This window comes from Podarcis melisellensis, assembly GCF_964234715.1.
Source record: "Podarcis melisellensis genome assembly, chromosome: 11".
Classification (NCBI taxonomy): domain Eukaryota; kingdom Metazoa; phylum Chordata; class Lepidosauria; order Squamata; family Lacertidae; genus Podarcis; species Podarcis melisellensis.
Genome location: NC_138543.1, coordinates 8,749,574 through 8,892,328, shown reverse-complemented (window position 1 = coordinate 8,892,328; position 142,755 = coordinate 8,749,574). Strand labels below are relative to the sequence as shown.

The following is a 142,755-nucleotide window of genomic DNA, read 5'->3' as shown; positions in this document are numbered from 1 at the left end:
TACCCACACCAAACACAACTAGCTTTCTATCATCCAACCAACCCACACCCAACACTAACATTGGCCACTCTATATATACAGGTGCAATTTGGTGAAGGGTTGCATGAGTCATTGTAGGCCGCTGACTAATGCTGACTTAGTTCTTTTAGCATTAAAGGAACAGCGGCCAATTTTTAGCCGTGACAGACCCACTGTGGCGGGTGGAGAGGTCTGCTTCACCAACACATTTCCTGCAAAGAAGGCAGTGGGAAAGCAACAACCCAGCAGGATTGGCCCCACAATACCTGCGGACACCACCTAGTGTTGTCAGCTGATGGATAGGTGGGTGTGGCTTGTGAAGGGAAATGACCTGGCAGGCCAAGATGGACCAATGGGCTGGAGATTCCTCACCCCTGTCTTAGAGCAAGATGAGGAGACAGCTCTGGCAGATAAATCATGACTAATAATAATAAATAATTTTATTTATACCCCACCCTCCCTGGCTAGAGGTAAAATCACAGTAAAAACATAATAGGGAGAAAAGAGGGGGGGACCAATTTAAAATACAGGTTAAAATGCAATTTAAAATGCAGCCTCATTTTAAAGTAGCTGATAAATCAAGACCATAAGGGGAGGGAAGCATAAGGGTCAGACCGAGTCGAAACCAAAGGCCAGGTGGAACAGCTCTGTCTTGTAGGCCCTGTGGAAAGATGCCAAGTCCCGCAGGGCCCTAGTCTCTTGTGACAGAGCGTTCCACTATGTCGGGGCCAGTGCTGAAAAGGCCTGGCCCTAGTTGAGACCAATCTAAGCTCCTTGAGGCTCGGGACCTCCAAAGTGTTGTTATTTGTGGGCCTTAAGGTCCTCCGCGGGGCATACCAGGAGAGGCAGTCCCGTAGGCATGTGGGTCCTAGGCCGCATAGGGCTTTAAAGGTCAAAACCAGCAGCTTAAACCTGACCCTGTACTCCACCGGGAGTGACCTTAACAATTGATGTGTCCCCCATTAGAAAACTGCTTTCTTCCACTGATTCCCCCCACCCTCACCTTATTATACCATTGCTACATCCTTACGGAAGAGATGATCTTTCTTAGGACATGGTTTTAATAGGTTATCACTTATGAAGTATACCAGAACTTCCCAGCCTTACTGTCCACAGCTCTCGCCCAGCAGATGCAGGTGTACATGAATTTAGGAGGTTTTACAGCAGATGTTCCGTCCCACTTTAGCTTTTACGTAGAAGCAGCTCCCGAAGAACCCGCACATTTCTGCAATAGTATTTTACTTGTTTGTAGGACAGCATTGTGTTCAAAGCAATTTGAAGCTGCATTTCTTAAAAAGAAATTTAAGCAAGGTAGTTTTCCAAGTGCAGTGCTTCTAATTTCTAAGCCCTTGTAGTGGTGGGGTGGGGGGTCCTGTTATTCACTCCATCAGTGCATATATAGCCAGCGAAGCTCTCCTTCAAGATTAACAGTAATAGCTTGTGCTGTTGAACGTACAAGCCACTGAGAGTGTTGTGACACGATTCCAGCGCCCTACTAATCAATGTGCAGGAGGGTCCCCAAGTGCAACAATGCTCATTTCCCCCACATTTTGAAGTAACCGAATCCAGATTGCCATGTAAGCAGGGGTCCCCTCTTAAGACCAGTAACTCCAGAGACTAAAACTACCCAGCTGTGCTACTTTGTGTAGCATCTGTTCATCAAAACAGGACTTGCATGTTATTGAAACATGGCGTGTCTCTTCAGTCCATGCAATGGATAATTGTTTTGTGTACAGCCATATTGTATTGGGAATGCTAATTGGATAATCAAGAATTGCAGCTGCTGAATTATCTTTTGCCTATAATTTTATCCTTTGTTTTGTCTACTAGGAGAGCACAGTTGTTTAGGAAGGCTGATTGCAAAAATTGAATCACCTAGCATTTTTAATATTTTAAGGACTAAAAACTGGGGAGGGTGAAACTTGATAGAAGTGTGTACAGTTGCTAAACTTTGCCTATGCTGTATTTTATATTTTCATTTTTAATGAAGCATAGTTCTATAAATTTTCATTGCAAACTGTTTAGTATTTAAAATAATGTTTAAATAGGCGGTTTGAGAACAGTCACAGTTCGTGTCTTGTGCTGATGGAGGCTTAAAATAATTTGCATTTCCTGTATGACAAAGTTAGGCATATGATTCCAGAGGTTATTTGTTTACCACACTATAAAAATAAGTAGTACAGATAGGAGTCTCACCTTTGCAAGCAGGTGGAGACTGGTTGTGAGAGTCAGGCCTAGCTTATATATTGTGGATATGGTGTGGATTCCGCCAGAGTTGCCAAATCACGTGGGTGCTGTGCTCCTTGGGAAAAGCAGTTTGTGTGAATTGGCACCAACATGGTTGTACCAGTAGTAACCATAACACTGGGCTTGGGTTGCTTACATGCCAGTCTGCTGTGCAGGCAAAGTCTTCTGTAGCCAATCCTGTTAGTTTAAAAACTGACCCATTTGACGGTTCTGAAAATTTCTTGGGGCATGCTAATGGCTCATGAAGAAAACGTAGCAATGTTTTGAACTGGAACCTAATTCTGATCTGCAATTCTACTTCAATAACACTTTCTGGAGCTTGAACAGCCTTTATGTATGCAGAATGGTTATTGGTTCTATTTGCCTTTTTTCTGGCTTTGTATTGACCACCATGTTACTTTATAGCCAGTTCTCTGTATCACTGTATGCACACTATCCTTTGTCCTACTGTATGCCTTGCTTTGGGGGGTGGGAGAATTGCAGAAAATATTATCTTGTAGTTAACTTAAAAGTACCATATGAATGTTTCCTCCCCCTTTTTCTCCTCTCTCTTTCCAAAATAGATAATATATCTGAGGGAATCTCCAGAAAACATATACAGGCATTTAGTGTCTGAAAATGTGACATATCTTCCTTTCAGGTAAATGAAAGCATGTATTAAAACCACCCATCCTTTAAAAATATTCATTTTACCCTTTCTTGGCAGATGGGGCAGGGCAGGGGGAGAAACTGATCCACTGCCCATTTGGAATTCCTACCTCAGCCTTCACTAACTTAGTGCTTTCCAGATGCTGTTAGAATTCAGCTCCCATCCACCCCAAAGAATATGGTCAGTGATTAGGGAGGATGGGAGTTAAACTCCAAAACCTCTGGAGAGCACCTGATTGGTGAAGATTTTTCTAGATCTTTTTTACATGCGTGCTCAAGACTTACCGTATTTTTCACTCTATAGGACGCACTTTTTCCCTCCTAAAAAGCAAGGGAAAATGTGTGTGCGTCCTATGGAGCGAATGCAGGGGGGAGGCAGGCGGGAAAAGCCCCCAAGAGCTGCACACAAGCTCCATGCGCTATTGCGGGCTTTTCCCCAGGAGGGAGAAGGGACTGACTGGCCACATCAGTCCCTTCTCCCACCTCGTAGAAAAGCCCACAGGAGCCACACGCCCTTTAAAGAGCGTGCAGCTTCTGCGGGCTTTTGCGAGAAGTGAGGGAATTCCCCCACCTCCCAGAAAATCCAGCAGAAGATGCGCAGCCCCTTTAAAGAGCGCTGTTCACTGCTCCCAGAGCTGGGGGGGGGGGTGTCATAATTTTCCCCTTGATTTCCCCCTCTGAAAACTAGGTGCGCCCTATGGTCAGGTGCGCCCTATGGAGCGAAAAATACGCTACTACAGTGGTGCCTCGCAAGACGAAATTAATTCGTTCCGCAAGTTTTTTCGTCTTGCGAGTTTTTCGTCTTGCGAAGCACGGTTTCCCATAGGAATGCATTAAAAATCAATTAATGTGTTCCTATGGAGACCGCTTGCCAGGCTGGCGGTGCGGAGAAGGGCTTTTCTCCCCACCGCAAGCCTTCAGCACAGGTCCGAGAACAGAGGGGAAGGCGCGCAGCGCTTCTCCTCTGTTCCCGTGACTTGCGGTGGGAGGAGGGTTTTTCGTCCCCACCGCCAACATTCAGAACAGCATTCTGAATGTTGGCGGTGGGGAGGAAAGCCCTCCTCCCACCGCAAGCCTTCAAGACAGGTCCGAGAACAGAGGGGAAGGCGCGCAGCGCTTCTCCTCTGTTCCCGGGACTTGCGGTGGGAGGAGGGTTTTTCCTCCCCACCGCCAACATTCAGAACAGCATTCTGAATGTTGGCGGTGGGGAGGAAAGCCCTCCTCCCACCGCAAGCCTTCAGGACAGGTCCGGGAACAGAGGGGAAGGCGCGCAGCGCTTCTCCTCTGTTCCTGGGACTTGCGGTGGGAGGAGGGTTTTTCCTCCCCACCGCCAACATTCAGAACAGCATTCTGAATGTTGGCGGTAGGGAGGAAAACCCTCCTCCCACCGCAAGCCTTCGGAGGAGGCTGGCGATGGGGCGGAGAGCTCTCCGCCCCATCGCCAGGCTTCAGAGGAGGTCCGAGGACAGTGGGGAAGACGCGCTGCACTTCCCCGCTGTCCCTGGAGATTTCCCTATGGGCTTTCGTCTTGCGAAGGAAGCCCATAGGGAAATTCGTTTTGCGAAGCGCCTCCAAAACGGAAAACCCTTTCGTCTAGCGGGTTTTTCGTCTTGCGAGGCGTTCGTCTTGCGGGGCACCACTGTATCCTTAATCAAAAATAAACCAGGTAGGGAAGCCCAATGCAATTTGCTATGGCAAAATGTGTTAAGGAAACAATTTTTAACACTGTTGTTTAGTTACTGATCCCTAAAATATAGTTTTGTGTTTACACCAGCTGAACACTTCTCATATGATAGATTGGAGTGCTCTACATGTAGACACAAACACAGTGCAATCCTATTCATGTCAGGTAAGCTGCACTGAGTTCAGCAAAGCTCCCCTCCAATAAGTGTTTATTGGATTGCAACCACAGGCTTCAAGGTTGATGGGGGGCCAAGCTAGCTACTTACTTAAACGGCTAGTGGATTTTGCCCCCATGACAACACAGCTTCCAAGTGCAGCAATTTATTTTTCCACCTGCGGCTGACTAGTGCCTAGCATAGCAAATGAACCCAGAGCTGAGAATTCAACACACATGCAGGGCAGATCATTCCAGAAAACGAATCGAGCAGTTGGGACTTAGCTTGGCACAGGATGCTCCCCGCATGGACCTGAATACTCCTCTCATCTCATCATGGTGGTTAGCGTGAGCCTCAGTGAAGCTTGCAGCATCTGCTGGCTGGAGAGCTCTCAAGAAAGGGGCAGGTTGGCCGTGGGCAGCAAGGATGGGCAGACTCCAGCTAGTGGAGTGAGCCAGTCTGACCTCTCTGCCATTTCTCTTGCATTTGCTGTTGACCCAAGAGAGCAAGGCAACCAGCCACAACAAGATCCTTCCTTGCCATGGCACTGCACCACTGGTGTGGCTTAGGGAACCAGTGCCCATACATTGAGACCATTTGACTTTTGCTGGAAAAGCAGTAATTGTGTGCCACAAAACTAGGGAACGGTTCAAATGTCCTTTTGACAAGTATTTATCTGCTTGCTGTTAACTACAGTGGTACCTCTAGATACGAACGGGGTCCGTTCCGGAGCTCTGTTCACGTCTAGAGGTAAACATAACTAGCGGCGGCACGTCTGCGCATGTGCGTGATGTCCTTTTGAGCGTCTGCGCATGTGTAAGCTGTGAAACCCGGAAGTAACAAGCTCCGTTACTTCCGGGTTGCCGAGGAGCACAACTCAAACGCGCTCAACTCGAAGCATATTTAACCCGAGGTATGACTCTTAATAGAAATCACTAGCTAGAGTGTGTTGTAGCCAAGTCAGGAAGCCTTAAAAATTTTCCTTAGGAAAGTTGGCCAACATTGAGTTCACACTTGTGTGCCTTGCAGGGATGCTGCGTTTGGTACCTGCAGTTTTCATCTAACGCTGCTCGACTGCTTTCAGGCGGTAAATAAGGTTAGTGAAATAAATTCCATGTGATCCGGAACCCTGTATTTTGATCAGAACCTTATGGGATTCTGGACAGTTTGAAATCTGAAAGATTACTCTTCCAAAACATTGGATAATTAAGAAGAGGGGGAAATAAGCCAGATCAGAATTATGGTTTGGGTCCATAGTGAGATTAGACTGTACTTGTTTGTACGATGTCTCCCACTCCCCAAATTCTATCAGTCCCCCTCTTCTTGCAGCCTCTCATTCCAAACAATGCATCATTCAGGGTCCTCTGATCCTCAGGAGTGGGCTTTCACTGGTCAGTAAGCCAGCTGTTGTTTATTTTTATTAGCTTTGTGACGACCCAATGTGTTTTAAATAAATAAATTCCATTGTGTGAGCAGGAGTGACTGCATGGGTAGTAGTCATAAATTACACTTACACAGCAATTTCTGAGTGTTTCGCATGTATCATTTACATAAGTAAAGTTTTAGTTCAGACAATGTAGATAATATGGAATGGTAAAAGAGACACAGTAAAAGTGATCATTTACGGTCCATTCTACAAGGCTTATGTTGTTGTTTTTAAAGTTACTCTCTTGCAAATTTTAGGCTTTGCGGTATGGCTTCCTTGATTTCAATTCATTTGATGTAGATGAATATGAACACTATGAGGTAAGCATCATTCTGTTTACTGATGTCTACTTATAATTACTGCTGAGACTGTCTTTGCTTAAAATTGGCATGCATTACTTATAGCTCTTGATTTTTTCTGTTTTCAAGATAGTCTATATCTAAGTATGTGGAGTCAAGGAAAGTAAGGTAAATAACAAAAAGATGTTTCAATACACTTAAGGCTGTCGCATGACAGTGTGAGAGCATGTGGTCTATAATCCCAGATGAAATCGGAATTACACATTCTTATTCTGCAAAACCTTACATCAGCATTCCTCGTCATCCTCACTATGTTCACCGAAGCAAATGTGACTAATGTCAGGGATGCTTTAGGGATGAAGTAAACAATTCTTCTGTTTTCTTAACAGAGGGCTGAAAATGGAGACTTTAACTGGATAATACCCAAAAAATTCATTGCCTTCAGTGGCCCACACTCAAGAAGTAAAATTGAAAATGGTATGTTTAAAAGATAGAGGCACTTGCGGTGGAAACAATACATTACTCTGTTACTTATTGCGTTACCAACTATAGCAGCCATGTCCAACTTCCAAGAGACTGTGATCTACTCCCAATATAAAAAAACTGGCTGTGATCTACCCATAGTCATTGGAGGGAGGAGGGACTTATTTTAGGAGGGAAAGGCCAGAGTTGTTGAGATTTTTTGGGGGGGGGAGCTAACCATTAACTACAACACTAACAAGCACACAAAACAACAAAGCCAACTAATTTCAGCAGCAGACTAGAAATGATCGCCCTTTTGAAGCTACGTAGGAACGGGGCAGGGGGCGCAAACATTCATTATACATTGCTTTGAATCTTGTGATCTATAAGGATCCTGCGACCAGCTGCGATCTTCCTGGGATCTACCTGTCGATCGCGGCCGACCGGTTGGACATAGCTGAACTATAGAAATCAGTATTTGAAAACGGGCTGGGTTGATAGGTTTTGGTGGGGTCTTTTGGGTGGCTTGCTTGATATTTTGTTCTACACTGCCGTAAATGTTCCTTGGTTCCTTTCTTCCAGGTTACCCACATCACGCCCCCGAGGCCTATTTTCCCTACTTCAGAAGACATAATGTTACCACTATAATCCGTCTGAACAAGAGAGTGTATGATGCAAGGAGATTTAAAGATGCAGGGTTTGAGCATTATGAACTCTTCTTTGCTGATGGAAGTATACCTAATGATGCCATCATCAGAACATTCCTAAGTATTTGTGAAAACGCTGAAGGTGCTATAGCAGTTCATTGCAAAGGTACAGGAATCATGAGTTAAAGTAATTGACACTAACTTTTTGCGATAGCACTCACAGCATGCATTATTAACCATCACTTAGTTCAGCCATTAAGCAGCATTATTATTTTTTAGCAATTTGACCAAAATCACACCAGTTTCTCTTAAAAATCATTTGTACTGCAAGGATTCTGACATCTCTGTCATTAGGATGTTGGAAGTCTGCTTTTTCTTCCATCTTATCCCTATGCTGTGGCCTCTTGCTAGGTTACTACTTCCAACTTCCATGTGGAATCTTGCTAATCATACATAGTTTAGATAGAGTCTGAGAAATGGGAGCAGTGAGCCTCTAAAGATTCTGCTTTCGGCCTGTGTTCCAGTGGATTCCACTAAACTGTAACAAGCACAAATGTGAAATAAATAAGTTACCCGCATAAATGTGTAGTAAATAAAGAGCATTCTAGCAAGGCCACCTGCTACAGGTAAGCCTCATCATAAGTCACCCAGGAGGTATGAAAGTTTTTTATGGTGGAAAAGTGACAGTATGCAGCTCAAGCCTTTAGAAGTAACAATAAAGGTGAACATCCTTACAGAATAACATATGGATATATTTCAGTTTGCTTTTTTGTATATTACAAATCTGGGTATCGAAAGCTAAGCTCACTTTGAAAGATCCCTTCCAGAACAAACTTTTGGCTGCCACCTTATGTCCAGGTATGCCTTTGGTGCAGTTTAGAAAATTTTGATTACAGATACAGCGTGTTGAATCCAAACAGGTTGGAGAGCACTTCCTGAATGGGGTGAGCTGTGAGCAACTTGGGATTAGGAGGGAGCAGAGTTGTTGAAAATTGGGTACCCCCCCCCGCCATTTCCCCAGAGGGCCACAGGTGGCTCAGCTCAGGAGCATCTCCATACCACTGGAAGAGATTGATGAAAGCTGAGGAGCCTCATCCAGGCTTGGATCTGCTCAGGCCATTTACTGTTTAAATTTGTTTATAAAATACATCAACAGGGCACTCTTGAGTTGACCACAGAGGATACTGTCAGTTACAGAAAAGAGTATTATCTCAAGCCAGAATAGGAACATAGGTAACTGCCTCATAACAAGTCTATTGGTGGATCTAGCCCAGGGCTGTCTGCTCTGACTGGCAGTGGCTTTCCAGAAGCAGAAAAAGGGCAACCTCATCATCTACATCCCGATGGATCCTATTAACTGGAAATGCTGGAGATTTAACCAGAGACCTTTTGCATGCAGAGCATGTGATGTATGACTGAGCTTATATAGTGTCGTTCCCCCCCCCCACACACACACATACCAGATACATGGCCTGATGTGCTTGGGGTTGCTTTTTGTGAAGGCCTGGCCTAAGAAATGTAGGGCCCAAGCAATTGTGGTTTGCAGAGGGAGAATAAAGCATGATAAAGCCTGACTGAGGATATGTTTGCAAAAGCCAGAAAAAAGAACGAGCTTATTTGTGTTCCACGCAGCTGGACTTGGCAGAACTGGCACACTTATAGCCTGTTACATTATGAAGCATTACAGGATGACTGCTGCTGAAGCGATTGCCTGGATTAGAATCTGCAGACCTGGCTCTGTGATTGGAGCACAGCAGCACTTCCTGTTAGAGTAAGTATGCCTTTAAATCCATTTCCCCCCCAGAAGATTGAATCAGTGCTGAAACTATTTAATTATTTGCATGCTGTGACCGGGACCTGGCCTCACACAAATTGGTAATGACCATTCTGCCTTCTGATATATTAAATATAGGTTAAAGGAGGTTAGGAGCATAAAACAGCAGTTACCCACATAGAGAGCAGCGATTGGCTGTGTGTCTTCTGAAGACACTGGTAATTCTGACTACTGGCTTGGTCTGCTGTTTGCTGCTTTACACGTAAATCGGAAACTGCAGTATAAGCAGCCTACAATCACCGGCATCTGGTTAGAGCTGTGTGTCTTTGACTTGCCTTCCCACCAATAGCATACCTTCTAACACTATGAAGCCCTAATCAGGGAATCCGACTTTCCAGACACCATCTTCTCATTTTTTATTGTGAGAGCACACCAGCCAGTTTGGTTGCTGTGATCTCATGTGATTTTGTGCTGCAGCCCCTCCCCAAAAAAACCTGCTTTCTTCATGCACAAAATCCATGTTTTGGGGCACCATGCGAGATTGCGGCCCCCCAAAAGTGCTTTTTTCAGGGAAAAATTGCACCATGAAATTGCACAGCATCGCAGCAACCCAAATGGCCACTGCTCTATCGTGAGAAAAAATGGGATGACCCCTTTTTCCCCTGAGACACTTGCGGGGTATGCAGTAGAATTCAGCGGCTGAATGTTCATTACTGACAGAAGCTGAAATCACAGAGCCTGTACAGTTGCGCACACATTCTGCCTGGACAGTCTCATTCACTAAGCCTTAAATAAAAGGGAAGGAAAACAGAAAACCCAACCTCAGAATTATAGACTATGGCACAGAATTGGGTAGAAACGTCAATATATATGAATTACTACTGAAGTGTATACAAAAATGAAATGAAACATTATTGTTTTTTTAAGGTGAAGGACACGCACAAGACCTAGCAATGAAATGTTTAAAATGCAGTGATTAAAATATCAATACTGATCAATGCCTTAGCATCGGAATAGTATGACAAACAAGTACGCTGAAAGACTTCAGTCGGCACTCATTAAGCCTGCCAGCAGACTGAAAGCAATTTCTTTATTTACTAATACGTCTAATTGTTTTAAACAAACAACAGCAATAGCTCTCTGAAACGTTTGTCTCCTGCCTTTCAGTAAAACTTTCAAGGTGGAAATAGAATTATAGTTGTTGTTGTTTTTTAAAAAAACAACAACTCTGGTTTGCATCCATCTGTTCACAAAAGGGCTTTTGATTCAGCTGAGATCCACTCCTCTAATGCAAGGGAGACAATTTTTAATGATTCCCCCGGCAATCCCTCCACACTACTTCCCATGCTGTTCCAAAGATTCTACCAATCCTCCAGAGCAGATTGCTCTTTTTGTTGTTGGGGAGGGTGTTGCAGAGAAGAAGAGGAGGAACTGGCAAAAAAACCCTCATTTTCCAATTACTGGAAACCACTGCTAGGTCAAAGCAATTCTGCAAATGGAAGAGCATAGTTGGAGGCAAGGCGATAAATATTTTACATGACTATATTGAGACCATTTTGTACCACATTAGAGGATGGCACACCTGCTACTGGACTCTGCTTAACCTGTGAATTTGGATTTATAAATGTAGTCAAAAACTGATATTGGCAATTTCTCCTGTATTTTCTCTCCGTAACAGGAAACAGTCAGAACTTTGGTTGGAAGGTGATATTCTCCGTGCAAAGCTAAGGAAGACCGCGAAATACACTGTTACAAAAATTCTTTCAGGAGTAGATGACATTTCAATACATGATTCCAAAAGTCAGATTGGCAGCAGTAAAGATTCTGAACCGGTAATCACCCGAACGTCGTGCTGTTGTAAATCTTAGGGCACTGCTAAATGTGGGTATAATAAAGCAAAAGTGGTTGGATTCTTTTTGTATGCTCTTCTGTATTCCTATTCCTGAAAAGCATCCTAAGAGTAGGGAAAAATGTGTGACGAATGAGCAAGATTGAAAGGACATTCTACAGGTGAGGTATGGGCATAATATAGTTGAATTTAGATATTCTTTTTTGAGTAGCAGAAGCGAGATACACACACAGGTTTCTGTTGCTGGGGAGAGGGCGTTCCTCCTGTGGGTTTTTATGCCTGTGTTAACAAGAAAACAGATACACACCAAAATGCTAAAGAAATGTTTTCATGAAATCTGTTGCAACTTTAGGTGAAAAGTTCATTAGTTCACTGGGGGTCTGGTATGCATCAAGTTTTATGCTTCAGCATCAAGACTTTGAAGTGTACTATTATTCCAATGACTTACCATTTCTTTACAGTACAGTGATGATGAAGAAGAAATGCACTCCGTTACGCAAGGAGATAAGCTTCGTGCCCTGAAAAGTAAACGGCAGTCAAAAGGAAACTCAGTTCCACTAACGTAAGTTAATTTCATTTTGCATCTGTAAATGCAAAGGCCTCTTTCTTAGAGACTGACTTCTTCAGTATGTTTTTAGGTACTCTAAAAGTTGCACACAATTAATTCATTGCCACTAGCTGTCACCTTGATATCCAAGTCTTCTCAGTTCCTTATCATCAGTAAATTCTCCTCTCTGCCACATCTCCTAACATATCGGGCTCATTGGCTAAATCACAAAACACTTACTAAACCGAACATTACACCAATGCCTAAAAGCTTCTTTGTTTCAGTGTATTTTTTAAAACAAAACTGCTACAAAACAAGGCCCTTCCAGGATTGGTTTTCCTACCCATAACTTAGAAGTTTCTTGCTTTCTGCTTTTTAGGGAAACTGCTACTGGAACAGTTCCCTGTGTTTGTGTGTGAGAGTGTGAAGGTTTTTGGCCAAAAGAAATTCCTTTGCATGTGCATTATGGTTAGAAAAAAAGCATATCGGGTAAAAAATATGTAATACTTTTAAAATATAATTTTAATGTAGAAAAGCAGCACATCTCTCTCTGTGTTTTGTTTGAAAAGTGTGTGTATGTATGTTTTGATGCTGATGTTGCTGTTAGATCAGGCAGACCAAATATTAGTGAAGCAGATGTAGCCTAATTGATGCATAGCTGTCAATTCCCTTTTCTTGCGAGGAATCCTATTCGGAATAAGGGAATTTCCCTTTAAAAAAGGGAAACGTTGACAGCTATGAATTGACGGACCCTCCCACAGAGAGCATTTAATATTGGTACGCTATATTATGCACGAGGTTTTGTCCTGTGTGTTTTTAAGGGCAGAGATTGAACACAGGTCCTGCTTTTTAGCTTCCCATAAGTACCTGGTTACCACTGTGAGGATGCTAGACTAAATGGACCCTGATGCAGCAGGCTCTTAAATTGTATTCTTAAATGGCATTTGGACAAATCTGCCATTTAATTTCCAGCTAAGACAGAGTTTGGGGTATTTTAGGTGAAAAGTGATTTGCAGAATCCTTCCTAGATTCACCCTGTAAATCAAACGAAGGTTAAAATAATCTCCCTAAAAATACAGCATGGCCTTTGAACAGGGAAGGGATTTCCCCCCACAGCACCAAAGAACACGGATAGAGCTTTTTCCTTTTTTTCAACTGCAACTGGCTGAAATGTACCACTCATTTCTTTAAAAAAAGAGTTCCTGATTTTTCCCTTTGATTTCATATCCATCTCTTCCTCCCCGCCCTCACCCCTTTTTAGATGTCTCCTAGCTATGCTGGTGTCTGTCCTGAGTAGCATTGTCATCTGGTGGATTGTGTGTGGCTCCCTTCTTCCCAACCTCCTATTCTGTCTAGATGGGTTAAGAACCTAGGTCCAGCAGGACCTCCCTTGACAGAGTCATAGTGTAAGTGTGTCCCTATTACATACTTTACAGAAGTTCACCTTCTCGCCTCCTTCATAAATGCATGCGCCAAGCTTTTACACCCTCCTTCTTTTTCCCTTCCCCCCTTTTTTTTACAAGGCATCATGGAACTTGGGCTACTTGCTTTTACAAGAAAAACTGATTGCGATTTGTGTGCTTTAGAATTGCCCTTCGAAAACTGCCAGACTTTTGCAGGACGGTGTTCTTTTCTTGCCTGGTGTTCTCTTGTTATCGGCATATGAAAGGTCGTTTGGGGTTTTCTTCATCTCCAAGTTCTGGACTAGTTTTGAATACCTACCTTGCCTCAGTAATCTGTGCTGGATTTTGATTCTCAGATTATGGGTTTGAAAAGATGCAGACAGTGCTTTGTCAGGGCAGTATAGGTCAGACACTGAAACTTGCAATCCCTGTGAATAAGGATTGTGCTGTAAGTGAAGGAATGTAAAAGGGGAAAACTATTTTCTGGATTGCATGTATTCTGGATTTTTTCACATATAAAAGTCTTAAATCCCACCTTTCTGTCTGATTTAGGATGGAAATGCAAAATAGTTTATGAAAAAGGAAAGTTTGTTGCGTCTTGGATTGTACTGGGCCGATTTAAGAAACGAGGCCTTATGCCCCCTAGTGATACTTTGGAATATTTCACATTTCCCTGTATCTTTAACAAGAAGGTCTTGTGTTGAGCAGCTTCTGCTTCATTGCAACTTTCAGTCCTTAACTCTGCTCACGCTTACTAGCTTAATAAGTTATATGCTCCAATTTAAACCTACAGAAATGAGGCATAGATGATTTCCTTAGCTTGATAAATATAGAATCTTAGAATTGTCCAGCCAGAAGTGATTCCCGGGGAAATCTAGTCCAACCCCCACAATGCAGGGAATAAAGAGAAAGAGCAGGATGTCATTCACATATTGCTGGAACCTTGATAGCAGCTCCTAGCCATTTCATACAGATTCCAGCTCCCATTCTATATAGCTGAAGACCATTGTCTTGCTCTGTATTGTTTCTGGAAATCAGCATATCCTTCATTTTTAGTTTTCAAAATGCAGTAAATCACTGTATACACATCAGCCTTAGTGTGCTTCGAATAGCTTGCATTTTATTAACTCCTGGAGACTTGAGGCACATTTCTTGTCTCACAACAGAAGCGATGAGCTATGCATTGCAACCAGTGAAATGAATTGGTGTCACAAAGCGAAAGAGGCAATTACAGTGAGGAATTAAACTGTCTCTCCCCTTTTTCAGTTGCCACTACAGTGGCAGTCTTGCAGAACCTGTCGCTTATCTGAAATGCACCCACTTACAAAATGTGGGGGGAGAGGGAGGGGTCACTGCTGTAGAAGAGAGATTTAGCATCTTAATGGAGCAATCCTTTGTCCCTGGGAGTGCTGCTATGATGGAGATGGAGGTGTACCAGTGAGAAGACACTTAGATCTCCACTGGCATAGACCTTCCACCAGTAATATTGGGTGGAGGAGGTAAGAAAGGGGCTTATCAGGGCTGGTTATGGGTACACCAGAACCATAGACCCTTTGTATCCCTCACATGCCCACAGAATCACTGAAACTGAATGCCTGTCATGGGGTGGACGTAGTTAATTCCCTCCTATTGCAGCCCCTGGCAGGGGGGTGAAATCTGTTGTCCCCCACCTCCTGCTCTGGCTACTATGAAATAGCCAAGCAGTGGATTTGGCTCCCATTGTACCAGCTGATCATTCTTCCCCTCTTCCCCAATTCTGGCGTAAAGGTAAGTTAGGATTACTCTGTTAATTGTCCTCTCAATGACTGGTTCATATCCTTTGTGGAGGAAAATGTTTTTTTAATAGCTGACCGGAATTTTTACTGTCCTTTTAAAGTTTTCAGGAATACCCTTTTATATATCTAAAGTGACTAAGAATAGAATAAATAGAAATAAACTGAAAGCATATCAAAAATATAAGCACTATTATTATTATTTTTTAAAAAGTAAGAATAAAGAAATCCATAGTCACCTAGCCATTGTCCCTCCTGGAAAGTTTCACTGAACAGAACTATTATTGCAGCCCACTTAATTGCTTACAGGAACAGACGGGGGCAAATTCTTCTACAGTATCAGAGCTGAATCTTGCTTCAAGAAGATATGGGATTTATTTGTTTAAATTTGTATACCGCCCTTCATCCGAAGATCTCAGGGTGGCTCACACCATAAAAATACCAAATGAAAACACAAAATACGTAATAAAAACAAGAACAAAAAAAAGAGCAAGCCAATAATACCCCCCTCCCAAAAACACATTTAAAAGGACATAGAATTGTTAATCAGCCAAAGGCCTGGTAGAAGAGAACACCTGATGCCCTAAGAGGTATAATGAAGGTGCCAGACGAGCCTCCCTGGGGAGAGCATTCCACAAACTGGGAGCCACTGCAGAAAAGGCCTGTTCTCATGTTGCTACCCCCTGGACCTCTCGTGGAGGAGGCACACAAAGAATGGCCTCAGATGATGATTGCAGGGTCCAGGGTGGTTCAAATAGGTGGTCCTTGAGGCCTTGTGGTCCTGAGTCACTTAAGGCTTTGCAGGTTAAAACCAGTACTTTGAATCGGATCTGGAAACTATTCGGCAGCCAGTGCCGTCAGGCCAGGATTGGCGTAATGTGCTCAAACCGTCCTGCCCTGGTGAGCAGCCTGGATGCCAAATTCAGCACCGGCTGAAGTCTCCAAACCATCCTCAGAGGCAGTCCTATATATAACACATTGCAGTGATCCAGCCTAGAGATTACCAGAACATAGACAATGGAAGTTAGGTCATCCCTGTTCAGATAGAGATGCAGCTGGGTCAACAGTCAAAACTGATGGAAGATGCTCCACACCATTGAGGCCACCTGAGCCTCCAGCGAAAGCAAAGGATCCAGGAGTACCCCCAAGCTATGCACCCGCTCCTTCCGAGGGAGTGTAATTCCATCAAGAGCAGGCATCCGGTCTAGGGAGCTGCCCACTGACCATGCCTTGGTCTTACCTGGATTGGGCCTCAGTCCATGACCGAGGCAAGACAATGGTCCTGGTCATCCACTGTCTCACCTGCAGATGTAAAGGAGAAATTGTTGTGTGTCATCAGCTCATTGCTGACAACGCACTCTAAAACGCTGAATAATAATATGGCCCAAAAATGGAAACAAGAGGAACTACCGACCTTGACTGAGTGGAGAATGAAACTTATGGATTATGCAGAATTGGATAAAATGACTGGAAAAATTAGATATCAGAAAGATCACAAATTCATTGAGGACTGGGGAAAGTTTACGGAATATCTGAAAACTGTATGTGATGAACAGACAACGCTAGTGGGTTTTAAGGAGGTTTTGTGATAAACCAAGGTATATTGTAGGAAAGAAACTGAGATGGAAGGTTATTATCAAATCGGCAATACTACATAGAAAATGTGTAAAGATATGAAAAATGGATGATTGAAGGAGGTACTGGTGGAAGTTCAAAAACTGTAAATTGGTAAATATGGTACTTCAAAATTATTTGTTAAAGAAAAACTTAATAAAAATTTATATATCAAAAAAACCTCTGAATAATAACCTCACTCAGCGGTTTCATGTAGATGTTAAATAGCATAGAGGATAAAATTGAACCTTGAGGAACCCTGCGTTGAAGGCTCCACAGGACCAAAGTGCACTCCTCAAGCATCACCCTCTAGAAATGGTTATCCAAGATGCTATGTGAGCATGCACCATCTCACCAGCTAGGAGAGGAGGGGATGCAGTTGGGTAATGTATGCTGATGAAATCTCTCCCCTCTCCAGTAATAACTGGGTAGCGAAGTGGAGGAATTTAAGGAGAAGTTTGTTCCTGCTTCACCGCCCATGGAAAGCATGAAAACAAAACAAGGACATTAGGAGAACAGGATAGCAGCAAAGCAGAAATCATCTTGGTTGTTTTTTTTAAAAAAAGTGTTAGTTCACATAACTTTTTGAAAACTAAAGAGTTCATTTGTAAATTCTGAGCCCCAGTGTAGGGATTCACAGATGGTTTTTCCGTTTGTATAAAAACCAATTTCTTTGGTTATAAACTCTAGTGGTCAAGCTTAGGCAATCACTTCTCCTTTTTTATATTTAGATATTTCTTAGTATCAGTTCATATGTTGGATTGTGTGGTCACCCATGCCTTGTCTAGGACATCCAGGAGTAATGCAGAGAAGAAAGAAAGAAAGAAACCCTTTGCTTCTCTGTTTTGGAAGTAAAAACTTGAGCCCAAAATGGTTGGCTGTATTAATACTCTGAATGAAAAGTTTTAGTGGATTTAAAACAGAGCAGAAATCTGAATACTACCCCACACACAATGAGGAAAGATCAAAATCAGTTGTCCACAAAATCCTGTCTTCTAGGCATCTTAGGTAGGCGTTTTTAGGTAGAAAACTATATGCCATATTTATTTTCGTACATTATGTACATTTCAGTTTACTTTTAAGTAATTTCTTTCTCCTACTCCTTTCAGGGTAATTCTGCAGTCCAGTGTTCAGAAAAGTAAACAGCCTGAAACTAGCAATTCTGACAGCAATTCAGGCCATTCTAAAAGAACAACCAGGTCTACTGCAAGAAAAGGCAGTTTTAAAAGGTGAGAACTACTGTGCTGCCCTGCAGACACTGTCAATTAATGAAGACTGAACTTTAAATAAAATTCAGGCTTCTGCTGCTTGAATTAAATGCTGCTTTCAGACAAACACTGAACCGTAGTTTTAGTGCAAGTAGCAGTGAGCTTTGAGTTCACAGATTCCCCCTTCCCTCCTTCAGCACAGGCATGAGGTCAGAAGCATCCTCTTTAAGTTTTGAACTAACCTGTTTCTTTTTGTATCTGAATTTGAGGGGTGGGAGGAACTATGTTTAGCTTTTGAGAGGCGGGGGTCCCCTTTTCAAATAAGCCCACGTCAAATTGTGGTTTGTGATCCTGGCATACTTAAAACTATAGTCAGAGCTCTTGCCAGTTAGTTTAAAAGTAGAAGTTGATGCTGATGATGTTCTCCTTACGGCATGACTTGTAAGAGGAGAGAGGAAGGGGGAGCTTGTGAGACCAGAACTCCACAGCTACTCACACACACAAAGCTAAAATATGGTTTGGTGTTGCATCCAGCCTGGGCCCAAGTATCCTTTGCTAATGTATTGGAAAACTGCATTTAAGACAGAACTACTTGAATTAAGTGTGGATGTTTTGAATAACATGTATCATGAAGGCATATGAGGTCTCCATCTTTGTGAAGCTAAGCAGGTCCAACTCTGGCCACTGCCTGGATGGGTGACAACCTCAGAAGCTACGTATGAAGGTTGAATGTAAGCTGAAGTAAATCAGTAAAAGATGTTTTTATACCACCAGCCTCCCCTTGTAAAACAAGTTTAAAAGACTTCTGTGTGGGTGAGAGAGTCTCTTAGATATAAGAATATGAAAATTACATAAATGCCTCCTCTACTTAGATGCAAAGGGCTTAAAGAACTGAGCAAGAGGCATGGTGTTTATAGAAAACAATTGGGTGCAGGGGGGCTTGGACATACAGGATTGCAAGATTTTGTTGCTTAATTAGTGTATTTAAGATATATTTTGAATGACTAAAAGATGCCCATTATTAATCAGTCACCAATTTGAAAAACATACAGGTGCTACTTTTTTAAAAAAAGGAAAAAAGAACTGTAGATGGCAAGCGCCATTTTGGTATTGTGTCCTATGTGAGAAAGGAAGGGAAATACGTTTCTTGTAAGATATTGGCTGCTGGTACATAAGTGCACATCATCAAAAACAAAACAAACACTCAAGTAGCTATGCCGTTGTTCATTTTAGAACTATTGGGTTTTTTTATATATAACAAAGCACTTTATATTAGTTTAACAGAAGGAAATAGAAATTGTATTACATCAAAGTGTGAAAAAATGCTTGTATATTTTTTTGGGGTGTAAATTGGGTTGTTGATGGTTCATTTTGAAATGTATTCTTGCAGTAGAGATGCTAGTCTGGGTTTCCATGCTCCCCCTCCCCCTCCAACCACACGATCTAGTTCCAAGGCAGCAGGGTTGTCCTGGCTTGGCAAAGATTTACGTTCCTCCTTGGATGTATTTGGGGAGAGTCCTTTTGTTGAGAAGCTTTATCCCCTCTATCCAGCATTTCATTCCCCTTCTCCAGCTGTTCTGCTCTTCTGTTTCCTACCTGAATCCACTTGCTGCAGCACTATTGTTTTGTGCTATCAAGGCGCATGGTCTTACTCTTGTGTAGTGAATGAAACACCTTATGGCAGTAGCAGCCACCCAGCCTTACAATGTCAATGAAATTTTATCTGGACAATACTTATTTTTCTAAATGGCTTCAGCAGAAACAATTCCTGCTTTTATTTTTAATATTTGCTTGTTTCAAAATTATTCGTATTTCCACTACTTTCACATTCCACTAACTATTTACTCAGCTTGATAAAGCAGAATGAACAATGAACCAGTTTCTCAAAACCTGCTGTTTTCTGCTGGCTATCTTTCCTCCTTCTTTCTGCACAGTCTTACTATTTTCTTTGGTATGCCTTTATTTGAACTTCTTCGTCTTCAAATATCCCTAACGTTCTATTGCACGCTAATAGATCTCTGCCTTCAATCTCCACACTTTTTGCTTGACCAGATTCAGATATTACATCTTGCCTTATTAAGACAAGATATGCACAAACCATATACACAAACATGCCACCCCTTCCCTTCTCCTTTCTCTCTGAGGACCCTTTGAGGAAAATAGGGAGGCTGCAGGGGGAAAAGAGAAGGTGAAGTCTCTTCCATGAGCAGATTTCTGCTGTGCAGCAAGGATTCTGCCTTATAGGTTTGGTTAACCAAGAAAGTCTTCAGTCGTGATGTGCCAAGGAGAGAAAAAATTGTGCAAGAACAAAACACGCAGGCACAAGGCTCAAGCTGTATTGCATTTGAACGGGCCCTTTCCTTAGAAGATATCTTGGGTCAGTAGATTAAGGGCCCACAGGCTAAATTGTTGCATGGACTGGATATTTTAGGCATTGGATAATTGTGATTTAAATAGAACACAGTAGGGCCAGGCAATATCTGGTTTTCACCATCATTATATATCACCGGCTAAACATTGCAATATACTGATAAATCACAACATCTGAAATAAAGATGGAGCTATGTAGAGGCATTGGCTGGCTTCATGTTTTCTCCCGCATTGTAATTTTTGCTGGCACCTGCTCTTGTGATTCGCTGCCTCCTGCAGGAAGCTGAGCAGGCAGAGTTAACGGGCTGCAGGAATCGAGAACGTTGGCTGGCTTCATGGTTTTCCCCACATTATGATTTTTGCTTAGCGCACACCCAAACACACACACACACACATCGTGATTTGCGATCTATTCCCAGGTCAAAAATTATGAAACCGCTAGCAAGATACGGACTTCAAACCAGTTTTGGATCATTTATCGATATACAGTATCGCCTAGTAGTTTCCTGTAGTTTTGTGGTTGCCATATTTCTTTTGACTTTAGTGGAACCGAGGTTAGAGAGGAATTGTACGCTGGTGTTTGAGTAGCAGAAATTAGTCGTTTACATCAGGAGTGAGGAGCCTCAGGCCTAGGCATAAATGTGGCTCTCTGGACCTCTTTATTTGGCCCTCAGGATGCGCCCCCCCCTCCAGCTGCCCTCCTCCAATAGGTCACCCTCTTCCTAAGTGCTTTGCCAAGAATGTGTGCTCAAACTGTGATAATGCCTCTTGTTAGGCTCAAATTTGAATGGACAGGTGTATGTGTAGAAACCTGATTTTTTTGCACGGCTGAACTGTAATCTGTTGCATAGTGGTAAGACTTGCATGAGTATTACCCCTGGCTGCCTGTGAGGGTATGTGGCCCTCAAGCCTAAAATGATTTGCCCCCTCAGTTTTCTACATCACCTTGAATAGTGATGGACGCTCCCCTTGTTCAGCCTGTTGGACAATTGTTTCAGTCAAATAATATCAAACATTTAATAGAGAATGGAAATCCAGGAACCAGCCAAGGCACCAAGGTGCACTTGTGATGTGGCTCATCCCATCTTGTGGAATTTTAGAAATGATATGTTAAGTGAGAAGATAACAAAAACGAATCTGTTATGCTTCACTGTGTTAAAAAGAATAAAATCAGTTTGGAAGATTATGGGTTGCAAAATCATGCCCTCTGTCTTCCATTTCCAGGTTTCCCCCAACAATAGTTTGCCAAGGTGTCCAAATTCCTGAACAGAAGGACTATTTTCTCTTTGCAGAGGGGATATCTGTGGGTGTTTTCTGAGTAGAACTGGCATTGGCTACAGCCCATACTCTGGAATCCTAAACTAGGGTATACAACTTAGTGGTGATCACACCTCCCTTCAGTAAAGGGTGAAGACGAGTAATTCTATATCTTGTTTTTTTAAGTCCTATATACAGAGGGGGATTTGGCACACTGTATTCCCCACACAGAAGTGAATTCTGGAGTTGTGGGAACTGACTCCTATAATTCTGGAAAAGTCAGAACAAACCCTAGAAACATACAGGTGACCCAAATGGGGCGTGGAGGGAGTTGTTTTCAAAAGCAACTTGCAATGTTGGCCACACAGCAGTTTTATGTATCCCTTGGTCCAGTGCTGTGGCGCATAAACAGAAAAGCAAATGCTCCTGGGGAAAATAATTAGTACGTTTCCTTTGCAAGCCTTGCCTCCTTCCATACCTCAGTCTCATAATCTGCATTGTGCCACAGTCCTTGGTCTGGTCAGTAGATTGAACTTCTAAGGACACTGATCTGTTGTACATACGCAAGACACACCTGTGTGACAGATCTTGCAAGGTAGGCCACATTTATCAGTCTTAGCAGGCGCTCTGTGTAAGGTCCCTCAATGCCCTACCCTATGCTACCACCAGGCATTTTGTGGGTCGTGACAGCATAGAAATTCTATTCCAGGGGAAACAACCATTGTTAGAAAAGTACTTTACATATATGTAGAACTGCTTCTATATCAGGGTTGTTCACAAGCGCTTATACGGAGCGGGTGCATCTGATTGCTTCAGCCAGTTCAAAAAACAACCCGGATCTTAAGCTCCTACTTAGTTTTCAAGAGTGCTTAAGTAACTCCCTCCCCTCTTTCTCTTGAAAATGTCTGGAAACCTTTGCTACAAATGAAAGAGTCGTCCCATGTTGCTACAGATAGCAGTTTAGGGAGCAAGATATTGTGTTGACACGATGAGTGGAGAGAGAATGGATTTTAAAAGGCGCTTGAAGAATAGGATCAAATACGCCGTAAGTCCTACACTATTAATTAAATAGTAAGAAATACTTTTAGTTTCTTTCAGGGATAGTTTAACTATTTAACCATGAAAAACTGCCCGGGGGGGGGGGGCAGGGGGTGGGACACACACACTTTGTTTTAAAAGATCTCCATCTCCTTTTAATATCATTAGTTGCATTTGGTCTTTCTTGTTTAGACTGAAAGCTGAATAAAACGACCGTACTTCATGCATTAAACTCTGGCTGGTCTTGAAAGAACTGTTTTCCCTTTACCTTTTCTTTCTCTACTTTTCCTACAGTCTGGTGCCTCAGAGGGAAAGGAGGAAAAGGGATGCTTTACAACAAATGCGCTTATGGTACTTTGTTCCACTGCTATCCCTTTATAAGACCTGAACTCTCCCTGCCCCCCTTCCCTGCTTCACTGTTTGTAATCTGAGTTCCTTGGCCTGTGCTTCCGTTTACTACAGATGTTGCATCGCTTTCAAAAATGCCGTCTGTGAGTGGTTCTTTCCCTCCCCGAGCCCCTATATTGTTTGCTTTCTTAGTTTTATATTGGCTAGCGATGCTCAAGTTACTGGTTTTGTGTTTTGCCATGTGTATCTGACATCTTGCACGCCTCATTTTTATCATTTCAGCAGCGCTCCCAACCCAAGAACCAGAACTGTGTTGCGTTAAAAGCAATCAGAGTGGAAGAGGATTCAAGGGAAACAAAAGGACATGGCTGGCAATTAAAACAATTGGAAGAAACTTTTTTGTATATATATAAAAAAGCGGTGGTCTATTTTTTATATTTAGTTGGAAGACGTTTTAGTTTTGTGAAGAGAACTTTTGTGTGAGGACCCTAAATTACTGTAAACTGTACCATTTTTACTTTTAATGCTAGGAAATTATTCCCAAATATAAAAAGCAGCGTGTAAATTTTAGCCTTCGGTCTGAATAACTCTTGTTATCAAAAGAGCTTTCTTTTCTTTACAGCACTCATATATAAAATGTGATGGCAATCATCTAGCTTCTGTCAACCACCACCACGACTGTGGCATTTTAGCTATTTGGAATGACAAATGTAAGTTATCAATGTAATTTCTCTTCCCTAGGTGGAGAGAAGTGATACTTCATTCCCCCCCCCCCCCGCCCCATAAACAGCTCCATACAAGTTTGACTATCCTAATTTTAATAGGATTTTTATAAAGCGGTAACAGACTACTAAACTAGCGTCCATCAAATTGTGATTTATTTTCATGTTTTTGTTTTCTGGGCTTTCTATTGTTTTCTCTTCCAAGTTACACCACTGTCTGTTGGGTTACTTACTGCTTCTGATTTAAATGTAAAGATGGTATGTGCCATATTTTAGGGCCACTTTGGAAAGTTGTTCTCCTGTGCAAGTAGAGAAAAACTATCCTAACACTACTGGTTTTGGCCAAAATGCAGGAGGCAAGGTGAGCTTCCTAGTAACTTGTTTTTTTGCAGATATTTACACACACCATCTCATGTCTATAAAAGCAATGCTAGGGAAGTCTCTCTTCAAGCCTTTAGAGCTGCTGTGGCCACCAATATGTCCTACAGCCTACAGCAGGCCTGGCCAAACCTGCCCCCCCCAGCTGTTTTGGGACTACAATTCCCATCGTCCCTGACCACTGGTCCCGCTAGCTAGGGATGATGGGAGTTGTAGTCCCAAAACAGCTGGAGGGCCAAGTTTGGCCATGCCTGACCTACAGCATTACCTAGGGGTTCAGACAGGAATCTATACGCCAGCCCTACCCGGGGAAGCCAGAGATTGAACCTGGACCTTCTGAATAAAATTGCATGGGCTCTAGCACTGAGCTCTGACTGGAGTTGCAATAGCCTCTTTGTCTGACACACTGCAGCTTTAAATTACCTTTTTAATGGAGAAGCAGTAGTAGCAGCCCTGGAGGCAAGTGTACCTGGAGCATCCTAAGCTATCATAATTTTCATTTGTGGCTTTAAAAAGTTGGAAGAATGGGGCCAAAGCACCATGATGCTTCTTTCTGCCCTTTGTTATTGGACATAGCACTTTGATAGCTGCATTGGTCACCTTGTTAGATCTTAAAGGGACAGGAGGCGCGGTACAATCCTGCTCCAGGAATGCTGTCTTTCTTCCACTCTGCTCTTTCCTGCCTAGGGGAAAATTGCTGTGGGAGCCAGAAAGTGGCACAAGAACACCTATCTACTCGAGGGCAGTTGCTACTACTTTTTAAGTAGGGCGTTGGCTTTGTGCCTTAGGATTTGGCTGGGGAGGGCGGTATCTTCCCCTGTGGGGCTAGCAAAAGAAACCTAAAACTAAGAGACTGCTAGCCACTTGACATTGAGCAAGCTGCTAACCATCATAGTTTCAATGAAGAAGTTGCTGCTAACAGTTGCCAAGAAATGCAACTATAGTTTCATGAGTATGTTATGATTGAATTCTCACTGCCACAACGGACACATTCGGTAAAATTGGTTCCCTTATTCATGGCCTGTAACTTCCAGCATTTTACTTTAAATCACTGTGTCGCTTCACGTTACCCCAAAATTTCTCCATGGTGTAACGGCTTTCATTTAAGAATCTGCAGACTTTATGCATGGAATATATTTGAAAGAATGTGATGTTTCTACATCATGCTGGACTGATAGAGCCAATATTTGGTTTCACAGCCTGTGCACATGGTACCAAATATTAGAATTACCAAAAGGTGAGCCACACAGTGGTGTAGCGTGGGTTGTCAGCACCCGGGGCAAGGCAAGTAATTTGCGCCCCCTAACCCTAACCCCCAGATGTTGCGCCCGGCCCCCCCTGCACCCCCCACGCTACGCCACTGGAGCCACAGTCCCCACCCCTCTTACTCTGTAAAAGTGATTTATGAGTAAGGACTTTGTAATGTCTCTGTCGCCCTCCAGTGTTTGGGTTACAACTCTCATCATCCCAAACTATTTGGTCATGAAACCAAACCACCTTCTGCCCAGCAGATCTAGTCTCCTGCTGCTACTCATTTCATATTGGGTATTTATCTTGTCCAGTAGAGCTAGGCAAATAAGAGGATCCAAATAGATACAGCCTGTTAAAAATAATGAGAAAATGTGCCGCGTTAATCTTGAGCATGGGTAGGCAAACTGGGGGCCGGATGTAGCCCCATCGCCTTCTCAATCTGGCCTGTGGATGGTCTTGGAATCTGTGTGTTTTTACATGAGTAGAATGCGTGATTTTATTTAAAATGCATCCCTGGGTTATTTGTGTGGCATAGGAATTCGTTCATTTCCCCCAAAAAATATAGTCCGTCCCCCCACAAGGTCTGAAGGACAGTGGACCGGCCCTTCTAAAAGTTTGCCAACCCCTGATCGTGTCAAATGGACTGATACTCAAGATCAGTATATACATACATAGGGGCCTGAATTTTAGGATGTGAGAAGGCAGTTTATATGGAACCATAACTTACGCAAGACGAAATTAATTCATTCTGCGAGTTGTTTCGTATTGTGATGCGCGGATTCCCTGGGTATTAACGGCTTTAAGAAAAAGGAAGCAACCCCATAGGGAAAATCGTCTTGCGAAGCAACTCAAAAAACGAAAAACCCTTTCGTCTTGCGCGTTTTTCGTCTTGCGAGGTACCACTGTATAAAAAAAAAAACTAAGCCCAGTTGTTTCATGGGAATATAATTTGCTTTTAGAACAGCAACTCTGGCCTTTCCTTACAATGGGCGTTGCTACCAGAGAGTTGTGGTCAGTACATGGACTAGATGAGCCTTGGGGTCCCTTCCAACTTTATGATTCTATGTTAATTACCTTTGAGTTCCAAAATGTAAGCCTATTGAATCCCATTAGGCAGGGGATGAAGATTAGCAGAGATCTCATCCTACTAGATATAATAGCCTTGGCTTGTCAATTCTCTGAGTTGCTGGGGGAAAAGAAACTTGTCTACTAATCTGTTTTGGGCAAATTCAGATCTTACGGGACTGTGAAAGGTATAGGGATGATATTCATCTTAATCAATGCCCCCCCCCATTTCACTTAGTGGGGTTTTTCCTTCAGCGACTCAAATATTCACTTGAAGTTTGGGACTGTAATTCATCTGTTATTCAACAGAGTTCCTCCTGTTGGTTTTGAAAATATTGCACTAATTTACGGGATAGCCAATGCAGAAAATACAAATACTACTAAAAACAAACAAGCAACAATATTTCAGTTATCCGAGGCCTGAACATAAGTGCTATTTGGTTGCTTCTTGCAGTGTAGGGTAGACCCGAGTCCGTGTCAGCCCTTTAGTTTAACTTGAGAGGAAATGCTTAAGATGTCCCATGGGAGATGACAGACCGATCCTGGGAGGTTGACACCCAAGACAGAATTGCTTGAGCCTTCACTTAACTAAATTAGGCTTGATAGAAGGAAAGATTACTTAACAGTCCACAACTGTTGTTAGTCCACACAACTTACTGTTTTACTAGCTGGCTTCTCTCCAAATTTTGTTCAGCCACACTCCCCACACTCAAAACCTTAAATGTTGGCCTATAAAGATTAGAAGACCTTTAAGCTGCATGGAGAAGCTCAATCATTAACAGCCCAATCCTTAGAAGCCTCACTGTTTTCAGCGGTATTTACTGCCATGTGTGTACAGAATCGCATTTGCTATTAGCCACCCAACTTTGGAGAGATGACTTCTCTTAAACCCTGAACATTTTACTATACACACTTCTCACACACACAATTCTCCTGTTCCTTAATAACGCAAATATAAATGATGGGAGTGCCATTGCAACAACAGCCACTTGAAAACCACTGCTCCAGTTTAAGGCACCTCTTACTTCATGTTAAGTTTGGTAGTTTTTGCAGAACTCTAGTTCCAGGTCTTACGCATCTCAAACCATCTTTGAGGGACAGTCTGGTAAGTCAGCTGGAAAATATATTCTTGTGTTTCTCAGCCCTTTCTCATGCCTAAAGTGGGGCTTGTTGCATTTTCCAGGCTTGTAAACCAAAGAGGGTTCACAATTCTTCTGCATCATTTGCTTTAGTTTGGGCTTTTATAGAGCTACTAAATGAATGCCATTTAGAGCTACTAAATGAATGCCATTTCAGCTACTGGTTTTGCCTTCTACATACACACCAACCCCACCCCCTGAAATTATTCCAAGTCAGTCCTGGTTTATCGCAACTGCGGCACAATTTTCAAACTTGCCAACTTAGGGCAAGGCCATTCTCAAACATCCACCTTGTCATAACAGCTGTGCTGTTTCAAAACTGGACAAAAACATAGCCTTCCCCAACCCACCCAAGTTGCCACTTGTATTTCCCACATATGTTGCCCTACAGTTTTTATATGTATTGCCTTGGAAACTCTTGTACAGATCATTTGTTCCAAATATGTGGTGTAATCAATACTGCTCATCTTTTTTAAAAGCAAAAAATGGTAATATTTTTTAAAGAAATCAAGAAAGGAAGTTTATTTTGCTAAAGGTATTTTAAGGGTAAATTAATACTATCTTGGAAATTTGATCTGATAGTGTGTGTTTCTTATTAAACCAGTGTAATTTGATTATATAAATACTGACATATAAGAGAACTGTATACAAATAAAATATATTGCTTATATCAGGCTCTGCAATGTGTAATGTTGGTATAAAAACGCACTGGTCCTTTCCATTCAAGGGAAAACAATTTCTTGGTAGACTGTCTCGCTCTGGAGGAATTTGTATCCATGCCTTAGCTGCAAGGGAGCCATAATTAAATTCACATGCATTACAGAATAACCCTTTTACCTGGGGCTACTTGAGGGATTCTGTATTTCAAAGCGACTGCCCAAGTACAACACTCACACCTAAATTATCTACAGTGATTAGTGCAACTCCTGCAAAATAAGACGGGCTTTTAAAAACCATTTTTTTCATTAATTAGGCAAGGAAGCTGCAATGCCTTCAAGCCTAGTCCCAAACTGGATGAACACAACCCGGTGCAATTTCAGAAGGGTCAACAAAGCACATGGAGGCTGTTACAATTGTAGATGAAATGCCAACTAGTAGTGATGGATTGATTAATCCTGTATAAAACTTTCATATGTCAGTAGCCTCACTGAAGTGGTATAAAGTTGTCTAAGGCCAGATAGCTTCAAGTATGGTTTCACAGGAAGGAACACACTGCCATACCCTCCACAGAGAACAAGAGTTCTAACCTGGACTCACTTAGTTAAGTTTATGTATGAATGTTTATTGATGGAGGGGACATTCCCGCATTGCAGGACCTCGCCAGCAGTCTGCAGGGATCCAGCCCACCCACAGGGCTTCCCAGTTATTTCTCTGGTCATATTCACTCCCAAGAAACCCCCTCTCCAAACTGGGAATGAAACCGTAAACACTACAGCTTGCAGTTTCTGAGCATTATGGAGTAAGAAGAGTTATCGCTGTGAAAATACCACCTCACGCCCCAACCAATGAGCAGGCTTTTGTTTATTTGCTAACCTCTCAAAATTGTGCAATTGCTTTGCATAGGCGAAGGTACATTTCACTCAGGTCAGAAAAACAGCTGCCAAGTGCCTATGGGGTTTTGCCATCAAGTTTCAAAACAATCCTCTCTTTTCAAACAAAAACAACCCAAAACCACCCAATCTGGTTTAGCTTACATCTGTGACACCGTGGACAAAGAGACACCCCTCTGTACTTGTTTTGACACCATCACCTTGAACCTTTATTTGAAAGCCCTCACGTACGATACCATAAGCCTTCACAAAGCTAATTCCCAAACAGTGGTGCTCAACCTTGCCTCCTAGCCCACAGGATAGGTCTAGGCGCTTAACACAATAGAAGTGCAAAATTCACACACATAAGTCATCTCTCTCTGTAGGCTTGGATGATATTCTTCCACAGCAACATAGAGCTGTTATCGTCACAGCTACTTTTGAGGCGCCATTATTCAGTTCTTTCAAGCTAAAGCAGGGAAATCCTCAGGGTCATCGGGGTTTGGAGCGGTGACGTGCATCTAAAAGGAAGAAGAGCACATCTCAAAACCTTTCTGCTAGTTAGATAAGAACTGGCGGTGTTATCTAGACCCTGAGATGCCCATAAAATTTGACTCTTGTTCATCTCAGTTTCTATTTTGGCACCGCAGCCTTCAAACCCAAGTATTATTTACTGTAAGCCTCTATTAAACAATGGATGGACAGTGTCTGTGTACATTAGGCATATAAGATTTTTCCTGCATGCTCAGCTTTAATGAAAATATTTGTAAAGCCCAAGTTCTTAAATTCTGAAGAGTCTGAAAATTCACAACTACAGCATTTCAATTTGAATTAGAATTAAAAGTGACCACAATTCAACCACAAGAAGTTCAACTGGGCGTCCTTAGGTCAATCACTCTTGGCCTACCTCAACAGCTATGAGAATAAAAGTGTGGGGGGGGGGGAGATCTATGGCCAAACTTTTGCAATGGCAGGATAGAAATAGAATTATTCATTCATTTTATTCTAAATTCTGCCTCCTTTATTGCTCTTTTCCCCACTAACAGTGCATGTCATGGCATCCTCTCAACCAGAACTCCTAATTTCCACCCACACAGGTGAGCCCATCAGGTGGTCGTGGTCCTGAAGCAGCAGTGGGCTCATAAATTTACCGTATTTTTTGCTCTGTAAGACTCACTTTTCCCTCCTAAAAAGTAAGGGGAAATGTGTGTGCGTCTTATGGAGAGAATGCAGGCTGCGCAGCTATCCCAGAAGCCAGAACAGCAAGAGGGATTGCTGCTTTCACTGCGCAGCGATCCCTCTTGCTGCTCTGGCTTCTGAGATTCAGAATATATTTTTTTCTTGTTTTCCTCCTCCAAAAACTAGGTGTGTCTTGTGGTCTGGTGCGTCTTATAGAGCGAAAAATACGGTAGATTTCCTTGCCTCTTGAGTCTAGAGACAGGTCTCAAGTGCTCTATTTTCTCCAAACTACTAGAGAACTCAGATTAATTCCTAACCCATTTTATTCCCGATGCATTGGGTTTTTTTTAAAAAAAAGTTCCTGAGAATTTGACAAATCTATATAATCTAGTTCAAGTGATCTGTCTAAACCAGGGGTCAGCAACCTAAGGCCAATGGGGCACAAGCAGCCCACAGGGGTCGTTTCACCGGCCCACGAGTCGCCCCCAAACCGAGTCATCCACTCGGCAAGTCCCCGCGCGCTGTTCTAAACCAGCACAGCGCAGTGCAGGGACTCGCTTCCGCGGTGCCAGAAATCACACCTGCGCAGATGCCAGAAATCACATCTGCGCAGAGACAGATGTCAGAAATCGTGGACACACACGTAATCTGGCCCACGGAGAGATCTCTGCTGGAGTGAACCGGCCCAGGTGAGGGTAAACCTTGTCAACCCCTAGTCTAAACTGTAGTGAAGTGATCAGTCTGCACTTCCTAGATCTGGGAAGGAGGGCTTAATGTCGCGAATTCCTTGCAGCGCTTTTAGCAGAAACGCTCAAGAGTCCCAGGTTTTTCCCAGTGCAGTCTTTTTAATGTGAGCTATATACAGGTATTTACAAAAACAGTCCATACAGAGTACCTGCTCCTTAAGGCAAACGAATACTCTCCACCACAGCATCACCACACCACAGCACAACCACCACACAACCACAATTACTGTTGAGCAGGCTTTCCTTTTTAAAACAGGTGATAGCCAATCACACTCCTTCTGAGTCACTCTGACCCAGCACTTCACAGAGTATTGCAGCAGCCTGTTGAAGCCTGCAGACTTACTCAGTATCCTGCGAATCCCAACACTTAACACAACACACTAAGAATTACCATCACTTCTGGCCGGTGTCCTCCTCCTGAGTCCTCAACTCTCCGGACACGCCCGCGACCTCCCCGGACTCCTCTAGCTCCACGCCCCGGACGAGGCAGGTTCCCAAAATTAATGTCCAGCTGAGAAGTGATGTCGTTTGCTGCTTTCCGGAAAAAGTGAGCATCGTCCTCAAAATCCTCCTTCAGCACCTGGAACAGAATTTATCTAGATTATAAACACACAACCTGAATTCTTTCCCTCTGAAAAGGAGCACCCACCAGACGCTTCCTAGGAGCTGTGAAAGGGGGACGTGAAAAGGAAACGGTTGCAGCTTTGAAGAAAAGAAAGAAAACCAACCCAAAAATTGATACAATGTTCTCACCACACCTTTTGACCCAGTGGAGACCTATAAGGGGGTTTAGAGCAGGCATAGGGAAACCCGGCCCTCCAGATGTTTTGGGACTACAACTCCCATCATCCCTAGCTAATAGGACCAGTGGTCAGGGATGATGGGAGTTGTAGTCCCAAAACATCTGGAGGGCCAATTCTGCCTATGCCTGCTGTAAGGTATGTGAGAGAAGACAGCTCTTTTATTTAAATTGCCACTAATGAGAAGCTGCTCTCAAAAGTGTACTAATACCGTTAAACATTTTACAGTCGTATCTTGGAAGCCAAATAAAATGGCTCCCAAACTATCAAAACCCGGAAGTGGGTGTTCCGGTTTTCGAACGATTTTCAGAAGCCAAACATCCAGCACAGCTTCCAATTGGCAGCAGGACGCTCCTGCAGCCAATCAGAAGCCGCGCTTGGGTTTTCAAATAGTTCCAGGAATCGAACAGACTCCCAGAACGCATTCTGTTCAAAAACCACGGTATACCACTGTATAACAATATCACACCTTACTAGCACAGCGGTCACAATAATTTATCTCTATGTTACAGAGATGACAACACGCCTATTATCTTGGCATTTTAATAGCCAACTTTTTTGTCCTTTGCAAAAAGGGTAGTCAATGTGCTCCTCCAAAGATGCTACACTGTAAATACTTTTAACCATGGGTTGTACAACACAGAAATGAATGTTGCTAAGTTGTTGATTGTTTATAAAATTAATTAATTATAAAATTAATTATAAAATTAATATTCATTGACAATTCACAGGGGAAGTTGCCTGGGTCTTATAAGCTTAAATCTTGGTGCTTTTGAAAAGAATCTGCCTATCATCTAATCCGCAATGCAGCTATGAAGAATTACAACCATTTTATTTTCAATGACACTGTTATAGTGACTATTGCAAGAAAAGCCCTCATGAAGCTGGGCTAAAGCAACATCTAATATGTAGGAGCTGTGCCTATCATAATTTTTGGCAGTCACACAATACAAATCATAAAGACACCTGGCACTCAAAAAAGCTTCAGAAAACCCCAATATTTCAATTTTGATTTCAAACTGTGGATCACAAAGTCTTCAAAGTAGCAAATGAAACAAATGAAAAAAGCTTGTTTGGTCAATAAGACTGAGCCATCAAGAATGGAAAAATATCTACTGCTAGAAGTTAAAAAAACTTGAGCAATTCGGAAGACATGCAAGATATTCTAATAATGTTTCATCTGTTCAGACTACCTCTAAGTATGTTTCAGCCTAATAAAGCCATTTTTAAAGAACATAGGGTTGAAAGGAATAACCCCCTAAAATCTAAGTTTTTGCTTACATCATCTCTATATTTTGACTTGTGAATCACCACTGCTTTAGAAGGAACAGTGGTTTCAGGCTTCCGGATGTTGAATTCAGGCTTTGGTCGACTTTGCTCCTGAAGATTTTTCCACTCATCCAACGTCATCTCTTGAACTACTTCTTCCACAGGCTCTCCTTCAGCAACTCTAAGGGTTTAAGTAAAAACCATTAGACTCTAGGATGGCAAGAAGGGAAAGGAAGAGTAAAATTGAAGGCACAGAGCGCTGAAAGTGGAGATTCCCTTTCTAAGCAACGATAAGCAGAGCTTGCACCATTGAGAGGAAGCTGCTACAAACTATTGCAGTATGGAATGCTCCTGTTCCAGCCAGCCATTCCCCCTTCCAGGCTACTCCATTCCACCACAAGAGACTGCACTCCATTGAGTATCCAGAGAACTCATAGGGTAACTTAAACAGAGTCCTGAAGATTTTTCTTTTCAACTCCTGCAGACCTTGATGTTCCCCTGAGCATGTCAATACTTCCCTCATGCGTTCAAACTTCTGGAACTCAAAATAGGATTTCCAATACCTTGGTTCTCAAACGCCTTGGTACTCAAACAACTTGGAACCCAAACGCTGCAAACCCGGAAGTAAGTGTTCCATTTTGAGTGTCATGCTTCCGTTTTGAATGTTATGCTAAGGTCTGTTTTTGCTATTTATTTTGCGTTTTCGTTTTTGCAGTTCTTTTGTTTTTGTGACTGTGTGGAAGCCAGTTCAGCTACTGATTGATTGCTTGTGTGACTGCAGTACATTGATTATTGCTTTCATTTTATGGATCAATGGTTTCGCGTTTGATCATAAAATTCATGTTAAACTGCTGTTTTAGGGGTTGTTTTTTAAAAGTCTGGAACAGATTAATCCATCTCTGCGTTACTTTCTATGGGAAAGTGTGCCTTGGTTTTGGAACAGAATTTATTTTATTATTTGTTTGTTTTTATTTATTTATAAAAATCATTTTTTATCCACCTTGGTTTCTACCCACATTTGCCTGTATGTTTGTGTGAGTGTTCACATCCACAAACTTTGACCACACCCACTATTGCTTCTGCCCACTGCTGCCATGAGACCCTCAGAAAGTTGGCCAAAAGAAAAAAATGGCCCTCAGGCCCCAAAAAGGTTAGCCACTCCTGATCTATAGGATTCCACCACTATTGTTAACCTACTATACAAGTCAAAGATACACCTGAACCTTACTTTTTCCATATTGCAACAGCAGCAGGCGCCTATCGTTTCACCAGTTTCTAAAACACTGACATTTGCTGTTCAATATTGCTATAGCGAGTCGAAGATCAAAACCGTTATAAGTACATTAGGTTTACTAGCTGTACGCAAGCACACCCAAGAAACATCTGAGATATCTATCTAACCCACAAACCGCTTTAAGAGCTTGCATGCTCATATATACTTATGTCAAGCATTTGCCACAGGAAAGAGAAACAGATAATAGTTCTTATTCCCTGCAGGGAATTAGCCCGACATATCCTATTGGATGGGTATATTCTGCAGAACAATATACCGTATTTTTTGCCCTATAGGACACACTTTTCCCCCTCCAAAAATGAAGGGGAAATGTGTGTGCGTCCTATGGGGTGAATACAGGCTTTCGCTGAAGCCTGGAGAGCGAGAGGGGTCGGTGCGTACCGACCCCTCTCGCTCTCCAGGCTTCAGGAAGCTCTGCGTAACCCTCGGTTAAGCCGCGCCGGGCTCCGGAGGGTTGCGCAGAGCTGACTGCCCTCCTGGGCTCCGCGCAGCTCTGCGCAACCCTCGGGAGCCCAGCGGGAAGCCGCGCCAGGCTCCCAAAGATTGCGCAGAGCTGCCTGCATTCCAAAGCTTCGGGCGCACTCTTCAGCGCGCCCGGGCTTTGCGCAGCTCTCCGCAAGCCTGGGGAGACTGGCGCGGCTCCCTAGGCTTGCGGATTATTCCCCCCCCAAAAAAAAACTAGGTGCGTCCTATAGGGCGAAAAATACGATATACAGGTATTTGATAGAGTACTTGGATGGAATAGAACATGGATATGTTATGGCTGTGGCAATAATTCAGCTGCTAGTTACACAATGGAAATAGGTAACTGGCAGAGGAGTCTTGTCAAATGTGACACTAAATGCAATCTTCACCAACCAGAGAAGAGTGCCTGGGGCGTATTGATTGATTGATTGATTGATTGATTGATTGATTGATGATGCATCATCTGCCTTAACTGTTTCATGAGAACTCAGTTATCAGAAAAGCTTTAAAACACGAAATTAGGTTTAGCTGCCAAGGAAAGAAATGCAAGTGTTATAAAGTCAGAATTTGCACAAGGAATTATATGCACCAAGGTTTGTCTCTAACTTAAGTCATACTCAAGCAGGTCCATTAGAATTAATAAACCTACATTACTCATATCCATTAATTTCAAGGGGTCCAAAAAGGACTAAGGTCAGCTACAAATGTAACATTGCCAGATACTTATCACATAGCCTGCCGCAAGTTTTTTTTATGAAGTCACCCAGTGTGGGTCACAACTTGGGCAAGCCTGTTGTAGAATGTTGCATTGACACTCTATGCAAGGTACAGTTGCCCAAATTTGATCTGCACCACTTGCATGATGCTAGACAATGGGCCGTGTTCTCCAACAATGACTTAACAACAAGAGCAAGATGTTCAAAACCAGCCCATACTTGGTTGGAGATTCTCCTTCAGGTGCTCCTGGGTTCTCTTCTGTTTCTGCGGTCTCTTCCATAGGAGCACTCTGTTCCAGCTCACTGCAGAAACATTAAGGGCACCAAGTGAACTCGTTGGAAACCAAAAACTATACTCTGCAGGGTACTCATACAGGCTGTTCAGAATAACTACACCTTTCTGAACACCGCCTGGGCCGTGCTCAGAAAGTGGGGGGGGGATGAGTGTTCAGACCCCTGGGCTCTCACTTGCGGGGTGCCTCAGGGTTCTGTCCTCTCCCCCATGCTTTTCAACATCTACATGCAGCCGCTGGGAGAGATCATCAGGAGGTTTGGGCTGGGTGTTCATCAGTATGCGGATGATACCCAGCTCTACCTCTCTTTCAAATAAGAACCAGTGAAGGCGGTGAAGGTCCTGTGTGGGTGTCTGGAGGCGGTTGGAGGGTGGATGGCGGCTAACAGATTGAGGTTGAATCCTGACAAGAAAGAAGTACTGTTTTGGGGGGACAGGAGGCGGGCAGGTGTGGAAGACTCCCTGGTCCTGAATGGGGTAACTGTGCCACTGAAGGACCAGGTGCGCAGCCTGGGAGTCATTTTGGACTCACAGCTGTCCATGGAGGCACAGGTCAAATCTGTGTCCAGGGCAGCTGTTTACCAGCTCCATCTGGTATGCAGGCTGAGACCCTATCTGCCTGCAGACTGCCTTGCCAGAGTGGTGCATGCTCTGGTTATCTCCCGCTTGAACTACTGCAATGCACTCTACGTGGGGCTACCTTTGAAGGTGACCCAGAAACTACAACTAATCCAGAATGTGACAGCTAGACTGGTGACTGGGAGCGGCCGCCGAGACCATATATCACCGGTCTTGAAATACCTACATTGGCTCTGAGTATGTTTCCGAGCACAATTCAAAGTGTTGGTGCTGACCTTTAAAGCCCTAAATGGCCTTGGTCCAGTATACTGAAGGAGCGTCTCCACCTCCATCGTTCTGCCCGGACACTGAGGTCCAGCGCTGAGGGCCTTCTTGGTAGTGGCACCCGCCCTGTGGAATGCCCTCCCATCAGATGTCAAAGAGAAAAATAACTACCAAACTTTTAGAAGACATCTAAAGGCAGCCCTGTTCAGGGAAGCTTTTAATGTTTAATAGGTTATTGTATTTTAGTGTTTTGTTGGAAGCTGCCCAGAGTGGCTAGGGGGACCCAGCCAGATGGGCGGGGTATAAATAATAAATTATTATTATTATATTATTATTACTTAGTGTCTTACTGGAGAGATGGGGGCATGCTCAAACAATATCAGTCTTGGCAACTAGCACATTGCATTGTATGCCAGTAACTTGATGACAGAAATATCACAATACTTTTAGCAGAGATTTTAGGGACGTTAAACAGAATCCAAAAACTCAGCAAACAGACACTAGCATCAAGATTCTGGAATTTTTGCCAGTTTCTTAGATGCAAGATCTGAAAGCTAGGAGGCGGCATTCGTAACTGATAGATTATGACCATACAGCTTGGATATCTATGTTCCAACAAGACTACAATCCAGGATTTAACTACTAAAACACTGTCATACCTCACATCATCCTTAACTGCTCCCCAGTTGCGAGGTCCACTTCCACCCCTTTTGTCTTCTGCTCGGACTCCTCTAGAGACATAAATCGTATTCTTTTTAGTCCCCGTTTTGGGAAATTAAAAATATTTGTATAAAACGGTTGTCCAAAAGGTTGGTTACAGATGAAAATTCACACCCCACCGAAAGTATTACTAAGATGCTGCTAAGGTACTAGACCAGCACACTTACGTTTTGTCGCTCCCACTCTGTCGGTCAAATTCCCGCTTCCCTCTTTGATCAAAGCCGTTGAAAGTCCTGTTCATTCCACCACCTCTTCCTCTGCCTCTCATTCCACCTCTTCCTCCCCCACGACCTCTCATTGGCCTTTCCCGATCAAATCGGTCTATTGGTCTGAAATACAATTCACCTTAGCTTGACCCAACGTATCTTCAATAGGTTAACACCGTTGAGATGCAATAGAAAAGCAAAGCATTACATGAAAGACATTTAATTGCGTTAAAATTATACGCGGCGCAGACTGAAAAAGCGGATAGGGCCTCATAATACAGTCAAACATCAGTTGTCGAACGTAATCAATTCCAGAAGACCGTTCAACTTCTGAAACGTTCAACAACCGAGGCACGGCTTCCAATTGGTTACAAGAGCTTCTTGCATTCTAGTGGAAGCCGCATCTGATGTTCGGGTTCCAAGGAACGTTTGAAAACTGGAGCACTTACTTCCGTGTTTTTGGCGTTCGGGAACCGAAATGTTAAAAAACGGAGCCATTCGAGAACCGAGGTTTGACTGTACTCAAATTCAGGGCCATCTAATGAAATTGGATGATTCAGGACAGACAGTGGCTGCCAACCTGGGTGGCTTTAAAGGGGTATTATTACACAAATCCAAGGAAAAGATGGCCATCATTGGTATGCTTCTGAGTAACAGCTGCTACCACAAAGCAGCGCTGGCCCCAGTTCCTGCTTGCAGGTTTCTCATTGGTTGACCACTGTGAAAACAGGATGTTGGACTACATGGGCCTTTGCCCCAATCCAGCAGGGTTTAACCTTACAGCTCTGATGTTTTCCCCATGGAAATGAAAGGAAGTTTATTGCGGTCCCAGACCAGATTCACATACCATACTAAACAAACATAAATCACAATAGAATTAAGTTTGAATTTACAATCAAATATAACAATAAACAATACAAATATGACAGCCATTAGAAATGTGGTTTAGGTCTTAGTCTCTAAAATATTATCTAGGGTTTGCATCTGAGGCCTTAGTCTTTGTAATAGCACGGCTTGTTCCCTGAGTTTTATGGTAGCCGCACAAAATTTGGCCACCCCTAGCGTGATCTCTGGATCCTTTATCGGGGATTTTAAGCATTGAGGTTCAGACCCACTTGGAATTTTCTGTACATCAGGGGTGATAAAGACCAAGCGTATATCCTCATAAAAACGATATCGTAGCAAGACATGGGAGATGGTTTCCACTTCTATCAGGCCTCAGGGGCAGACTCGCTCCACATATCTGCCCTGCAATAAGGCAGATGGCAGCACGTTGATTTCCCCATGGAAGTTCACAAAACTAAATCAAAGCTGCAACTGCATTCCTTTTGTCCAATGTGGTAATGAGAAGATTTCATATTGCTGCTATTACCTAGAAAACATAAGCAATTGTGAAGATTTCTTCCAAAGGCTACAATCTTAAGATTTGCGTGCAGAAAAGTGGAATTCTGCCTGTGGAGTGCATCTTTTGTGGCTCTTCTACCCTACTGTAATAGGGACGTGGGTGGTGCTGTGGGTTAAACCACAGAGCCTAGGACTTGCTGATCAGAAGGTCAGCGGTTCAAATCCCCATGATGGGGTGAGCTCCCGTTGCTCGGTCCCTGCTCCTGCCAACCTAGCAGTTTGAAAGCACATCGAAGTGCAAGTAGATAAATAGGTACCACTCCAGTGGGAAGGTAAATGGTGTTTCCATGTGCTGCTCTGGTTCGCCAGAAGCGGCATAGTCATGCTGGCCACATGACCCGGAAGCTGTGTGCCTGCTCCCTTGGCCAATAAAGCGAGATGAGCACTGCAACCCCAGAGTCGGTCACAACTGGACCTAATGGTCAGGGGTCCCTTTACCTTTACTTTACCCTACTGTAGTCTGCTCTCAAAAGGTTAAGGAACCCTCTGGAACAGAACATGATGAGGGCATGGAGGTCTGCAGGAATACAAGTAAATTGGGAGGTCTTAATACATGCTGCTGCAAACAAGTCCTTTCTTCTCACACAAGACAACTCTGGTTCTGAGCTGCTATTTGAATTCTTTTCTAATGAGCAGCCAATGGTTCAGAGAGGTTGCAGAACATTTCACTCCCCTCCCACTAGAGTTCAACAATCTGTTAAGATGTGCTTTAAACAGAAAGAAAACCAACCCACAAATCTAGGTGTGGTCCCAATGCCACAAAGTATGATAGAGCAATTCAGAAAGCCAAGAGCTTTCTCTTTGTTTTTTACATACTGCTGTGATAAAACAACCACCTGAATTTATTGTCTTTTCAAGAGAACAATCTGCTCCAGATACGTAAACCAGAGTCACATTTACAAGACAAAGCGAGTCCAGGTCACGTAAGAAATCAATTTAGCTGAAAGCAAGTTCGAAGCAGGAAAAGGAATAATGCAGTCTAGAATCCCAAGACTCAGGCACCAACCAAGAAGAGAATGAAAACAAAGACTTGGCTTTGTGGCTGAACATCTCTAGGAACCATCAGTCACAGGTCTAGCCAACTGGTGGCTTGAAAAATGAACCCGGAAAGTCCTTTCGGTGCCATTTTTGTACCTCCTCCAACAGCGCATACCTTTCTAGTGTTAACTCCGCTTGTCTCTCCATTTCATGAGGACGGTACTCCCTGAAAGAAGGTCTCCACTCAGCTTTATCTTGCTTTACCTCTGTGCCTCGGTTTTCATTCCATCCCTGCTGTTCTCCCCTTTTTGGAGCTCGCTTCTGGCCTGTGGGGTACAGAACAAACATGATTTTATTAGGTAAATGAACTATGAGAATCACACAATGCTACTGGCTGTTAGCTGAGACACCTAGATTCGAATCAGATTTGAAAGCAGTCTTCATCACCCTAGGGCCCTCCTATATCCTGGATCACAAACCCCAGCAGTGCCAGTCAGCATGGAGGCTTGACCCCAACACAATGGGAAGGCAACAGGTTAGTGAAGGCTGTTGCAATGTACAGTAGTTTGAACTGTGTCTGCTAGTTTGTTTTCTACCATCTGTTAACATCTGATACTTAATAAATACTTTACAAAGTAAAATAAATAAAATATGTAGAATATTGATTTGCTTTAATGCATTTTTAGTTTAGTTCTAATTTAAATAATTTTGAATTATTTTAAATAACCATTTTATATTGCTACTACTAATAATTTTGTTTCGTTCTTTTTGTAAACCACATTGAGGTGAGCTTTTTTAAAAAAACTATCAAGCGCCATATAGATTGTATGAAATAAATAAGTGCACTTTTCTAATGCTCAGCTACTTTTATCTTTGTCTTTGTATTTATGCTGCTCACTTGAATTTCTTGATGTACTTTTTATTTGTTTAGAAGTGTAGTTATCTAGATGTCTTCTAGGAGTGGTTCCAATTTAGTCCTACACAGGAGTAAGCCCACTGAAATTGGTTCAGTTCAGTTACTCATAAGTAACTAAATCCACTGTTGTAAATGGGTCCACTCTGAGTATGACTTCTATTTTTATTTTGCAAGCCACCTTGAAAATCTTTGGTCAAAATGCAATATACAAATAATAAACTAAGCTAAACAAAACTTCAAAATGTATAGAAAAAAGTGATTGTTCAGCTTCATTTCACAGCCTGTTGTTAAGTGTTACAATTTTCAATGTACAGCATAAAGCTTGACAGTATGCAACTGATAATAAAAAAAGGAAAATTATTTTCAAGCCCAAATCTGGCTCAAAGGTACCACTGACAGCAAACAGACATTCACAATTTTTGACTGGGCTTCACAAATTCAATACAAGCAACTTAGCAAGAAAGCTCAGCTATCAAAGGAGGCAGGTTTTGTGCAATTTATATGAAAATAACAGAGGAAGCATACCAGTATTCAGAATGGGGGACTCCCAACTAAAATATACAAACTGCAGATATCACAACTAGTGGGGACAACTGTGAAAACCCCTATAAAATTCATACTCCCAGAGATGCATGAAACTATTCCATCAATTCCAACAAGCAATATTAAACGCCTTTTAGGAATTACAAGTCCTATTGGTGTACAGCAAAAATCTTAGCAAGAAGATGAGGAGAGTTTGCAGATTACAAGGAAGATGTGCTAGTGATTATGCGGGAAATAAATCTGTACTTTTAATGGGCAAGCCAAGAATGGTTAAACAGGCCCTAAAGGATCTTCACTAGCTCCCACTATGTTTCTGAGCACAATTCAACATGTCAGGGCTGACCTTTACAGCCCTAAATGGCCTTGGCTTGATATAGCTGAAGGAGCATCTCTACCGCCATCATTCAACCCTGAGGTCCATCTCTGAGAGTCTTTTGGCAGTTCCCTCACTGTCACTGTGAGAAGTGAGGTTACAGGCAACTAGGAAGAGGGCCTTCTCAGTAGTGGCACCCTCCCTGTGGAATGCCCTCCCATCAGATGTCAAAGAGAAAAATAACTACCAAACTTTTAGAAGACATCTGAAGGCAGCCCTCTATCAGAAAGTTTTTAATGTCTGATGTTTTATTATGTTTTTATATGTGCTGGAAGCTGCCCAGTGGCTGATGAAACCCAGCCAGAGGGAAATGGTATAAAGAAAATATAATTATAATTATTATTATTATTATTATTAACAACAACAACAATAGTAACTACTGAATCAGTGCCTTGAGCCAGCTGCTATGAATGATTTCCTATGGATCATGCATCAGAAGTTACAGCATCACCACTCAAACAGTCTCCTTATTTATTTATTTGCTTGGTAGTTAAAGAGTCATAAAACAACTGGAAGGACATAATGAGATACCGTGCTGAAAGAGGCCTGTTCCCAGTGAACTTGGAGCTTTCAATATATGGAAAAAATAATGGGAATGGCTGTTGGGAGACATTACCTCATCTTGGCCTCTCTGCATAATTTGTTAGATCTCTCATCTTCTGTGACTACCTACAAGCCTTCAATGTCAGGAAGAAAAACTTGTTTTTCCGGAGATGTTTCATAAAGGAATCCTGCCATGCTACCAATGACCACAATCCAAGCGGCAGCATGTATAAAGGCTTATTCCACAGTGCCAGCATTTTCTATAACCCAGCAATGAAGACATCTAAAGTGCCATTTCACAGAATCAACAACTGATGACCAAGCAGAGCCAACCTATTTTTTCTAGAATCCAAAAGAACCCATTTTATTTCAATGGCTGGTCAGCTGCAATAGTCCAAAGGATGTCAAGACCCAGTGCCGGCCCTCCCACGAGGCAAGGTGAGGCGACTGCCTCAGGAACCAGGATCCACTGGGACACCAGATCCAAATGTCAATCTTTCTTCCCCCTTGTTCCTGATTTTTTTTTTCCTTGCCCTTTCTTCCCTAGCGAGGAGAGGGGCCATTTTGGGGTCCACCTCAGGCACCAAAATGCCTTGGGCCAGCCCTGCTAAGACCTACAAATTGTCTAAAGAAATTAAGGACATAGCATGTGTATGTTTACTATAAATATGTCCTGGCAAACAATTCATTCAAAGTCTTCAGTATGTATTATACCCACTATAATATTGCATTATATAATCATGCAGGAAGCTGCATTTTAAGCCATAAAGAATAAATGTTTTAATGAACTAAGAGCTCTTTAGCGAGCAAAGGGCTCTTCTACAACCCAAGAGGTTTACTTTTATAATTATATGGTTTCCTATTTGAGTTAGCTGAATCTCATACATATTAAAAGGCTTGTGTACACACACCCTAAGATAATTACACAGAGATACGTTTTAAAGACTGTAATTTTTACAAGTAAAATAAGCCTGTGACTTATGACTACACAGCTGAAATTGAATGTGTAACCAATTCTACAACCCTGAAAAAGGATTGCAGTTTTTATCATTAATTTAAGTTAGCATCTCAACTACTGGCAAAAAAGAAACCTAAGCAGTCCTGAATTTCAAATGTTTACCACCCTCCACACGGAGAACACAAAGCAGCAAAAAACAAGAGGGGGGAAGAAGAAATCAGCAATGATGTCTGGATTAAAGTTGCATGTGACCAGGTAAACTGCATTCACAAAGAAAAGACCCCCCTGAAATTTGCCATTATGTTGAGAGATGATTTGAAGCAAATTTCTCCCAAATCTCTTTCAGACTACTGTTCGGGCTAGGGCCAACAGAGCACATGGTAGTTCACAAAACAAAAACCTAATATTAACCCAGCCATTTCTAAGGAGAGGATTCTATCCCAGTAAACCAGTATAAAAAGTCTTGTTACACTATGAGGTTTTAATATATCCCACGCTTTCCAAATTCTGATGAACACTGCAGCTGGAAGGAAGTGTTGCGCTACCAAAACAGTCCTAGTTGCGTGATTTTCCAAACGTGTATGTAAATGTATTGATAGCAGAAAGAGATAGTTCAGATGCTGTCATCATCTGAAAGGATCAAAACAGCACAGAGCCACTAATTCCCAGGGAGAAAAAACGACCCAGGGAACAGACAAAAAGTTAACAAATTAAATGTGAAAACAAGCTAACAGCTACCAAAGACTAACGCCCATCCTGTTGATATGATGGGAAAAGATATAAGAGAACTTATTAGTAAAGCAGCACTAACAGAGAATGGACAAAGTTCTAAAATGACTAAATCCCAGCTGCTTTTTAGCCAATAACTACTGAAAGGTCTTTTCACCATGTCAACATTTTAAAGGGGGGGGGGGGATGAACATAGTGTGACTTAAGAGGTATCAACCTAGCCTAAAGTGGAATGTGATTTGCATGGAGATCTGCTTTCAAGGTTCATTCCGGTGTGGTGTCATGGTTACTGAGTGTCGGACTAGGACCTAGGAGACCACGGTTTTAATTCCCATTCGGTTGAGAAACTCACTGGATGATCGATCTTGGGCCTCTTGGCCTAACCTACCTCACCAGGCTGTTGTGGGGATAAAATGAGGAAGAGGACCAAGTACCATGTATGTCACCTTCGGGGCTCAGTGGGGGGAGAGGAGGTGTGCTATAAATTCAATCAATCAATTTTCAGTTCAACAGTCTTGTGTAGCAAGTCTCAGAAACATGCTCTTCCAGGGATTCTCAACAGCAGCTGCCAATCAAAGTCAGCTGTGCTAGGCAGTTCCATAGCCAACGTTAGCACTTATATGACGCAATTAGTAATTGGGTCACACATTATGGAAAGGGGAAGAGCAGATCGTAATCCTGCAGATTTTGGACAATGTTACCATTTAGACCAGGCATGTCCAAAGTCCTTTTTGGGGGCCTAATCTGGTCCTCCGGTCAGTTTAATCCAGCCCCTGTGGCAGTTTATTTCCTGGGGTAAAATGCTAAAAAACACCTCAACAACTTCAATCCAAAAAGAAACTCAACAACTTTGGGGTAAAATCCTAAAAAAAGAAGGTCAGCAACTTTGGTCGGCCCCCATGGCCCTTCACTTCATCAAATCTGGCCCTCTTTGAAATGTGGCCCTTCAGGCATCTCTCTGCAGCCCTTTTGGAAACTCTGCAGAACCACATTACCTTATAAGCAACCTATGCAGTTTTTTGTTTTGCCTGGTTAAAAGGTGTCCTTGCAGTCTGATAACACCTATTGCTTGCCTGAAAGCCCTTCACGTGGGGGGGGGGGGATTGTAACTCACTGAACAAATATTAAGAGTTGCATCAGCTGCTCACCAGCAACATACAGACCCCCCCAAAAAAGTTAACTACAAGGAAATGTGATCCTTGGCCTCTAGTTTACACCTAGACAGTTTAGGCATTCAAATCTCTAAAGAGGAGTCTGTATACTTTCCCCTTTGCTCTTCTGTGTGAAAAGTAAATTTAACGGAGAATGAAGGAAGGACACTTGAGACATGATAAAATGTTCTCCATCTGATCTACCCCAGTTGTCCCAGGTTCAGATTTACACAGGGAACAATCAGCACACTACCATAGCCAGCTGCAGCAACTCATGTTATTGTGTGTCAGAAAAACTTTGCTGCTGTGATGAAACAATTGCCGTAGTCCATGGATATCCCATCTCTCTGCATATATGTGTCTGTAGGGAGAGACATGGCATATGAAGATTTTGGGCAGTCCCAAGTACAAATTGGTTAAATTGAAGAGTCAGGATATAGAAAGCGAGAGACTGGGGACAGCCAGCAAAAATATATATTGTGTACATAATTTGATCCAATACATTCAAGAAGTATTCCGAAGCACAAATGAATTTGTCTCACACCCAATTTTACATTTAAGTGACCTGCTAAACCATTCTGCAGTTCTTTATTTTTTTTTACCTTAATCTTTACATCGTGAAATTTTATATTAAGCTGTGTGCAGTAAAAATGCGTATTAGGTTTTACTACACTAGTTATCCCAAGCTGCAATGTTTTCCAAGTGATTGACAAGGCACACATTTTCTTTCTGGATTAAAATTGGAGACAGGCACACAGAAATACATGTATTTTGTTTATCAGCAGTACTTGAGGGAGCACCTACATTTGCTTGCCTGGGTCTTGAGATCTATGGCAAAGGCCCTCTGCATGCTTCCACCAACGGCTACAGCCTTTGTGGCAACGCAGGATAGCATGTTCTGAGGCGACACCTTCCCTGTGAAACTCCTTCCCTACAGGGACACGGCCATCTCCTCATGAATGATTTTCTGATGCCAGCTTAAGACATCCCCTCTGCCCAATCACTTGGAATGGCCAGACTTTTGTGGACAATGACAACACGGGCTACATCAAAGAACCTGATGCATCTTTCATTGGAATAATGCCATTATTCATAAATTGGCAAGTGGGGGTGGAAAACACACCAATGTTTCATGACTCAGCCCTGCTCTGGGAATCGTCAAGTTTTAGCTTAGGTTCTCAGCACAATCCAGGCTTCCTAGTGGCACATGGGTTGGATACAACTGTCCCCACTGACTCATACATGCTCTTGCACAAACTGAGTTGTTCACAAATCACAGAAGCCAACTCCTAGGAGCAGAGGTCTCTTCAGCGCCTCCAATAAAATATGTGAGGGGGTTTGCCCCCCCCCCATGTTGATGGGCATAAATGGCCTCGGTCCAGTATACCTGAAGGAGCATCTCCACTCCCATCATTCTGCCCAGACACTGAGGGCCTTCTAGCAGTTACCTCGCGAGAAGCCAAGTTACAGGGAACCAGGCAGAGGGCCTTCTCAGTAGTGGCACCCGCCCTGTGGAACGCCCTCCCACCAGATGCCAAAGAGAAAAACAACTACCAGGCTTTTAGAAGACATCTGAAGGCAGCCCTGTTTAGGGAAGCTTTTAATGTTCAACGGACTATTGTATTTTAATATTTTGTTGGAAGCTGCCCAGAGTGGCTGGGGAAACCCAGCCAGATGGGCAGGGTATAAATAATAAATTATTATTATTATAGCATTATCATTCAGTTGGTGTGTGTGCACCACCTTGTGATCGATTATCTGCCCCTTCCCCCATTTTTTATTCAAGTTGGCACTCCTGCCACACGTGCAGGCGACAAAAACTTGATTGGAGCCGGTTCCAAAGCCTCCAGCACCCCTAGTTCCGGGCACTGCTGAGCTCAGGGCTTGGGTGATCGGCTTGATCCCCAAGGAATCAAGGAGCCCTGAAGGCAGCCGAGCGAGCCCTTTCTGACAGCTCAAGCGACGGAATTAATCGGGGACAAAACCGGGCGGGGGAAAGCCGCGCTGCCTCTTGGCGCCGGCCAGCCCGAGGAAGGAGAACGGGAAGGCGGAGGCCAGGCGCCGCCGCCACTTTGCGCCCTCATCCCAAGCGCCTGCTCTCCCCGCCCGACGCCACAATGGCCCTGCACGCAGGCGGCGGCCCGGCCCTTCCGCAGCCGGCAGACTCGCCCACGGCCCGCGCAGGGAGGAGTCGGAAGCCGACCACGAGGCGAGCGCGGAAGGCGCGGGCTGGCAGCCGCCTGGGGCGAGAGGAGGGCAGGTGCGCCAGGCGGCGATCGCGGCTACTGCTGCGCGCCCATTAATCCGCCCCCGCCCCGTCCAATGTCAATCCGGATTCTCCTCCCCGCGCCCCGGCCCATTCATTCCAATGGGCTCCCTCGTCCGAAGGGCAGCGCAGCCAGCCCGAGCCTGGGCGCGCTTCCTCGAGGGAAGCCTGGCTTCGCCACCCCCCGCTCCGGGTCCCTTCCCTACCGGGCGCTGCTGAGGGGCTCTCGGGCTGCGGGAAGGAGGCGCCGCCTTTGCGCTCCTTCTGGGATTCCCTTTTGGCGGCGGCGGCGGCGGCGGCGGCTCCTCCCGGGCCGGGCTTCCTCCCGGCCGGGGGGGCGGCGGCGACGGCCGCCTCTTCGCGCTTCTTGCTCTGCTGTTTGCGCCGCTCCGCCTCGCGGAGGATGTCGAAAGGGTCGGACTCGTCGTCGAGCAGCTGGTGGAAGCGGTTGGCGACGGCGCAGCCGAAAGTCTCCTGCATGGCTGTGGCGGCGGCCACGGGGCTGGCCAGCGCGCCCTTCATCATTGCCCTGGCGGCGGCGGCGGCACCGACGGCCGCCCCTTCCCCGAATGCGACAGAAAGAAGCGAGCCCGGCTCAGCGCGGCCCAAGTAACCACGCCATGGCCGCTCGCCCGCCCCGTCCGACTGCACTGCCCAATCGGCGCGCAGGCGTCGGCTCCTTCTCCCCCCCCCCCAGGCGCTGGCCGCCGACCAATCCGCGCCCTCCGTCCCTCATGGCCCTACCCAATAATGCACCTCGACGACGTTCAGAGCCGCCGGCCAATCAGGGAGCTCGGGCCCTCCCCGGCAGGCCAATGAAAAGGCGGGATCCCCCTTCCGCTCGCACAATTTCCCACGCCGCTGGCTTATGACGGAGAGCGTCTGTGGCGTCACGTGCCCGGCTTTGGAAGCAAAAGCAGTGAGGGGCGGGGGTTAATGTCATGGATAGGACTACACTGGGGGGGGGGGGAGATGTCTCAGTAATTAGTAAATGTTAATTACTGTACATGAGCAAATGAACTAGAATGGCCCCACTAGAGTTGATGGGTAAAAATCTATCAGAAATCCTCCATGTGGTTTATGGAATATTTTTCAGTAACTGTAGGTGACAGCTTGGATATTAAAGTGCTAGTGTAGCAAATGATAGGATTATGTTGTTATTTAGTCGTGTCTGACTCTTCGTGACCCCCTGGACCAGAGCATGCCAGGCCCTCCTGTCTTCCACTGCCTCTCGCAGTTTGGTCAGACTCATGTTTGTAGCTTCGAGAACACTGTCCAACCATCTTGTCCTCTGTCGTCCCCTTCTCCTTGTGCCCTCAATCTTTCCCAACATCAGGGTCTTTTCCAGGGAGTCTTCTCTTCTCATGAGGTGGCCAAAGTATTGGAGCCTCAGCTTCAGGATCTGTCCTTCCAGTGAGCACTCAGGGCTGATTTCCTTCAGAATGGATACGTTTGATCTTCTTGCAGAGTCTCCTCCAGCACCAGAATTCAAAAGCGTCAATTCTTCAGCGATCAGCCTTCTTTATGGTCCAGCTCTCACTTCCATACATCACTATTGGGAAAACCAGAGCTTTAACTATACGGACCTTTGTTGGCAAGGTGATGTGTCTGCTTTTTAAGGATTATAACTAAGTTGATTTCCCTGAAGACCGAAGGCCATTGTGAATAGGAAAATACTATAAATACCATTCATACTATAAATACCATTCATTTCTCTTGGTGTTGTCTACGCTGACTGACAGCAGCTCTCTGTGCTGTCATGCTGGAGTCTTTTCTCAGGCCTACTTGTAAATGAAAGAGGGAATGTACCTGGAACCTTTCTCATACAAAACGTGTGCTCTGCTGTTGAGCTACGGCCCATCCCCTCATGCCTGAGTGGGGCTTTGAACTTGGAAGTTCCCAGTCTTAGCGCTTCTATACTGTCTAAGTTAGTATAAACACTTAGTATAACCACTTCAAAGGAAGTCTCTAATGAAAATTTGATGGACTAGAGTTTATCAGTAACTTTTAATCATATTTGTTTAGCCCTGGCTCACGATAATTGCTTCCCATCCATTTCACATGTTAAATTAACATTAAAAAGCTATGAAAAAATATATCACAAATGAATGCCATTGTAAATAGACACTGTGTTTAACTTATATACACTTTTACATTGAATATCACAAACTGTAGCTCTTGCATTTCATAAACACACGGCTTCATGGCTTACGGTTTCCCCCCACTGTGCCTATTTAACTGCCTACTAAGGAAAACCTTTGGTCATTTCATAAGGACTCTGATTTGAAAAAACAGATACCACAATAAATTTGTTAATCTTTACTGTGCCACAAGACTTGTTTTTGCTGCAACAGACTAGGGATTCCTCCAAGGCTTGGTCCCTGAGGTCAACTCAGTATTTCATAGACTCTGGTTTGCTGTAAAACTTGGTATATACCAATACTTGACATTGACATTGGCTATGTGGTGAAGGTGAAATAAAAACTGAGTTCCTAGGTTCAGTTGCAGCTAATGGTAAGTAAGGTCTCTGTTGTAATATATGGAAGGGAGACTATGGCCAGATCTATGCTGATCTGGAAAACGCTATTAAAAAACACTATTTAAAAATATAGCTTCCAGTGCAATTTCCCATTGGCCACAGATCGCTGCTCTTCAGCACTCTCTGGTGTCACACTTTTATAACACATTTTACTGTTATAATTCACCAGTGTAGATTAATCCTACAATCCAGGGTAAAAAATGTGCCTCTCCTCCTTATTGCTCCATATACTTGAACTGCTTCCCAGAACACCTGTGCAACACTATGTTTCTTACTTCCGTCCAGTCGCATTTCGGAACCCGTCTTTTCTATGATGCCTTTTCCTTACTCCTCTAATTCTCATGCCCAACATGTATAAGCCAATATAGGGCTTGTCTCCAACAGAGGCTTTGCATTAGAAGCGCTTCCACTTCTGCACCTGATTGTTGCTGTCCCCACCTACCAGCGCATTTGCTCGTGCTCCCTGAAACCTACTCCTAAATATTGGTAGATATGACACGGAGGATAGCGAATGGAAAAAGGAGGATTGGTAAAAGTGTTGTGTTAGCAGAAGTGCTTCTGCTAGTACAAAGCCCTCATTGGATGCCACACTGTGCAAATAAGTAGGCTAGAGTGCATTTATAAGAAATATGAACTTAACCAACACACTCCATACTATTTATTTGATGCAGAGCATGTTTTGTAACTTGGGGTGAAAGGAATACAATTCCCTTTCAGTCAGGGAGAGGGGAAAATCCGTCCCTAAAGGTGTGGAGGATGACAGCATGTGTGAGGCAATGTATTGTTACCAAGGGTGCATGCAACTAACAATCTCTTCAACAGGGTTGTGTTTCCATTGGGAAATCGAGGCACAGCATAGCAATGTTAAAAACTGAGATATGAAAGCTAGAAGCTAAATGGCACCTTAAACCTAGGTTATGGACAGAACAACGGAATGTCTAGACACACTTTCTTTACAACAAGAATACAAAGCTGAAAATGAACGAACTGCAGCTAAAATCTTATATTCATTTTTCACATAGACTAGTCCTCATCTGAAGACTGCAAAAACAAAGCCATGCTTCCCCTGCCTGCCCCCCTAATATTCTTAAGAGGGTCTCTTCTCCAGTCTTCAGAGAGGGGCTTGGAGTGGGGAGGCAGAAAAATGTCCTCCCTTCATTCCACTCTGCAGTTTTAATTTGAATTCATAAGTGTAGTACTCTCGCTAATGAAATTCCTTGTCTCAAAACATGCCTAGAACAATGGGAGTTTTGAACCCTGCAGCATAGACTAGTGCCTTTAAGAAATACAGTTTATTTTAAAGATATTTACACCTAAAGCCTTCAACAGATGGGACACAGAATATTGCACCCCAAGAGTGTCCCTCATTTGCTCCTCTCATAGCTTCAGTGAGCTTGGGTCCAAAGTAAAAGGCAGTCATGGCCTCCAGTCTCTCGGCGGAACCTCCTCCTCCAGCCAGCAGCGCATGAAATTCTTTCTACTTCCTCCTCCTTGTTCCCAGAACACCTTGCAAAGCGCAACACACACACCCTTCAGTTTCTTCGCTCTCCTTCTTGAGACCTGTTTTCCAAAAAGGGCACATTTTTCCTGTGTGACATCACGCCTCCTGCTATAAGTAACACACAGCTGAGGTGGAAGGACAGCAGCTGGGTGCTTCTTTAACGGCCCGCTACTTAGTTCTTGTTTTCTTAATGCCATCGCTAACAGCAGTCTCCTGAACAGGAGAACTGGTTCGGCCTGTATTGTGAATCTAGTGTCTGGCACTGTTCCTTCATACTCCCAAAATCAGCTAAATTCTACCTCTTTACTGATTTCTAACATTCACTAACTCTAGCAGTTCTGGGTGCCTTTGCACCCTCAAACTCTGGTATCCCAGATCTGTAACAGTATGAATGTTGCCTGTCCAATTAAGTGCTGCCAGATATAGTAATAAATCATAGGCCAGTAATTGTTATAGGTTTGGGGGGTATGCCTGAGCCCCTCTTCCAATTCCTGAATCCAGGATGGTTTCAATTGTTGCAGTAGCCAGGCCAGCCAGGTAATAGCCTGCTAAAGATAGTTTGTTACTGTTAAGGGAACAAAGGGAGTGGCTCTGTGCAAGAGGACAAATGAGGGGTCTCCCCCACTTAGCTGTCAGAGTTGAAAGTTGAGTTATATGAGCTAGAAAATGAACGCAAAAGCTGCCGGCTGGAAAGGCAGAGAGAGAGAGAGCTGTGGCTATGGGAGAAGCTGGGCTTTATTTGGGTATTAATGCTGTGAACCCCTCCACTGTAGGTTCAGATTGTATATACAGGCAATACTCGCTTTGCACAGGGGTTCTGTTCTGGAGCCCGTTCCACCCATTTTCATAACATCTTTATGACATCTTAGGGCTACTGGGCTTAGTGCTGTGCATGTGTGTGTGGTCGCACATCATTCAGACACGCCTAAATCGGCATTGCCTGTACATGTAAATAAAGCATCATAAAGTCACCAGAGGCTCTGCAGTGCCTCAAAAAGAAGCATGAACTCTGGATAAGCGCCTGGAACCTCTGAAATCTCACACTACTCAGCGACGGGGGACAGGGACGAGGCTGCATATGTACATTTATTTGCATGACGTATATTCTGCACCTCCACTATATATTTATGTTCCTAGGATAGCTAGAAGTAAATATAGCAAATAGAGGTAGCTTTCCAAATCACTTGCTACCTACCAGGCTAATGAACTCCAGTTGACATCTGTAAAAAGCACAAGGCTTCCTCACTACCCCAAGACAGATATGTGTGTGTGTGTCAGATATATCCCGATAGAAATTTAAAAGTTGCAGCTTTCAAAATAACTTCCTTTACATACCACACCCCTTTACCTTTTTAACCTACCTCACAGGACTCTTCAGCGTATAAAATGGGGTGTGGGAGAAACATGCCTGTCACCTTGAGTTCATGACTATGAGAGCGCATTGTCCCAGAAGCGTATAACAAAGAGCTGACAGAATCGTGGCTGAGCATGCTAGCAAATCCCTGGCTGCATTAGGCCTTTGGTTTGATCCAGCTGGGCTGTTATCTCGCCTCTGCAATGAATGTACAGTGGTACCTCGTTCCGGAGGTCTGTTCTTAACCTGAAACTGTTCTTAACCTGAAGCACCACTTTAGCTAATGCGGCCTCCCACTGCCGCCATGCCACTGGAGCACGATTTCTGTTCTCATCCTGAAGCAAAGTTCTTAACCTGAAGCACTATTTCTGGGTTAGCGGAGTCTGTAACCTGAAGAGTATGTAACCCGAGGTACAACTGTACTTTGGCACACTATTTTTGTTATGTACTGAAGTTCTCACCCTGGGTTTTCTCTCAGGTCCACATATGCAAATAAGGGATTGAAAGTGACATTCAGTGATTGGATAGTTACAGAAAGTGTTACAGTTGCGTTCTAGTGGAGCTCTATATAAGCAGGCTGGCTGAACCCCTCAGTTCAGTTCTGTTCTGGCCTGTGAATAAATAAGAGCTGTGTCGTCGGATATGTTCACCCACAACAATTTTCTTCTAGGTTTGGGGAATAATTCCATTCTGTTGTGAACCAGGGATTTAAAGCCCAATATATTAGACTGGCACAACGTATTTCCTTGTTTATCACAGTTTTAGCTAATAACATAAGCACGTTTCCGTCCAACTGCACATTTTCCTATTCTGATTCATTATATTTAAATAGAGATTGTCACGTGATAAGCGCTCAGGTGGCCCCTTGCTAAGCGCGCCTAGAGAGCTGCGTCGACAGTTGTGATTGGCCAGATGCCTGGGACTAAATAACGCGCCAAACGCGCCCAAAGCCTGTTTACTGCGCATTTAACCGCCAGCGACGGAACCCGCCTCTTTCCAGCCCACAGCCAATCAGCACCAAGCACCATTCTTCACATGAGGACAGCCGGGGGCGGGCCTTGGTGGGATGTCGGCGGCCCACCCACCCTGGGAGATTTTCGAATTCTGTTGGCCGGAGACGGGCAAGCGCCAGCCAATGGCTGAGCTCCGCTACAGCTAAGTCCCACCCAGCTGCTCCCTTTCCCCCGCCGCCCGCCTTTGAAGTGAGGGAGCTCGACGCTTTCCCCGCACGCCATTGGCCGCGGGGGCCCGCCACTCTCCTGACGTCGGCGCCCGACTTGGTGATTGGTTCCGCCCAGGCGCGAAATGTAACGCGGGAAAGTCTTGGATTCGGTGGCGGCGGCGGCGGCGGTCAGGGTTGCGGCCGCTGCTGGGTGACAAGCCGCGTGTGGGAAGAGGCCGCGGCTGCTTCGGGGTTGGCGGCGTCCCTGAGGGGAAAAGCTCTGCCTGCTTCGCGGCCATGCGCCCCTGAGGCGTCCCCTCAGGCACCGAAGAAGAGCCGAGGGCGGCGGCGGCGGCGGCGCGCACCGTGCGAGAGGGCGACTCCCGGCGCAGCATGTCGGAGCGGCCGGGCCTCCCCGCGCCCGTCCTGGTGTGCCCGGGCGACTCCCCGAAGCGCGTCCTGGTCTCGGTCATCAAGACCACCCCCGTCAAGCCGCCCCGCGGAGCCGACGGCCGCGCGCCCCCGCCCATCCCCACCAGCCCGGGCTTCAGCGACTTCATGGTCTACCCGTGGCGATGGGGGGAGAACGCGCACAACGTCACCCTCAGCCCCCCGCCGCAGCCTCTCCGCGATGGCGGAGGTGGAGGAGGAGCAGGCGGCGGCGGCGTCCGTGGAGCCGCGGGGCGCTCGGGCGGAGAGGACGAGGAGGCGGGCAGCCCCGACAGCGGCATCGGGGGCGGCGGGCACTTGAGGGTGAGTGCGGCGCCGAAGGGGTTAAGAGCGGGGCAGGGCGCGGCGGCGGTTGAGGGGGAAAAGGGATCCCGAATCCTTTATTTTTTTTTAAAGGGTTCTGGCCAACGTCCGGCCGGCCCCGCCCCCCTCGGGTGCTATTATTTTTTTTTGGTGTGTGTGTGTGCAGTTAAGTCACTTCCGCGAGTGATTCACGCTCTGGGTGACGACACCTCCGCGCGCCAAAAGCATGTGTGTGTGTGGGTGTATTGAGAGGTTCCCCCCCCCCCGCGCGCGCCGCCGCCGCCGCTTTTTCCCGCGTGGTAGCGCGCGCGCACACTCGAAATTCGCGGCTGGGCGCGCAGGACCAGCTCGCTCCCTTTGGCACCTGCGGTGCTCAAGGGGGCGCGCGCGCTCTGCGCCCTTTAAATAACAACGACGGTAGCAACCTCGCCCCCTTATGTCCCCCCAATATTTTTTATTGATTTTCACAACATTATAAACAAACACATAAAACAAACCTAAATCATAGCCTTATTAAAAATTACACTAAGTGACTTCCTTTGCTTCCCCTTGGTTGAATTTCATTGCATGCCTTTTTGACGGTTTTCCAAATCACAGTTCTTAAAATAATTTAACTTAAACATGAACATCCTTAGAATGATCTTCACATTATGAAATTATACCTATTAATTCATCACTTAAATCAAATCCTAAGCCAATTAAGTATCTGCAAGCTGTTTTCAGTTAGTTTAACTTAACATGTTTAACTAAGTAATCATTAAAATTGATCCAATCTTCCTGATACTCTTCATCTGCCATTCTTCTTCACCTCCTTATGTCCAGTCGATAAAACTGTTAAATAAACTGCAATCTTCTGCTTCCTGAATATTTGGTAGACATGTTTTGTTTATTTTTACATTTTACATTTCTAACCCACCTGAATTGGGGTTTGAACCCAGACCTCCCAGGTCCCAGCCTGAGGCTCACTTCTTTCTCCTTTGGCGACCCTAATAATAATAATAATAATAATTTATTATTTGTACCCCGCCCATCTGGCTGGGCTTCCCTGGGCACTCTGGGCGGCTTCCAACAAAGATAAAAAATACATTAAAAGGTCAAACATTAAAAACTTCCCTTCAGGTGCCTTCTAAAAGTCAGGTAATTGTTTATCTCTTTAACATCTGGTGGGAGGACGTTCCACAGGGCAGGTGCCACTACTGAGAAGGTCCTCTGCCTGGTTCCCTGTAGCTTTGTTTCTCGCAGTGAGGGAACCGCTAGAAGGCCCTTGGTGCTGGACCTCAGCGTTCGGGCAGAACGATGGGGATGGAGACGCTCCTTCAGGTATACTGGACCAAGGCCGTTTAGGGCTTTAAAGGTCAACACCAACACTTTGAATTGTGCTCGGAAACGTACTGGGAGCCAATGTAGGTCTTTCAAGACAGGTGTTATGTGGTCTCTGTGTTCACCCCCAGGCACCAGTCTAGCTGCCGCATTCTTCCATTAACACAGTCTTAACAATGAGTCCGTAAGTGATTGTGGAGGCCAATTCTGGATCCACACGTCCTTCCACAGTGGGAACATTGGTTTCCAGGTGGGAGTTGATCATGGTGAGGGTTTGCTAAGCGCGCCTTCCTCTTAGCACGTTTCGAGTGTCTTGAAAGCCATGACACCTTTGGTCAAGGCTGTTCTCCAATTGGAGCGCTCGCAGGCCAGTGCTTCCCAGTTGTCGGTGTTTATACTACATTTTTATTAGATATGCATTGATATTTTAAGCCTCTTTTGTTGAGCACCAGCTTTCCATTTTTAAGTTCAGAATAGAGTAGGTGCTTTGGAAGACAATAATCAGGCATTCGCACAACATGACCAGTCCAACAAAGTTGATGTTGAAGAATCATTGCTTCAACACTGGTAATCTTTGCTTCTTCCAGTACGCTGGAATTAGTTTGCCTGTCTTCCCAAGTAATGTGTAAAATTACACCACACCAGCTTGATAGAGAACACGCTTCCTGAATAAGTGGCACACACATACCCCTGGACAGTGGTTGCGAACGCTGCCGCAATTTAACACCATTCTTTGCTCTTTTTCTTTTAAGACTCGCAGAAAGGCAGGCATAAGGGAGCCACACGCTGACCTAGGCACGAGCACCTTCACAATGCCAGGCCCTCCAAGTGCCCCTGTGTTGGAGGGTATAGAGATATGTGACCCCCAAACTAAGGAGATACAATTCAATCTGTTTATTTCAGTTGTAGGCCAGCATTTAACTAAGGGGATAAGTAATACAACCTTCAGAAGAAATCTAAAGGCAGCCCTGTATAGGGAAGTTTTTAAATGTTTAATGTTTTATTTGGTTTTTATTTATGTTGGTAGCCACCCAGAGTGGCTGAGCCAACCCTGTCAGATGGTCGTGGTATAAATAATAAAATTATCGGCATTATTATAGAATAAGATGGCCCTGTTTTCATTGGAGAAATGTTGGACGGTATGCAGTGCGATATCAGATTGGCATTGTGCAAAGTGTCCAGTAAGATACCCAGCACAATAAGATATAATTAGATATAATGTACGTATTAAATGTATTGATCGTATATTCAGCAAACAGGTGCTGACAAAAATGCCAGTGTTTTGGGCTCTAGCAGGTTGTGACTGAGGAATACCGTAGATTTGTGCCAGGAAATGCCTGCAACAGCTCCACTGGCCTATGAGCTGAGGTCTAATGCCCCACCACCTTTTATATAGTAGTTCTTGGGAAGCATTTGATAACGGCCTGTTTATTTACCAGGATGGGACTAGAAGAGGTCGACCAAGAGCAGACACCGTCCGAGATCTAATAAGCGAGGGAGAGCACTCTTCAAGCAGGATTCGTTGTAGTGTTTGCAACAGAGTATTCCCACGAGAAAAGTCTTTACAGGCCCACAAAAGAACTCACACTGGTAAGTGGAACAAGTCAATAAAGGGGGAAATCGAGCATGGATATTCCGTCAAAGCATAGGTCTTGGAGAAAAATAGGCTAAGGTGTTTGTTGTGAACTAATTGGAATTTGTGATAGGGTGGAATTTCATAACATGATACCGTCTGTAATAGTACAACAATCACATTGCAGCTACAATCTGAAATCCAGGTGAAGTAGTTTTGGAAGTATTCATTCCACGGGTGTCAACTGGGGTAGCTCAGTTGGTAGAGCATGAGACTCTTAATCTGAGGGTTGTGGATTTGAGCCCCACACTGGGCAAAAGATTCCTGCACTGCGAGGGTTTGGACTAGATAACCCTTGTGGTCCCTTTCCAGCTCTGTGATCGCTGGCACTTAAAGAAATGAGAGCAAGTATTTCACACGTTTAATCATGTAATAGAGGCTTCTTTAGTTTCTTCCTTGCTTATAACTTTATGTGAGAGAGATGCATTTAATTTGTGGGGAGGCTCAAATAATTCCCCTGAACTGCATGTGTTCCATATTTCCTTGTTGCTCTTCTGTAAACCTGTCTCTTAATAAACAGTGTAGCTTCACCACAGTATGAAATACTGTGATAGTCTTTTAATTACATTTATACTAGGCCTAGGTCTTGCTTCCAAGTGAACAAACACAAGATGGATTACCTGTCATTTTGAGGTGGGAAGTAGGTGGTTGGTTTGCATCTTCTGTTTTTTTCTCTTTCCTTAAACTCCTAAGTTGTTCACAAGGATTCTGCTTCTTCAAGTTTATCCAGGCAGAAGGTGACAACAAGACACTCTGAAGCTTTTGACATTTGCTTTGGAATTATGGCCACTAGCCAGCTAAGATTTGGGCAGTTCAGGTGCCCAATACAAAGGCTTGCTAGGTTCAACCCAGCAGAGCAGAAGTGAAGGAGGAATGTTTGTGCATTCTGCATTTTCTCATTCCTCCCCTGGCATGCCCCCAAGAAGCCTCGTATCGGGCCTACAGCATCAAAGCTCTGACATATGTTGGACTAACATACTTCAGATTTCAGGGGTAATGCGGAAGGGAAATCCAACAGCAGAACTCCCTGCTGTGTTAGATCTCTGGCACCCTCCAAAGGGCTATAGCAGGAGTCAGCAAACTTTTTCCGCAGGGGGCCGGTCCATTGTCCCTCAGACCTTGTGGGGGGCCGGACTATATATTTTTTTTGGGGGGGAATTAACGAATTCCTGTGCCCCACAAATAACCCAGAGGTGCATGTTAAATAAAAGGGGACATTCTACTCATGTAAAAACATGCTGGTTACTGGACTGTCCATGGGCCGGATTTAGAAGGCGATAGGGCTAGATCTGGCCCCCAGACCTTAATTTGCTTACCCATGGGCTATAGGATTGTCCTTTCAATGGGAGAACTTTAAACCAATGGGACTTCAAAGAATCTTAACTTTGAATAATGCCCATTCTGTTGAATTGTTTGAATGAGGAAATATTGGATGCATGGGCATAGCCAGCCCAGGGGATAAAAATTTGCCCATGCCCCCAGCAATAAAAATAGCAAACTGAGGTTCTGCCCCCCCCCCAACAAAAATCCTATCTACGCCCGCGATAGGATGTACCTTTTGCAGTAACTTGGAAGCAGAGGCAGATATCAGAGAGATTAATTAAAGGTGTGTAGTCAAGTAGCATGCCAGCTAGAGCATCAGCACTTTGTCCATTCTGAATTTTATGTAAATCTTTGTTGTTGTCCAATAATTGTATTTCAAAGCAACTAAAAACATTTCAAAATTTGACAGCTTTACAATACTAACAAAAATAACACACTTTTCAGAATGAGTTTTCAGTGCTTTTATTTTTACAAATACCCTTTTCAACCCCATGATTGTTTTTTCCCCAGGTGAAAGGCCTTATTTGTGTGACTACCCAGAGTGTGGGAAAGCTTTTGTTCAGAGTGGGCAACTTAAAACGCACCAACGTCTCCATACAGGGGAAAAACCTTTTGTGTGCGCCGAAAATGGTGAGCCAAGACAGAATTAACCTTTGTTCAAATAAACTGTCGTGAATACAATTGGGAATAAGACGTGCCCGATTCTAATATGTATTATATGAGAGGGAAGGAAGATTATGTGTACTACTAGTTTGAAAAAAATAACAGTATTAACAGTAAAATAAAGTGCTTTAAAAATCCATTGAAATCTATGGGAGGATGTTCAACTAATATTTAATTCCTCAGCTAAAACTGGTGATACTGAGTGCTTTACTTTGCCTGGGATGTGTGAAAAGAAAGCATTTTTAAAAGAATTCATCATGTAGTGAAGCACTGGGCGTGGGGGGTTTAGGATGGCTGAAAATGGTGAAAGCTGAAGCTGGGTGCTTGGACACGGAGGTGGGGGAGTATTTTGTGTAGGCCCTTTGCTTCCTTAGAAGGAGGGACCTATGGGGATTATGTTGCTTAAGTGGGGAAAGCCATTTCATGGCCAGTCAGCATGTGTGGCCATAGGGCAATACATCTTTGGAATAAGTGGGGAGGGCATGCAACAAAAATTTGGAAAGCTAAAGGGACCGAGAACCTGAGAGTTTTATACACTGATTGGAACATGTAAGCCAGAATTTTGGTTGCCAAGCGCTAGTGTCTACTCTGTAACACTAACTATTGGTGTATGTTTTTAATGTTATGTTTTCTGGGCCAAGCAGTGTTTGTGTTTTAAACATGGGAAGATAGTAGAATGTCTTTGTTTAAATTATTGGTATGTTTGTCTTGTCTTTTTAATAAGGATGCGTAAGCAGATTCACGCATGCAAACCGTCATTGCCCCAAACATCCATATGCAAAGCTGAGGAGAGAAGAACCAACAGACAGACTGAATAAAAAACAAACTGCAGAGAACAAAGCTGTTGCTGAATGGCTGGCAAAGTAAGTTATTTCATATAAAATGCAAAGGTGTTTTATATAGAGTACATTATTATTTATTATTATTATTATTAAAATACTTTGCAATGTTTAAAAGCAATGCGTAAATGAAATAAGTTTAAAAGCATTGAGAATTGGGAACATTTTGTCATGTCGCGATGGATGTATTTTAAGTATGGCATTTCAAACCATACTCGGCAAGTCTTATTTGTTAAAGGCTTCTTATTCCTTCTTACTTCACAGTCGTCTTTGCTTTGAATGAACCAATCTTTTCCTTAGCTTAATTAAATGAAATCCAAGGGACTATCAGGCTACAGTGGTTTCAGTTGCTATTTATAATGCTAACATTCATCTTTACTGACAGGTACTGGGAGATGAGAGAACAGCGCACTCCTACGTTGAAAAGCAAAACTACTCATAAGCCTGACCAGGAGCAGCAGGATCCCATGGAATATCTTCAGTCTGAAGATGAGGAGGAGGAGGAAAAAAATATTGTCCATTCAGTTTCCTGTAGCCGCCTCCAAGAACAGCGCGAACGCTTGCATGGAGCACTGGCACTAATTGAGCTTGCCAACTTGGCCGGGGCACCATTACGACAGTAATAGGCGAACTGGACCTGCTGATAAAAAGTACCGCATTTGGTACTTAAAACCAGTTAGCTCCTGGGCATAAGCTAAGCACCTTATTTGCTTCTATAGGCTGCTATTCTGTAGAATTTATGAAGAATGTTGTTGCCCCAGAAAATGGGGTAAGAGAATTGCACTTTTTTTTTGTATGAGAAAGTCAGATGTAAAGCTTTTTAAAGTATTTTGTAAATAGGAGACTGTATAATGGGAAATGCTCATGTTATGGAAAGCTAGATTTGCAAAGTTAGGGCTTTGCTCTTAATCACAATTATGTGGAAGTAAGTCCCTGCAATCAGTGGGGCTTGCCTCTATGTAAAAGTGTGTAAAGTCAGAATTCCTGTCATTCTTTGATAAAGTTTTCACAGGAAGCACTTTCTGAACTCACTAGATTAGAATAATGGTACATACGTTCAAAGAAAATAGTTGAAATATTTTTTTAAAAATTGGATGTAAACAGTGATGCAACCATGGTTTTTCAAACATCAATATTTTACCTAGCATTGCTCGCAAGAATGCTAGAATTAGCTGTTGTAACCTTGTAGCAGCATAGAATAACTGGGTAGTATGTCGTTCAGAATCTTCACTGTGACTACTGACATGGAGACTGACTTTCCTTTTAGTAGGCTGAGGTCTTGGCAGTCTCTTGGTTGAGTAGCACTTCTTGTTCCCAACAGAATATTGGGAGCATTTGCACATTGTTGGACTCACCTATAACTGAGTGATACATCTTGCAAATTCTAGGCATCATGGTAACATTCCATCAATTGAGGATTTCTTTCAGATTTAGACCCTAGAGCAATGGGATTTGTTTTTTGGTAATGGGGATATTTACAGGGTAGCATTGGTTTTAGTAAAAGACAGCAAACACTAATACTGCTTCAGAAGATTTTATTGCAGATAGGTATTTCTTGCATAACGCCACCTTATTGCTTCCATTTGAAACGTTACATACCAAGTTTTGTGTTCACTAGCTAGTACAGTTATTGATAAAAAATATTTGCTATACAATTAGTAAATTAGGTTTCTGGAAGTAGTTGCAAGTGTGAGATATATGGATTAGTATTTTTTCCCCTTTCCCCCCAAATTAAGATATAGGGATAGCACTTAGTTCTCTTGAGCACTCAATGAAAAAAAAGGTATAGCCTTAATAGTTTTAAGTTATCATATGCCAGGCATGTGCCTTTTATAGCGATTTGTGATCAAATTGAGTAGAGGTGCATAATAGACTAAGAGAATTTTATGCTCCTGTTTTTAGAAAAAAAAATTAAGGCTATTGGCATAAAAATATAAACTATGTGATACTTGACCTAACAACCACCTATTAGCATTTGTTGGACTTCATTCCTTCTGACCACAACAAATGAGCAAAGAATGTTATTTCCCAATATAAAGTTTAATTACAGATGTCTTGTCATTGGCAAGATAAAGATACATTTCCAGGGTTATACTTATATAGTGTCAAAGTCATTTTTGTATATCCTTAAGAATTATGTATTAATGCTGGCAAACAGCTAGAAAGGGGGAAGGTAGTGCAGTAGATGGATTTAAATTACACTGTCACTTTTTGGCTTGTTAATTTCTTATGTTTGTTTGCCACCTCTGATTCTTTAAAGCAAAGCACTTCAACCTGGATTTTTCGAGTTCATAACAATTGACACGAAGTCCTTGGGGGGAAAAAAGCTAAGGACCCTCAAATGCCAACTTTGATGCTTTCCCCAAAAGGGGAAAGACATTTTGCACTTCATGGAATCCAACTGATAACTTAAAGGTAAACTTACGACTGCAACATCTGGTATTGCAAGCAAGAGCTAATTCAATGTTGGTACACACAAACACATTCCCTTTTTTCAATCTATACACAGAATGCATATTGAAAATATGCATTTAATTATTTTTTTAAAAAGAAAACCCTGCATACTGACTAGCTCTAGGCTAGTTGAGCTGCTTTACCAATTATGTATAAAATACATCTTTGGAAAAACTCTAGAATAAGTTACATTTGTGAAAAAGATTGGCATTTTGAAATGGTGGTTCAAGAATTCTCTGCTTCATATGATTAAGCTGTACTTTTGGCATGAATTAAAATGCTGTAATTCTAATAAGCTTTGAATAAAAAGTTGCCTGAGTTTTAAAACTGTTTATGATGATACTGTTGCTTTGCATTGTATCCTAGAATGTATGCTACATTCAGAAGTTCTGGTGCATGCACAATAGTTCTGTGTCTCTGACTCTTGTACGTTGAAGAACTGGTTGGTACAGTTCACTCTCTAATTAAAAAGTTACTTAACAGGAAATGCAAAGCACCTTGTGTGCATTTGAAACCTTGACTTAGTACAGTGGTACCTCAGGTTACAGACTCCGCTAACCCAGAAATAGTGCTTCAGGTTAAGAACTTTGCTTCAGGATGAAAACAGAAATCGCGCAGCGGTGGCGCAGCAGCAGCAGGAGGAGGCCCCATTAGCTAAAGTGGTGCTTCAGGTTAAGAACCGTTTCAGGTTAAGTACAGACCTCCGGAACGAATTAAGTACTTAACCTGAGGTACCACTGTAAGCCTGTTTTGGTTCATACGCTTTCTTAGGGGCTTATTCTAGCACTGGAAAATATTTTTATTAAACTGTGTGAGTGAGGAGAAGGAGCTACAAATACAGCCGTGGGAAAAAGAAAGTGCTCTTTGAATTCTGTGGTTTTGCATATCAGGACATAAAAGCAATTACTTGTTCCTTAGCAGGTCTTAAAATTGGGTACATAAAACCTCAGGTGATGAACAACAACATATATACTACATCATGTCATGATTTATTTGAGAGAAATAAAGCCAAGATGGAGAAATCATGTGTGAAAATTGAAGTACACCCTGACTGCTTCCGTAGGAATTAAGAGGCTAAGTAGCAGGCAGGGGTTGCTAATCAAATGCCCTTGCTTAATTGATCATCAGCAAGTGTACCACTTGTCATTGTTCTATATATTTGATCAGTTTGTAGTTATCATTCTTGAGCTCTTCGAATATTCATCCAAACTTCTTTAGCAATTCAGTGCCAGGTGTGCTGTGCCAGCTGCGAATTATTATTATTATTATTATTATTATTATTATTAATACCCTGCCCATCTGGCTGGGCTTCCCCAGCCACTCTGGGCGGCTTCCATAAAATACAGTAATGTATCAAACCTTAAAAGCTTCCCTAAACATGCTCTCCTCCCTCACACGGAGAAGATTGGGAACTGTCTTGAATGTTTTCCATTTTTGAATAGCCTTTCTTTCCCACGGTAGAATGATGGGCGTAAAATTGGTTGGAGGTAGCCCAGTTTCATGAGAAGCACTTGCTTCTCTAAGAGCCTTGTCGTCTTTCCTCCTTGGCATTCTGTTAAAACACACCTGAATGCTCCAGACCAACAAACTGATAAAACTTCAGCTTTTATAGAAGAGGGCAAACTTGCTGCCATACAGTTTGAATTCCTGTATATGCAGAGTTGCATATAAAGATGGGCACAAGGAAAAGGGGACGACAGAGGACGAGATGGTTGGACAGTGTTCTCAAAGCTACAAACATGAGTTTGACCAAACTGGGATGCAGTGGAAGACAGGAGTGCCTGGCGTGCTCTGGCCCATGGGGTCACGAGGAGTCAGACACGACTAAACAACATATGAAGAGTTGAGTGTGTTAGTGTATGGTTAGGAGAATTTTTTTAACATGCTATTATAGGTTCATAAGTATACATTCAAAATAAGATGCCTAGATCTTTATCTCTCAAGAAAGAATGTGAACATCAATCCTGCTGCTGTGAAGGGCTGAGAAAGTTAAACATGGATCGGTTGTGAAATAGAATGAAATGGGTTCTAGGATTTGCTGAAGGGGAAATATGTGTAGGTCGTACAAAGGCTGTTAAGGCTGAATAATGTTTGTCACTTCAGTTTGCCATTCTCATGTCAGTGTGCAAAAGCATTTGATCTCCAGGACTATTGGCATCCATCAGTCTCGAGACAATGGAGTTCGCCTCTGAGGGTGAAGTCAAACCGCTGCGTTAGTAGCACCAAAGTGACCTTCCTTGGGTGCAAACCTGGGCAGTGTGTATGGAGGTCCTGGGCTGCCGATGACAAGACCCCACTCACGGCCTTGCTGTTGGGGTCTCCAGGAATGAACCTTTAATAAAGGGTGTTGCTGTGCTTCATAATGGATTAGGAATAGAAGATCTCTCAGAAAACCAATTGCAACAGGTAAGAAAGCAACCTGAGTTCTTAACAACAAAGGAACCAAAATGCAATAATAATAATAATGGATTATAAACACACTGGCATTTGGCAACAACAAAAGTTCCTTTAGAAACACAATTTACAAAGACTCATAATCTAGTCCAGGGGTCAGCAAACTTTCTCAGCAGGGGGCCAGTCCACTGTCCCTCAGGCCTTGTGGGGGGCCAGACTATATTTTGAAAAGGGAAAAAAAAATCATATGCCCCACAAATAACCCAGAAATGCATTTTAAATAAAAGCACACATTCTACTCATGTAAAAGCACACTGATTCCCAGACTGTCCACGGGCCGGATTTAGAAGGCAATTGGCCGGATCTGGCCCCCGGGCCTTAGTTTGCTTACCCACAATCTAGTCCCTAGAAACTTGCTATAACATGAAATAATAATAGGTGTAAATATATGATGCAAACTACTAATAATTATAGATAGCAGAATGTCGGCACCCTATATATAGAAATGAGCAAACCGGTGATATTTTAGGGAGCAGGCTAGCAGGTGAGGCCCATTACTTACATCATAGGAGCCCACTCAACACAAAACACTTGCTGTATGTAAGTTTTATTTGTTTTTTATATTATATTTTGGAAATTTACATCCAGGTTCCTCCCCCCCCTTTAAATTTCTTCGGGGGTGGGGGGCGGCAAGAGAGTTAAATATGTCAAGTTAAATTAATTGGAGACAGCTTGCAGATACTTAATCGGCTTAGGATTTTATATAAGTTCAAGTTAAATTTTATAAGAACTGTGATTTGGAAAGCCATTAAAAGGATATGCACTGAAATTCAACCAAGGGGAAGCGAGGAAGTCACTTAATCATGTTAATAAGTGTACTTTTTAATAAGGTTATGATTTATGTTTGTTTGTTTTATGTGTTTGTTTGTTTATAATTTTGTGAAAACCAATAAAAAATATTTGAAAAAGAGAGAGAGAGAGAGTGGGGCCCTAAGCTATAGCTTGTTTAGCTTATCTGTAAATCCGGCACAGACATCACCTTGCCAACAAAGGTACGTATAGTAAAAGCTATGGTTTTCCCAGTAGTGATGTATGGAAGTGAAAGCTGGACCATAAAGAAGGCTGATCGCCAAAGAATTGATGCTTTTGAATTATGGTGCTGGAGGAGACTCTTGAGAGTCCCATGGACTGCAAGAAGATCAAACCTATCCATTCTTAAGGAAATCAGCCCTGAGTGCTCACTGGAAGGACAGATCGTGAAGCTGAGGCTCCAATACTTTGGCCACCTCATGAGAAGACTCCCTGGAAAAGACCCTGATGTTGGGAAAGATGGAGGGCACAAGGAGAAGGGAATGACAGAGGATGAGATGGTTGGACAGTGTTCTCGAAGCTACCAAGCATGAGTCTGACCAAACTGTGGGAGGCAGTGGAAGACAGGAGGGCCTGGCGTGCTCTGGTCCATGGGGTCACAAAGAGTCAGACACGACTAAACAACAACAACAACAAAGCAGTACCACTCCCGGGTTTTGGATGAGAGTCTCTCCCAGCTATACCTGGAGATGCCAGAGACTCCCGTGTGCAATCTTCTACCACTGAGCTTCAGCCCTTTCCCACCCAAACTTACAGAATTGCGTGTATAGGCCTTAAACCTTAATCGGAAGTCATGCAACACTGATATCCCAAGCCACTGACATCAACAAAACCCACATTTAGGAACTAGCCTTAAGCTACCTGTCATTTTGAACCTTTTAATCTTTGAACATACCTGTCCTACTCCAAGGAACACTGGAGATGGGAATCTAGAAAGAAAAGAAAACTGTATCAGATGCAATTTAAAAACAAAACAAGATTTAGACAACTCTCTTTTGTGTGGGGTCGCGAAGAGTCGGACACAACTAAACGACGAAACAACAACAACAAGACCTCAAAATTCCTATCACAGTCCCCAGTGGCGTAGCGTGGGGGGTGCAGGGGGGGCCGGCCGCACCGGGCGCAACATCTGGGGGTTAGGGTTAGGGTGCGCAAATCCATGGGTTAGGGGGCACAAATCCACGAGTTGGGGGTGCAGATCCAAGGGTTAGGGGGCGCAAATCCACGGGTTAGGGGGCGCAAATCCACGGGTTGGGAGCGCAAATCCACGGGTTAGGGGGTGCAAATCCACGGGTTAGGGGGCGCAAATCCACGGGTTAGGGGGCGCAAATCCACGGGTTAGGGGGCGCAAATCCACGGGTTAGGGGGCGCAAATCCACGGGTTAGGGGGCACAAATCCACGGGTTAGGGGGCACAAATTACTTGCCTTGCCCCGGGTGCTGACAACCCACGCTACGCCACTGTCAGTCCCCATAACTCTTGCCCGGGTCATGGGTCAATGCCAGCGCGCCCTAACCCGAGCGGCCTGCGCTCTGCGCTTCCTGGAGAGGCGAAAGCGGCACCAGAGGGCGCCCCCAACTCAGCGCTGGCGAGAAGTTTCCGCGGGAGCGCAAGAGGGCGCGTTGCCGCTGGCGCCGCCGAGTGGGTGGGGACGGGCGGGCTGGCTGGCTGCGATCTCCTTCCTGTTTGGCTCGGCTTCCTCCGGCGGCGGCGGTGGGGATGCCGCGCGGAATGGCCAGGCGCCCGGGTCTCGCCAAGAGATGAAAGGCAGCCCAGAGGAGAAGCCGGAGCCGGCCGCTTCTGCCGCTTCTGCCGCCGCTCCCCCTTCCCCTCTGCTCCGGCTGCTTTCCGCCCTCTTCTACGGGATCTGCTCTTTCTGCATCGTCCTGGTCAACAAGGCGGTGCTGACGGCTTACAGGTGAGGAGGAGGAGGAGGACGAGCACCTGGACGGCTGGCGATCCCGCGCACCGTCGGTGGGGGGACAAACCCCCAACTTCCCCCTCCCCGATCGTGGTTGTGAGATCCGGTTTCTGCCCCTGCCCCATTCAAAAGCTACTTTTCTACCCAAGACTTCCTTGCAGCGTCCGTCCCCGCCGCCCCTGGGCACCGATCCTGCTAACTCGACGGCAACCCACCCACCCCATTTGTCCCGTAGTTTCCTGGCTGGGCCACAAACCTCCTTCATCGGTGCTTCTCTTTCACCCCCCTCTGTAAATAATGCTACCCCCCCCCCAATCTCTTCTTGAACTCACACTTGCATTTTGCAAGGTGTTTGGTAACTGGGAAGCTCAGTGTGAGAGCATCAGGTTTCCTGTTCAGGTCTCTTTGGGGAGACAGTGTGGTGTAGTGGTTAGAGTGTTGGGCACTGGAAGAGACCAGGGTTCAAAATATCCCTGCTGGGCCATGATGCTCTGGGTTGACCTTGGGCCAGTCCCTCCATCTCAGCCTCCCAGGGTTATTGTAGGGATTAATGAGGAGGCAGAGAACAATGTGTCCCTCCGTAGAGGAAAAAGTGAGATATAGAATTCAAAAAATATCCTTCGAAATTTGGGCAGCTTTTGCTCTGGTGGCAAAGGTTGAACTGAGCTCCAGCGCTTCTCAGTCCAAAGTTCTTGCTCAGCTGTTGCTTTTTCTGGTGGTTAGCCAGCTTGAGAGAGTGGAAATGCAGGAATGTGTTTCATGAATCATACACATGCAGTCAAAATGAACAGCTTTCATGGCTCAAGAATGCATTCTTCAGGAATTTCTCTTTTTTAATTTGTTTATCCATATATTTCTAAACCCTTAAATCAAATGCAAAAAAAAGCTTCTCAAAGCAGTGTCCGCAGGCCACACGGCAAGGTAAACTTGTGCAAATAAAGATGTTTTAAGATGGTATCTAAAACTAAGCACAGAAGACACCTATTTTAATATGTGAATTCCTCAATACAGGCTGTACTACATTACAATCTCCCATTTCTTTTAGCTGTCAAACTCAGATATCACACAGGACAGCTAGCAGTGCTTCTCCAGCAGATCACAAAGGACAGGCTGACATGTATTAGGGCTGCCATACATTCTGATTTTCCCAAACTTTACTGGGATTTCAAAGGTGGAATTGACGTCCAAGGAGAATTTCTGAAAGGTGGCACTTTGTCCTCGATCTTAGACAAGTCAAGAGGAAAACCACTTTTTTTGGGGGGGGTCTTAAAAATGCTCAGCAACTTTGGGGTGTCCTGTTTTTTTGTGAAACATGGCAACCCTAATGTATGGATAAAGATGGTCCTTCAAATGGACTGGGCTTTATACAGTATTTGAATAGTTACCTCTTAAATTTGGCCTGAGAGCATTTTGACTGCCAGCGGAGATCTTTAAGCAGCAGTGTCTGGACCACTATGGCCTTGGTCCAGGAACAACTACAGCTGTTGCATCAGCTGGAACTGATAATGGGCATTCCTAGCCTCAGGGGGGACCTGAGGCAACAAAAGATGGATCAAGTAGCACCCCCAGAATGTGGAGCTCTCCTACAAAGAGAGTGCAGCCCCATCTAGAACCAGCAACAGGCCTATCTCCTGGACATAAGGTAAAGGTAAAGGGACCCCTGACCATTAGGTTCAGTCGTGGCCGACTCTGGGGTTGCGGCGCTCATCTCGCTCTATAGGCCAAGGGAGCTGGCGTCCAGCTTCCGGGTCATGTGGCCAGCATGACTAAGCCGCTTCTGGCGAACCAGAGCAGCACACGGAAATGCCGTTTACCTTCCCGCTGGAGCGGTACCTATTTATCTACTTGCCCTTTGACGTGCTTTCGAACTGCTAGGTTGGCAGGGATTGAGCAACGGGAGCTCACCCCGTCACGGGGATTCAAACCGCCAACCTTCTGATCAACAAGTCCTAGGCTCTGTGGTTTAACCCACAGCACCACCTGTGTCCCATAGGAGCCACTCAACCATAGATCCTCCATCTTGAGCTGTGTGGAGAGGCGGCTCTTTGAAAACTAGAACTTCCCATAGGGCAAGATGGCTGTTGAATGGTCCTGTGGTTGCAGTTGACGGGGGGAAAGAGTCCCATCTCACACAGAACAGCAAGAGCTAGATGGGGGGCAGCTTTCCCCATAGGGCCAGATGGTCCTCAGAAAGCCCTGTGGTGGCTGCTGGGAGAGGAATAGGCCTCCTCAGTTGGGATATAGGAGCTGGATGTGATAGATCGCCAGATTCATGATTAAACTCCCATCAGCTCCAGCAAGCATGGTCAACGGTCAGGGAAGATGGGAGTTGCAGTTCAACATCATGTGGAGGATCAAAGGTTCCCTACTCCTTCTGTAACATGTAAACTCCACTGGATCACAGTCTTGAGCCTGTACAGGCGAAATAACTCCTGGCTTTGGGGTCACCTTCCATGTGCAAAACTCTTCCCTCGAGTCAGAAATAGCCCTTTTGTGAGTGGAAGAGACTTTCTGCTTATAGAAGGTCATCTTTGCATCCCACCATGTAACATTTTTTAAAAATTATTTCCAAGTAATGAGAAATAGTTTTACAGTTGTGGTTTCTCCCCAAGGCTTGCTGGGAACTATAAAGTTCTATGAGAAGACCACATCTCTGTAGCAGGAAATGTTCAATGCGATCACAAAAGTACAATTCCAAGCAGCTTGTGAAAACAATGGAAGTTTTAGTCTGGAGCTTCAGAACCAGGAAGCTTTTTCATCTTTCTTTGCCAAAGGAAAAACAAGTCCTGCCAGATTAGAGAAATAGGTTCATATGCTGTTGATGGGAATTGCACAGAAAAATTGCCAAGTAATCTGTACTGTCAACTGTTGCTTGTCTTGTATTTCAGTTGTCATAAAAATATTGTATTGAAAAGCTAACTGAACCCTCCCCCCCTGAATTTGCACTAACCTTCTTTGAAAGGAGATAAGCCAATTTTATTTTCCTTCAAGCAATATCAGAACCTAACTTGAAGAGCTGTTATATTTTCTTTCCTTTTATCAACATCTTCAAGAGCTTTGTTTCTTTCTGAAATAAAAAGAGTTGTCTAAATCTTGTTTTGCTTTTAAATTGCATCTGATACAGTTTTCTTTTCTTTCTAGATTCCCATCTCCAGTGTTCCTTGGAGTAGGACAGGTATGTTCAAAGATTAAAAGGTTCAAAATGACAGGTAGCTTAAGGCTAGTTCCAAAATGTGGGTTTTGTTGATGTCAGTGGCTTGAGATATCAGTGTTGAATGACTTCCGATTAAGGTTTAAGACCTATTCACGCAATTCTGTAACTTTGGGTGGGAAAGGGCTGAAGCTCTGTGGTAGAAGATTGCACACGGGAGTCTCTGGCATCTCCAGGTATAGCTGAGAGAGATTCTCATCTAAAACCCTGGAGTGGTACTGCTTTGTTCTTGTTGTTTAGTCGTTTAGTTGTGTCCGACTCTTCGTGACCCCATGGACCAGAGCACGCCAGGCACTCCTGTCTTCCACTGCCTCCCGCAGTTTGGTCAGTCTCATGTCCCTAGCTTCAAGAACACTGTCCAACCATCTCGTCCTCTGCCGTCCCCTTCTCCTCTTGCCCTTCATCTTTCCCAACATCAGGGTCTTTTCCAGGGAGTCTTCTCTTCTCATGAGGTGGCCAAAGTATTGGAGCCTCAGCTTCAGGATCTGTCCTTCCAGTGAGCACTCCTTCAGAATGGAGAGGTTTGATCTTCTTGCAGTTCATGGGACTCTCAAGAGTCTCCTCCAGCACCCTAATGCTAGTCAGTGTCAATACTGAGCTACGTTGACCAATGATCTCACTCAGGACATGGTACTGTAGCTTCCTATGTCCCATCCTGTGAGATGGGAGAGCCCAGACAGGGCCCCTGTAGCTTCCCCTATATTGCACCACCATCTCTGGCTTCATCACCTGATCAGGATCTTGAGTCACATGTCACATTTCGTGTGTTGAGAAGGTGCATGTCTGTCGCAGGGGCGTTCTCTACTCTTGAAGGTTTCGTGCTACAGACATGCACCTTATCAACATGTGAAATGTGACAGTAATGTGGCAGAGGGGACATTCAAAGCTTCCCAGTGCCACTGCCGTTCTGGATGTGCAGTGCAGACTGTGACCAATTTGCATGGTGGTTATGTTCTGGACCCCCATGTGTGGGCCCACTTAAAGTCACTCTGCCTCGTTCCTCCCCCTTCCTTTTTAAAAAAATACATTTTTATTGGGTTTTTTAACATATCATTTCCAACAATCAAATGATTTTTCATTCTTTATCACTTATTCTGCATTTCTTAATTTCTCTATTACTCTTAATTATTATTAACTAATAATTGTTCTCATAGTCTTTCTTGCAATATTTCAAATAGTCCTCCTTACAAAACTTCTTGCTGTCCTACTAGTGTAGTCTGTTCATTACAGTTACTTTTCAAATAGTTCGTATATTTACTCCAGTCTTCTAAGAATCTCTGGTCCCACAGGTTTCAAATCCTTCCTGTTAGTTTAGCAAATTCTGCATAGTCCATCAATTTCATCTGCCATTCTTCTTTTGTTGGTAATTCTTCTTGCTTCCATTTTTGTGTCAATAATATTCTTGCTGCTGTCATATAAAAACAACTTACAATCCTGTCTATTAATATCATCTCCTACAATGCCAAGTAAAAATGCTTCTTGTTTCTTAATAAATGAATATTTCAACATCTTTTTCATCTCATTATATACAATTTCCCAGAAGTTTTTCACTTTTTTACATCCCCACCACATGTGATAGAAAGTTCCTTTCTTTTCTTTACATTTCCAACATTTATTACTTGTTTTATACATTCTAGCTAATTTCACAGGGGTAATATACCACCTATACATCATTTCCATCACATTTTCTTTCAAAGCGTTGCATGCAGTAAATTTTAATCCTTTTTTCCATAGTTTTCCCCAGTCTTTTAACTGTATATTATACCCACAATCTTTGGCCCAATGTATCATAACTGACTTTACCTCTTCATCTTTCAGATGCCATTCAAGCAGCAATTTATACATTTTGGACAAAGTTTTATACTTGTTATTCAATACTTCTATTTCAAATTTTTTTTTATTATCATCAAATCCTTTCTCCCCGTTCCTCCCCCTTCCAGCTCTGCCCCATTCTGCCCCTTTTAGCAATGTTTTTGTGACATTTTGTGGTCACTTCCAGGTTTGGCGCAGTGCAAATGTGCGCGGTCACACACATATCGGACACGCCTAAAATGGTTGCTGCCATTGGTTAGGATCTGCCTCTACTGATGAAGTCTGCAAACATGGAATGCCTGTTAGAATTACTGTGCAGCAATGTAGCTTTTCTGCAGACTAACAGAGAGTGTTTTGTGATTCACCCACCCGCATATTGGAAATAGTATTTTGCTGTTGCGTACATGACTGTTATTATTTTGTTTTTTAGATGGTAACCACTATTCTGATCTTATATGTGTCAAAACTGAATAGAATCATTCACTTCCCCGATTTTGATAAGAGTGTTCCTATGAAGGTAAGACAAAGTGCCTAACTTTAGAAAGCGAAAATCCTAATCTGATGCTATGTTATAGGTTGCATAATATAATCAGTGCTTTCGAGCTTTTTTGCCCCATGCTTGTCTAGGCGCCATAGGGAGTACTGAGTTTTCTCTCCAACAAAGTATGTAATGCTAAACCATGGCTTACTGCAGGCATGATGATGATGATAATAATAATAATAATAATAATAATAATAATAATAATAATAATAATAATAATAATAATAATTTATTTATACCCTGCCCATCTGGCTGGGTTTCCCCAGCCACTCTGGGAGGCTTCCAACTGAATATTAAAAACAATACATTATCAGACATTAAAAACTTCCCTAAACAGGGCTGCCTTCAGTTGTCTTTTAAAAGTAAAATAGTTGTTTATTGCCATCTGATGGGAGGGTGTTCCACAGGGCTGCTTAGGGAAGTTTTTTAAGTTTGACGTTTTATTGCGCTTATTCTGTTGGGAGCCGTCCAGAGTGGCTGGGGAAACCCAGCCAGATGGGTGGGGTATAAATAATTTTTTTTTTTAATTTTTTTAAGTCGAACAGACTTCTGGAACGGATTCTGTTTGACTTCCAAGGTACAACTGTATATGAATAGCATCCTTGCTTCTCCCTGCACCAGTTCTTATATAGCCAAAAAGGCAGGAGTCGCTTGCAAGAGCAGAGGGTAACAGCCAGTTTCTCCTCTCTCGCGCTCCTATTCATTCAGTTAAAGAGTGGACTTTGTGTTCAATGCTGCCTCTGAATTGGTCCCTACCTGGCGAACTGTGTGTTGTGTAGATCCATACTTTTTCAGCCCAGATGTTGGGCTGGAAACGTTAGAACAAACATAGGCTGCAATTCTCTACAGTCATCTGGAAATGAGCCCCATTGAACACGAAGTGCTCCAAGTAAACATCCATTAGATTTTTAATCTTTCAACTTGGCCCATGTTTATTGAGTCTTTACAGCAGGGGTGTGGAACCTTTGGTCCTCCAGATGGTGTTTGACTCCAACTCCCATCAGCCCTAGTCAGTGTGGGATGATAGGATTTGGAGTCCCAACAAATTCTCCACCCCTACTTTATAATGTGAAATGGTTGCCTTCCGCTGCCCTCTTGTTAGGCTTAAAGGTAAAGGGACCCCTGACTGTTAGGTCCAGTTGCAGACAACTCTGGGGTTGCAGTGCTCATCTTGCTCTATGGGCCGAGGGAGCCGGCGTTTGTCCGCAGACAGCTTCCGGGTCATGTGGCCAGCATGACTATGCCGCTTCTGGCGAACCAGAGCAGCGCACGAAAACGCCGTTTACCTTCCCACCAGAGTGGTACCTATTTATCTACTTGTACCTTGACGTGCTTTCGAACTGCTAGGTTGGCAGGAGCAGGGACCAAGAAACGGGAGCTCACCCCATCACGGGGATTCGAACCGCCAACCTTCTGATCGGCAAGCCCTAGGCTCTGTAGTTTAGACCACAACGCCACGCGCATCCCTTTGTTAGGCTTAGTGGGGTCAAAATTGTGGTTGGTGTAAACATGACGTGTTGATTTTTTCCTTTATTTTATTTTCATGGTTCCTGGTATTCTTCATTTTTGTGAGATCAAACTTCTTTTATTGAAATAAGCAGGGCCTGGAATGTTGTATAAAACATTGCCAAAGTTCAAAAGTGGCAATCATTTACAAAGTTTGCCGCTTGCTGTATTTACTTTTTTCTCTCTGTGCTGGATTGTATGAACTAACTGGAATAGATTTCTTCCACAGTTTCGGGAAAAAAATTGGTTTCATTCTAAATGGTACCCTCATTTTGTTCCAGCTGTTTCCACTTCCTCTGATTTACGTCGGGAATCACATAAGTGGATTATCAAGTACAAGCAAGTTAAGGTACAGCATAAGTTGGGTTGTTGCCGGGCAGTTTGGTTTTTATTTAGCCCCTGTAAGTGAAAATGTTTTGAGACTATTAGAGCCGTGCTGTAGCTACATGTTGATTGAATGAGAGCCATATTGCCACATCCACAGATTGTTTTGGACAACACACACTGGGTCAAATTGCTCTTATGTTCTGCGTGAGGCAGTTAGAAGGGATTAGTACATACCTTCCGTTGATTTGATTTATTTTATTTATTATTTATTTATTTAAAAAATACTTATGTACCTTCCACTCAAAGTATCAAGGTGCTGTTCGACAAGATATAGAAATTCAATCAAACATAAGCTATATAAAGCAATAAAAATAAGAAGAATGACTGGCAAAAAATAAATAAATCTGAACCACTGAATATGCCTATCAGTATAGTGCAGTCGGTAGAGCATGAGAGTCTTAATCTCAGGGTCAAGGGTTCAAAAGATTCCTTCCAACTGTATGATTTTATGAAAAGCATTGAAAAATCTTCAAGAGACGTCTGAAAGTTAACAGCAAGGAGGCCTGCAGAGAGAGGGCAGGGAGAGTATTCTCTGCATGCGAGTAGCAACGTTAAAGACCTGACTTCTAGTTGAAGCCCCTTGGGCTTCTGAAACATGGGGAACTAGCAGAGCTCTTCCTGATGAACTCAGTGACTCAGCTGGGATATAAAGCCTTTGTTTATCAATGCAAGAGCCTTGAACATATGCCTTGTGGCATATGTGTAACCAGGTTTATGTCCACCATCTATGTGAAGTTGGGGTTGCCATATTTTGAAGAGCAAAAATAAAGAGGACGCTATGACGGCTGTTCAATAAATGCAATTTGTCTCAAATTTTACCCCTGAAAAAGAGGGCAGGTCCTGGATAAAGAGGAGCCCTACCCAAAGTACAGCTCTGAGAGGAATTGAATCTTTTATTTGGAGTCATTGCGCACCCCCCTTGAACCTTATGCCCAGTAAAGAAGTTCACGCACCAGGATGTAGAGGAAGATAGGTTTATTGCATGAAAATAAAAGAGGCTGAGCACACAGATGCTCCTTCAGGCTGCTAGGTAGCAAACACCCAGGCAGTAAATCGCACAATACACACACACGGCTTAATTGTAAAGTTACCTCAGCCTGGAAGTGGGTGTACAGTGGTACCTCGGGTTACAGATGCTTCAGGTTAAAGACTCCGCTAACCCAGAAATAATACCTCGGGTTAAGAACTTTGCTTCAGGATAAGAACAGAAATTGTGCTTCAGGTTAAGAACAGTTTCAGGTTAAGAACGGACCTCCAGAACGAATTAAGTACTTAACCCCAGGTACCACTATATCAGTGTGGCACAGGCCCATGCTAAAAGAAAAAGGGGAGGCTGTACTCTGTCTTGAAGCAAGCCGAGTGCAAGTCAGGGATAGAGATCTATGCTTTCCGTGTGAGTTGAGCTCTCCGCTTCCGTTTCCTATGCCAGCAAGGCAGCAGAATCTCACGCCCATTCTTTGATTTGCGGTCTAGTGAAGTGCCGGGATAATTCTTGAGATCATAGAGCAAAGAGGGAGGAAGACGACGGAGGGAGGGAAGGGGGAGTAAGAGACCAAAATATGACCTCCAGTAAGAGAACCTAGATAATCAGCTACAGGGATCCCGTTGGAGCTGTGAGCTACCTGACCATTGGAAATGTGGTGTTTAATTATAGTTTAGGTTCCACCAGGGCTTTTTTTTCTAAGAAAAATGTTTAGGGGTACAGTGGTACCTTGGGTTACATACACTTCAGGTTACATACGCTTCAGGTTACAGACTCCGCTAACCCAGAAATAGTACCTTAGGTTAAGAACTTTGCTTCAGGATGAGAACAGAAATTGCACAGCGGCAGCAGGAGGCCCCATTAGCTAAAGTGGTGCTTCAGGTTAAGAACAGTTTCAGGTTAAGAACGGACCTCCGGAACTAATTAAGTACTTAACCCGAAGTACCACTGTACTCTCATTTTCCTACTCATATTGAAATACTGCCCCTCAATGAGGCCAAACTTAGATTCACAAAATACAGTGGTAACCTCTGGTTGCGAACAGGATCTGTTCCAGAGGCCTGTTCACAACATGAGCAGAATGCAACCCGCGCCTGCGGGTCGCAATTCGCCGCTTCTGCGCATGCGCGTGACATCATTTTGAGCATCTGCGCATGCATGAGCAGCGAAACCTGGAAGTAATTCTTTCCAGTACTTCCGGGTCGCCGCGGGACGCAACCTGAAGCAAACGTAACATGAGGTATGACTGCATTTAGGGGTATGCGTACCCCTGCGTACCCCCAGGAAAAAAGCACTGGGTTCTACTGTAATTTGTGGAGAAGGGAGGGGACTTCTTGGCTGAGCGAGGGGACTTTCTGGCTGAGCGAATATCACAATACTTTAGTCATTTGAACCATTGTATATTCCTGTTTGCTGAGATATATTTGAAGCGGAAGGGACACAACCTTAATCTCAGGAAGACCGTATGCTTCCCGAATCATAATTTTACCCTTGAAGGAGGATTTTATTGTTTGTGTGAAGCCTGGTTCCTACGTACAGGAGGGTGGTGGTTAACTTTCTGGTGACTTCAAGTTTAGTGTGCTGATGTTTTCCGTAAGCATTAGCGATCATGATGTTTGCTGTACCTTCTTGGCCATGTTTCAGATAATAGCTAGTGTTTTATATTTGATTCATGCTAGCTCCATGATCTCCAGAAAGGAAGCATGTAAAAAATTGAGACTAGCCCCCATCGTTACACGTGGACAACTGGTGCAGATGCTTTAGCAGAGATGTCACATGCTGTCAGCTGCCTGAACAGTGTTTATGGGAACCAATGCCCACAGAGCCTCCATCTTTCCAGAGTTCTGACTCCATTTACTGGAGCTCAGCCCACTCACAACTGCATTTGGGCTTGGGCAGCCACTCCTGAATCAGATGAGAAATAAAGCTTAGGTGTCACCAGTGTACTGATGCCATCATGCTCCAAAACTCCTAATGACCATATCCAATGTTGTCTTGGTATGGGGTTGTTGTATTTGTAGAAGTCTTTTAGACAGTGTAGGCCTTTGGCTTTCCAGGTTTTTATCGGGAGGTTTTGTGCTGCGTGTTGGAATAGTGGGTGATAGGCCAGGGGGATGGGGATAGTTTGCCTACTTTTCCCTGTGTGAACCTGTTCAGAGTTGTGGGGATTTTCTTTAGATTGTGTTGGAGAAATGGGTATGCTGTTGTGGGGGATGTTTTTGATGGCGTCTCTCTCCAAATAGACCCATTGTTTCGACTCATCTTCTAGAATATGCTGGATTATGTGGTGTACTTGGCTGGCAATGTAATATGATTCTATGCTGGGGATTTCCCATCCTCCTTCTGAGGAGGGGAGGTGCAAGTATCTGGGACGTATTCTCAGCTTTTTGTGTGAGAAAATAAACGAGTGTGGGTTTTTCCTGCCACTTCTGGAGTTGGGTTCGGGGAGACCCTACCCAATGTTGATGTTTGTCCTCAGGGACAAAATGGCGCCTTGTGGAATCTGCTGCTCTCCGGACTGTTCAGTGCAAGGAGGAATGAAATCCCTGAAATACAATGTCTCCGGTACCCAACCTGAGCAGTCAGCCCAGGAGGTTACCATAGTCAGTGGTCTCAAAAGTGGCTGAAAGACGTGAGTGGCACACCCTCTCTCAATAAAAATCATCCATTCAAGCAACCAAGGCTGATTCAGCCCCAATACCTTTGACAGTGACTGCCCTGATGCCTTGGCCTATAGCTAGTGATTGTTGGGAGACATTATATCATTTATTTATTTATTTAACAAGAAGCATAAATATTTTTTTTTTAAAAAAAACCTCTTCTTAAATGGTTTGCACAAAACCTTAATTGACTCATTGCTTCTTATTTCATGCTTATAATTTGCTCTTTCTCTGAGCAGAGCCCATAGTGGCTAACAATGGATGCAATAAACAGCACAATATTAAAATGAATTAGTTGGCATGAAATACCATTGCCGCAGTCCAAAGCAGGCGGTGGCACAATAAAACATTGCGACAAAGCAATCCTCGTGGTGCTCCAAAAGCCAATGAAAATAAATAAATTCACTTTAACTCGGCGCCTGACATCCATAGAAAGTGAGGGACAATTGGAGATCTGTATTGGGAGCTGATCTTAATTGGAGATCTGTACTCAGCTGATCTTAAAGCCCTCATCGGTTGATGCTATGACTTTTTCTTCATTGAATATTGCGCTGTGCAGAGTTCCAAGTTTTGCTTAATTTTTTGAATTGTCACTTCCAGCTATTCTGTTGTGTTTGGCCTGTGGTGTCAGACTGACATTTGGCCGCGACAGAGGCTGAGAATTTGTTCAGGCACATTTCTTAATGCAGGATGATATCATTAGCAGAGACAAAGAAGCATTAATTGTAATAAAAAAAAACTTGCAACTGACATGACATGGATATTTTTTCCCTCTCTTTCTATTTTAAAAAATCTAGTTTGCCAATGTTTACAGTCCTTAGGAAGTTTACCATTCCTCTTACATTACTGCTGGAAGTGATTGTTCTTGGGTGAGTATTTGCCTCCCATTTTTGAAATGCCACTGCCATCTATCAGATAGGCTATCTGGCCAGAATGCATGGATGAGTACCGTAGTTCCTGTTGGCTAATTGAATTTTGATGATAATATTCAGGCTTCTCAGAACACTATGCACTGGGTACAAAGCGGACACCAGTTAATCTACGAGCACTAGAAACCTGCAGCAAAAGAATTGGCTTGTTAGTTTGACTCAGTATGTGAAGTTCAGCCCTTCACCCCATAATACCCTGCTGGTTTCTTGGCCCAACAGTAGAATAACAGCAGAAGCCACATCTTCTACAAAGCTCTCAAAGGTACTGTGCACATCTGGACCTCATAACCTTGACCTCCCAGACTTCCCTTATCTTCTCCTTCTCATTGGCTCCTGATTTTTCCATGCCCCAATCACATATTGTTTTCCAGATGTTTGTAGCACACTGCTTTCTTCATTTCATTTCCTTTACTTACCTTGACCTCCTTGTATTCCATCTTCTCGAACCTTCTTCAGGTTCCTGTTCTCAGTTCATTGCCAACATGACACCCTTCCTTCATCTTTCCTTTCCACTCAGTAGCCTGCCTATCGTGCTTTTCCTGTTCCTACGGCCTGGGAGAGATGATCCCAACTAAACTGACAGCTGTTCTTTGCCTCACAGAATTTGGATCACAAAGATTCCTTGCTTCCAGAGCATTTGGAATATTTGTGAACATTATAACATCACACCATCTCAGCCAGGCTGTGTCACACAATACAGTAAAGATTGCAATATGCCTTTGAGTCAGGCTCCTTAATGATTGGGTCATAAAGGGTTTTCTCCTATTAATGTCCCAAATCGAATTTATTTCACTCACACATGAAAGGAAAAGGATTTCCATTTTCTGTGGAGCACATAGGCGCTGACTCCATGGGGCCTGAGGGGGCCCGAGCCCCCTCAAAAATTCGTTTGGGGGGGCTCTGCCCCCCCAATAATTTAAGAAAATTATTAGTTATATTATGCTTTGTAAAATCACAAAATTATGTTGGTGTTTTTTATTTTCCTTGTTTGACGATAGTTACCTTTTAAAATACATTCAGTAATGAGTTAAAACAAAGCCACTCCCGATCTAGAGAGGGGGTGGGGTTGCGGGCTCTCGACCCATCAACAATCTCGCGGGGCTGGCGTCAGCCCCGCGAGAAGCGGGGATTCCCCCTAGCTCATTAATATTCACCGCCCACGGCGGCAGCCAATCGGCTGCCGCAAAGGGCAGGCCCTCACAGGTTCACTTAAGGTTGGGGCAGCCCGGGGCTCGCCCCTTTCGTTCCCCCAGCAGCAGCGGTTGGGAGGTCTTGGGCCCCCCCAATATTTTTTATAAGTCGGTATGGGCCCCCGCCCCCCCAATATTTTTTATAAGTCAGCGCCCCTGGTGGAGCATCAGACACCGCCCTAAGCAAGAAATTAGAGCTGCAAGGCTCTGCATTCTTGCCGAAATCAGATGAATCATGTACAAATTTGGAATGTAGGTTATTGGGATTTATTATGGGAGTTCCCAAATGCTTTCATAGCGGAGAGGGAGGATGTAATCCCAACTCAAAGTTAGCACTGAGCTTTTGCAAGAAGCCCAGGGCATTGCAAGAAGTTCATCGTAAAACCAATTAGCAATTTGCATAGAGTATTTTCAGGAGTCTACATATACTCTTGTCTTAATGCAGGGGTCAGCAAACTTTTTCAGCAGGGGGCCGGTCCACTGTCCCTCAGACCTTGGGGACGACGACTATATTTTGAAGGAAAAAAATGAACAAATTCCTATGCCCCACAAACAACCCAGAGATGCATTGTAAATAAAAGCACACATTTGACTCATGTAAAAACACCAGGCAGGCCCCACAAATAACCCAGAGATGCATCTTAAATAAAAGCACACATTCGACTCATGTAAAAACTCGCTGATTCCCGGACCGTCCGCAGGCCGGATTTAGAAGGCGATTGGGCCGGATCTGGCCCCCTGCCCTTAGTTTGCTTACCCATGTCTTACTGTAACTGTCTCGTCACTGAATCATTAAGTATACAGTCCTATACACAATTGTCTGAGACTGTACCGCGGGACAAAATTGTGAGTAAACCTGTCTCAGATTTGCATTGTAAGATACAGATGACTCTGGAGATGCATTTGAGCTGGTGCATCAGAAACAAATCCCTGGAAAGGCATCACAAATGATCCCTGGCTTTGACTGACCTATTTGTAAGACAGAATGGGAGCATAGGCCTTTCACTGAGCCAGACCATTACTCTATCTAGCTCAGCATTTTTTGCTGTGTCATCCAGGGTTTCAGGTGGTCATATTTGCCAGCTCTTCCTGAAGATCCCAGGGATTGAATCTGGGATCTACAACCCTTTTTAAAGGAAGCTTCAAAATATTTTAGAATGGGGGGAAATTGGAATCTTGTCAGCCTCCAGGTGCTATATGATTAAAAGAAATAAGCCTAATTCTTTTGTTTCATTCTGCTGTGTCACAAACCACTTTCTGAGATGCATAATGCTGGTTCAGATAAGTGTTTAATTTGATTAGTGTTCATCCTAATTATAAACTGAATGGGATCAACCATACGGTTTCTCTTTATACAGGAAGCGCTATTCACTGAGCATTGTAATTAGTGTGTTCGCAATCATCCTTGGAGCTATCATAGCAGCAGGGTAAGGTTTTAAAGTCCTTTCCTTCTGTGTTGGATCGTTGTTTCTTGAGTGTACCACGAGAATGAAACCATTTCGTCAGGAACTGTCAGAGGAATTAGTGCAGGAGATGGCTGCACTATTCCGCAGATGCTTTTATTCTGCAGTCCTTTACATCACATAATGTACGAGCCACATGGGACCATTTGACTGATGTCCATGTGGCCTTCAGTCGCCATTTCCAGCTGGTTCTTTCCCCACCCTGCTGCCCTCAGTGGCGGTCATTGGGCTCTCAAATTTCAGCAGCCCTAAAATTTGGCACACCTCCAACTCTCGTTCTCAGTTGTGCAGTGCTGTTGTGTTGCCCTCCGCAGCACGGAGCCCCGTGTGGCCGCACCAGTTGTGCCGCTCTAAAACCGCCTCTGTTTCCCTGATGATTGGTGCTGGAGACAGCAGAGCAATGCGCTGATCTGTACACGCCTCAGCGACTCTCAGCACTGGTCCACTGTTTTCCTCTCCTTTGACAGCACACTGCCTTTTCCATACCATATAAAAACTACAACTAAATCTCTCTTCAGTTCCAAAAGATGGGCTGTTGTTGGAGAAACACAAGTCCAAGGCTTCCTTGAGTGCTTGGAGTTATTTGCACTATTCTTTGGATCTGGGGCTATGAAATATGAAAATCACTTAAAAACTAGCTTCAGCTGAGTCAGTACTGCATTTCGTGTTTCTGCTAAACATAAAAAGTGCTTGCTCTCCTAAGCAAAGTCATTTCTTCACTTCACTCTCATTTACTAACCTTGTACTTCTGCTGGGAATTGCCCCAAGACACAGTAGGTGACACGGGTGGTGCTGTGGTCTAAACCACTGAGAATTGGGCTTGCCGATGGGAAGGTCAGTGGTTCGAATCCCCGCGACAGAGGAAGCTCCCGTTGCTCGGTCCCTGTTCTTGCCCACCTAGCAGTTCGAAAGCACATCAAAGTGCAAGTAGATAAATAGGTACCGCTCCGGTGGGAAGGTAAATGGCGTTTCCATGCGCTGCTCTGGTTTGCCAGAAGCGGCTTAGTCATGCTGGCCACATGACCCGGAAGCTGTCTGCGGACAAACGCCGGCTCCCTTGGCCTATAGAGCGAGATGAGTGCACAACCCTAGAGTCGTCTGTGACTGGACCTAATGGTCAGGGGTACCTTTACCTTTACCTTTTTACAGTAGGTGAATGGTTTTCCTGTATCACCACAAAAAAGGAAGGTACCACATTGAGCAATATATTTCTGCATCGCAGGGAGTTGAACTAGATCAGGGTTTTCAAAACTTGGGGCACCAGTTGCTTTTGGACTTCAACTCCCATCATCCCTAGTTAGCAGGACCAGTAGTCAGGGGTGATGGGAATTGTAGTCCAAAAAAACAGCTGGAGACCCAAGCTTGGGAAACCCTGGACTAGATGATAGTTGTGTTCCCTTCCAACACAACAATTCTATGAGTCTGCAATAGTTATATAGGTGGGGAAATGGTCTCAGACCTAAGGGAAGATTCAAACCCTAGTCATGACCCACCAATAAACTGCTACCAACTTGTTTGGGAGGTTTGCACAGCACAAGCTGTGTCGAAGTGAACAGGGGATATTTAGCTGTAATACTTGTTAAAAGTCCACTCATGGCTATTTCCTGCCCATCTCTTTTGAGAATTAGTCTGATTTTGGCTCTTGGTTGCATAGATCAGCTAAGTCACCACTGGAGAAGTTGCCAGGAATGAATCGGAGCGATTTCTGAGTGAAATGCTATCTGGAACTGTCCAGCTGTTTCGTTTCATTTGCTGTTGTCTTTACTGCTACGGACTTCTGAACGTGCTGTTAGTGTCATCAGGTTTTATAATATGGAACTGGTTTGGGAAGGCAGCAACGCATAACACTGTTCAAAGGATGCCTTTTAAATGCCTTCATCTCTATATTCTCTCTTCCAGATCAGATCTAGCTTTCAGCATGGAAGGCTATGCCTCTGTGTTGCTGAATGATGTCTTCACAGCAGCAAACGGTGTTTACACAAAACAAAAAATTGACCCCAAGGTAACTATGTGGGGATTTCATTTCCACGAAAAACCAAGGAATGATCATCTTTGTTCTAAGAATTTATGGATATGTTCATAGACAGCCTTAATTAGGACTTGAGTAAGATTGTGAAAGTCAACTTCAATTTTGTACATACTGTCCCTGCTAAGAGGTTGACAGTACAGGAGTTAAATATTTAGGTATTTAGTTAATGGTTTTCCAGCTTTGGCCTTCACCCTGATGTCATGATTCTAAAAGGATGTGTCATCTTTCTAAGAAGCCAGAAACATCTCAGAAAAGGAAATCTAAGATTGGCTAGCTGCTAGATCAAGAAGGAAACTGATCTTTATGCAAACATAGACACAGGCAGCTTTGTAAATCTGGGCTAAAGTCTTGGGAAAGCTGGGCTGCATGGGGCATGCTGCTAGGTTGACCAGCCTATGATTCAACCATCAGCAAAATTCAGTTATCTCATTAGCTTCTCTTGCCTTTACATGGATTTGGATTTGATATCCCACTTTATCACTACCCGAAGGAGTCTCAAAGCGGCCAACAATCTCCTTTCCCTTCCTCCCCCACAACAAACACTCTGTGAGCTGAGTGGGGCTGAGAGACACCAAAGAAGTATGACTGGCCCAAGGTCACCCAGCACCTGCATGTGGAGGAGCAGGGAATCGAATCCAGTTCACCAGATTACGAGTCCACCGCTCTTAACCACTACACCAATTTCCTGTATCCTTCATTAGACTAATTCAAGAGATCTTCACATAACTGTTATGAGATCTTTTTGGATTAAAAAAAAATGCACGGTGTATGGCAGCCATGCAGTAACATTTTAGAATGTTATTCCTTGAATCCTTGCTGAACTCACTTTGGGAAGATTTTTAACAGCCCTGGTGTGTTGCAGTTTGGAGATGGTTAGAACAGGCACATAACCACTAGGTAGTAAAATTCAGGCCATGTTTCTTCATGAGAAAAAATGAGCAGAGCATAGTAGTATGTAAATGGGCTTTTACTGGCAGTTTCAGAGTTTCTTCCCCACCTGCTTGTAACATAGTTCTCTTCCATCCTCCTGCCTACTTCTCAAATATTGATCTTCTGCTTCTTAGGAAATCTACTTCTGTGTTTGCTATCTTAGCCATTTGCTGTCACCACCTTTGCTGGGTTCAGCTTGTTTTGGGGAAGGGAGGGCAGAAAGGAAGTTCACATCATATATGATAGACAGAGCACCGGCTAGACAAAGCACGATTGTTGGCAGGAGTAAGACCTTCTCCCCTTTTCACACGTGTGCTCAGAGACCTGCACTGATTTGATTATTTGCTACCAGGCCAGGTTCAAAACGTTACTATTAGTATACAGAGCACTTAGCAACTTGGGACCAGTTTACCTGACATAATGTTTTACTCCATATATTCCCACTTGACTGCTTCTATCTGCAGAACCTTTCCTATGATAAAGGTAAAGGGACCCCTGTCAGTTAGGTCTAGTCGTGGACAACTCTGGGGTTGCGGTGCTCATCTCACTTTACTGGCCAATGGAGCCGGCGTTTGTCCGCAGACAGTTTTTCCGGGTCATGTGGCCAGTATGACTAAGCCGCTTCTGGCGAACCAGAGCAGTGCACGGAAATGCCGTTTACCTTCCCGCCGGAGCAGTACCTATTTATCTACTTGCACTTTGACGTGCTTTTGAACTGCTAGGTTGGCAGGAGCTGGGACCGAGAAACGGGAGCTCACCCCATTGTGAGGATTCGAACCGCCGACCTTCTGATTGGCAAGCCCTAGGCTCTGTGGTTTAGACCACAGTGCCACCCACGTCCCTTTTCCTATGATAGGTGCCACATAATCCCTGTTTAGTGTTTGCCAAAAAAATCAATCTTTTATTGATATTAGGCAAGCAGCGTTTTGACACCTGCAAAAACATTTTGTTTAGACAAACTTGCCTAGATGCCTGGAATACATTTTTCAGTTTGTTGCAGGGTTTAATTTTTTTGAAGGTTTTAAATCATTGTTTTAATTGTTTTTACCAATAAGGTGTGTGTGTGTGTGTGTGTGTGAGAGAGAGAGAGAGTGAGAGAGAGAGAGAGAGAGAGAGAGAGAGAGAGAGAGAGAGAGAGAGAGAGAGAGAGATTCTCTTTGAGGTATTTTACAATAAAGTGGTATATAAATAAACAAAAGATGGTAAGATGTTTGAGTGAGTGTCTACTCCAATTTTGGTCAGTTTTAACCAGGCCTACACAAACATTTCATAGGCGGGACTTCACTGAGTTGATTATTTAGTAAGAAACCTCTTGTTATTGAAGCATATATTACAGAAACTGCAAGCATATATTAAATGGATGAATTGCTTTCTTGCTAGAGTGCCATTAGATCTTTAAATACAAACCCCCACCCGTGGCTGTTAAGTGATCTTTAACTAGCTTGTCAAACAGGTGTGTCTGTTTTATACAGGAGCTGGGAAAATATGGAGTCATTTTTTATAATGCCTGTTTTATGGTAATTCCTACAGTTCTCATAAGCTTCTTCAGTGGAGACTTCCAACAGGTAAGCTCTGCTTGCAAACCACTTAAGCCATTGTAATACATCCATTGACTTGGATCCTCATTTCTGTTCTCAGAATGGTAGGAGTTTCTCTTCAGCTCATGGAAAGAAGATAACTTAGGAAAGTTTTGAGTAAAAAATCCAGGGAGAGAGGGTTTCCAGGGACCATGCGCAGATGGTCAACAAAGCCCAGGGTCAGCATTATGGAACGGTTCCCTAAAATTCATCAAGGCAGGCATATTTCTGACAATGAAGAGGGACTATAACCACTGGAAATTAGAAGCATGACTGCAAATAACAATTGGCAACAAAATAATAATAATAATAATAATAATAATAATAATAATAATAATAATAATAATAATAATTTATTATTTATACCCCGCCCATCTGGCTGGGCCTCCCCAGCCACTCTGGGCGGCTTCCATAAAAACCAAAAATGTAAATTAACAGTCTTTCTGCCCAATTGAGAACAAGTGTGTTTTAACTAGGGAAATGTTTTATGCAGATGGTTTCAGGGGTTGGGTAGCAACACTTTTTGAAAGAAGGAGAAGGAGAAGGAGGAGGAGAAGAAGAAGAAGAAGAAGAAGAAGAAGAAGAAGAAGAAGAAGAAGAAGAAGAAGAAGAAGAAGAAGAAGGAGGGGTTAATCCTTTGAATCTTGCAGAATCAAAGTCTTCCTGAAAATGGCCATTAAAGCCAAATGTAAATGGAAAGAATTGATTCAAATTTACAAGGGAGTTCCCCAACTGCAGAGCAGCCAACAGCAAACAAGTCCTCATTTTGCAAACTTGGTGCAACAGGTTTGAGAAATTAGAGAGATCGCAAGTAAACATGGGGCACAACTTAAATTTCCTTTGTTTTATCTTCTCTGTACATTCTAAATGCATTTCTGGGGTTGAAACTGACATGAAAACAGCACATATCTAACCTTTTGTGGGGGTCTTAAGGAATAGGTCTTTAGATCCATCTTGATTGCAAGTGATATTCAAGGAATGCTGGCGGTTAAATTCAGAGCAGACACCTTGGTGCAATTCTCAAGCATCAGATATATCAGCCTTGTCATCTTTCTGTTTATTTAACTGGGTTATTAGAATATCTATTTTCAATAAAACATACCTAAAACATGTCCTTCTTTATTTTTATAGGCCACCAACTTCAAGGAGTGGACAAATGTTTTATTTATCTTTCAATTTTTTCTTTCCTGTGTACTGGGGTAAGGTGTCTTTGACAAGTAATCGCTGACTGGGTTTTTTGTTTTGTTTTTCATCCGGCAGATCTGCTATTGACCTTTATATAGTCAGCAGGTTGGGATAACAGCTAATAACGACAGCAAAAACCTAGGAAGATCAGAAACCCGATTGGTTCAAATAGGGTTTTAATTCCCCATCTTTAAGGCATTTTCCAGGAAATTCAGAACCATGTAGTCTGAAGCACAAGGAAGGTTGGGTGGTTATCTATCAGGAATCCTTTAGCTGTGATTTCTACATGGGACTAGATGATCTTGGGGTCCATTTCCAACTTAACAGTTTTATGACTCTGTGATGATATGATGCAGAGCAGCGGCCCTCATTTCATTTGTCTCTGACTGAGCAAGCGTCAGGCTTCTGGGAATTCTATCCCTCCCTCAGTGGCAGCAAGAAACAAAGAAAACAATGAAGAGTTCTGACTAATGAGTTTATTCAATCATCACAACGAGACAAAAGAATGCAGTCTGTCTCCCATTAATGGCGTTGCTCCAACTGAGCTCCTTCCCCGTCCTTTCCTAGCAACAGCACTTTCCCTTAGGGTGGCTGACAAGGGCTAATTGTCTCTTGAGTCCTTTGCTCTTGTTCTCTCAATGGATGGCGGGTTCTGGGAGAAGAGGGGTCAGAAATACTCTCCAGTTATAACGTGTCAGCAGGCTGCTCTGACTCTGTCTCCCCTTCCTCTTCTCCCAACACCTCCCAACTCTTCTGTTCGCCTGTCTCTGAGCTGTGACCTTCCTCAAACCGCCGCTCTAATTCAATACAGTCGTACTTTGGTTCTCGAATGGAATGCGTTCCGGAAGCCCGTTCGACTTCCAAAAAAGTTCGAAAACCAAGGCACGGCTTCCGATTGGCTGCAGGAGCTTCTCGCACTCAATCGGAAGCCGCGTCAGAAATTCCGCTTCCAAAAAATGTTTGCAAATTGGAACACTCACTTCCAGGTTTGTGTCGTTCGGGAGCCAAAGCGTTCGAGTTGCAAGGCGTTCCAGAACTAAGGTATTATTGTACTGCCTTACTATTGTCTGGAAGCTTCCGGAGAAAGGGGGCAGGTATTTCCACCATTCCTCCTCAATCTCATCCCCTTCAGTCAAGTCTCTGACAGCAGGTTGTGTGGCAGTTTTGGAGAGCCCACATCAGGGTGGATTTGATTTAATAATTGGATTTAAATTAAAAAAGCAGATTTTTTTTTAAATTTTTTTAATCATTTATTTTATTTTACTCTGGCCCACATGGAAGGATGTGAAAATTGTATAGTCAAACATGGATGGTGAAGTCCACACAAGCACAGGTTTTTATTTAATCATCTTATACATAAGTCTCCCAGCTCAACTTCTTTTAGATCACGCTGGAGGTGTTAAAAATATATACAGCCCTGTTTAAGAGGAGCAGTGAAATGATGGTATCATAAGTTTGCAATCCTGTGCGTGCATGCTTGCTTCTGGGAAAAGGTGCACAGGATCAAGATACTTTTTTTTTTTTTTTTACTTTAGGTTCCTTCTGATGTATTCTACAGTCCTCTGCAGCCATTATAATTCTGCCCTCACAACCACAGTGGTTGGTGCTATCAAGGTAAGCGAAACCAACAGGACCTGTTGATGAGTGACAGCATCAGAACTAGCTATGGAATCCATTCAGATTTCATTTTCGTCTTCCGATAGGGAAACTTAATTTGTTTGAATGACAGTGCGTTTGCTAAAGAGAAATGGATTCGACGGGATACGCCACAGACGATTCTTTTTGTGGGCACGTGAATTTTATTTTGGTTAGCTCGTAAAATGGCAGAGACGAATTGTTCCTGAGCCTATATTATCATGATAGGCAAACAGGCATCTTGGACCAGTAAGACAAACACCTAAGAGGTCAAGTTTCTATACAATAGGAGACAGTACAAGACGTATGAAGACTGGGTCTGGTCTGAGTAATCTTATACAGGGAATAAATTGGAAGGGGGGGGTGGAATTTCTCCAGACATGATTTCTTAAGGGGAAACCATATTAGGACTCTAATATGTCTGTGCTTATCTGTAATGCTATGCTCTATTGACATTGTACTGCGGCAGTTCTTACCATTTTTGCTTTCTTCGCTTCTCTTCTAATTTTGGTATTGTTATTTTTGAAAATCAAAATTTAGAAATATGATAAAGGTTTATTTATTTTGGGGAAGAAAAGCAAACCCTGAGAGGTGAACAAAGAGGGATTCATTAATTGCCCTTAAAAAAAAAACCTTTATCATGAGAACTGGGGGCTTATAAATACTGTGGACATTCCTAGGATTCTGAAGATGTGGACAGTGCCATCATGAAGGCCAAATACGTCTTATCTGCAGTTCATAGCCTGATGAGATGCTACTCACTGAACAAATATCTCTTGTTTCCCCAGGAGGGCAACACAATGTTTCAAATGAAGGGAGATTGCTGTGTGCATTAAAAAACAGAACAGCATGGGGGAATTTTTTTCTGCTGCTGCCATGGATCCCACATATTATTATTTTGAAGTTTTATTGAGACATACAGTGGCACCTCAGGTTAAGTACTTAATTTGTTCCGGAGGTCTGTTCTTAACCCGAAACTGTTCTTAACCTGAAGCACCACTTTAGCTAATGGGGCCTCCTGCTGCTGCCGTGCAGCTGGAGCACAATTTCTGTTCTCATCCTGAAGCAAAGTTCTTAACCTGAAGCACTATTCCTGGGTTAGCGGCATCTGTAACTTGAAGCATATGTAACCTGAGGTACCACTGGAGTGGCCATTACTAACAACCCAAAAGTACATGTTAGTTTCAATTCATCAACATTAGATCAGAATATTTTCTTAACCGCTTGTAATTCTTGAGAACAAATATGCCTTACAGCACAGTGATACTAGGAGAATATAATAATTGTAATAATAATTTATTTATACCCCGCCCATCTGGCTGGGTTTCCCCAGCCACTCTGGGCGGCCTCCAACCGAATTTGAAAAACAATACAGCGTCAGACATTAAAAACGTCCCTAAAACAGTTGTCTTTTAAAAGTAGAATAGTTGTTTATTGCCTTGACATCTGGTGGGAGGGCGTTCCACAGGGCAGGCGCCACTACCGAGAAGGCCCTCTGCCTGGTTCCCTGTAACCTCACTTCTCACACCAAGGGAACCACCAGAAGGCCCTCGGTGCTGGATCTCAGTGTCCAGGCTGAACAATGGGGGTGGAGATGCTCCTTCAAGTATACTGGACCGAGGCCGTTTAGGGCTTTAAAGGTCAGCACCAACACTTTGAATTGTGCTTGGAAATGTAATGGGAGCCAATGAAGATCTTTCAGGACCGGTGTTATATGGTCTTGGCGGCCACTCCCAGTCACCAGTCTAGCTGCCGCGTTCTGGATTAATTGCAGTTTCCAAGTCACCTTAAAAGGTAGCCCCATGTAGAGCACATTGCAGTAGTCCAGTAGATAACTAGAGCACGCACCACTCTGTGAGACAGTCTGCGGGCAGGTAGGGTCTCAGCTTGCATACCAGATGGAGATGGTAAACAGCTGCCCTGGACTCAGAATTAATGTGTGCCTCCATAGACAGCTGTGAGTTCAAAATGACTCCCAGGCTGCACACCTGGTCCTTCAGCGGCACAGTTATCCAATTCATGATCAGGGAGTCCTCCACACTAGCCAGCCCCCTGTCCCCCAAGAACAGTACTTCTGTCTTGTCAGGATTCAACCTCAATCCGTTAGCTGCCATCCATCCTCCAACTGCCTTCAGACACTCACATAGGACCTTCACCGCCTTCACTGGTTAATAAGTTAAAGCATGCCTCTTAATTTTTTTCAGAATGTGTCCATCGCTTACATTGGAATGCTAATTGGTGGAGACTATATCTTTTCCGTGCTGAACTTCATAGGGCTCAATATCTGGTGAGTGGGGTTCCTGAATTGCATGCCCAGTTCACATGGCGGACAGGAGACATGGCCTTCTGACTGTGTGTGTGTGTTCTCTGCTTTCCCCTTCAGCATGGCAGGAGGACTGAGATACTCGTTTCTAACCATACGGGGAAAGGACAGTCCTAAGATCTCCACAGATGAAGAAAAAGCATTGCCAGATGCCAAGAGCTAGCAGAAACAAAAGGCAAGAGAATCTGGGAGGATGCAGGCTCCTGTGGAAGTTCAACGCAGAAGTGAGACAAGGCATGATCTTGGAAAACAGCCAGCCGCAGGCATGTTTGATCATTATTTATGTAGTAAGACTAATTGCAATAGATGGATGGGTGGCAGGGTTTGGGAATTTGTTCCTTCCACGGGAAATCTTTGCACTGGGTCAAATCCAGGGGTCCTTCCTCCATGTTTATTCTGTTGAGGGTGTTGAATCGCCTTTTCTCCCAGACTGCCTGTAGCTATGGGTAGACTCCTTGCTTAAATTTTGAAAAGGATTGACCAGAAGATACAGACTGCAAAATATTGTTGTGCTAACAGCCACACGGGACACGGGTGGCGCTGTGGGTAAAACCTCAGTGCCTAGGACTTGGCGATCACATGGTCGGTGGTTCGAATCCCCGCGGCGGGGTGAGCTCCCATCGTTCGGTCCCAGCTCCTGCCCACCTAGCAGTTCGAAAGCACGTCAAAGTGCAAGTAGATAAATAGTGCCCGCTTACCAGCGGGAAGGTAAACGGCGTTCCGTGTGCTGCGCTGGCTCTCCAGATGCAGCTTGTCACGCTGGCCACGTGACCCGGAAGTGTCTCCAGACAGCGCTGGCCCACAGCCTCTTAAGTGAGATGGGCGCACAACCCTAGAGTCAGACACGACTGGCCCATACGGGCAGGGGTACCTTTACCTTTTTAACAGCCACACATGTGTGGACTTCAGTTAAGAACTCGACAGCACACATCTGTCTTGCCCACATCTAGCTGCCTCAGTTCAGAGCTTTAGAGATCTGGGCTGCATTGTACTGGTTGAAGGATAGACTTAGACATGGGTAGGCAAACTAAGGCCGAGGGCCAGATCCAGCATAATTGCCTTCTAAATCCAGCCTGCGTACAGTCTGGGAATCAGTGTGTTTTTACATGAGTAGAATGTGTCCTTTTATTTAAAATGCATCTCTTGGTTATTTGTGGGGCATAGGAATTTCTTCATTATTTTTTTCAAAATATAATCCAGCCCCCCCCCACAAGGTCTGAGAGCCCCCTGTTGAAAAAGTCTGTTTGCTGACCCCTGGACTTAGATGTCCCCTTGGCTCCCCCCAGCTCTAGGATGCTGGAGATGAAAGGGCAAGAAATATGTCATTTGCAAAGGCAACTCCTGTGCTATCCAGAAACTAGCCATTCGATTGCAGAGATTAATGTGATCTTGTGAATGTGCCCCACCAGTTTTGGGGGAGCATAGGTCTCCAGTGTGATCTGCAACCTCCAGATACATTGGGCGGTCTGGGGATTGATTGCACTGAATGATCTCGCTGGATGCCAACTATGCCATGGAGGGCATGGGCACATCCGATACCAAATACATTCTGTTCCTTAAGGATGAACAGCAGGTTGGTGTTCACTGGCATGGACCCTAATTTCTCTGAATGCAGTTCTGCTCATGGAATTGGGGTTTCCCCTCTCCTGCTTCCAGCTGAACCTCTGGCAGCCCATGAAGGTCAAGGAACCCTCTAGAATGTCACAACACAATCTTTGGGTCCAAGCCAGAGTGTTTTTATTAAGGGCTTTCCTTCTTACTGTGCTGGTTCTGTTTGTTTAATTCTCCCAGTCGGACAATTGTCTTCAGCCAGATCCAAACCTGACTCCATCATCTCTTGCTATGCTGCCCTGGTCGGGCTGTTCCAGGTTAATTGGGCTAATTGGGTTAATTGGGAGAAAGCCAATGGAGGTTGAAGTATTAGGCAAGGTGCAGTGCAGGGCAAAGATCCTTAAAATTCCTTTCTCAGACACTTTTCACCTTTAGAACAGGAACATTTTAGATGGGAGACAGAGGTACAGAACATTCATAGCTAGTGGCATAAAATAATAACACTGGTACAGTGGTTGGCTGCTTGCCGTTTGCTGCTTAATACCTCAGTTCAAGTCACTTGGTTTTTGCTTAAATCTCCCTGGCAGGAGCTGGGATCCTCAGGCCAAGTGGAGTCAAATGTGGCCCCTCCAGGTCTCTGTCTGACCCTCAGGATTCTGACCAGAACACCACCAGCAAATGACACAAGTAGGGAGAAGATTGTAATACTCCTTTACCATTTGGAGAAATTTGGGAGAAATGTTCTTACTATTTCATTCAGCTACCTTTCCCCACCCATAAAAAACTCTAAATTGGGAGCTTTGAATAGGTTGCAGTTTAAGGAAGCAAGAGGTACTAGAATGGTTTTCATTAATATATCTGAGACAATCAGGTTTTGGGTATCTTTTGCTAGCCAGTTTGCATGGTGCAAATGCATTGAAAGGAGATGCTGTAAGTACTTCTGATAAAGTACATGAATATTGTGGCACATATGTTCTAGAGCAGGCATGGGTAAACTAGGCCCTCCAGATGTTTTGGGACTACAGCTCCCATCATCCCTAGCTAACAGGACCAGTGGTCAGGGATGATGGGAGTTGTACTCCCCAAACATCTGGAGGGCCGAGTTTGCCTATGCCTGTTCTAGAAAAATTGAAATATCCAGAAATTCAGGGAGAGGAACATGGCGGATTGAATGTATTTTGTCGGCAGGTTGCCAAAGGAGATAATTATGTGGTGATTGATGATAGTCAGACATAAATCTTGAAATGGAAATATCCCTAAATATGAAAGCACACAACTATCTTGTAATAGGATACCTTCTTGTAAGTCATGAAAATAGTATCTGTTCTGTTTATAACTTGTTCATATCTGTAATTAAACTGTCAATTCCCTCTATGGCTTTTCTATAATAATAATAATAATAATAATAATAATAATAATAATGAAAAGGAATAATATTTACGTTATGCTATATATGAATATGAAAAGAAAAATCTAAGAAGAAATTTTTAAAATTCAATTTACTGTATCAATTATATATCATTCATGTAACCAATTCCACATTTCGCACATGCTACAATACATAAAATGGGATCTGCAACTTTGTGGCAGAGTATGTGGTCTGTATGAAGGATGTTTCACTCAGCTAAAAAAGAAAAAAATGAATGAAAGAGGGCTGGGAGGCCCTGAAGAAACGGCTGCTAGTCAAAATAGTCAATACTGAACTATCATAGAATCATAGAGTTTGAAGGGATCCTTCAATGCAGGTTTATAAACTAAGCACCCATGACAGCTGGCCATCCAATCTCTGCTTAAAAACCTGCGAGGAAGGAGAGTCCACCACTTCTCAATGAAGTTTGTTCCACTGTCAAACAGCTCTTACTGCCAGAAAGTTCTTCCTGATATTTAGCTGGAATCTCCTTCCTTGTAACTTGAAGGCATTGGTTTGGGTCCTAGCCTCTGGAGCAAGAGAAAGCAAGCTTGCCCCATCTTCCATGTGAGAGCCCTTTAGATACTTGAAGATGGCTACCATATCTCCTCTCAGTCTCCTCTTTTCCAGGCTAAACATGCCCAACTCTCTCAACTGTTTCTTGCATACAAAATATCCTGTCTCATGAAAAGTGGTTGCCCTTTGGTTCCAGTCAGTTCTATGATGCTACTGTCAAATACAGTGGTGCCTCGCAAGACGAAAAGAATCCGTTCCGCGAGTCTCTTCGTCTTGCGTTTATTTCGTCTTGCGAAGCAAGCCCATTAGCGGCTTAGCAAATTAGCGCTATTAGCGGCTTCGCGGGCTTAGCGGATCAGCTGATAAGTGGCTTAGCGGCTTAGCGGGTCAGCTGATTAGTGGCTTAGCGGATCAGCTGTTTAGCGGCTTAGCGGATCAGCTGTTAAGCGGCTTAGCGGATCAGCTGATAAGTGGCTTAGTGGATCAGCTGATAAGCGGCTTAACGGATCAGCTGTTAAGCGGCTTATCGGCTTATCGGATCAGCTGTTAAGCGGCTTAGCGGATCAGCTGTTAAGCAGCTTAGCAGATCAGCTGTTAAGCGGCTTAGCGGGTCAGCTGATAAGCGGCTTAGCGGCTTGGGAAAAGGGGGGGAAGAAAAAACCCCCGTAGGAACTCGCAAGACATTTTCATCTTGCGAAGCAAGCCCATAGGAAATTCGTTTTGCGAAGCACCTCCAAAACGGAAAACCCTTTCGTCTAGCGGGTTTTCCGTCTTGCAAGGCATTCGTCTTGTGGGGCACCACTGTAAAGGGGAAAAAATGTCCTTTCCTGGTTGCATAACCTACAATGGCGCCATGAGCATCCCTTTCAGGTTTGGGGGCATGTATGGTTCCAACGTCGCTACCTGGTGCAGTGAACTGTGTGAGGCATGCACACTCTGAACGAGCAGATCTGGTGCCCCAAAACTGCTGTGCCTGAAGGACAGGCTTAAGTGTTCAATATGTTTGCATTGAGGATTTCTCTCTTATTGCCCCAACACTCCTTGTGTGATTCTCCCAGTGGAGATACGAGTGATATGGGATCCCTTCCCTACTTCCCACCTGTCTGCTACTCTTGGACCCATTGAAGAGCCTCTCTGGTTAGGGCACTGTGGCAATCACACACAGGGCCCCCGGACATTTGACGGTCTATTCACCCTGTGCCACCGCTGTGATTGCCTTTTCCGCTGCCACCACCCTGTATCTCACAGGGACACACGGAGTCCAGTCAGTTGTTAATATAAACAAATGATCAAGTTTATTTTTAAATGCAGGAACAAGCTTATGGTTTCAGTTAATTTTTCTCTTGTCAGTTTCTTATTCTTAGTTCCTACAACTCCATACTGATTATTCCCAACTATCTATCTGACTCCACCTAACAATTCCTCTCACTCCCTCACAATACAACTTTACCAACCCACACCTAAACCTCCCTCTTCCTTCTTTAACTCCCAAACCTCAACTCAAGTGAACTCAACTCTCAACTGACTTTCAAAACCTCCCACTCTAACTTTTATTCCCCCCCTTGCATTCTCACTGGCCAATCATATCACACCTATTTTAACCCTTTCCTTATGACCCATCCTAGGAGGCAAATGCCACAGGGACTATATGGAATGTCATAGAATTTGGTGCCGACTTCAGTGGGAGTTGGGAAATAGACAACATCAGGGAGCCCCTTTATTCATTTCCTCTTACGCAATGGCATCTTTTTGACCCAAGCCAGTATACTTGAGTACGAGAGTTCATTTTTATTAGTCATTTAATTCTCCCCATGAAACTATTTTCTTCAGCGATATCCAAACCTATTTCCATAATCATTTGCTGTACAGTCACAGATAGGTAGTTTCCCCTTTTGCTGCTGGATCACTTGAGAAAAAACAGTGAACAGCCAAAGAGCATAAGCATGTAGGCAGAGCATTCACAACCTTGCAATGGAAAGGGCAGAGCTGGCCTGTAGCTTCTCCAGGCTTAAATGGCTGTTGGTCTGCTCACTTCTGGGTTTGATTCACCCATGCTAGATGAGGAGCATCTGGGCATGTAGGAGACCATCAATCTTCCATCACAGATCAGAGCTGGTTTATGGAACTCTGTGCAGGGCAGGAGATATCAAGAATAGGAAACAAACACCCAGACCACGTTTCTTCCGTGGTTCAGAAAAATCCACTTGGGCAAAGCTACAGCTTCACTTTGACCCAGGCTTTAGATTTTTCTATCCAGGCCAGGTTCTAAAACAGGCATAGGCAAACTCGGTCCTCCAGATGTTTTGGGACTACAACTCCCATCATCCCTAGCTAACAGAACCAGTGGTCAGGGATGATGGGAATTGTAGTCTCAAAACATCTGGAGGGCTGAGTTTGCCTATGCCTGTTCTAAAACATCAGTGTGGAGACCTGTTTGTTTTCTCCCAGCCTCATTATGTGATCCTTAAAGTTAGGGCTGAGCCGCCTGTGGCCTTCTGTATATATTGCTTTCCAATTCCCATCAGCTTTAGGGAACCTGTCCAATGGCCAGGGGTGATGACAGGTCTAGCCCAACAACTTTTGAAGACCACAGCTGCTCCCTCCCTGCCCAATGAGTCAAAACTTGTTAAATGCTGAGTACACTTTCACAACTCTGCATGTTCAACAGAGATGCCATATTCAGAATGATCTGATGAAAAGAGCCCCAGTTTTAACTGGGGAGCAATCTTACATTAGCCAGGACAGGTATAGTGTGAAAGATCCTGGACACTACTGTTATTTCCGGGTTCTTTTCCTTTAAATTTTTGCAAAATAATTACAAATAAATCCATAGATAGATATACACATATAAATTTATGGAAGCAACCAAATACTTCATCTTGGTTTGTAGAGAATATGGTGCATTGGTACAGAAAACCTCAAGAAAAGGGTTGGTACATTGATATTTCTATTATTTAAAATTTATAGACCACTCTTATAAGAACGAAGTTGCCTATATTTTACCACATTGTACTATGACCTTTTATATGTTTCAAAATAAAAAATGGGGATTCTTTCATCTTGTACTTAATTAAAAATAAATAAAATCCTTTTTGCAATGAATTCGCTGTGTTTTTGTCTCCCCTTTCCAACTGCCTTGACTGCCCTTTCCTAGAAGTTAGCCAATTTCATCATTTAAGCAGCTTCCCAAACTTTAGCTCCCGAGGCATCTAGAGATAATGATATGGGAGTTTTCTGTCTCTGACACATGACTGTTTTGGCCGCTATTAATAACTGAAAGTCATTTCCCAATCCTCTTCTGCTTTAATATCCTTACTCTGTCCAATTATAATTACAACAGGATTTTTTTGGGAAATGATAGCCTAGGATGCTTGTTATTTCTGTCGGCACAAATTCCCAAAATCTGATTGCTCAGTATGCCCTCATGACGTGAAACATGTTTACATCAGAAGTTACACATCTCCATCATGGGTCACTGGCCCTCAAAAATATTTTACTCAACCTGGCAGGAGTCAGGTACCATCCTGTCAAATCCGTACAGAACGTTCCTTTAAGAGTTTCCAAATCAAATACCATTTGTCTGTCAGTATTTGCTTTATAGCAATTCTGTTAATATTTTGTATATCTGACCTAAAGTTCCATGTGACCAATCAACTGCTGAGATCAATAATAATTCAAATAATTAACTGCTGAGATCAATAATAATTCAAATAATTCAAAATTCATACAATTTCTAAAGAGCTATGGCATCTTTATTTATTGGAGAATCTATATCTCACCAAAAATGGTCACAGGGTAGTTTACAAATCTAGGGTAATATAAAAACATAGTACTGTATACAATAAACAGAAACATTAAAATAATTTTCATAAATTCCATAGGTAACAACATCATTAAAATTACTTAAGCCACCAGCTTCTAAAAGCCAGGCATCTAAAAAAAAGAAGAATATATTAAATGCAGGATTATAATGTAAAAAGGAAAGTTGAATTCAATTAAGGCAGATACCACCAACCTTTCTGGGCTTGTGGACACATTTTTTTTTATTATAAAAAAGCCTTTTAGGGCTTTAAAGGTCACCAACGTATGGGGCTCTTCACACCTCCAATCTAAAGTGGTACCCAGACACAGTTTCATCACCTGAGTCCAACTTTCACAGATCAAAGGTCTTTTATACTACCCTTTCTCCCTGTGGATGGGAGGGTTTATTTTCTGAAAGTATTAGCAACATGTGGTATTTCAAATGAGGTCTATGGCTGTGAACACCATACCTCTCAAGCACATTTAAAGTAACCCCCCCCCCGAAGAATCCTGGGAACTGTAGTTTACCCCCCCCCCCCACGGAGCTACCATTCCCAGCACCCCTAACAGACTACATTTCCCAGAAATCTTGGGGTGTTGCTGAGCATGAGCTTGAAACAGTTCTTGTGGATAAAGCCTACAACTAGAATCTAGTTAGGCAGACCAAAGACCCAGACGCATTTTGCACCCTTTAAAAGACCTCTCCCTTCGTTTCAAATTAAGTCTATGGAAGAAGCAAGGGGCATTTTTGTTTGAGAAGAGGACTTTCAAATTCCTCGTTTCCACGTTCCTTATAGATGCATAAAAATGCAGCACCCTTTGAACCTTAGCCTATAAAAGTTAAACTTCAATGTGATTAAAGGTTCCCCTCCTTTTACATGATAGGCTGCTGCTTATCAGATATGGGTGTGACAGGTTTCCCTGGTACCTTTTGCCTCCAACTGAAGAAAGGACGGGTGAGGGAATGTGACGGGTGAGAGTTTGTTCTCAGGTAGCTTCCTGTGCGCTGCTAGCAAGTGGCATGTAAGTCAAGCTACATTTCGTATTGTTATTAATTTGGCAGGCCAGTCAGACTCCCCATAATGTCTTCTGCCTTCGGGGAGGGTCAGAATTTGAGCAAACTCACAGATTCCTGGACTTGGCTGAGAGCAACGCCAGCTAACCTCCTCATGAGGCCATCCTGGGTCGCCGAAGAAACGATGGCGCTGATAGCTAACCCCTTGATGGAAGTCCTCAACCAGGTCAAAGATTCTGGCAAACACAGAGGGAGAAGCTGCCAGGTAACAGGGGCCATGATGTCACCACGGGGAGAGAGGGTGCCTTTTTACAACACAGGAAGGAGCAGGAAGTGGGCAGAACTCTCCATAAACTCAGGTGTATATCATAGAACCACAGGTACTGTATGTGTGAATAATCCATATCTGCAGACTCCATTGTGCCTTGATTTCCCAGTGAAAGCACAACTCTGGGTGAGTGAAAAATGGGTGCTGGATTTTACTAAGCAGATCAAGTAGCATTGGGGGGTAAATTCGATTCAGTTCACATTTTTTTTTTTTAAAGATATTTATTAAGATTTTATAAGCAAAAAAGGATTACAGAATAAAAAAGAAAGAATAAAAATAAAAGGCAAAAATACAAAAATACAAGTTAACAAATACAAAATACATAAAAAAGAATAAATGAAAAATAGAAAACTTTAAAAACAAATCAGTCTTTTCATGACTTGTATTTCATTTACTTATTTTCCTGACCTCCTCACGCCTCCCTTTTTTGTATTCCTGTTCACATGGTTAATTCAGCAAATCCTTACCCTCATTGTTTTTGTCTTAATTTTGTATCATAACATGTTTAACTTCATATTGTCATCTAGTTATCAATCCATTTTTACATATTCTTTTAACTTTGTTGCAAAAACCGTCTCAATTCAATCAATCCTACATCATTTTAACATTCATTAATTTTACAATGTTTCTGCAAATAGTCTTTAAATTTCTTCCAATCTTCTTCCACCAACTCTTCTCCCTGGTCTCGGATTCTGCCAGTCATTTCCGCCAGTTCCATATAGTCCATCACCTTCATCTGCCATTCTTCCAAGGTGGGTAGATCTTGTGTCTTCCAATACTTTGCAATGAGTATTCTTGCTGCTGTTGTAGCATACATAAAGAAAGTTCTATCCTTCTTTGGCACCAATTGGCCGACCATGCCCAGGAGAAAGGCCTCTGGTTTCTTCAAGAAGGTATATTTAAATACCTTTTTCAATTCATTATAGATCATATCCCAGAAAGCCTTAATCCTTGGGCATGTCCACCAAAGGTGAAAGAATGTACCTTCATTTTCTTTACATTTCCAACACTTGTTATCGGGCAAATGATATATTTTTGCAAGCTTGACTGGTGTCATGTACCACCTGTATATCATTTTCATAATATTCTCTCTTAAGGCATTACATGCCGTAAATTTCATACCTGTGGTCCACAACTGTTCCCAGTCAGCAAACATTATGTTATGTCCAACATCTTGAGCCCATTTAATCATAGCAGATTTAACCGTTTCATCCTGAGTATTCCATTTCAACAGCAAGTTATACATTCTTGATAATATCTTAGTTTTGGGGTCTAACAATTCTGTTTCCAATTTTGATTTTTCCACCTGGAAACCAATTTTTTTGTCTAAATTGTATGCCTCCCTTATTTGATAATAATGAAGCCAATCTCGCACTTTATCTTTTAATTTCTCAAAACTCTGCAATTTCAGTTTGTCACCCAAAATCTCCCAATATTTTGGCCATTTTGCCTCCATATTGAGCCTTTTTCTGAGCCTTCGCTTCCATCGGTGATAACCACCTTGGGGTTTTGTTTTCAAGTAAGTCTTTATATCTTGTCCAGACATTAAACAATGCTCTTCTGACAATATGGTTTTTAAATGCTTTGTGTGCTTTAACCTTGTCATACCACAGATATGCATGCCACCCAAAGACATTATTAAAGCCTTCTAAGTCCAAAATGTCTGTGTTCTCAAGAAGCAGCCATTCTTTCAGCCAGCGAAATGCTGCTGATTCATAATACAGTTTAAGGTCTGGCAGGGCAAATCCACCTCTGTCCTTTGCATCTGTTAATATTTTAAATTTTATTCTAGGCTTCTTGCCCTGCCAGACGAATCTAGAAATATCTTTCTGCCACTTCTTGAAACAGTCCATCTTGTCCAAAATTTGCCATGATTGAAACAAAAATAACATTCTTGGCAATACATTCATCTTTATAGCAGCAATTCGACCAAACAAGGAAAGCTTCAAATTCGACCATATTTCAAGATCTTTCTTAACTTCAAACCATTCAATTCAGTTCACATTTAAAGGCAAACCGACCAAATCCATAGCTGTCAACTTTTCCCTTTTCTTGCAAGGAATCCTATTCAGAATAAGGGAATTTTCCTTTAAAAAAGGGAAACGTTGACAGCTATGCAAATCTGCATTTTTGCGGAAGCAATATGAGAACCCAAACACAGCTGTCCTTTGAAATGTGATCCTCTCTGAATTTTGCAATACGGATCTCCAGCCATAATAGGGTAAAGTACAGTGGTACCTCAGGTTAAGTACTTCATTCGTTCCAGAGGTCCGTTTTTAACCTGAAACTGTTCTTAACCTGAAGCACCCCTTTAGCTAATGGGGCTTCCTGCTGCCACCGTGCCGCCGGAGCACAATTTCTGTTCTTATCCTGAAGCAAAGTTCTTAACCTGAAGCACTATTTCTGGGTTGGCGGAGTCTGTAACCTGAAGTGTATGTAACCTGAAGCGTATGTAACCCGAGGTATCACTGTATACATAAGAATGCATATGCTGACAATAATAAGATATCATTTGTCTGCCTCAGCAGAAGAAATTAAAAGGTAAAGGTAAAGGCACCCCTGCCCGTACGGGCCAGTCTTGACAGACTCTGGGGTTGTGCGCCCATCTCACTTAAGAGGCCAGGGGCCAGCGCTGTCCGGAGACACTTCCGGGTCACGTGGCCAGCGTGACATCGCTGCTCTGGCGAGCCAGAGCCGCACACGGAAACGCCGTTTACCTTCCCGCTGGTAAGCGGTCCCTATTTATCTACTTGCACCCGGAGGTGCTTTCGAACTGCTAGGTTGGCAGGCGCTGGGACCGAGCAGCGGGAGCGCACCCCGCCACAGGGATTCGAACCGCCGACCTTTCGATCGGCAAGTCCTAGGCGCTGAGGCTTTAACCCACAGCGCCACCTGCGTCCCTGTTAGAAGAAATTAGGTACTTCCTAATTCCAACTGTTCATTATAAGAATAACTGTTTAAAAGCTGGTACAGTGGTACCTCAGGTTAAGTACTTAATTCGTTCCATTCATAACCTGAAATGGTTCTTAACCTGAAGCACCACTTTAGCTAATGGGGCCTCCTGCTGCTGCCGCGCCGCTGGAGCCCGATTTCTGTTCTTATCCTGAAGTAAAGTTCTTAACTCGAAGCACTATTTCTGGGTTAGCGGAGTGTGTAACCTGAAGCGTATGTAACCTGAAGCGTATGTAACCCGAGGTACCACTGTACCTGAGTTTGATCCCTGCCCTGGCCTCTCCCCTCCTTGTCCCTTTTCCCTTGTGTTTTTATGAGTCTTCAGGCAGTTTCAGGAGTTGGACTAAATGACCCTTGTGGTCCAACTCAGTTCTATGATCCTAAGTCTACCATGAGCAGTCTCATTTTTAATCAACACCTTTCCAGACTCCCGCCTGAGACAACAGCCTCACTGCACCTCATGAGGTGAGAGGAATGCAGTGAGAGGAAGCTTGACTCTTAATTCTGTGCCAGTCTCATCAAAAGTGACTTACCCCCAAAATCTATTTACCCTGACCTAGTAAGAGTGGGAAATGGAGCTTTGCACTTGAGATTCCCCAGGTGGAACGCTTGATTCAAGAGCTTGGGCTGCAACTGACAAGGCCTAGCACTGCTGATCAGGATATTGGAGTAGGTCGCAGAGCAGAGCTTTCTAAACTTTTCATGTTGGCGACACACTTTGCAGACATGCATCATTTCGCAACACAATAATTCAGTTTTACTGACAAACCAGAGGTTAAACTAACCTCTTTCCCGCCCCGGGAAGAGCGTGGGGAGCATTCGCGCAACACACCTACACCCTGCGGCCAACACACTTGTGTGTCACAACACACAGTTTAGAAAGCTCTAGCATAGAGTGTTAGATCAGTTGCCATTTCCCACACACACACCCTCAAGCAGGTGATTGGTGGTAATAAGCACTAAAAACATGCACGATTCAGCCCAGTACCTTGAGATAAAGCAGGTTTTTCCAGCAGTCAGCAATGGTCAAAGAAAGTGTCTTGTGCTTCCAGCCACTGCTCGATGCTATACCTTTTCTTTCTCAAGGAACTGGTTGCTGTTCTGCTGTTTCTAATGCCGGCAGGAGGTCCATATGGGAGCCTCAGGGGGTTGCATAATAACTGGCTTGTGGTGGTCATTCTGGATCCTGGATGGTCTCAGCCACCAGGATTAATGATGAATCCTTGTGCCTTCATGTAATGAGTCCTTTGTCCTAAAGGCAAAGCTAAAGCTAAAGTCCAGTCAAAGGCGACTGTGGGCTGCAGCGCTCATCTGGCTTTCAGGCCAAGGGAGCCAGTGTTTGTCCACAGACAGCTTTCTGCGTCATGTGGCCAGCATGACTAAACCGCTTCTGGCGTAATGGGACACCATAATGGAAGCTAGAGCGCCCAGAAATGCCGTTTACCTTCCCACTGCAGTGGTACCTATTTATCTACTTGCACGTACATGCTTTCGAACTGCTGACCTTCCAATCAGCAAGCCCAAGAGGCTCAGCGGTTTAGACCACAGCACCACCCTCACTTTTTTGCTTAAATGCAAAACAGACCATCACAGAGTTGAACGACAGCAAAATGGCTGAGAATTAGCCCCACTGAAATTAGTGAGATTTACATTTGAGTATTTATTTTAAAATTTTATGCACTGCACTTTCCTATAAGGCTAAAAGCACCCTATTACAAAATAAAAATCAGAGACATCAGTGAGAGAGGGTTGGCAAAGAAACAGAGATTCAGAAAACCTGCCTAATAAATATAGTTTTTAGAAGACATGTATAAAGAGAAAGGTATGACTCTTGCTGAACTTCTATTAGCAAGGAGTACCACAAGGCACGGGACGCGGGTGGCGCTGTGGGTAAAACCTCAGCGCCTAGGACTTGCCGATCGCATGGTCGGCGGTTCGAATCCCCACGGCGGGTGCGCTCCCGTCGTTCGGTCCCAGCACCTGCCAACCTAGCAGTTCGAAAGCACCTCCGGGTGCAAGTAGATAAATAGGGACCGCTTACCAGCGGGAAGGTAAACGGCGTTCCATGTGCTGCGCTGGCTCGCCAGATGCAGCTTGTCACACTGGCCACGTGACCCGGAAGTGTCTGCGGACAGCGCTGGCTCCTGGCCTCTAGAGTGAGATGAGCGCACAACCCTAGAGTCTGGCAAGACTGGCCCAAACAGGCAGGGGTACCTTTACCTTTACCTTACCACAAGGCACAGCCTGCCATACTAGGGGTTCAGCCCCACCACCAGGCAGTGAAGTGAAGTGAAGTGAAGTGAAGTGAAGTGAAGGCCAGCCAGACTTCAGGGGCATGTGAGACCACAAACAGTCCCCCATCAGAAGACTTCAGTGATTGAGACAGAACGTAAGGAATAAGGTGGTTCTTAAATAACCTTGGGTGCAAGTTATTTAAGTCATTGTGAATTAACACAGGCCCCTGGCCTGATAGCAGATTGGTCGCCATTGTAGCTCTCTCAACAGGAGAATAACATCTTGCCAAAGACCTGCTCCTGTGAGAAATCTGGCTGCTACATTGTTTACTAGTTTCGGCTTCCAGACCGGATTCAAGGGCAGAGCCAACTAAGAGTGTACAAAATTGCGCTGCTCATTCAAGAGCTAGCTAAGTGGTCCTGTCACATGGACCAACCACAAAACTAGGAGAGCACCACTGGCACCCAGAGAGAAAAGCCCAGATGCTGGAAATGAGATTTATTCCAGGTCTGGAATAACAGACGACTGTGATTTCGGTAGCTGTATGTGAGTATCTTAAATAGGCATATTATATCCATAAGGGGGTTATGTTCTGGGACATCTTTTATCTCGGCGACAGACAACAGAGAGCCAAAGGCAACATCATCCTGCAAACCAGCTGACCTGACCCTGACCACAATGTGCCCTGAGAATGAGCATCTCTCCATGCAAAAAAAATAATAAAAAAATTAGCTCTCATTTTTTGTTTGGGTAGTTTTCATATCTGGGCCAATAAAGTTATTCTATGATCTCTATGGGTAAAAAAAATCCACATGACTCACATGTTTATGATTAGACAGGCTTCTTCTTCCTTTTACCAGAGCGAAAAGTAGCAGTGCACCAGAAGAGAGACAGTGGCAGTATCTTATCTGAGCCCACAGCATCGGTTCATCATGGGTGAATTCCTGCAGCAGTTCCTCGCTTGCCTCGGGGGCCTCACTTGTCTCGTTTTCCTGGTGAAATGCGTTCGGTTTTTGAAATATTTCTCTCCGCTTGTATGGAGTACTGTGCCTGAGTCTTTTTTTCGGTCCATGGGAGAATGGGCAGGTAAAGCAACTTTTCCTCATATTTTTATTTCTGGGGAAATGTGAACGGATGTGTTGGGAAGGGAGCAGGGGAGCAACTCTGTGGGCACCAGCTTTGCAACACAAAAGGTCCCAGGTTGTGGCATCTCCAAACGGGGCTAGGAAAGACCTGGAGAGTTGATGCCAGTCAGAGTGGGGAAGTATTGAGCTAGAATCTAGATGGACCTAATCCAGTCCTCTAACCACGACACTAGCTCTCAATCTTTGAAGGTTCATGGGCAGTGCTGGATTTACATTTAGTGGTACCTCTGGTTATGAACTTAATTCGTTCCGGAGGTCCGTTCTTAACCTGAAACTGTTCTTAACCTGAGGTACCACTTTAGCTAGTGGGGCCTTCCGCTGCCGCAACGCTACTGGCGCGCGATTTCTGTTCTCATCCTGAGGTAAAGTTCTTAACCCGAGGTACTACTTCCGGGTTAGCGGAGTCTGTAACCCGAAGTGTTTGTAACCCGAGGTGTTTGTAACCCGAGGTACCACTGTATAAGCTAAACAAGCTATAGCTTAGGGCCCCAGTCTCTTGGGGGCCCCCAAAAAGATTTAAGGAAAAGAACATGGATGTACATTTTCAAAATATAAGATAATAAATAAATATAATAAAACCTACATACAGCAACAGTGTTTTGTGTTGTATAGGCTCCTATGATGTAAGGAATGAGCCACCAATCATTTTAAGAATAACTTAATAATTCTTTCACTATTAATATACAGACATACGTCGGGTTGAAGTAGCTTCAGGTTGAGCATTTTTGGAATGCGTTACTTAAGGGTTTTGTCACTCACACATGCGCAGACGCTCAAAATGACGTCATGCGCATGCGCAGAAGAGGCAAATCGCGACCCATGCACGTGCAGACGTGAGTTGCATTCGCTTCAGGATATGAACGGAGCTCCGGAACGGATCCCGTTCGCAGCCAGAGGTACCACTGTACTTCTTCTTAATTGTATGTTAGTTCAACAATTACTTTGATAAAATACATATTTTGTGATGTGCAAATGGCTTTAGATACCTATTAGGTCCATAAATTTCCATATAGCATATATTCAACACAAAAAACATATTATAATATTGACACATGCACCCTTGAAATGTTTTTTTAATGCAGTTATGTAACTGAGAAGCGTTAATATGCAACTTCAATCTTTTTGAAATACAAAGAAATTCAGGCTGCAGTCCTACACAAATTTATGTGGAAGTAAGCTCCAGTAAACTCAGTGGAACTTGTTTTGGAACAGACACATGCAGGACAGCAATGAGAATTACTTTTGCTTATGGCAATGACTGGTTTGCCTGTGGCAGCTTCCTAGCCCACATCATCTGAATACGATTTACAAACCTAAGTTCTCCGGCCATTATCATTTTTTATGAGTGAACAGACAGATCTCCTACTCAGTGATGTGACTACAAACTGATAATTTAAAAGAAAAACAAACCCATGGGCTTGGATGCTAAGATAATGGATGCTTTGTAAACCTTTATGCAAAGCAGCTCCAAAGAAATGGATGGACCTAACTTAGTCGTGTTTGTTAATTTCAAGACATCTACTCTGAGTAAAAGTAGTTAAAAAAATAATAATTTTCAGTGATTTTCCAAAGAAACAAAAAGCAAAGAGTCCCCAAAAGTAAAACACAAAATATAACAAAAAGAAAAGAGGTCATGGACATGTTGCACAGCTTTTGTCAAGGATGCCAACAAACACCAGATAAATGATTTTGTCCTTGGGGTTTTGAAAAAATGAGAATCACACATTCCAAGCGTCCAACAAAGCTCTCACGTGCCATGGAATATTTTGCAGAAGAGGAATATTCCAAACATTTTTCAACCAAGAAGAAACACAGAGGTTAGACAAAGTTTTCCATTTTTGTACAATTGAGAGACCTGCTGCTGCGAATAAGAGAAGCAGTATTTTTATTTTTTTATTTTGCTTTTATGTCATGATTACCCTCCTCAAATAAAGAGAGGAGTACCAATTGTGGGGTGAATTGAATAGGTTCCTTAATAATTTGAGAGATTTCTTCAAAAAGTTCCAGGGGTGCCCAAACTTTTTTCAAAGAGGGCCAGATTTGATGAAGTGAACATGCGTGAGGGCCGACCAAAGTTGTTGAGAGCTTTTTTTTTTACAGTTTTACCCCAAAGTTGTTCAGCTTTTTTTAGGATTTTACCCCAGGACACATACTGCCACGGAGGCCGGATTAAATTGACCGGCGGACCAGATTAGGGCCCCGAAATGGACTTTGGACATGCCTGCTAGTTTACACCAAAGACTTTAACTAGTAGACAGGTTAAAATGCAATTTAAAATGCAGCCTCATTTTAAAAGTAGCAAACCAAAACCATAAGGGAAGGGAAACATAAGGGTCAGACTGAGTCCAAACCAAAGGCCAGGTGGAACAGCTCTCTCTTGCAGGCCCTGCGGAAAGATATCAAGTCCCGCAGGGCCCTTGTCTCTTGTGACAGAGCATTCCACCAAGTCGGGGCCAGTACTGAAAAGGCCCTGGCCCTAGTTGAGACCAATCTAACCACCTTGCGACTTGGGACCTCCAAATATATGTTGTTGTTGTTTAGTCGTTCAGTCGTGCCCGACTCTTCGTGACCCCATGGACCAGAGAACGCCAGGCACCTCTGTCCTCCACTGCCTCCCGCAGACTCATGGTGGTAACCTCGAAAACACTATCCAACCATCTCGTCCTCTGTCGCCCCCTTCTCCTTGTGCCCTCCATCTTTCCCAACATCAGGGTCTTCTCCAGGGAGTCTTCTCTTCTCATGAGGTGGCCAAAGTACTGGAGCCTCAGCTTCACAATCTGTCCTTCCAGTGAGCACTCAGGGCTGATTTCCTTCAGAATGGAAAGGTTTGATCTTCTTGCAGTCCATGGGACTCTCAAGAGTCTCCTCCAGCACCATAATTCAAAAGCATCAATTCTTCGGCGATCAGCCTTCTTTATGGTCCAGCTCTCACTTCCATACATTACTACTGGGAAAACCATAGCTTTAACTATACGAACCTTTGTTGGCAAGGTGATGTCTCTACTTCTCAAGATGCTGTCTAGGCCTGTCATTGCCCTTCTCCCAAGAAGCAGGCGTCTTTTAATTTCGTGGCTGCTGTCACCATCTGCAGTGATCATTGAGCCCAAGAAAGTAAAATCTCTCACTACCTCCATTTCTTCCCCTTCTGTTTGCCAGGAGGTGATGGGACCAGTGGCCATGATCTTCGTTTTTTTGATGTTGAGCTTCAGACCATATTTTGCGCTCTCCTCTTTCACCCTCATTAAAAGGTTCTCGGTCCACATACTGCTTGAGCCTTCCTTGTAGAATTTTAAGGAACTCAGCAAAATATTTGTTTGTTTGTTTGTTTGTTTGTTTGTTTGTTTGTTTGTGGGCCCAGTCACAGTGCTGCCACATACACACACCCAGACAGTGATCTGGATTAGAAATGGCCACAACTTTATTGATTACAGATATAGGGGATTTTTGGCTCAGGTACTGAGTGTATGTACAGTGGTACCTCAGGTTACATATGCTTCAGGTTACAGAGTCCACTAACCCAGAAATAGTACCTCGGGTTAAGAACTTTGCTTCAGGATGAGAACAGAAATCGTGCTCCGGGGGCGCGGCAGCAGCAGGAGGCCCCATTAGCTAAAGTGGTGCTTCAGGTTAAGAACAATTTCAGGTTAAGAACGGACTTCCGGAACGAATTAAATACTTAACCCAAGGTACCACTGTAAATCTGTTACAGCCACACCAGACCAAAAATAACAATTAATTTTTAAAAGGTAAAGGAACTCTGTTCCCCTGAGTTCCATATGGAACTCAGCTGTACGGCTGCAAATAAGTATGTTGTAAAGTGCATTATACAAATGTGACACTAGATGGCGATGGTGAGCTGTGTCAAATTCAATATATTTTTCAAAATATTTTTTTAAAAAAGCATTTTCACAGCATTTTTTATGTGTGTCTAGATTCCACCCTGCTTAAAAAGCAAACAAATCCCTGCATATAGGTCTTTTAGGAGGTGTGCAATTTTATATAATTGAAACCCACCAACATCCAAACTGATGGTCAGAGATGATGGGAGCTATTGCCCAGCAATATCTCAAGGTGTGCTGTCTCTGCATTTCTCCATCAATGAGACTGGGATGCAAAAAATAAATAAAGCACGTGGAACCACAGTGTTTGAAATGCAAGAAAGAACAAGCCAATTAAAGATCATATACTGTCTTTATTGTGTCATCATTTAGTGATCACAGGATCTGGCGACGGGATTGGAAAAGCCTATTCCTTTGAGGTATGATAAACATGTACAGAATCTCTTTGCATTTATGTCGTGTTTTGGAGTATTCATAAGGCTTTGCATACATGTTTCTCACAGTCAGTCAGTCAGTCTTATTGCACATAGCCAAAGGCTGCCGCAATGCACACAAGAGTCATTCAACAATTAAAATATGCTGGATTAATACAAAAAACCTAACACATTTATATGATCAAGACATTACCTACTGTAAACAGAGCTATAAAAGTTCCTTAATATACAGGTTAAGACATTAAACAATAAAATTTATAGGCTAAAATCGTCACATGGCCACTAATATATTAAAAAATAATATTAATTAGTACAATGTGCAATTATATTCAGAGTTTGGTGATAAAGATAGGATATAGCTTGATGTAGATAGGGTCAAATAAATTCATCTCCTTTACAGTTGGTGGCGATCTTGGCTATATAATTTGCTCTAATTTTCCTAGCAGTAATTGCAAAGAGTGCTACACGCCAGGTCACATACTTATCTGTGTCTGTGAGTTGATATAAAATCATGTCAGAGGGGTTCTGGCCAGGGGACCTTAGTTTCTCACAGCAACCCTTACAGTCCTGTAAAACTATATTTATCCAAGGGACAGGAGAGTGTATGTAGCTATGTGGGAAGCTCCCTCAACGTAGGGAAATTAGGAGCACAGCAACATGATGGTGGAATTCCATGGGATGAACAGCTTAGTGCTCCAGCCAGGTCAGGGATTCTCTGCTACAGAAAGTCATTCTTTGCAGCCTCCCAAAGGAAAGTGGGGGAATGTTGTCCCAAAGCTCCTACAACGTGGAACCAACAGTCTTTGGCGCAGGGGGATTGCATTCTGCATAACACTGATGTATTGAAGAGGCAGGAAGAGAGAAGCTTCTATAATTATTATTATTATTATTATTATTATTATTATTATTATTATTATTAATAAATTTTATTTCTACCCTGGCCAGAGCTGTGCTCAGGGCAGCTAACACCAGTAAAATTATAATAAAAAATAAAGATTAAAAAATAAACCAATTTAAAATACAGGTTAAAATATAATTTAAAATGCAGCCTCGTTTTAATAGTAGCCCATAGATCAAAACCATAAGGGGAGGGAAACATAAGGGTCAGACTGATGTGGACACAGTGGCGGAGGAAGGGGGAGCAGTCCGCCCCGGGTGCCACCTCTGAGGGGGGCGTGACAAGAAGTCACCCCACGAGGGGCTGGTCCCGCCAACCCCGGGCGTGGCAGCACAAGCTGCCGCCATCGCACCGCTGCAGTCGCGTGCAAAGGATCCTCCGCTCGCGGCAGCACCCTCCGCCATCGTCCATACAGTGCTTGAGCGGCGCCGTCGGTAAACCACCCAGTGGCGCATGCACGTGCACTGTACGTACCGCGCATGCGGGCTACACACATGCGCCATATGGATGGTGGCGGTATCCGCACCGCTACATTCTGTGCATGCCTGCCCCGTATGGATGGCAGTGGGATCCCTCTGCCGCCACAGCCGCCGCAAGCAGAGGATTGCACCACCATGCGTACTGTGTGCGTGCATGCACAATATGTAGTGGCGTGCGTGGTGTGACATTAACATATGAGAGTGCTGGAGGTGAAATAGTTAAACAGGTTACCCAATTAGGACCCAGGGGTGGAGTCAGAGGGACTATAAAAGCAGCTCTGGGAGGGGCAGAGGGAGGAGTTTGTTGGGAGTTGGGTAGTTGGTTGGAGTGGGAGTGAATTGGGATAGAGTCTGTGCGTAGGTTGAGTTACTGTAGCGAAATAAGCTGAGTCAGGAACAGGGGCTAGGAAGACAAGTAAATATCTGAGAGGTGGTTCAGTGAGTGAGAGCAGGTAGCGGAAGTTATAGGTCTGGATAGGCACCCCATGAATGTAATTGACCGAAACCGTTTATGAAACCACACACTTGTTAAACTGCAATAAATAAACCGAAGTTTATGTTCCAATTTAACCCTGACTGGACTCAGTATTGTACCAGGTGGGGCCTGGGTGGTGGCAGCGAGAAATAAAGTGGTGGCACAGGGATCAATAGACGGTGAAATGTCCAGGGACCCTGTGTGGTAGTAGCAGCACATGTGCATGCGCTATACGTATGGCACATGCACATGCACCGGTGGGCACTTTGCCCCGCCCCCAGCCCGGGTGCTGGTTCTCCTTCCTTCGCCCCTGTGTGGACACATCAGAGAATCATCGAGTTTGGGGTGGAGGCCTTGTGGACCACTTAGTCTATCCTGCTGTCGGATGCAAGAAGTGTTGGAACCAAAGCATCCCAAAGAGATGCTGTCCAGCCTCTACTTGAAGGCTTCCAGGGAAGGAGAGCTTGTCTCTCCACCCAGACATATTGGGCACCAACTGTGGTGAGCTTCTGCCAGCTGTTAAAAATGCAACTTATTTACTCAAACTTCCTTTGGCCTGATACCAGCTGAATGATTCCTGACTGCTATAATTGAGATGGGTTGTTTTTATTGTTGTTGTTTTAAAATGGTATATTCAGTTGCTTATGAGTTGTTGTTTTGAATTTGAATGTGTGTGTGTTTTTACTGAACACTGCCCCTGTGGTATTATTTCCAAATAAACAAATGGTCCCATAATTGACCTGCATTCATTTACTCCTAATGTTCAACTAAAACCCACCCTCCTGTAATTTAAACTTATTTGATCTAGTCCTGCTCTCTAGGGCAGCAGAGAAGAAGTCTTTGCCCTGTTAAACCACTGAGCCTAGGACTTGCCGATCAGAAGGTCGGCGGTTCGAATCCCCGTGACGGGGTGAGCTCCCGTTGCTCGGTCCCTGCTCCTGCCAACCTAGCAATTCTAAAGCATGTCAAAGTGCAAGTAGATAAATAGGTACCACTCTGGCAGGAAGGTAAACGGCGTTTCCATGTGCTACTCTGGTTCGCCAGAAGCAGCTTAGTCATGCTGGCCACATGACCCAGAAACTGTACACCAGCTCCCTTGGCCAATAAAGCGAGATGAGCGCTGCAACCCCAGAGTCGTTCACAACTGGACCTAACGGTCAGGGGTCCCTTTACCTTTACCTTTATGTGACACTATTTCAAGTATTTTAAGAGTGATATCTTGTACTTCTCACACCCACCCCAGTCTTGTCTTATTTGGTTCCCAGTTCTTATACCACGGGGGAGGTGGAAGGTTAGAGAAAGTAAAGAAGAGAGTTTGGGAACTTCCCTATGACCTGCTTATTGTGCATTTATCCTGATTTGTTTGCAGGAAGATTAAATGATGTTGGCTATTTAAAGCATTCACCTGATTTTTTTGTGGGAAGATTAGAAGCCATTGCATCAGAGCAAGTGTTCTGTGTCTTCCAGTTCAGGTCCCTGTCATTTCCCTTATTGCAAAAAGTCTTTTGGTTACATGAAACTTCCCAGTCCACTATAATTGTTCAACCTGAATTTGCCAGCACGTGATTGAATCCCACCAGGAAATAGAGACAGTGAATAAGCACCTTGAATGGTGCTCATAATCTCACCCTTTATTAGCATTTCAATACTTTTGCCACTAGGAGTCAGAATTTCCCAGTTCACTCTGACCTGCATCGCACAACTGGAAAGCAATTGCTTCCTTTCATCTGCATTTGTGTATCCTCTGCAGTTGCGGATATTAGGACAAATGCAACAAGCATCTGGGTAGCTTCTGCCATATCAGTGCAGCCCAATCATTCCTGAAATACTAATATATTTACGACTTGCTTCCATAGCTCGCCAGACGTGGATTAAATATTGTTTTGATTAGCAGAACACTAACAAAAATGCAGAAGGTAGCCTCTGAAATTGGTAAGTATCTAATATGTGAAAAAGTTATCACTTGATATCTTTATGCCTTAGGTTGTAATCCGAAGCAGACTTCCTAAGTGTGCCGAAGGACGTGCCTTTGAATTCAGTGGGACATTTTGCTGTATAAACAGTCTTAGAAGTGCCCTGTAAAATTCATTTTATTAATCAACTAGTAAAGGTAAAGGGACCCCTGTCCGTTAGGTCCAGTTGTGACTGACTCTGGGGTTGCGGCGCTCATCTCGCTTTATTGGCCGAGGGAGCCGGCGTACAGCTTCTGGGTCATGTGGCCAGCATGACTAAGCCGCTTCTGGCGAACCAGAGCAGTGCACGGAAATGCCGTTTACCTTCCCACCAGAGCAGTACCTATTTATCTACTTGCACTTTGACGTGCTTTTGAACTGCTAGGTTGGCAGGAGCAGGGACCGAGCAACGGGAGCTCACCCCGTGGCGGGGATTCAAACCACCGACCTTCTGATTGGCAAGTCTTAGGCTCTGTGGTTTAACTCACAGTGCCACCCGCGTCCTGCTTATTAATCAACTAGGAATAATTTAATTAGGCGATAGTCTGACTAGAAAAAAACCTTTGCTGCATGGAGTGTGAGGCATCCCATATTCTCCTTTGCCAGGCATTCCCATTTTGCTGGCAAATAAAAGTTGATCCACACTTGACACAGCATTTGAAGTTGTGGCTTAATCATCACTTGCCTCAGTGAATACTAACGTAGAAGTGTGGGCCTCCAGATTTGATACTGGACTACAGCTCTCATAATCCCTGACCGTTACCCATGCTGACCAGGGTTGATGGAACCTGGAATCCATCAACATCTGGAGGGACACAGATTCACAGTTGTTGGAGTCCAGTGACATGCCATTGTGGTCCACTGCATGTTTAGAGACATACCCCATCCCATCAGACGTTACTAGGGCCTCTTGGACTTGCTGATCACAAGGTCGGCAGTTTGAGTCCCCATGACAGAGTGAGCTCCCGTTGCCCTGTCCCAGCTCCTGCCAACCTAGCAGTTCGAAAGCACACCAGTGCAAGTAGATAAATAGGTACCGCTGCGGCAGGAAGACAAATGGCATTTCTGTTTCCTCTGGTTTCTGTCACGGTGTTCCATTGCGCCAGAGGTGGTTTATTCATGCTGGCCACATGACCTGGAAAGCTGTCTGTGGCCTGAAAGTGAGATGAGTTCCACAATCCCATAGTTGCCTTTGACTGGACTTAACCCTCCAGGGGTCCTTTACCTTTTACTTTAGCTTACTAGGTGAATGGAATGGATATTCTACACCAGTGTTGTCTGCGTAAAGTGTGAGCTGGCTGTACATATGTAGAATTAAATTTAAGAGCTCTTGTACTGATGCAATAGTTGGAGCCATTGCTTTGGTGTAAGGCAGGATCCAGCGCTCAGGTTCTCAAACTGTGACCTTGTGGTGGTCCACAAGTTTCGTTAAAGTGTTTCACAGAAAAACACAGTCAGTAATATTTCTACTCCATTCTGCACTTGATTTGTTTGTTTGTTTATGATGATGGAGATAAGGGGTAGTTTTGACCAGAGCCGTGATGCTCTCAAGACTATGGCCTAAGTCATGTGATTTCCATAATACAATTTTGCTACAGTCTACTAATTTCCCCCTTTAAAATCACCAGTTAAAGAATCCCTTGTCAATATCCCGGCCTAGGGCCTGTGATTGTCATAATACAGCACTAGTTTTGGTGGTTCTGCCTGTGCTTAAGGAAAAGAATTGTTAAAACATGACTTATGTATGTGTTTTGCTTTATAGAACAAAATAAGTAAGTTACGTGGTCTGCTGAGAACCCCAACAATATTCAAGAGGTCTTGGGAGAAGGGGACATTGACCTAGCATATTGCCTAAATGCATTGCTTTCTTAGCAGTAGCCAAGGGAATTCTTAAAGAGCACAAAAATTACTCTCTTTCTCCCCCTCGCCCCAATGCAGAGCAGTCCACAGGGAGAAAAGTGAAAATTATACAAGCTGACTTTACCAGAAGGAACGTGTACAATGACATTGAAGATGGTCTTCAAGGATTAGAAATTGGAATTTTGGGTAAAGTTTCCAATAGCGCTTTTCAAGAGTTCCTTTTGGGTTGCAGTGAGGCAGTGTGGTGTAGTGGTTCAATCAGGCATAGGCAAACTCCGGCCCTCCAGATGTTTGAGACTACAATTCCCACCATCCTTAGCTAACAGGACCAGTGGTCAGGGGTGATGGGAATTGTAGTCCCAAACATCTGGAGGCCAGAGTTTGCCTATGCCTGGGTTAAATTGTTGGACTAGGACCTGGGAGACCAGGGTTCCTAATCCCCACTCAGCCATCTTGAAGCTCACTGGGTGACCTTGGGTCAGTCACCACCTCTCAGCCTAACCTTCCTCTCATGGTCAAAACAAAAAAAAAATCCTTCCAGTAGCACCTTAAAGACCAACTAAGTTAGTTCTTGGTATGAGCTTTCGTGTGCATGCACACTTCTTCAGATAGAAGAAGTGTGCAAGCACACAAAAGAAGTGCATGCACAGATAGAAGAAGTTAGAAGAAGAAGTGTGCATGCACACACAGATAGAAGAAGTGTGCATGCACACTATCTGAAGAAGTGTGCATGCACACAAAAGCTCATACCAAGAACTAACTTAGTTGGTCTTTAAGGTGCTACTGGAAGGAATTTTTTTTGTTTTAACTATGGCAGACCAACACGGCTACCTATCTGTAACTTCCTCTCATGGTTATTGTGAGGATAAAATGGAAAGGGAGGAACACCAGGAACACATTGAGCTCCTTTGGAAGGGGAGGAAGGTGGGATAAAGGCAACAAATAAGTAAATAAAACAAACTCTTCTCTCATAGTTATTGAAATTATATAGTGTCAAACTGGTCCTCATCAGACCTACAAGTGGCTGATCCGGGGTCAATTTTGTATTATGTTTAAAAGGCCTATTATCTTCTGAATGAGTTCCACAGATGCCATGCCTTCACAGTAGCTCAGTTTAAGGCAACTTTTACTAATGGTGCCTTCCAGATGCTTTGGACTACAACTCCTATCAGTCCCAGGTAGATGTAGTCCAAAACACAGCACCATCACTGAGCCTCTTGGGCTTGCTGATTGGAAGGTCGGCGGTTCAAATCCGCACGGTGGGGTGAGTTCCCATTGCTCCGTCCCAGCTCCTGCCAACCTAGCAGTTCAAAAGCACAGCAACACAAGTGGCTAAATAGATACCGCTGTGGCGGGAAGGTAAACAACACTTCCATGCGTTCTGGCTTCCATCACGGTGTCCCATTGCACCAGAAGCAGTTTTGTCCTGCTGGCCACATGACCCAGAAAGCTCTCTGTGGACAAACACCTGCTCCCTCGGCCTGAAAAGCAAGATGAGCGCTACAACCCCATAGTTGCCTTTGCCTAGACTTAACCGTCCAGGGGTCCTTTAGTCCAAAGCATCTGGAAGGCACCAGGTTAAACCAGCAGCAACTGGTCTAAGTAGTTGTGCCAGCTAGTTGTGTGACTCACTGTGTTTCTGTTTATTAGTTAACAACGTCGGGATGCTTCCTGGCCCCTTTCCAACCCGTTTTCTTAATGGACCAGAGAATGACGGGGTAAGGATTATTCTATGTTTGTGCTCTTGAAAGCAACTGCTCAGAAGGCCCACACTTTCCTTTCATATGGAACAGAGAAATTAGTTTATTTATTTATTGTTGTCTTTGTCCATGGAGTTTTCTTGGCACAGATACTGGAGTGGCTTGCCGGTTCCTGCTCCAGGTGGATCACATTTGGTCAAAACTCTCCACTATGACATGTCCATCTTGGGTGGCCCTGCATGGCATAGCTCATGGTTTCTCTGAGTTATTCAAGCCCCTTCGCCTTGGCAAGGCAGTGATCCATGAGGGTAGTGATAGTAGGCAAGGGTAGTGATGTATGGAAGTGAGAGCTGGACCATAAAGAAGACTGATCGCTGAAGAATTTATGCTTTTGAATTATGGTGCTGGAGGAGACTCTTGAGAGTCCCATGGACTGCAAGAAGATCAAACCTATCCATTCTTAAGGAAATCAGCCCTGAGCACTCACTGGAAGGACAGATCGTAAAGCTGAGGCTCCGATACTTTGGCCACCTCATGAGCAGAGAAGACTCCCTGGAAAAGATCCTGATGTTGGGAAAGATGGAGGGCATAAGGAGAAGGGGACGACAGAGGATGAGATGGTTGGACAATGTTCTCGAAGCTACAAACATGAGTATGACCAAACTGTGGGAGGCAGTGGAAGACAGGAGGGCCTGGCATGCTCTGGTCTGTGGGGTCACAAAGAGTCAGACATGACTAAAAGACTAAACAATAACAACATTTATTGTTCATTGAATTAATTTTGATCAAGTTACATTTGATCTGAACAGAGCAAGTGTAGCCAGTATCGCAAGTTCCTCCAGGTGTTCTTAGATGCAAATTTCCATCAGCCCCAGCCTGAAGGGCCAATTGTGGAATTGTGGTCCAGCAACATTTGAAGGGCACCACATGGACTCCCCCTAGAATAAGCCATTTCCACAGAGTTATTGGACCAGCTATTTTTAGCCAAAGTCCTTAAACCTTCCTTTATTTCCCTGAAGACCATAGTGCAGAAATGATAAAGTCTCCGCAGAATCCACAGGGGAAAAAAACCTGCAAGCACAAGGGAAGGGAATGGGGAAATGCAGTAGAATTAATCTCTAATGCCCAACTTTATGATGGCCTGAACATAACAGAGAAAGCAAAATTGATGCTGCCATCCTATGTACACCTACGGGGAGTAAGTCTCAATGAAAACTATGGGACTTGCTTCTGAACAAACATGAATAGGGCTATATTATAAATCTCACTGGTCCCAGCGAATAGCTGTTCTGATCTAGCAGACAGTGCCCTGCCTTATATTTACTAGCCAGATTTATATCTCTTCTGCATAGATTGCAGTACCTTTAGCAAGGGGAGGATGCAGTGGCCATGCAGTTTTGCACGCAGTAAAACAGGGAGAGTTGAGGTGTCTCCTGTTTCAGCCGTGCCTGTGCGACCTGATTATTCCTTCGCTTTAAACCAGGTGTGTACTGGTCAACACTCAAAGTGGGACACATGGCCACCCTAATCAGGGGTTGACGAAGGGGGTGCGGTAGGGGCGGGCCACCCCGGGTGTCACCACGGGGGTGACAAAATGACGGGCGGCACTCACTGCGGGGCCTGCAGTGCGCCCGAGCCACGCACCTCTCCTGGGAGTGATGCGGTGGCTTGGGCGCCCGCAGGCTCCGTGCTGCCCAAACGGTCCGCCCACCGCCTCCCCCTCAGCTTTAGGGCGGCTGAGTGGGAAAAGGCAGACAGACTCCGGAGGCCCTGTGGGACGTCCTGCCCTGGCTCACCCCGCTCCACAGGTGGCTGCCCCTGCCCAGGGCCCAGGGCATGTGTGCCATCCCAGGCACCCAATTTAAAGAGTTTGTATTTGATATCCCGCTTTGTCACTATCCGAAGGAGTCTCAAAGCGACTAACATTCTCCTTTCCCTTCCTCCCCCACAACAAACACTCTGTGAGGTGAGTTAGGCTGAGAGACTTCAGAGAAGTGTGACTAGCCCAAGGTCACCCAGCAGTTGCAGGTGGAGGAGCGGAGAGGCGAACCCGGTTCACCAGATTATGAGTCTACCACTCTTAACCACTACACCACAATTGGCCTGCTCCGCCGCTGACCCTAATCACTGGGGAATAAATCAAGTGCATCTTCACTGTGCATCCAACAACAACAATAACAATTTATTATTTATACCTTCCCCATCTGGCTGGCTTTCCGCAGCCACTCTGGGCAGCTGATGTTGCACAGTACAACAATCACCCCATTCTTGATAGTGCATAGCACAAAAGATGGTTCTGCAGATGGAAAAATGGCCCACAACATCTTGATATCCAAGGTAGAAAATACACACACCCCATGCACAGAGAGAGTAGTGGTGTTTTTTTTAAAATAAATAAGCTATATCTGACACTTTGTGGCCCATTTAAAGACTGTTATTTGGGGCAGGGCACCTCATCCCTATTGGTGGGGTGGCCCCATGCAGACAAATTCATTATTTTCCTACCACATTATATTAAAAGGCATGTTTGGGCACAGACAACCTTTATTAATCCTTAAATGTTTCCTTTTTTCCCTGTGGCCCTCCAGATGTTGTTGAACTTCAACCCCTGTCCTGCCCCAGCCAGATGGCCAATGGTAGGAGAATACGGGAGATGAAATTCAACAACGCATGCAGCGCCAAATGCTCTCCATTCCCGTTTAAGACATTATGTACAATTGAACTTTCTGGAACTCTTTCTCTCCACCAGATCAGTCAGCCTCTCATGTAATCCACTTTTTATTCCCTATAGGAGCTCATCAACTGCAACATCTTCTCTGTCACCAAGGTATGTACCACACAATAGGTATGCATGTGTGGAAAATAAAGATTTTTTTGGGGAGGGGGGGGAGATTTCACAGACATCTCAGCTGTGGTCAAAGATGTTTTTTTCACACAATGTAGATAGCTGGTGATACCTATGTTTCTTATTCATTGAGAAGATCCTGGAGGAGTTTTTGAGGACCAAACTGAATTGTGGTTGCTGTGGGCTGCTTCACACTTTATGGATACATGTTGTAGGTTGTGTGCTTGCCAGAACAAAAGTGCAACATTTGAATGGAATGCTTGTCATTCTTAGAAAGCCTTGTCTGAGCCAAGAAGATGAAGGAACATCCTGTTCAGTTCACAGTTTAATGTGAACCTACCTGCAGTGGCGTAGCGTGGGTTGTCAGCACCCGGGGCAAGACAAGTAATTTGCACCCCCTAACCCGTGGATTTGCGCCCCCTAACCCTAACCCCCAGATGTTGCGGCCGGTGCGGCCGGCCCCCCCTGCACCCCCCATGCTATGCCACTGCCTACCTGATTTCCACTTCCCAAAATGATACATGAACCAAAATGCAGCTATGCTTTGAAAATGGCACTTCTCCAAATTTTGTGATGCAGTTCTCTAACCGGAAAATGTGCTAAAAATGTGTTTAACGCAGGAAATGTTAATAAAAAGGCACAGACTAGCAAATATAACATTAAAAAAAAAATATTGGGAAAATTGCTTACAAATTACACCCTATCCCCAAATATATTACCGTATTTTTTGCTCTATAAGACTCACTTTTTCCCTCCTTAAAAGTAAGGGGAAATGTGTGTGCGTCTTATGGAGCAAATGCAGGCTGCGCAGCTATCCCAGAAGCCAGAACAGCAAGAGGGATTGCTGCTTTCACTGCGCAGCGATCCCTCTTGCTGTTCTGGCTTCTGAGATGCTGAATATTTTTTTCCTTGTTTTCCTCCTCCAAAAACTAGGTGCGTCTTGTGGTCTGGTGCGTCTTATAGAGCGAAAAATACAGTAATTTTTGTATGCAGTTTTTTGGATCACAAAATTCAGAGAAGCCTGCATTCGAAAGGATAGCTGTGTTTTGGCTCAAGTATTGTTTTAGGAAGTGTGAATTAGGTGGATTTGCATGAAATGTTGAGCCGTGGAGTTTGGTATGTAGCACATCCCAGATGGTCTACTCTGTGTTAATGCTCTGGCTCATATAAATTATTATATTTTGTTGCAAGCAACCCAGAGTGGTTGGAGAAACCCAGCCAGATGGGTGGGGTATAAATAAATTGTTGCTGTTGTTGTTGTTATTCATGAATATATATATTTTTAGATGACACGGATGATTTTGAAACAGATGGTGTCAAGGTAAACCTCTTTCTTATGTTCAAGATTTAAAAAAACAAACAAACAAACAAACAAACAGAAAAACACAAGAAGAAGCTTTCGAACTGGAATGAACTTTGGTTTAACTTCCAGAATCCAGTTGTGTTATTTGGTGCAACCAGGGCCATGCCTCCCTGGAGAACATCATGATCACTGTGGACAAACATCGGCTTCCTCGGCCTGAAAGCGAGATGAGCACCGCAACCCCATAGTCGCCTTTGACTGGACTTAACCGTCCAGGGGTCCTTTACCTTTACGTTTTATTGGAAGCCCTTGGTATTCTTTACATTAGGTTACAAAATGAAAGAGTGTTTACATTGCAAGTTTTATGTCATGTTGTTTTTCAGACGAAAGGGACTGATTCTGAACGTCTCTTCTGCCACAGGCACCTTTGTCTGTCCACTATATGCAGTCTATTCTGCCTCTAAGGTAAGAATTCTGCGCTTGTTTTAGACATTTTCTGTGTCGTTCTAGGATTTATGGGACCAGAAGGAAATTGAAATTACAGCAGCAGCAGCCTGCTGTCCTTATCTCCAGTGGAAGTAGGATCTTCTGGAAGCAAAGGCAAGGTAGCAACTCATGGGTAAAGCATAAGATTTGCAGGCAGAACGTCCCAGGCGTGATTTTCAGCATCTTCACATGGGCCTTGGAATGTCCCCTGTCTGGAGAGCTGCTGGCAGTCAGAGTAGACAGTACTGAGCTACATAGAGCAAGTGTCTCCCTGCAGCTTCCTAAGTTCCTATGAATTGTTTTGACAGGGAGCCCTGAGAACTGTGAAAAGGAGACGCACCTCAAACTGAATTCTCCACACTCCAACACACGTATATTTATGTAAATACAGTGGTACCTCGGGTTAAGAACTTAATTCCTTCTGGAGGTCTGTTCTTAACCTGAAACTGTTCTTAACCTGACGTACCACTTTAGCTAATGGGACCTCCCGCTTCCGCGGTCACACGATTTCTGTTCTCATCCTGAAGCAAAGTTCTTTACCCGAGGTACTATTTCTGGGTTAGTGGACTCTGTAACCTGAAGGGTCTGTAACCTGAAACGTCTGTAACCGAGGTACCACTGTATGTGGGGTTTTTTTTACCTGTCTGCATTTCCATCCCATTGGTCCCATCACCTCCTGGCAAATAGAAGGGGAAGAAATGGAGGCAGTGAGAGATTTTACCTTCTTGGGCTCCATGATCACTGCAGATGGTGAGAGCAGCCACAAAATTAAAAGACGCCTGCTTCTTGGGAGAAAAGCAATGACAAACCTAGACAGCATCTTAAAAAGTAGAGACATCACCTTGCCAACAAAGGTCCGTATAGTTAATGCTATGGTTTTCCCAGTAGTGATGTATGGAAGTGTGAGCTGGACCATAAAGAAGGCTGATCACCAAAGAATTAATGCTTTTGAATTATGGTGCTGGAGGAAACTATTGAGAGTCCCATGGACTGCAAGAAGATCCAACCTATCCATTCTTAAGGAAATCAGCCCTGAGCGCTCACTGGAAGGACAGATCATAAAGCTGAGGCTCCAAGACTTTGGTCACCTCATGAGAAGAGAAGACTCCCTGGAAAAGACCTAGATGCTTGGAAAGATGGAGGGCACAAGGCGAAGGGGACGACAGAGGATGAGATGGTTGGACAGTGTTCTCGAAGCTACCAGCATGAGTTTGACCAAACTGCGGGAGGCAGTGGAAGACAGGAGTGCCTGGCGTGCTCTGGTCCAGGGGGTCACGAAGAGTCGGACACGACTAAACGACTAAACGACAACAACAACAATGGGTCACCTGAGGCAGCTCAGAGCAACGGGATGTAGAGACAGTACAAGCAGCACATTAGAAGAAGCTAAGATAGGAATAAACACCCAAACACTGCTCATATACTGTGGGCATGCGCTAATAAAACTGTTTTTCTAGGTGTCTAAACACCATCAGGTAGGGGATCTGCTAGATCTCTGAGGGAAAAGAGAGTTCCACAGTCTGGGTGTCACAAGGAGAAAAGATTCTCTTCTGCATGCTCATACAGAGGAAACAAAACGTATTATTACAAAAGCCCACTGTCAAGCAGTGTCCAGAGCGCATGGGGCCACAGGCACCAGCACAGGATCTGTGTCCCTTTGGAGAATAGAAGACACAGTGGAGACTCTCGCACTTTAAGAAATAAGGTTTATTCACCTATTTACACCCTCAGTCTGCATGGAGGGGTTCCAGATCTTACAGATGGCCCAAAGCATCACAGGCAGTCTGTCCTTCTCCCTCGCCAAGATGGATTTCACCCTTTCTTCCCTTTTCTTCTTTTTTAAAAAAATATTTTTTATTCAGTTTTCGTTTTAACAGTTAGCATCACAAATAAGTCATAATCATGAACATGTATGATTCTCCAAATTCCTTGACTCCCCTCCACCCCTCCATAGTTTCCCTGGTTATTCTTTTCCAACTGCATCATATAATGTTCTCCATACTTTCTTAAAACTCAATTCTCACCATAGGTCTCGTTACATTGCAGGTGTGTTTTTTAGAATCCGGCCAATGTTAACAGTGTTCTTTTAAGTAACTTATAAATTTCCCCCATTCTTTATTAAATTTATTATCTTCTTCATCTCTGATCTTTCCGGTCATTTTCGCCATTTTGGCATAGTCCATCATCTTTGACAGCCATTCTTCTCTTGTAGGCACTTCCTTCCATCTTTGGGCTAGCAACATCCGCGCAGCTGTCGTAGCGTACATAAACAGTTTTTTTTCTACTGTTTTGGTATTTCTGGACCTAAAATTCCTAATAAGAAAGCTTCTGGTTTGTTTCTTCCCCTTTCTTCTTCCCAGAAGCCCTTTGCCTCCTCCAGAGTAGATGCTCCAGTCTCTGGTCATGACCCACAATGGCTCTCTTAACCGTCCCAGTTTGGCCAGACTACCCAGAAATTCCTTTGCAGCTTATATTCTTCCTCCATATCACAAACCACCCCAAATCATAGCATTTAACACCATGTATCCTTTGAAATTTGCATTGATCCGAATTTGGCAGTGCAGCTCTCCTTCTAACTAATGTTTACAGAAATGCACATATTAGGTAAAAGTATGCATATAAATGAATATATTCATTTAAAAACTACAAAATTGTGCTATATGAGGAAGCATGACTTGCAAAACTTGTGTTTATTAGGAGAAAGTCACACTAAAATGCTGATGAATTTTCATTTTTTTAAAAAAGAAAATTCACAAATTTGCTGTAAAATGGATCTAGCAAACTGGATTTAAGATTGGAAAAATTAGAAACTGGGATATTCAAAATTAACAAATCCTTCTATATCTAGTGATAAGAAAGATAAATGAGAGTGTTTGGGGGGTGGGGATGGGATTCTTGATGTTTCGGCAATTAATTAAAGTGCAAAACACTAACCTGTATTTAATTTTGTCTGTCTAGGCTTTTGTATGTATGTTTTCCAAAGTGCTTCAAGCAGAATATAAAGGAAAGGGGATTATCATACAGGTAATTTATATCTCTCTGCTTTTACAATAAATATAAAGCTAAATCGTCTGCATAGATGAGATACCGGGAGACCTTGGATGTTTTTGCCATTTTCTATTCTTTCTTCTTAATTATGTGAAACATGTCCATTTCTCTCCTTTAGTCCATCCTAGGAGATGCGCTTTTTTCACTAATTGTCATTTAAGCCTCCTATAATGTACAAAGCATTCAAGATTGTGAAAAGGTTGCTGCTGCTGTTGTGTTTGTTTCTTGGTTTAGGCTTTGACTCCTTTGGGTGTCTCTACTCCAATGACCAACCGGATAGAGACCAATCTTTTCATAAAGTCAGCAGAAGACTTTGCTCGGCAATCGTTGGAGTGTGTCACATTTGGGGACGAGACATGTGGATCCTTATCTCATGAATTCTTGGTAATTGAACTGCAAACTTTAATCAGATGAAGGAGATGGCTAGGATTCCCCATCATCAACATCTAGGGGCTACTGGTGGCTTTTGAAGACTATTATTCAATAAGATTATTTCTTGCCCAATCCGATCCATGCCCATTCCAAAGTCAGTCCCACTGTGTCCAGTGGGACGTATCCCCCAATGAAAATTAGGATTGCAACCTTGAGTGCAATCCTAAATGGGTAAGGAGGCTATGGAGTGAAATGGTGGACAATCTGCCACATCCCAACCCCTTGCCAGCTTGTGGACTGAGCAAGCAGACGCAAGGTGCATTGCACAATAAGTAAGCAATATCCTATAACTTCAGCACAAGTTTTTGTGCGGGCATCTCTGCATGGATGCTTAATAGACAGCTGGCCTCGAATCTCCCATTGTCATTGCACCTTTCTCACTGCCACCCTAAAAAAGGCAGATGATGATGATGATGATTAATAATAATAATAATAATAATAATAATAATAATAATAATAATGTTTGTTTATACATACCCCGCCTATCTGGCTGGGTTTCCCCAGCCACTCTGGGCAGCTCCCAACAGAATATTAAAAAACATGATAAAACATCAAACATTAAAAACCTCCCCAAACAGGGCTGCCTTCAGATGTCTTCTAAAAGTCAGATAGTTGTTTATCTCCTTGACATCTGATGGGAGGGCGTTCCACAGGACAGGCGCCACTACCAAGAAGGCCCTCATCTGAGCAGTAGTGTTTACTATTCACCCACAATGTGCTATCCTGTAAAAAATCACATGCAAAAACGATCAGCCTGAATCTTATGAAACCTAACCATATGCATGAGATATTAATGTGTCTCCCCATTTTTATATATACCTTCTAAAGGCAAGGATCATAAAGTGCATTCCTGCATGGATCATCCACAGTGACTGGTTACAAGAGACTATACTAGTCAGGCTTACAGAAAAAAAGAATGGGAAGAGTACCTGAGAAAGCCTTCTTTGGAGCTTATGTTGCTGCAGATCCTGTCTGGATTGTCTGATATGAACATGCCAGGAGTGAGCTTGATTCGTTGAAAGGCTTTCATTATGTGTAAGAAGAGCCCTACAACCTCTGTCTTTTTTTTGTCCTGTTTCAATGCCACATATTAAGTATTTCTGCTTCTGTAGTCCCTTTGGAGCCAGAGTTTACAGATGGCGCACGCTTAGATGTAATTTGATTTTTGCAACATTGATTTTGATGTTGATTTGATCTTAACATTGATCGCCACAGTGTAGTATTGTTCTGAAGATTTATTTCACTACGTCTGAAAGAATTAAAATGTAAAAATATGAAGAGAGTTTTTGAGGAGATGGTGGAGGACAGGAGAGGGCTCAAAGAGCGTGTTCAGAAGCTCTTTCCACCAGCATGGATGAGAAACAGGTTCACCAACCTAATGACTTCCAGATGTTTTGGTCTAAACTTCCGTCAGCTCCAGCCCTGCGAAGGGTTGGACTCTATTAGTTATTAAGAGGAGCAAGCAGGAGGAATGAGTGCTTTGTGGGACCAGTGTCAACAAATCTTAGTTGTTTGATCATATGACTTAATAAATTTTAATTAATTGATTAAAGTTGCATGTGGACAAAAGCAAATGTCCTGAATCAGGTTGCACAATTTCTCCGCTCGAAGATAATACAAAACTTGTTTCATAGTGGGCGCCATCTTAGAAAAACTGTCTCTTTTAAAACAGTATTTTCTATGTGCAGTTATCAAGATTTGTATTAAAATGATATATAATTTTTAAAATCAGGAACACCTTCATACTTGGTTAAAAGTGTTTATTAATCTAACCAGTTAAACAATTCAACATTTTAGGCTGGTAACTTAGCTGATCTATAATGTAGTGATCTTACCTAGTTTGAGCCGAGTCGTATACTATCAAACTACTGTTAACTAATACATCTGTTACGGCTAATATCCAGTAGGATAAACTAATAAATGCGTCTTATAAACGAAATAATATTACACTTTGTTTGCTTTTGGTTTTACTGTTTTATGTTCATTGCCTTCATTTTTAAACCCACATAACAAACATTAAAACATCAGTGGAATGTGGCCTAGTTTATAGCTAATTTCTCAACATTTATTTGGGTTTGTTCAGTCCAGACACTTGTAATGAGCTCGCTGTTGGATCCTTTTGCCTGAACTGTTGTGATACTCTAGAGACGTATGGGGCCCTGGGTGCCTGAGTGCCCACAAAATTTCCCATGAAGGGGCCAGGCACCCACAAATTTTGTGGCCAGGGCCATGTTGGATGGCACCCATAGCCTTGGGCACCCACAATCACAGAGCCAAGACAAGCCAGGAGAGGCATGATGTCAACAGTTCTGAACCTAGCTTTCAAGATCTTAGACCAGGCATAGGTAAACTCTGGCCCTCCAGATGTTTGGGACTACAATTCCCATCATCCCTGATCCTGTGAGCTAGGGATGATGGGAATTGTAGTCCCAAACATCTGGAGGGCTGGAGTTTGCCTATGCCTGCCTTAGACTCATAAGACGATGTTGGTGGCATCTTGGATGAGCTCTCACAGGAAACAGGGTGCCAGTATTTTCCTAGGAAATTGCAAGAAAAAGGTCAACTGGTTCTGCTCAGTCAGGTGTACTACGTTTTGAGACTTTCCAGTCGCTGAGCTTGCCTCAAGGGGACACGGGTTCGTGCAGAATATTTGCACTGTGTCAGTCACAAAGAAAAGCAGATTAAGAGGATGGGAAACTGCTTTTAACCCATGACTATGTACAACGTGCTCCCAGCCTAGCAGATTACATCTGCCCTGTAGCTCTAAGGCTTCAGGTCTGCAGTCACTTGCTGTGGTGTAATCCCACCCTAGTTAGTAGGACTTTTCTGGGGTAAGTGGCTTGAGGATTGCAGCCTTAAGAGAGTCAAAGATTTACTTTTACAGAGATCAGAGCAGCAAATCTGTCTAGACAAGCAATTTACAGTGCAGTAAATCTTTTTGCTTAAGTGAACCATTGATCTCCAGTGTTGTAAACACTCTTATTATCATGACTGGCAGGACAGACAGGGCCCTACTGTTCTCAAAAGACCACCCGCAAGAGAAAGAATTTGATGTGCCGTTTGCCTGAAATACTTTATTGTGGTGTCGCAGCATAGCCTGAAGGAACTTCTGAGGCGATCTAGGGCAGATTGGGCCTTGGAGCTGGAATGGCGGCACATATTTTCAGGATACATGCCTTTTTCGAAAGTAGCTACTTGGAAAAATTCAGCTGGGTTTCTGTGCCAAATGCAACTGCAAAAGCAATGACAAGATAATGAAATACACAGAGACATTTTCTCACACTTGTCTTAAATCCTCCCATCGCTTGACCTTGTTGAAATGATAAAGCCAGGAATCTGTCTATTACAGCTCTCTGAACTATTGAAAATGACATGGGGGTTATTAATCTACTGTTTCATACAACAACTATTCTAAGATAGGTCAGCTATTGCTGGAAAATGGATGGCTTCTGCTGCAAGTTATATTTTTATTTATCACCTTTGTATTCCACCTTTGGGACGCGGGTGGTGCTGTGGGTTAAACCACAGAGCCTAGGACTTGCTGATCAGAAGGTCGGCGGTTCGAATCCCTGCGACGGGATGAGCTCCCGTTGCTCAGTCCCTGCTCCTGCCCACCTAGCAGTTCAAAAGCATATCAAAGTGCAAGTAGATAAATAGGTGCTGCTCTGGCGGGAAGGTAAACAGCGTTTCCGTGTGCTGCTCTGGTTCGCCAGAAGCGGCTTAGTCATGCTGGCCACATGACCCGGAAGCTGTACGCCGGCTCCCTCAGCCAATAAAGCGAGAGGAGCGCCACAAGCCCAGAGTTGGTCACGACTGGACCTAATAGTCAGGGGTCCCTTTACCTTTACCTATTCCACCTTTACTCTAAGGAACTCAGGGTTTTGCACATTGTTCTCTGATCACATTTATCCTTAATGATAATCCTGTGAATCACAAGGCAGAGAAACCAGTAGGAGAACACTTCAATCTCCCAGGACATTCTATACAAGATCTCAAAGTAGCTGTTTTACTACAAAGGAATTTCAGAAATAGACTGGAAAGAGAAGCTGCTGAATTGCAACTTATTACCAAACTTAAAACCATGGAGAGACCTGGTCTGAACAAAGACACTGGATTCTTATCTCATTATACATGACAAAGCCATTTTTCACCTTCTCACCCCTTGCTTTTTCCTGTAAGACCTATTGCAGTCGTTAAGAGTCGTCAACAGGCTCATCACAGCTATCTGCCAATCACCCATTCCCACCACCCTTCTGAGTAATACCCCTCCCCACCTTCTCACTATATAGAAGGGTCTGGTAACTTCTGTTTCAGTGTATCTGAAGAAGTGTGCATGCACACGAAAGCTCATACCAAGAACTAACTTAGTTGGTCTTTAAGGTGCTACTGGAAGGATTTTTTTTTGTTTTGCCTGTGAGGCAGTTCAGGCTGGAGGCGGGTACACCTAGTGAATTCACCGAGTTTGTGAAGATTTGAATTCAGATTCTTCCACTCTCTGTTCAATATTCTAACCGCTACATTACACTGCGTTTATATCAGGAGTTCTCTCCTTCCCATGAGAAGTGCTTGCCACAAATGTCAATAAGGAAGTAAAGACAGGTTGGAATTTACCTTAGTATGGCCTACTCAGTTTCAGAGGACCACAGAGTATGATGGGCACACACACACACACAAAACCCCATTTTTAAAACCGCAGTGTGGGGTAATGGTTAGAGTGCTGGACTAGGATCTCTGAGGCTAGGATTCACATCTCCACTCAGCTGTGCAGCCAACTCGGTGCCCTTATGCCAGCCACAGTCTCTCTGCCTAATCTACTTTATAGAGTTGTTTTGAGGATAAATGGAGAAGTGGGTTAGAACCAGCTTTTTGGAAGAAAGAGGGGATATAAATTGAATAAATAAATAAATTCCTATGTTTTTCACTTGCTGAGGTGAGCACTCTTGGATTTCCTGCTTCGGAAAGCAAAGATTCTTGAGCCATGGAGCAGTTCTTCCTTCAAGGAAATTACCGGTATTTCTCTTATGGCAAAATCAGCCATTGGCCCATTTTTCCTCATGACCAGTTCCGCATGCTGAGAGTCCATAAAGAATTCAGCATCTTTCTCTTCGAAATGCACAACATACAACAAAAGCCACATTTATAGTGCCACGATAATTCAAACAACTGCTGACCACTTTGTGGTAAAGTAACCACATGAATACTACACTATTTTGATTACACTTCAAAAAATATATATCCCATCCTTCCTCCCAGTTACCCAGGGTTATTCATCCTCTTATTTTATCCACACAACAACCCTATGAGAGGATTCCATGTACGTAATTTCACCACAGTTCTGATCAGGGAGAGGAGCAATGAGAATAGGAATCACTATGGTATTAATTTTCCAATAAGGGGAGGGTGGCGGCGGAAATCTTATTTCTGCTAATTTGTCAAAACTGTGTGGCACAGATACAATGTCACTTTTGTTTAATGAGATCGACTGGTACAGAAATTTCTGTAGTGCTGGTCTGTTATTTTCCCCTATTCCACAAAAATACTTTCAACAGTAACACAATTGTTTTCGCGAAAAATGCAAGAAGTGAACTTATCATTTGGGGCTATTTAGAGAATCTGAAAAACAGTAATACTTTGTTGCCTTGAAACGAGTTGCTGGTTGTGAAAGCTGGTTGCCTTCTCAATGCATTGTATGCTTAAGGTTAGATGGTATTTCTGACAAGAAATTGTTTTAAAAAATAAAAATGGGCAAATAGCAACTCTCCCTATACCCTGATTCTGTCCTGGAACACATTGTCCCCTGCTGATGCTTTTTGTGAAGAAATATGTAGCTGATGGCAAGCTCAGGATACAAAAATGCAATTGAAATGACATCTAATCTGATCCTGAAGAACAGCATTTTGGCTTCTTCCTTTCCCCAAACCCTGTGAATTCATGTCAGCCTTTACACAGCTCAATCTGCCTGGGATGGTTTCCACCAGAAATATATATATTGCCTCTGTAGTGATCTACTTATTCGCAAATGACCTGCATGAACAGGCATTATGAGACGAGCAGCAGCAGCAAGCACACAGACTGGCTGCATTAATCTCAAGGCAACATCAATCAAGAACCTAAACCAGCATTTAATTGAGTAAATTCCAGACAGATTATCTGAGGGTGCTTCCAGACCGGGGTGGTGGTGGTTAAATGTGGAATCAGTGCTGCTGATTGTGGCGTGCGGATGACTCCATAAAAGAGCCCAGTCATGCAGCTATTTTCTGAGTCTTGATCAGTCTGTTGTCTTCTTGTCTGTTGTCTTGTCCTATCTCTTGCTGCCATGCTGCTCTTCTGCAGGCATTTTGTATTCTCTCAATGTAATTTTTGCTGTCTGCTGGTTCTCAGCTAGCAGCACATGAGTTCGGTCTCCATAGGAAATAAACTCACAGTTTCTTTGTGTAACTGCCAAGTAGAGTCTGCCTTTCAGGGATCATATCGTGAACTGAAATAAAGTGAGTAAACTTTTTGTTACTTTGCTCAGAAAGACTTTTGTGTCTTTATTCTTTTAAGTAGGATTAAAGGGAACACCAGGAAATAATCTTAACTAAGAGATTCAAATGAATCTGCAAACTAGCTTCCAGCTAGTTTTTGCTTTGCTACATGACTTCACTATTATTATTATTATTATTATTATTATTATTATTATTATTATTATTATAGACTTCACTATATAATTATTATTATTATATTCACTAGCATGAGTGAAGGAAGGATAATACTTATTCAATATATCCTTTCCTACTGTCCTTAACATTCCCACATATTTGAGGGATTGCCCAGAGACTGAAATTGCAATAAACACGCCAGCAGATAGAAGAGCCTTTTACAAACTGTACAAATTGGTTTCACAGCTATGGCCTCCAAGTGTCCCTATTTTCCAGGGGCAGTCTTGGATTTACAGAAACTGTCCTGGTTTCTGATTTGATCCCAGAATGTCCCGCTTTTCCTTAAAGGTAAAGGGACCCCTGACTGTTAAGTCCAGTCGTGGACGACTCTGGGGTTGCGGCGCTCATCTCGCTTTACTGGCCAAGGGAGCCAGCGTTTTGTCCGCAGACAGCTTTCTGGGTCATGTGGCCAGCATGACTATGCCGCTTCTGGTGAACCAGAGCAGTGCATGGAAACGCCATTTACCTTCCTGCCAGAGTGGTACCTATTTATCTACTTGCACTTTGACGTGCTTTTGAACTGCTAGGTTGGCAGGAGCTGGGACCGAGCAACAGGAGCTCACTCCGTCGCGGGAATTCGAACCGCTGACCTTCTGATCGGCAAGACCTAGGCTCTGTGGTTTAGACCACAGCGCTACCTGCTATTTGCATTTTAGAAATGTTGGAAGGGACATCTTTGTTTTCATCAGAGAAATGTTGGAGGGCATGCATTCCTTGCCACAGTAGTTCATGCTTCAAGACCAGATTACTTCAATGCACTCTATGTGGGGCTTCCATCACGCTTGATCCAGAAACTGCAGTTAGTGCGAAAATGCTGGAGCACAACTGCTGACAGGAGTGAAGCTTTGTCAGCATACAACACTGAGAACACCTGTGCTCAGAGATCTTCGTTGGTTGCCAGTTTGCTACCGGGCCAAGTTCAAGGTGTTACTATTTGCGTATAAAGCCCTTGAGACCAGTTTACCTTTGAGATCACCTTACTCCACAGATGCCTGTTTGCCTGCTTCAGTCAGTGGAATTACAAGTGCCACATAATACCAGTTCTGCATTTGTAGGAACTCAATTGTTTAGTGTGAATTTCAAAGGGCGATTGTGTTTCCATTCATATCTTGGTTTAAAAATGCAAACAAAAATTAAATTTCTTCCCCATCCATAGGTGGAAGAGATAGCAGCCTTAATAGATTAGCAATCTTCTGGGTGATGTGCAGGTTTAAAGTTACACCTAGGGATGCTGGGATGAAGGAACACCTGGGGATAAAGAAACACAATATTTTTCCACAACATAAGCAGTTCTTCAGACCTGTCTCCAGGCTTAAGCAAAACACACATGCTCTTTGTGGTACAGAAGAGCATGATGAAACATTAATGGAAAGCATGCCTGTTTTTCCTAACAAATAAACATTGGTTCCATAAAAGAGATAACCTCTTCTCTCTCTCTCTGCTATCCTGATCCGAAACACATTTAGTTGACTGCTGCTGCATCCCCTTTCACTTGAATGGCCTGACCAGTAACTTGTCATGAACCCACTAGAGGGCAATATTGTTTTATGTTACTAGTTCCAAGCAGGCAACTTCCACCCACCGGCCTCTTGCTCCCTTTCTTCTGTGGCCTTGTTCTTGCAGCTATAGAGGAGACGATGAACATGTGAGGGCTTATACAACAAAAGCTTCTCCCAGCCACCCGCATGCAAAAACAGTTTCCAAAATATAGAAAAGGAGCAGTTCTGGGGGAACAATAAGCTAGATCTCCCTGAGAGTTCGTTCTCCATATGGTGGGAATTTGCTTGAGTGCAGAACTACGTCAAAAGTGGTGCAGTCCACATACCGTCCAACATTTCTCCAATGAAAATAGGGACATCCTATTCTATTATTATTATTATTATTATTATTATTATTATTATTATTATTATTATTATACCCTACTTGACTGGGTTTCCCCAGCCACTCTGGCTGGCTTCCAACATATATAAAAACACCATAAAACATTAAACATTTAAAAAACCCCTTCCCTATACAAGGCTGCCTTCAGATGCCTTCTAAAGGTTGTAAAGTTACTTATCTCCTTGGCTCGGGATCACATAACTCCAAACCCTTCAACCTTTCTCTGATGAAAATAGGGACATCCTAAGGAAAAGTGGTGGAAAGTGAAGTCAAATGGGCCTTAGAAAGCACTGGAAATAACAAGGCCAGTGGAAGTGATGGTATTCCAGCTGAACTATTTAAAATTTTAAAAGATGATGCTGTTAAGGTGCTACACTCAATATGCCAGCAAGTTTGGAAAACTCAGCAGTGGCCAGAAGATTGGAGAAGATCAGTCTACATCCCAATCCCAAAGAAGGGCAGTGCCAAAGAATGCTCCAACTACCGCACAATTGCACTCATTTCACATGCTAGCAAGATTATGCTTAAAATTTTACAAGGAAGGCTCAAGCAGTATGTGGACCGAGAACTCCCAGAAGTGCAAGCTGGATTTAGAAGAGGCAGAGGAACCAGAGACCAAATTGCAAACATGCGCTGGATTATGGAGAAAGCTAGAGAGTTCCAGAAAGACATCTACTTCTGCTTCATTGACTATGCAAAAGCCTTTGACTGTGTTGACCAAGGCAAATTATGGCAAGTTCTTAAAGAAATGGGAGTGCCAGATCACCTCATCTGTCTCCTGAGAAATCTCTATGTGGGACAAGAAGCTACAGTTAGAACTGGATATGGAACAACTGATTGGTTCAAAATTGGGAAAGGAGTACGACAAGGCTGTATTTTGTCTCCCTGCTTATTTAACTTATATGCAGAATTCATCATGCGAAAGGCTGGGCTGGATGAATCCCTAGCCGGAATTAAGATTGCCGGAAGAAATATCAACAACCTCAGATATGCAGATGACACAACCTTGATGGCAGAAAGTGAGGAGGAATTAAAGAATCTTTTAATGAGGGTGAAAGAGGAGAGCGCAAAATATGGTCTGAAGCTCAACATCAAAAAAACGAAGATCATGGCCACTGGTCCCATCACCTCCTGGCAAATAGAAGGGGAAGAAATGGAGGTAGTGAGAGATTTTACTTTCTTGGGCTAAATGATCACTGCAGATGGTGACAGCAGCCACGAAATTAAAAGACGCCTGCTTCTTGGGAGAAGGGCAATGACAGGCCTAGACAGCATCTTGAGAAGTAGAGACATCACCTTGCCAACAAAGGTTCGTATAGTTAAAGCTATGGTTTTCCCAGTAGTGATGTATGGAAGTGAGAGCTGGACCATAAAGAAGGCTGGTCGCCGAAGAATTGATGCTTTTGAACTATGGTGCTGGAGGAGACTCTTGAGAGTCTCATGGACTGCAAGAAGATCAAACCTCTCCATACTGAAGGAAATCAACCCTGAGTGCTCACTGGAAGGACAGATTGTGAAGCTGAGGCTCCAGTACTTTGGCCACCTCATGAGAAGAGAAGACTCCCTGGAGAAGACCCTGATGTTGGGAAAGATGGAGGGCACAAGGAGAAGGGGACGGCAGAGGATGAGATGGTTGGATAGTGTTTTCGAGGTTACCAGCATGAGTTTGACCAAACTGCGGGAGGCAGTGGAGGACAGAGGTGCCTGGCGTTCTCTGGTCCATGGGGTCACGAAGAGTCGGACACGACTAAACGACTAAACAACAACAACAAGGAAAAGTGGGACATTCCAGGATCATATCTGAAACTGGGATGATGTCTGTAAATCCAGTACTGTCCCTGGAAAATAGGGACACTTGGAGGGTCTAGTCCAGACAGGTGAAATTGAGGAGAGGAATGCTGAGCCTAGTATGTTTACAATGCAATTCTATGCATGCATGCATACTCAGAAGTAAGTCTATTGAGCTCAGGCAAGAAATTGGGTGTAGGGTTGCTGTATTTGTAAACTCTCGCTCTCTCTGTGTGTGTGACACTCACACACACAAAGCAGGAAGCACACTGCCATGCTAAGCCTGGGAGTTTATTGTGCAGGCTTCAGCTGGGGCACCATTGCTGTCTGAAGGGGCACAACAAATGCAGGACAAAACACATGCACAACAGAACATTGGTGGCCGAAAAAAAGTCTTCAGCAGGTACCTACTAAATGGAAACAAAGCCGTATGCCACTTTGAAACTTCGGCAGTCACGAACAGTATTCAAAGTGTGATTGTGTATAAATGGCTTGATACCATCATGAACTGCCAACAAAGGTCCGTATAGTAAATGCTATGGTTTTCCCAGTAGTGATGTATGGAAGTGAAAGCTGGACCATAAAGAAGGCTGATCGCCGAAGAATTGATGCTTTTGAATTATGGTGCTGGAGGAGACTCTTGAGAGTCCCATGGACTGCAAGAAGATCAAACCTATCCATTCTTAAGGAAATCAGCCCTGAGCGCTCACTGGAAGGACAGATCCTGAAGCTGAGGCTCCAATACTTTGGCCACCTCATGAGAAGAGAAGACTCCCTGGAAAAGACCCTGATGTTGGAAAGATGGAGGGCACAAGGAGAAGGGGACAACAGAGGACGAGATGGTTGGACAGTGTTCTCGAAGCTACCAGCATGAGTTTGACCAAACTGCGGGAGGCAGTGGAAGACAGAAGTGCCTGGCGTGCTCTGGTCCATGGGGTCACGAAGAGTCGGACATGACTAAACGACTAAACAACAACAACCATCATGAACACAAACAGTCATGAATGCATATTAAAAATAATGTATGAAAGGGATGACAATACCCTAGTTTTATGCTGGTCTGGAGTCATTGATGTGCCCCACTCCGCTAGGGACAAGATACGTGTGAAATCAGACTTGCACACACATTGTTGGACGGGAAGACACATGCACAATTCTCCCGCCTGTTCCAATAGCAATGCTGTGCATATTTAGCATCTTTTTTTTTTTTTAGAAGCTCATATGCTGCCAGTCTGCTCGGAAAGGGACTAGAGGAGGGGGCGACTTTAGTCCAACAGCCTCCCCCTTCCCCTCCTGCCTGTTGCTTGGTGGGGTTTCAGCTTTGTTTAGCAAGGTACCTGCACACCCCTGCAATTGCTCTGCGCTTCCTCTGTTGGATTACAGCCATGAAGTCCCCCCCCCCGCTTGCTTCTCACATTACAATAGTCAATCAGCGATGGATTTGTTGCCTAAGCTTTGGTTGACAATGTTGTGATCCTTCAGTTTAAAAAAGGGGGAGGGGGAAATACCAAAGAGCTATCGAATGGCAATGAGCTGTGGATAATTCTCGCTGGAGTTGCATTTCATCCTATGACCTATTAAAAAATAATCTACCTACTTACTTTGGACCTGGCTTCCTCTGTGATTGTTGTTTTAAAAAACAGGCAACCTCCCATTAACCTCCCATTGCGTGCGCATTACGTACTGTAATTTGTTAGGACTTAACTTTTAAGGTGGGATAATATTTTTACATTTTATCACGATGGCCTTGAGGGAAAGGTTACAACTCATTCTCTCTCTCTCTCTCTCTCTCTCTCTCTCTCTCTCTCTCTCTCTCTCTCTCTCTCTCTCCCCACCCACCCACGCTCTTTCCTTCATATTTATGCTGACATATATGATTAAATGTAGATAGAATTAGAGCAGCAGATTCCTATATTATTTCCAAGCTGTCCCTCCCAAAGTCCTTTTTATTGTGCGTTCCTGAGAATGTGTGCTCATGATGGTATCAGGGCAGAAATCCCACTTTCAATACTATTGACACCTGCAGAGGTTTCATGGTAAATATCCTCCTTCATTTCCAATCCATGCAAGTCCTGTAGCTTCCTGCTGAAGCTTCCTGCTGAATCCCAATAACTTTTCAGGGTTTTCTTTGTCCTGTTTGGTTGTACTATAGTACAAGAGTGCACACCCTCTGACAGCAACAATGCGGCAACACTGGGGCAAAATATAAAACTAAATAAAGCAGAACGATGTGTGGCCAGTCCAGTATTGATCCACCTCTAATTCACTATTTGCTAATCCACGAAATTAAAAGACGCCTGCTTCTTGGGACAAAAGCAATGACAAACCTAGACAGCATCTTAAAAAGCAGAGACATCACCTTGCCAACAAAGGTCTGTACTGTATAGTTAAAGCTATGGTTTTCCCAGTAGTGATGTATGGAAGTGAGAGCTGGACCATAAAGAAGGCTGATCGCCGAATAATTGATGCTTTTGAATTATGGTGCTGGAGGAGACTCCTGAGAGTCCCATGGAATGCAAGAAGATCAAAATTCTCCATTCTTAAGGAAATCAGCCCTGAGTGCTCACTGGAAGGACAGATCCTGAAGCTGAGACTCCAATACTTTAGCCACCTCATGAGAAGAGAAGACTCCCTGGAAAAGACCCTGATGAGGAGAAAGGGACAACAGAGGATGAAATGGTTGGACAGTGTTCTTGAAGCTACAAACATGAGTTTGACCAAACTGTGGGAGGCAGTGGAAGACAGAAGTGCCTGGTGTGCTCTGGTCCATGGGGTCAAGAAGAGTCGGACACAACTAAATGACTAAACAGCAACAACAACAATTCACTATTGTGGTGTCAATGACGTGCTGCAGAATACACGTGCACAAAAACACCACCCACCCACCCACCCACCCAAGCAAGTGAGTGATTGCTTCTATTAATTCAGCCCAAAATGACACCACAACACCCACCCAAATGCAAAGTAGGATCTACAGTCATTCTACAGATGAGAAGGAAGAAAAGCTGGGCTTGAGCAACCTCAGGTGGTTGCCAGTGGCCCCATTTAGGCAGAAGCCAAGGACCCACTCGGCTTAATGCTCAGGAAGGCACCCAGGTACAGCAATGCTGTCATACCGCATTTTGAAGTCAGTGCAATAATATAGACAGGGCCAGATTTAGCTTTGATGAGGCCCTAAGCTGCTGAAGGTAATGGGGCCCTTTATATATCCAGCTGTCTTCGTCAACAACAAATTGTCACTGTTTTTTGTGTTGAATATATGCTATATGGTAATTTATGGACCGAACAGGTATCTAAAGCCATTGGCACATGTTGCCATGCAACTAGTCCATGCAGAATGTAGGCACCCTATATATAGAAATGAGCAAACCAGTGATATTTTAGGGAGCAGGCTAATAGGCGCGGCCCATTACTTACATCATAGGAGCCTGCACAACACAAAACACTGTTGCCGTATGTAGGTTTTAATTTATTTATTTTTTATCTTATACAGTGGTACCTTGGGCTAAGTACTTAATTTGTTCAGGAGGTCCGTACTTAACCTGAAACTGTTCTTAACCTGAAGCACCACTTTAGTTAATGGGGCCTCCTGCTGCTGCCGCACCGCCGGAGCACGATTTCTGTTCTCATCCTGAAGCAAAGTTCTTAACCCGAGGTACTATTTCCGGGTTAGCGGAGTCTGTAACCTGAAGCGTATTTAACCTAAACCTGAGGTACCACTGTATTTTGGAAATGTACATCCAGGTTTTTTTTTTCCTTTAAATTTTTTGGAGGGACCCCAAGAGAGTGGGGCTCTAAGTTATAGCTTGTTTAGCTTATACGTAAATCTGGAACTGACATGTAAACCAGGGGGGTGATTACCTAACTGCACCACTGGTTCTCATAGGGGAAATGCCCTCCACAAGTTGAATAACCCCACCCAACCAGCAAAGTTTGCATGACATGCCGCAATCACAACATAGATTCTGATACACACATACACCCTGAGCCAGTGAGGCAAACCCTGTCATGCAAGCAGAAGTCATTGTGCAGGGCTTCCACTGATGGGACTCATTAGCTGAATCCCACCCATGGAAAGAACTCGCCAGCACTACGAGTGAGCTGGACAGCCCTTGCTGTGGGGAAGACATTTTCAGTGACAGCTCCAAGAGTCCAGTGCATTCCCATGGCTCAAACAGTGCATGATACTGCCCCGCTCTCATCTCCCTGTGTCTCTCTCAGTCATTCTTCCAGCAAGCTATCACAAATCACGTGCTGGCTGTGGAATCATCTCCTAGACTGAAGCAGTTTTGAAACCCGACGGAGAGAGGACTGGTGCAGAGTGCGGAATGCGGATCATGTGCCTGCCAGATGGAGATGCTGCGTGAGCGCTGCCAGGTCGACATGATTATTCCCCATTAAAAGAATATTATTCAACATTTTACTGACATCCTCCGTGGTTGCCTCGAAACAGTTAGCTCGCAACCCAGATGCGGGTGGACGGCACCGTTTACGGAGTGAAGCAGTTCTGGGAAGCAAGGTGATTATCATCAGCCTGGAGGCCACCCTGCTCGTGTCAGGGGATTGGCTTTCTGTAATGGGAGAGAAAGACAAATTGGCATCTGCTGTGTGTTGCTGAGGTGGCTCAGGCTAGTTTGATGCCCGAGGCAGAGTGTAATTTATGGGACCCCCAGCATCTCGTCTTATGCAGTGCGTGTGTGCATTGGGGAGTGCTACCTCAAGGGTTTCTTTTCTCTGATCCATGCAGAAGTACAGTCAGATAGCTTCAGATTCTGGCCTTACTGCTCTTCCAGGAGCCCCCGGCATTAGGCAGCAATGTGTACCACTTTGCATACCGTGGTACATCTGGTTATGAACTTAATTCGTTCCGGAGGTCCGTTCTTAACCTGAAACCATTCTTAACCTGAGGTACCACCCAGGAAGGACAGATCGTGAAGCTGAGGCTCCAATACTTTGGCCACCTCATGAGAAGAGAAGACTCCCTGGAAAAGACCCCAATGTTGGGAAAGATGGAGGGCACAAGGAGAAGGGGACGACAGAGGACGAGATGGTTGGACAGTGTTCTCGAAGCTACGGACATGAGTTTGACAAAACTGTGGGAGGCAGTGGAAGACAGGAGTGCCTGGCGGGCTCTGGTCCATGGGGTCACAAAGAATCATACACAACTAAATGACTAAACAACAACAACCACTCAAGACCATCTTAAGCATATCCGGCGCCGTGGTGTGAAGATCCCGCCGGTGGCCTCCCCCCTTTCCCAGAGTTGCTGACCTTTTTTAGGGAGGACAGCGCTGCCGGCGGGGCTGGAGGAGGTGGGCAGCAGCTGGAGGGCAGCTCCTCTGGCGGGGAAGAGGTGG

At 43.8% G+C, this 142,755-nt stretch overlaps 5 protein-coding genes and 4 long non-coding RNA genes across 10 annotated transcripts in view; 5 read left to right on the top strand and 4 right to left on the bottom strand.

Moving 5' to 3' along the window:
- The window catches only part of LOC309380655 (dual specificity protein phosphatase CDC14B-like), a 66,459-nt gene extending 43,124 nt beyond the window's left edge, over positions 1–23,335 (top strand). The window contains exons 5-15 of the mRNA XM_081930852.1: positions 2,829–2,905; positions 5,781–5,847; positions 6,435–6,497; positions 6,866–6,953; positions 7,521–7,751; positions 9,218–9,356; positions 11,038–11,191; positions 11,670–11,770; positions 17,654–17,773; positions 22,712–22,768; positions 23,048–23,335. Of these exons, the coding sequence (XP_081786978.1) occupies positions 2,829–2,905; positions 5,781–5,847; positions 6,435–6,497; positions 6,866–6,953; positions 7,521–7,751; positions 9,218–9,356; positions 11,038–11,191; positions 11,670–11,770; positions 17,654–17,773; positions 22,712–22,768; positions 23,048–23,087 (1,137 nt within the window). The 3' untranslated portion in view covers positions 23,088–23,335. The remainder of the gene's footprint in view (positions 1–2,828; positions 2,906–5,780; positions 5,848–6,434; positions 6,498–6,865; positions 6,954–7,520; positions 7,752–9,217; positions 9,357–11,037; positions 11,192–11,669; positions 11,771–17,653; positions 17,774–22,711; positions 22,769–23,047) is intronic.
- Positions 2,976–4,759, bottom strand: LOC309380734. Its single transcript, XR_014173090.1, has 2 exons — positions 4,551–4,759; positions 2,976–3,193 (listed from the first exon to the last, which is right to left on the bottom strand). It is a non-coding gene; the product is annotated as an uncharacterized lncRNA (long non-coding RNA).
- A 5,717-nt stretch (positions 23,336–29,052) lies between the features above and the next one.
- HABP4 (hyaluronan binding protein 4) lies at positions 29,053–47,899 on the bottom strand. Its single transcript, XM_081930717.1, has 8 exons — positions 47,447–47,899; positions 39,937–40,087; positions 37,341–37,502; positions 37,113–37,184; positions 35,538–35,621; positions 32,856–33,024; positions 31,166–31,354; positions 29,053–29,370 (listed from the first exon to the last, which is right to left on the bottom strand). Exons 1-8 carry the CDS (start codon positions 47,763–47,765, stop codon positions 29,314–29,316), a joined length of 1,203 nt encoding a protein of 400 aa, XP_081786843.1. The 5' UTR covers positions 47,766–47,899; the 3' UTR covers positions 29,053–29,313.
- Positions 47,900–53,467: 5,568 nt separating this feature from the next.
- Positions 53,468–63,108, top strand: ZNF367 (zinc finger protein 367). The gene is made up of 5 exons (XM_081930744.1): positions 53,468–54,549; positions 57,309–57,459; positions 59,336–59,455; positions 60,213–60,351; positions 60,713–63,108. Exons 1-5 carry the CDS (start codon positions 54,190–54,192, stop codon positions 60,948–60,950), a joined length of 1,008 nt encoding a protein of 335 aa, XP_081786870.1. The 5' UTR covers positions 53,468–54,189; the 3' UTR covers positions 60,951–63,108.
- Positions 63,109–67,733: 4,625 nt separating this feature from the next.
- Positions 67,734–92,547, top strand: SLC35D2 (solute carrier family 35 member D2). The gene is made up of 12 exons (XM_081930742.1): positions 67,734–67,963; positions 71,108–71,141; positions 73,420–73,506; positions 75,318–75,385; positions 79,863–79,934; positions 82,543–82,611; positions 84,547–84,649; positions 87,079–87,171; positions 88,315–88,382; positions 89,904–89,982; positions 92,208–92,290; positions 92,387–92,547. The coding sequence occupies exons 1-12, from the start codon at positions 67,806–67,808 to the stop codon at positions 92,487–92,489; spliced, it is 1,017 nt and encodes a 338-aa protein (XP_081786868.1). The 5' UTR covers positions 67,734–67,805; the 3' UTR covers positions 92,490–92,547.
- Positions 92,548–95,273: 2,726 nt separating this feature from the next.
- On the bottom strand, positions 95,274–99,240 carry LOC309380662. Its single transcript, XR_014172997.1, has 2 exons — positions 97,767–99,240; positions 95,274–95,501 (listed from the first exon to the last, which is right to left on the bottom strand). It is a non-coding gene; the product is annotated as an uncharacterized lncRNA (long non-coding RNA).
- On the top strand, positions 95,495–98,903 carry LOC309380666. The gene is made up of 2 exons (XR_014173002.1): positions 95,495–96,026; positions 96,611–98,903. It is a non-coding gene; the product is annotated as an uncharacterized lncRNA (long non-coding RNA).
- A 1,583-nt stretch (positions 99,241–100,823) lies between the features above and the next one.
- On the top strand, positions 100,824–128,970 carry HSD17B3 (hydroxysteroid 17-beta dehydrogenase 3). Of its 2 annotated transcripts, none has more exons than XM_081930759.1 (12): positions 100,824–100,976; positions 106,993–107,218; positions 111,489–111,535; positions 115,259–115,334; positions 117,293–117,400; positions 118,865–118,932; positions 121,706–121,741; positions 123,046–123,080; positions 123,446–123,527; positions 126,507–126,572; positions 126,831–126,980; positions 127,857–128,970. In XM_081930759.1, the coding sequence occupies exons 2-12, from the start codon at positions 107,065–107,067 to the stop codon at positions 127,959–127,961; spliced, it is 927 nt and encodes a 308-aa protein (XP_081786885.1). In that variant the 5' UTR covers positions 100,824–100,976; positions 106,993–107,064; the 3' UTR covers positions 127,962–128,970. The 2 variants fall into 2 exon arrangements, with proteins under 2 accessions (XP_081786885.1, XP_081786884.1); XM_081930758.1 differs by lacking the exon at positions 100,824–100,976 and adding an exon at positions 106,443–106,678.
- On the bottom strand, positions 121,796–122,470 carry LOC309380675. The gene is made up of 2 exons (XR_014173013.1): positions 122,255–122,470; positions 121,796–122,099 (listed from the first exon to the last, which is right to left on the bottom strand). It is a non-coding gene; the product is annotated as an uncharacterized lncRNA (long non-coding RNA).
- Positions 128,971–142,755: the final 13,785 nt, after the last annotated feature.

Bases quoted from the DNA above. Each gene is read 5' to 3' on its own strand.
- HABP4 (XM_081930717.1), bottom strand. From the start codon at position 47,765: ATGATGAAGGGCGCGCTGGCCAGCCCCGTGGCCGCCGCCACAGCCATG. The intron at 37,503-39,936 runs GTATGCGCTGTT...ATTGTATTTCAG, and splicing joins GCGGAGTTAACACTAGAAAG to ACCAATAGACCGATTTGATC. The intron at 37,185-37,340 runs GTAAGTGTGCTG...TTATGTCTCTAG, and splicing joins CAGAGTGGGAGCGACAAAAC to AGGAGTCCGAGCAGAAGACA.
- HSD17B3 (XM_081930759.1), top strand. From the start codon at position 107,065: ATGGGTGAATTCCTGCAGCAGTTCCTCGCTTGCCTCGGGGGCCTCACT. The intron at 117,401-118,864 runs GTAAAGTTTCCA...TCTGTTTATTAG, and splicing joins ATTAGAAATTGGAATTTTGG to TTAACAACGTCGGGATGCTT. The intron at 126,981-127,856 runs GTAATTGAACTG...TACCTTCTAAAG, and splicing joins CCTTATCTCATGAATTCTTG to GCAAGGATCATAAAGTGCAT.
- SLC35D2 (XM_081930742.1), top strand. From the start codon at position 67,806: ATGAAAGGCAGCCCAGAGGAGAAGCCGGAGCCGGCCGCTTCTGCCGCT. The intron at 84,650-87,078 runs GTAACTATGTGG...TGTTTTATACAG, and splicing joins AACAAAAAATTGACCCCAAG to GAGCTGGGAAAATATGGAGT. The intron at 87,172-88,314 runs GTAAGCTCTGCT...TTATTTTTATAG, and splicing joins TCAGTGGAGACTTCCAACAG to GCCACCAACTTCAAGGAGTG.
- ZNF367 (XM_081930744.1), top strand. From the start codon at position 54,190: ATGTCGGAGCGGCCGGGCCTCCCCGCGCCCGTCCTGGTGTGCCCGGGC. The intron at 57,460-59,335 runs GTAAGTGGAACA...TTTTTTCCCCAG, and splicing joins CCACAAAAGAACTCACACTG to GTGAAAGGCCTTATTTGTGT. The intron at 59,456-60,212 runs GTGAGCCAAGAC...CTTTTTAATAAG, and splicing joins TTTTGTGTGCGCCGAAAATG to GATGCGTAAGCAGATTCACG.